Genomic DNA, 144,179 nt, shown 5'->3' on the forward strand with positions numbered 1-144,179 from the left:
TCCCTGCTCCCATCCCTATGACCCAAACCAGAGTGTGTGACAATCGTGGGATTGTGGGGGGGGGAGGACGGGGACAGTGTCACCTACATGAGGCTCCCAGCACCCATAGGGACAGCGTCACCCTACGGGGGGCTCCCAGCACCCATGGGTGCTCCCATTCCCCACGGGGCGAACCCTGAGAATGGTTAACCCGGTGCAATCTGCAGCCAATCACCGCTGTGCCGGGGCACTTTTACAGCCCCACGGCGTCACCGACAGCCGGGTGCCGTACGGGGTGACACTCGGGTGTCCCTCAGGTGTCCCTTGGGTGCCCTTCGGGTGTCACGGAGCCTCTCCTTCGCCCCTTTCCCCCCCTTCCTCCGTTGCAGCCATGAGACGGCCGTGCTTGGCGCTGCTGGTGATGCTGGTGTGTCCAGCTTGGGCGCCGGCGGTGCGGCCAGGACGGGTGCTGGTGACCACGGGTGCCGCGGTGCCGGCGATGGCGTCGGGAGGCGATGGCAGAAGCGGTGACCTCGTGGGGAAGGCCGGGTGCCGGGCGCAGGGCCGGGCTGTGCCGTGCGGAGAGGTGAGCGCCGTGCGGAGAAAAAGGGGAGGGGAGGGGAGGGGAGGGCAAAGGGGGCAAATTCCGGCAACGCCGGGGAGCGGCGCGGCACGCAGCGCTTCCTTATGGCACCCAAGGGTGGACTGTGGAGCCTCATGGGTCCCTATGGCACCCTATGGATCCTTATGGCACCCAAGGGTGGACTGTGGAGCCTCATGGGTCCCTATGGCACCCTATGGATCCTTATGGCACCCAAGGGTGGACTGTGGAGCCTCATGGGTCCCTATGGCACCCTATGGATCCTTATGGCACCCAAGGGTGGACTGTGGAGCCTCATGGGTCCCTATGGCACCCTATGGATCCTTATGGCACCCAAGGGTGGACTGTGGAGCCTCATGGGTCCCTATGGATCCCTATGCAGCCCTATGGAACCCTATGGAGACCTATGGGTGGCTATGGCACCCTATGGATCCTGATGGGTCCCTTATGGCACCCTATGGGTCCTTATGGCACCCTATGGATCCCTATGGATCCTAATGGGTTCCTAAGGCACCCTATGGGTCCTTATGGCACCCTATGGGTCCCTATGGCACCCTATGGATCCTGATGGATCCCTTATGGCACCCTATGGATCCTGATGGGGCCCTATTGCACCCTATGGATCCCTATGGCACCCAAAGGTGGACTATGGAGCCCTATGGGTCCCTATGGCACCCTATGGGTCCTTATGGTATCCAAAGGGGAACCATGGGTCCCTTATGGCACCCTATGGGTCCCTAAGGCACCCTATGGATCCTAATGGCTCCTTATGGCACCCTATGGATCCTAATGGGTCCCTATGGCACCCTATGGCACCCTCTGGGTCCTTATGGCACCCTATGGATCCCTGAGGCACCCTATGGATCCTAGTGGGTCCCTATGGCACCCTATGGGTCCTTATGGATCCCTATGGATCCTAACGGGTTCCCAAGGCACCCTATGGATCCTGATGGGTCCCTTATGGCACCCTATGGGTCCCTAAGGCACCCAAAGGGGAACTACGGGTCCCTATAGCACCCTATGGGTCCTTATGGCACTCTATGGGTCCCTAAGGCACCCTATGGATCCTGATGGGTCCTTATGGCACCCAAAGGGGAACTATGGGTCCCTTATGGAACCCTATGGGTCCCTATGGATCCCTATGGATCCTGACGGGTCCCTTATGGCACCCTATGGATCCTTATGGCACCCAAAGGGGAACTATGGGTTCATGAGGCAACCTATGGGTCCTTATGGCACCCTACGAATTCGTATGGTACCCTATGGGTTCCTATGGCACCCTATGGATCCTTATGGCACCCAGAGGTGAACAATGGGTCCCTATGGCACCCTATGGATTCTGATGGGTCCCTATTGCACCCTATGGCACCCTATGGGTCCTTATGGTAACCCACGGATCCTTATGGGACCCCACACCCCATAACCCCATAACCCAACACCCCCTCACCCCACACCCTGTATCCCCACACCTTATAACCCTATACCCCATTACCCCATAACTCCACACCCCATAACCCCACACCCCATAACCACACACCCCATAATCCCATACCCCACAACCCCATAACCCCACATCCCCACACCCCATAATCCCATAACCACACATCCCATACCCCACACCCCCACACCCCCATAACCCCACACCCCATAACCCCATACCCCATAACCCCAAAACCCCATAACCCCATTACCCCATAACCCCATAACCCCAGACCCCAAAATCCCATAACCACACACCCCATAACCCCAGACCCCATACCCCCACAACCCCCATAACCCCATAACCCCACAACCCCACATCCCCACACCCCATAACCCCAGACCCCATAACCACACACCCCATAATCCCATAACCACACACCCCCATAACCCCATAACCCCATAACCCCATAACCCCAAACCCCATAACAACAGCCGCTTCCATGTCATTGAAACTCAGGGTGACATCGACCCCACAAACGTCACCGACCCCAAAAATAACTCTGACCCCATAAATGACACTGACCCCACAAATGTGATCTATGGGGTGAGTGGGGGCATTTATGGGGCAGGGGGGGCATCTATGGGGTCAGTGGGGGAATCTATGGGGTGGGGGTGTGGGGTATGGGGTGTGTGGTTATGGGATTATGGAGTGTGGGGATGTGGGGTTATGGGGTTGTGGGGTATGGGATTATCTATGGGGTCAGTGGGGGAACTTATGGGGCCAGTGAGGACATTTATGGGGTGGTGGCATCTATGGGGTCAGTGGGGGCATCTGTAGTAGGGTTGAAGGGGTGGGGGGGGGATGGACACTCGTTATGGGGTGGGGACTCCCTGACCCTATATCCACCCCTGACCCCACACCCCCCCAACCCCATATCCCCCCCACTGACCCCATACCCCCCACGACCCCATAAAACCCCCCCTGACCATATAACCCTAATCCTCACCCCATATCCCCCCCTGACCCCATAACCCACCCCATATAACCCCCCATCCCCAAACTCACAACTCCATAACACCCCCCCCGACCCCATATCCCCCCCGACCCCATATAATCTCCCCTGACCCCATAACCCGCTCCATAACCCCACCCATTCCATAAGCCCCCTGACCCCATATACCCCCCCGACCCCATACAACCCCCCGACCCCATAACCCGTTCCATAATCCCCCCCATCCCCCAAACCCCCAACCCCATATCCCGCCCTGACCCCATATCCCCCCCGACCTCATATAACCCCCCTGACCCCATATCCTCCCCCCAGTCCCAAATATCCCCCCTCACCCCATATCCCCTCCTCACCCCATATCCTCTCTGACCCTATATCCCCCCGGTCCCATATCCCCTCTCACCCCATATCCCTCCCCCGACCCCATATCCCCCCCCAACCCTATATCCCCCCCAACCCCATATCCCCCCTGACCCCATACAACCCCCCCGACCCCATATCCCCCCCTGACCCCATATAATCCCCCTCACCCCATATCCCCCCTCACCCCATATAACCCCCCTGCCCCCACATAGGGCTCGCGCTATGGGGCCTCCTATAGGGCCGATTATGGGGCCGCCTATGGGGTCACCAATGGGGTCGATTATGGGGTCGCCAATGGGACCGGCAATGGGACCGGGAGCGCGGGAACGGAGCTGAGCGTGCTGCACCGTGAGTGGGGCATGGGGCGGCTATGGGGTCGCTTATGGGGTCGGGGGGGGATATGGGGTCAGGGCAGTTAAATGGGGTCGGGCTGGGATATGGGGTGGGGGGCGGGATATAGGGTCGGGGGGATGTGGGATGTGGGAGGTTATGGGGTCGGGAGGGTTGTATGGGGTCAGGGCAGTTAAATGGGGTCGGGGGGGGATATGGGGTGGGGGGCGGGATATAGGGTCGGGGGGTTGTGGGATGCAGGGGGTTATGGGGTCGGTTACGGGGTTGGGGGGGGTTGTATGGGGTCAGGGGGGTATATGGGGTGGGGGATGTGGGATGTGGGGGGGTTATGGGGTCGTTTATGGGGTCGGGGGGGGATATGGGGTGGGGGGTGGGATATAGGGTCGGGGGGTTGTGGGATGCAGGGGGTTATGGGGTTGGTTATGGGGTCGGGGGGGGTTGTATGGGGTCAGGGGGGTATATGGGGTGGGGGATGTGGGATGCAGGGGGTTATAGGGTCGGTTACGGGATTGGGGCGGTTATGGGGTCAGGGGGGTTGTATGGGGTCAGGGGGGGATATGGGGTGGGGGATGTGGGATGTGGGGGGTTATAGGATCAGTTACGGGGTCGGGGGAGGGATATGGGGTCGGGGGTGTTGTATGGGGTCAGGGGAGTTAAATGGGGTCGGGGGGGGATATGGGGTGGGGGGCAGGATATGGGGTCGGGGGGTTGTGGGATGGAGGGGGTTATGGGGTTGGTTATGGGGTTGGGGGGGGGATATGGGGTGGGGGATGTGGGATGTGGTGGCTTATAGGGTCGGTTATGGGGTCGGGGGGGGCATATGGGGTCGGGGGTGTTGTATGGGGTCAGGGGAGTTAAACAGGGTTGGGAGGGGATATGGGGTGGGGGGCGGGATATAGGGTCAGGGGGCTTGTGGGATGCAGGGGGTTATGGGGTCAGTTATGGGGTTGGGGGGGGGATATGGGGTCGGGGGGGTTGTATGGGGTCAGGGAGGGATATGGGGTGGGGGATGTGGGATGTGGGGGGTTATGGGGTTGGCTACGGGGTTGGGGGGGGATATGGGGGGTTATGGGGTCGGTTATGGGGTCAGTTATGGGGTTGGGGGTGGATATGGGATCGGGGGGTTTATATGGGGTCAGGGGGGCACATGGGATTGGGGCTTTGGGGGAGGGGGGTTATATGGGATTGGGGGAGGGTATGGGGTTGGTTCTGGGGGGGTTTCTAGGAGGCTGCCCCTGACCCCTGACCTCTGACCCTTGACCTCTTGACACCCATCCCTTGTAGGGTCACTGCTGGTTGTGGGGTGACCTGACCGCCCAACCCTTGACCCCTGACCCTTGACCTCTTGACCCTTGACCCCCATAGTAGGGTCATTGCAGATCCCTGTCTTCCACCCCCCCATTGTTGCTGTGGGTGTTGGGATACCTCTGACCCCTGACCCCTGATGCCCAACCCTTGTCCCCTGACCTGTGACCTTTGACCCCTGACCCCCAGAAGCATCTTAGGAAGTGGACACTGAGCCGTGACCCCTGACCCCTGCCCCCCCTTACAAGGCCACTGCAGCCAATGGATGCCTTGACCCCTGACGCCCAACCCTTGACCCCCTGACCTCTGACCCCTGACCTTTTTGACCCCTGACCCTCTCTAGTAGAATCACTGCTGGTTGTAGGCTGCCCCTGACCTGTGACCTTTGACCTCTTGACCTCTGACCCGCCTGGGAAGGTCACTGCTGGTTGTGGGCTGCCACTGACCCCATGACCCCTGACCCTTGACCCCTGACCTCCCCTGCAAGATCAGTGCTGGTTGTGGGGTGCCCCTGACCTCTGACCCCTGACCCCCCATGCAGGCTCACTGCACCCAATGTGTCGCCCTGCCCCCGTGCCCCGATGCCTAACCCTTGACCTTTGCCCTTTGCCCTTTGCCCTTGGACAGTGCCCCCACTGTCCCCATAGATGATCCCACTCACCCCATAGATGCCCTCACTGACCCCATAAGTGCCCCCCGCCCCATAGATGCCCCCACCCCATAGATTCCTTCACTGACCCCATAAGTGCCCGCACTGACCCCATAAGTGCCCCCCCACCCCATAGATGCCCTCACTGACCCCATAAGTGCCTCCCTGCCCCATAGATGCCCTCAGTGACCCCATAAGTGCCCCCAATGACCGCATAGATGCCCACACCCCATAGATTCCCCCACTGACCCCATAAGTGCCCTCACGGACCCCATAAGTGCCCCCCCCCACCCTGTAGATGCCCCCACTGACCCCATAAGTGCCCCCCTGCCCCATAGATGCCCCACTGGCCCCATAGATAATCCCACTGACCCCATCGATGCCCTCACGGACCCCATAAGTGCCCCCACTGACCCCATAGATTCCCCCACTGACCCCATAAGTGCCTCCCCGCCCCATAGATGCCCTCAGTGACCCCATAAGTGCCCCCCTGCCCCATAGATTCCCCCACTGACCCCATAGATGATCCCTGCCCCATAGATGCCCTCACTGACCCCATAAGTGCCCCCACTGACCCCACAAGTGCCCCCTGCCCCATAGATGCCCTCAGTGACCCCATAAGTGCCTCCCCACCCCATAGATGATCCCACTGACCCCATAAGTGCCCTCCCACCCCATAGATTCCCCCACTGACCCCATAAGTGCCCCCACTGACCCCACAAGTGCCTCCCTGCCCCATAGATGCCCCACTGGCCCCATAGATGCCCCTCCATCCCATAGATTCCCCCACTGACCCCATAAGTGCCCCCACCCCACAGATGTCTCCACTGACCCCATAGATGATCCCACTGACCCCATAAGTGCCCCCCGCCCAATAGATGCCCTTAGTGACCCCACAAGTGCCCCCACTGACCCCATAAGTGCCTCCCTGCCCCATAGATGCCCTCAGTGACCCCACAAGTGTCCCCTTCCCCATAGATGATCCCACTGACCCCATAGGTGCCCTCACTGACCCCATAAGTGTCCCCACCCCACAGATGTCTCCACTGACGCCATAGATGATCCCACTGACCCCATAGATGCCCTCAGTGACCCCATAAGTGCCCTCCCACCCCATAGATGCCCTCACTGACCCCATAAGTGTCCCCCCGCCCCATAGATGCTCCACTGACCCCATAAGTGCCTCCCTGCCCCATAGACGCCCTCAGTGACCCCACAAGTGCCCCCCGCCCCATAGATGATCCCACTGACCCCATAGATGCCCTCACTGACCCCATAGATGATCCCACTGACCCCATAGATGCCCTCAGTGACCCCACAAGTGCCCCCACTGACCCCACAAGTGCCCCCCGCCCCTTAGATGCCCTCAGTGACCCCATAAGTGCCTCCCCACCCCATAGATGATCCCACTGACCCCATAAATGCCCTCCCACCCCTTAGATGCTCCACTGACCCCATAAGTGCCCCCCCGCCCCATAGATGCTCCACTGACCCCACAAGTGCCCCCCGCCCCTTAGATGCCCTCAGTGACCCCATAAGTGCCTCCCCACCCCATAGATGATCCCACTGATCCCATAGACGCCCTCAGTGACCCCACAAGTGCCCTCCCACCCCTTAGATGCTCCACTGACCCCATAAGTGCCTCCCTGCCCCATAGACGCCCTCAGTGACCCCACAAGTGCCCCCCACCCCATAGATTCCCCCCCCCGCCCCATTGCAGGCTCGCTGCTTGCAGTCCTTGCGACTCTGCTGATCTCCGCCGCTGCCCCCCTGGGCGCCGTTCTGCTGCTCTGCGGCCGCTGCCCCTCGGTGCAGCGCGGGCTGCTGCAGCTCCTGCTGGCCCTGGGGGCCGGGGCTCTGAGTGGGGACGCAATGCTGCACCTCCTGCCGCAGGTACGGCGTCATACGTGTGTCATACGTGCGTCATGCGTGGGGTCGGGGGCGTGTCATAGGTGTGTGAGGTCGTGGGTGAGCTCATGTGTGGGGTCACGGGGGCGGGGGTGGTCATGTGTGGGGTCATGCTGCACCTCCTGACGCAGGTATGGGGTCATACGTGTGTCATACGTGTGTCATATGTGGGGTCAGGGGTGTGTCATGCATGTGCGAGGTCGTGGGTGTGCTCACATGTGGGGTCACGGGGGTGGGGGTGGTCATGGGTGTGGTCACGGGTCATGCATGTGGTCGTATGTGTGGTCACGGGTGTGTCTGGTCACGTATGCGGTCATACATGTGTCATACGTGGGGGCACGGGTGTGTCGTGCACGTGTGAGGTCATGAGTGTGCTCATATGTGGGGTCATGGGGGTGGGGGTGGTCATGTGTGGGGTCATGCTGCACCTCCTGCCGCAGGTACGGGGTCATACGTGTCTCATATGTGTGTCATACATGGGGTCAGGGCTGTGTCATGCACGTGTGAGGTCGTGGGTGTGCTCATATGTGGGATCATGGGTGCATGTGTGGTCATGTATGCGGTCATGGGTGTGGTCACGGGTCATACATGTGGTCATATGTGCGGCCACGGGTGTATCTGGTCATGCATGTGGTCATACATGTATCATACGTGGGGTCGGGGTGTGTGTGTGGTCATATGTGTGGTCATGCTGGACCTCCTGCCACAGGTGGGGGGTCAGATGTGTGGGTCATACGTGTGTCATACGTGGGGTCAGGGGCGTGTCGTACGTGTGTGAGGCCATGGGTGTGCACATGTGTGTGCTCATGGGTGTGTGTGGTCACGTATGTGCTCATATGTGTGATCATGGGCACATGTGGTCACATACATGACTCCACGTGTGTGTAGAAATGTGTGAGAGCTGCTACATGCGTGGTCATACATGTGTCAGGTCACACGTGTGCACCCACAAACACACGACCACACATATAAGCACATACATGACTCAGTCATGAGCACAGTTATGATCACACGTAGCTCTAGCCACATATGTGACCACACACCCATGACCACATGTATGACCACACACATGACCTGACACACACATGACCACACACACGACCACAACCATGACAACACACATGGCCACATACATGACCAGACACACGCACGAGCACATGTATGACCACATACGTGACAACACATGTGACCAGACACGCACATGACCACACATATGACCATATACATGATCAGACATACGCATGACCGCATATGTGACTGCATGTATGACCACATACATAACCAGACACACGCATGAGCGCACATATGACCACATACATGACCACATACATGACCAGACACACACACGACCACATGTATGACCACATACATGACCAGACACACGCACGAGCACACGTATGACCACACGCACGACCACATCCGTGAGCAGACACACACCCACGAGCGCACACGCCACCACATACATGACCACATGCGCCCACGCCCAGGCGTGTAACATGCGTGTGCGCGTCAGTTCCTAGAGCTGCACACGCACGAGGAGGCGGGGCAGGAGGAGCACACGCACGAGCACACGCGTGTGCAGCCGTGGCAGCTGCTGGTGGTGCTGGCGGCCATCTTCTGCTTCTTCCTGATGGAGAGGAGCCTCCGCATCGCCGGCAGGGCGGCGAAGTGCTGGGTGAGGATCCGGGGTATTATGGGATGGCGGGGAGATGGGGGGGGGGGGGATCGTGGAGGGGTTGTGGGGTGGGATGTGGGGTGGGGATATGGGGGGGACAGGGAGGGGGATATGGGGGGGGAGGTTATGGGGTGGGATATGGGGTGAGGATATGGGGTGGGATATGGGGAGGGATATGGGGTGGGGGGGCTATGGGGTGAATGGGGTTGTGGGGTGGGATGTGGGGTGGGGGGATTGTGGGGGGGTTATGGGGTGGGGGGGGTTGTGGGATGTTATGGGGTGGGATATGGGGTGGGATATGGGGTGGGGGGATTGTGGGAGGGTTTTGGGGTGGGGGAGTTGTGGGTGGGATGTGGGGTGAGGGGGTTATGGGGTGGGATATGGGGTGGGGATATGGAGTGGGGGGTTGTGAGGGGGTTATGGGGTGGGATGTGGGGTGGGGGACTATGGGGTGGGATATTGAGTGATGATATGGGGTGGGGGGGTTGTGAGGGGGTTTTGGGGTGGGGGGGTTATGGGGTGGGGGGGTTATGGGGTGGGATGTGGGTGAGGGGGCTATGGGGTGGGATATGGGGTGGGGGGGTTGTGGGGGGATCGTGGGGGGGTTATGGGGTGGGGAGGTTTTGGGGTGGGATGTGGGGTGGGGGGGTTATGGGGTGGGATATGGGGTGAGGATATGGAGGGTTTTATGGGATGGGGGTGGTTATGGGGTGGGATATGGGGTGGGAGGGGTTATGGGGGGGGGATATGGGGTGAGGGGGGTTTGTGGGGTGGGGGGACATGGAGGTTATGGGGTGGGGGAGGTTATGGGGTGAGGATATGGAGGGTCTATGGGGGGTTATGAGGTGTTATGGGGTGCTGTGGGGTGGTTTATGGGGCGCTATGGGGTGTTATGGGGTGATATGAGGTGGTATGGGGCGGTTTGGGTGTTATGGGAAGTTATGGGGCGCTATGGGGTGCTATAAGGCGCTATGGGGAGTTATGGGGCGCTATGGGACTCTATGTGGCACTATGGGGCGCTATAGGGTGGAATGGGGTGCTATGGGAACTTATGGGGCGCTATGGGGTGTTATAGAGTACTATGGGGTGATATGGTGAGATATGGGGCGCTATGGGGCGCTCTGAGGAGCTATGGGGCGCTATGGGGTGCTATGGAGAGATATGGGGTGTTATGGGAGCTTATGGGGGCTCATGGGGTGCTATCAGGTGTTATGGGGCGCCATGGGGTGCTATGGGACGCTATGGGGCGCTCTGGGTGTTATGGGAGCGTATGGGAACTTATGGGGCACTATGGGGCACTATGGGGTGCTATGGGGCGCTATGGGGTGCTCTGGGGTGCTATGGGGCGCTATGGGGCGCTATGGGGCGCTATGGAGTATTATGGGGTGTTATGGGGTATTATGGGGTATTATGGGGTGCTATGGGGCGCTGTGGGGTGCTGTGGGGCGCTATGGGGTGTTATGGGGTGTTATGGGGTATTATGGTGTATTATGGGGTATTATGGGGTGTTATGGGGTGTTATGGGGTATTATGGGGTATTATGGGGTGTTATGGGGTGTTATGGGGTATTATGGGGTATTATGGGGTATTATGGGGTGTTATGGGGTGTTATGGGGTATTATGGGGTGTTATGGGGCGCTGTGGGGCGCTATGGGGTATTATGGGGTATTATGGGGTGTTATGGGGTATTATGGGGTATTATGGGGTGTTATGGGGTGTTATGGGGTGTTATGGGGCATTATGGGATATTATGGGGTGTTATGGGGCGCTGTGGGGCGCTGTGGGGTTTCTATGGGCGCTGCTGACCCTGTGGGGCGCAGGGGGGGGCGGCGCAGCAGCAGCGGATGGAGCTGAGCGAGGAGGGGGGGGGCGGCGATGGACGGAAGGTGAGCGGGGTGAGGAGCCGGGGGGCGGGGGGTAATGGGGGCGTGTGGGGTGTGGGGTCCTATGGGGTGTGTGGGGTGTATGGGGTCCTGGGGGGTGTATGGGGTCCTGGGGGTTATATGGGGTGTGTGGGGTCCTGGGGGTGTGTGGGGTGTGTGGGGTCGTGTGGGTGTATGGGGTCCTGGGGGGGTGTATGGGGTCGCGGGGTTGTTTGGGGTCCTATGGGGTGTGTGGGGTGTGGGGGGTGTGCGGGGTGCGTGGGGTCCTCTGGGGTGTATGGGGTGTGTAGGGTGTATGGGGTGTGTGGGGTGTGTGGGGTCCTGGGGGGTGTATGAGGTGTATGGGGTGTATGGGGTGTGTGGGGTGTATGGGGTCCTGGGGGTGTATGGGGTGTGTGGGTTATATGGGGTCCTATGGGGTGTGTGGGGTCCTGGGGGGTATATGGCATCGTGTGGGGTGTATGGGGTGTATGGGGTCCTGTGGGTTATATGGGATCCTATGGGTTATATGGGATCCTGGGGGGTGTATGGGGTCCTATGGGGTGTATGGGGTCCTGTGGGGTGTATGGGGTCGGAGGGTTTATATGGGTTCATGGGGGTCATATGGGATTGGGGGGGTTATATGGGATCGGGGGCTTATGGGGTTATATGGGATTGGGGGCGTTATATGGGATTGTGTGGGGTTATATGGGATCGTGGGGGTTGTATGGGATCGTGGGGATTATGTGCGATTGGGGGGTTATATGGGATTGGGGGGGTTATATGGAATTGAGGGGGTCATATGGGATCATGGGGTTATATGGGATTGTGGGGGTTATATGGGATTGGGGGCTTATATGGGATCGTGGGGTTATATGGGATTGTGGGGGTTGTATGGGATTGGGGGGTTATATGGGATTATATGGGTTAAATGGGATCGTGGGAACTATATGGGATTGTGGGGGTTATATGGGATTGTGGGGACTATATGGGATTGTGGGGGTTGTATGGGATCATAGGGGGATATATGGGATCGGGGGCATTATATGGGATTGTGGGGGTTATATAGGATTGGGGGGGTTATATAGGATCCTATGGGCTATATGGGATCCTATGGGTTATATAGGATCAGGGGGGTTGTATGGGATCCTATGGGTTATATGGGATCATGGGGGTTATATGGGATCGGGTGGAATTATAGGGGATGGGGGGGGGGGTTGGGGGGGATTGGGGTGGGTTATAGGGGATTGGGGGGGGGTTATATGGGATCATGTGGGGTTATATGGGATTGTGTGGGATTATAGGGACCCCCAGTCCCCTATACCCCCCCCAGTCCCCTGTATCTATGGGGTGGGGGGGTTATGGGGTGGAGCTGTGGGGCCGGGGGATCTTTGGGGCAGCGCTATGGGGCACCCACTGTCCGTTGCCCCCCTCGACCCCATAGGAGCAGCCGCCCCACAGCGCTTTGAGCGACGATGAACTGCAGCGCAACGGTACGAGTGGGGCTGTGCCCCACAGCTGCCCCATAACTGCCCCATAAGTGCCCCACAGCTGCCCCATAACTGCCCCATAACTGCTCCACAGCTGCCCCATAAGTGCCCTATAGCTGTCCCATAACCACCCTATTCCTGCCCCATAGCTGCCCCATATCCAGCCCCATAACTGCCCCATAGCTGCCCCATAGCAGTCCCATAGTTACCCCATAACTTCCCCATAGCTGCCCCATAACTGCCCCATATCCAGCCCCATAATTTCCCCATAGCTGCCCCATAGCTGCCCCATATCCAGCCCCATAATTTCCCCATAGCTGCCCCATAGCTGCCCCTAAGCTGCCCTATAACTGCCCCATAGGTGCCCCACAGCTGCCCCTTAACTGCCCATAATTGCCCCATAGCTGCCCCATGTCCAGCCCCATAGCTGCCCCATAGCTGCCTCATAGCAGCCCCATAACTGCCCCACAGTGACCCCATAGCTGCCCCATAATTGCCCCATAGCCACCCCATAGCTGCCCTATAGCTGCCCCATATCCAGCCCCATAACTGCCCCATAGCTGCCCAATAGCAGCCCCATAGTTACCCCATAGCTGCCCCATAGATGGCCCATAGGTGGCCCATAGCTGCCCTATAACTGCCCTATAGCTTCCCCATTGCTGCCCCATAGCCGCCCCATAACCCACAACCCTGTATCCCACATCCCACACCCCACCCCATAACTCCATAACCCCATATCTCCACAAGTGACCCCATACATGACCCCATAACCTCCCCCATAGCCCCATATGTGACCCCTTAAGTGATCCCATACATGCCTCCATAATCCCACAACCCCATAACCGACCCCATAACCCTATACATGACCCCATAACCCCATAAGTAACCCCATGCCTGACTCCATAACCCTATACGTGACCCCATAACCCCATGACCCCATCCCTGACCCCATTACCCCATAACCCCATACATGACCCCATGACCCCATAACTCCATTACCCCATTCCTGACCCCATATCCCACCCCACAACCCCATACATGACCCACACCCCACCTCATAACCCCATGACCCCATACTGGACCCCATAACCCCATTCGTGACCCCATAACCCCATATCCCACCCGATAAGCCCATACATGACCCCATAATGCCATGACCCCACACCTGACCCCATAACTCCATAAGTGACCCCATACATGGCCCCATAACCCGACACCTGATCCCATATCCCCATAACCGCAGAAGCGACCCCATAACCCCATATATGACCCCATACCCTACTCCATAACCCCCAGACCCTATACATGACCCCATAACCCCATACGTGATCCCATAACCCCATAATCCCACAAATGACCCCACACATGACCCCATGACCCCATACATGACCCCATACCCCACCCCATAACCCCATAACCCCATAACCAACCCCATGACCCCATACGTGACCCCATAACCCCATACATGACCCCATACCCCACCCCATAACCCCATACGTGACCCCACAACCCCATATGTGACCCCATAGGTGACCCCCATAACCCCATACGTGACCCCATAACCCCATAACCAACCCCATAACCCCACACGTGACCCCACAGCCCCATATGTGACCCCATATGTGACCCCATAAGTGACCCCATAGGTGACCCCATAACCCTATACATGACCCCATAACCCCATTGGTGACCCCATACCCCACCCCCAAGCCCCACACGTGACCCCATAACCCCACACGTGACCCCATGACGCCACACGTGACCCCACACGTGACCGCCCCCCCCCCCCCCCCCCCCCAGTCCTCCAGGCGCTGCCGCTGCTGCTGACGCTGGGCGACGCGCTGCACAACGCCGCGGACGGAGTGGCGCTGGGCGCCGCCTTCAGCGCCTCCTGGCGGTCGGGGGTGGGAACTGCAGTGGCGGTGCTGCTCCACGAACTGCCGCACGAGCTGGGTCAGCGGGGGCGGGGCTCCTGGGGGAGGGACGGGTTTTGATTGGACGGGGCTGGAGGGGTGGGCGGGGTTTGTGGGGTGGGAGGGACTGGATTGGGCGGGGGGAGAGGAGTGGGTGGGAATGGATGGATGAGGCGGGACATGATTGGGTGAGGCTTTGGAGTGGGCGGGGCTTTGGGTGGGCGGGGCTAGAACCATGTGGTGTAGCTTGATTGGGCGGGGACTGTGGATGGGCGGGGTTTGTTTGGTGGGCGGGGCTAGAAGGGTTCAGCAGGACTGGATTGGGTGGGGCTTATGTGTGGGCGGGGCTAGATGGATTGGGAGGGACTTGATTGGGTGCAGCTTGTGGGGTGGGTGGGGCTACATGGATACGGCAGTGCTGGATTGGACAGGGCTTTGGGGTGGGCGGGGCTCTGGGTGGGCGGGGCTGGATGCATGGGGTGGTGCTGATTGGGTGGGGCTTATGGGCAGGTGGGACCAATGGCATGGGAGGATTTGGGAGTGGGCGGGGCTTATGGGAGTGGGGCAGTGGGAGCAACATATGGGGTCAATCTATGGGGCAGAGGTGCATTCTATAGGGCAGTGGGTCCAATCTATGGGGCGGAGGCACATTCTATGGGGCAGTGGGGCCAATCTATGGGGCAGAGGTGCATTCTATGGGGCAGCGGGGCCAATCTATGGGGTGCAGTTTCAATCTATGGGGCAGAGGCGCATTCTATGGGGCAGAGTTCCATTCTATGGGGGAGTGAAGCCAATCTATGGGGTGGAGCTTCAATCTGTGGGGCAGAAGTGCAGTCTATGGGTCAGTGGGTCCCTTCTATGGGGCAGCGGGGCACTCTCTTGGGCAGCAGGTTGAATCTATGGGGCAGAGCTGTATTCTATGGGGCAGAGGTGCATTCTGTGGGGCAGTGAAGCCAATCTATGGGGCAGAGCTCCATTCTATGGGGCAGAGGGGCTGATCTATGGGGCAGCGGGGCACTCTATTGGGCAATAGGTTGAATCTGTGGGGCAGAGCTCCATTCTATGGGTCAGAGGTGCATTCTATGGAGCTGAGCTCCATTTTATGGGGCAGAGGGGCAGATCTACGGGGCAGAACTTGGTTCTATGGGGCAGAGGGGCCAATCTATGGGGCAGAGCTCCATTCTATGGGGCAGCGGGGCTGGTCTATGGGACAGAACTGTGTTCTATAGGGCAGAGCTCCGCTCTATGGGGCAGCGGTGCCGATGTATGGGGCAGCGGGGCCGATGTATGGGGCAGAGGGGCCGATCTATGGGGCGGGGCTCCGTTCCGTGGGGCAGCGTTGCGGACGGACGCCGTCCCACAGGCGACATGGCCGCCCTGCTGCGGTCGGGGCTGAGCGCGGGGCGGGCCGTGCTGCTGAACGCCGTGGCGGCGCTGCCCGCTTTGATCGGCGTGGGAGCCGGGCTGGCCATCGGAACCGACGCGGAAGCGCTGAGATGGGTGTGCGGGGCGGCGGCGGGGATCTTCCTCTATGTGGCGCTGTGCGACATGGTGAGAATGGAGGATGATGGGAGAGCGCGTTAGGGGAAAGGGGAGTGTGCGGTGGGGGATCATGGGATAGCGTAATATGGGATGGGGGGGGGGATCGTGGAATGGGGGATCATGGGAGAGCGCGTTAGGGGAAGGGGGTGTGTGGGATGGAGGATCATGGGATAGCGGTATGTGGACTGGGGAAGCGTGGGATGGGGATCATGGGATAGCATATTATGGGATGGTGGGGTCATGGAATGGGGGATCATGGGAGAGCGCGTTAGGGGAAGGGGGAGTGTGCGGTGGGGGATCATGGGATAGCGTAATTCCTGGGGGTTGTGGGATAGAATATTATGGGATGGGGGAGTGTTTGATGGCGGATCATGGGATAGCATATTATGGGATGGGGGGAGGGGATCGTGAAATGGGGGACCATGGGAGAGCGCGTTAGGGGAAGGGGGAGTAGGAGATGGGGGATCATGGGATAGAGTATTACGGGATGGGGGGTCATGGGGTAGCTTATTATGGGATGGGGGATTAAGGGGTAGGGGATACGGGATGGATGGGGGTATTATGGGATGGGGGTGTGCGGGATATGGGGGTTATGGGGGATGTGGGAGTTATGGGGATGTGGGGAGATATGGGAGGATATGGGGGGGATATGGGGGATATGGGGGGTATGGGAATATGGGGGATATGGGGGATATGGGGATATGGGGGATATGGGGGGGATGTAGAGGGATATGGGGGGTATGGGAATATGGGGGGATAAGGGGGGTATGGGAATATGGGGGATATGGGGATATGGGGATATGGGGGGGATATGAGGGGGATGTAGAGGGATATGGGGGGTATGGGAATATGGGGGGATAAGGGGGGGGATATGGGGGAATATGGGGGTTATGGGAATGTGGGGGATATGGGAGGGTGTAGGGGGATATGGGGGCATATGGGGAGATGTGGGGGCACATGGGGGATATGGGGGAGATATGGGGGATGTGGGGGACGTGGGGACATGGGGGATATGGGGGATAAGGAGGAGAGTATGGGGGAATATGAGGGATATGGGGGATATGGGGGCATGTGGGAGGGGATATGGGGGACATGGGAGTATGGGGGATGTGGGGAATATGGGGGTTCTGGGGGGATATGGGGGGATGTGGGGGGATGTGGGGGAGGTGGGGGATGTGGGGGATGTGGTCTGGGGACATAGGGGGACATGGGGGGACATGGGGGTGATGGGGTGTATGGAAGAACAGGGAGTGGGGATGGGGGTTATGGGGTGACGTGGGGTGGGGACACGGCGGGGATGAGGGGAGATGGGGGGATGTGGGGTGGGGGCATGCGGGGACATGCGTGTCTGACAGGCATGTCCCACACACGTGTTCTGTGTGCTCTGGGTGTCCCACATGTGCTGTATGTGCAACACACGTGTTCCGCATGCTCTGTGTGTCCCACACGTGTGTTCCATGTGCTGTATGTGATTCACACACGTGTTCATGTGCCGTGTGTCCCACACGTGTTGCATGTGCTGCATGTGTAACGTGTTCTGTGTGCCATGTGTGTCCCACATGTGTTCCACATGCTGTGTGTCCCACACATTTTCCATGTGCTGTGTGTGTCCCACACGCGTGTTCCACGTGCTGTGTGTTTCCCACACATTTTCCACGTGCTGTGTGTGTTCTGCATGCCTGTTCCACATGCCATGTGTGTCCCACATGCGTTCTACATGCCATGTGTGTCCCACACACACGTGTTCCATGTGCCATGTGTGTCCCACATGTGTATTCCACGTGCCGTGTGTGTCCTGCACGCGTGTTCCACATGCTGTTCTGTGTGTCCTGCATGCCTGTTCCACGTGCCGTGTCCCACACGTGTGTTCCACGTGCCGTGTGTGCCCCACACACATGTTCCACGTGCCGTGTGCGCCCCACACGCGTGTTGTGTGCCCGCAGATGCCCGCCCTGCTGCAGGAGCGCAGCGCCCGGCCGTGGCTGCTGCTGGGCCTGCACTGCCTTGGGCTGATCAGCGGCTGGGCGGCGCTGGCTGGGCTGGCACTGCTGGAGGACAGCGGGGCGCTGTGACACAACTGGGACCTACTGGGAACAACTGGGACCTACTGGGACCTACTGGGGACAACTGGGACCTACTGGGACCAATTAGAACTTACTAGGACCAACTGGGCACAACTGGGTATAACTGGACACTGCTGGAGGACAGCGGGGCGCTGTGACACAACTGGGACCTACTGGGACCTACTGGGACTCAACTGAGCACTACTGGGACCAATTGGGACCAACTGGGACCTACTGGACACGACTGGGACCTACTGGGACCAACTGGGCACTACTGGGTATAAATGGACACTGTTGGAGGACAGCGGGGCTCTGTGACACAACTGGGACTTACTGGGACCCACTGGGGTCTACTGGGACCAACTGGGGACCAACTGGGCACTACTGTGCACTACTGGCACAACTGGGCACTACTGGGTATAACTGGACACTGCTGGAGGACAGCGGGGCTCTGTGACACAACTGGGACCTACTGGGACACTACTGGGACCTACTGGGACCAACTGGGACCAATTGGGACCAACTGGACACAACTGGGACCTACTGGGACCAATTAGAACTTACTAGGACCAACTGGGCACAACTGGGTATAACTGGACACTGCTGGAGGACAGCGGGGCCCTGTGACACAACTGGGACCTACTGGGACCTACTGGGACTCAACTGAGCACTACTGGGACCAATTGGGACCAACTGGGACACAACTGGAACCTACTGGGATCAACTGGGACCAATTGGGACCAGCTGGACACGACTGGGACCTACTGGGACCAATTGGGACCTCCTGGGACCAACTGGGCACAAGTGGGTATAACTGGACACTGCTGGAGGACAGCGGGGCTCTGTGACACAACTGGGACCAACTGGGACCAATTAGGACCAATTGGGACCAACTGGGGCTTACTGGGACCAACTGGGACCTACTGGACTTCACTGTGTACTACTGGGCACTAGTGGGACACAACTGGGCACTGCTGGAAGGACAGGGGAGCTCTGTGACACAACTGGGAACAACTTGGGCCAACTGGGACCTACTGGGCACTACTGGGACCAACTGGGGACCAACTGTGCACTACTGGCACTACTGGCACTACTGGGAGGACAGCGGGGCTCTGTGACACAACCGGCCCTACTGGGCGCTACTGGACATTACTGGGACCAACTGGGACAGAACTGGAAGCAGATGGGCACTACTGGGCACTACTGGGACCTACTGGGACCTACTGGGCACAGCTGGGACACAACTGGGTCAGCATTGGGCACAACTGGATGCTGCTGGGCACAACTGGGCACAGCTGGGACACAACTGGGACACCGATGGACCCGATGGCACCAATGGCACCAAATGGCATCAGTGTCACCAACGGAACTGAGCTCTCAGTGACACCGATGTCCCCAGTGTCCCCAATGTCCCCAGTATCACCAGTAACACCAGTGTCCCCAGTGATCCCAGTGTCCCCAGTGACACCAATGTCACCAATGTCCCCGCTGTCCCCACTGCCCCCAGTGATCCCAATGTCCCCAGTGTCCCCAGAGTCACCAATGACACCAATGTCCCCAGTGATCCCAATGGCCCCAATGTCACCAACATCCCCAGTGTCACCAATGTCCCCAGTGTCACTGGTGGCATCAATTTCACCCATGACACCAATGTCACCAATGGCACCAATGACACCAGTGACCCCAGTGTCCCCAGTGCCACCAATGGCAGCCATGACATCAATGACCCTGATGACACCAGTGACACCAATGACACCAATGTCACCAATGACACCAATGTCCCCAGTGATCCCAGTGTTCCCAGTGACACCAATGGCCCCAATGTCACCAAAGGCACCGATGTCCCCATTGTCACCATTGTCCCCAGTGTCCCCAGTGATCCCAATGCCCCCAATGTCACCAACATCCCCAGTGTCCCCAATGTCACCAATGGCTCCCAGTATCACTGGTGACATCAATTTCACCCATGACACCAATGTCACCAATGGCCCCAATGACACCAATGTCTCCAGTGACACCAGTGTCACCAATGTCCTCAATGTCCCCAGTGATCTCAGTGGCCCTAATGGCACCGATGGCACTGATGGCACCAATGGCTCCAGTGTCCCCAATGTCCCAGTGGTACCAATGTCCCCAATGTCCCCAATGCCACCAATGGCTCCTCTGTCACCAATCTCCGCAGTGTCACCAAAGTCCCCAATGTCCCCAGTGACACCAATGCTACTGGTGGCATCAGTGACACCAATCTTCCCATTGCGACCAATGTCCCCAGTGTCCCCATGTCACCAATGTCATCAGTGGCTCCACTGTCACCAATCTCCTCAATGTCACCAAAGTCCCCAGTGTCATCAATGGCTCCAGTGTCACCAATGTCCCCAGAGTCACCAATGTCACCAATGTCACCAAATGTCCCAATCGCACCAGTCACCAGTGACCCCAATGGCACCAAAGTCACCAATGTCACCAACGTCCCGATCGCACCAAAGTCATCAGTGTCACCAATGTCACCAGTGTCCCAATGGCCCCAATGTCACCACTGACCCTAATGGCACCAATGTCACCAAATGTCCTGATGGCACCGAAGTCACCAATGTCACCAAATGTCCCGATGGCACCAATGGCACCAGTGTCACCAAATGTCACCAAAGTCACCAATGTTACCAATGTCCCACAGACACCAAAGTCACCAATGACCCCAATGTCACGAAATGTCCCAATGTCACCAAAGTCACCGAAGTCACCAAATGTCCCGATGGCACCAATGTCACCAGTGCCACCAATACCACCAACGTCCCATGGATGCGGTGTGATCCTGAATGAGTCTTTGGCCTTGGTTCTATGGGGCAGCGGGGCCGATCTATGGGGCAGAGCTCCATTCTATGGGGCAGTGGAGCCGATCTATGGGGTTGAACTCCAATCTATGGGGCAGCAGGGACAATCGATGGGGCAGAGTTCCATTCTATGGGGCAGCGGGGCCCATCTATGGGGCAGAGCTCCGTTCCATGGGGCAGAGGGGCCAATCTATGGGGTTGAACTCCAATCTATGGGGCAGCAGGGCCAATCTATGGGGCAGAGCTCCATTCTATGGGGCAGAAGAGCCAATCTATGGGGCAGAGCTCCGTTCTATGGGGCAGAGGAGCCAATCTATGGGGTAGAATTCCATTCTATGGGGCAGAAAGACCAATCTATGGGGCAGACCTCCATTCTATGGGGCAGAAGAGCCAATCTATGGGGCAGAGCTCCGTTCCATGGGGCAGAGGAGCCAATCTATGGTGTAGAATTCCATTCTATGGGGCAGAAAGGCCAATCTATGGGGCAGACCTCCGTTCTATGGGGCAGAGGGGCCGATCTATGGGGCAGAAAGGCCTATCTATGGGCAGAGGGGACGATCTATGGGGTAGAACTCCATTCTATGGGGCAGAAAGGCCGATCTATGGGGCAGAGCTCCATTCTATGGGGCAGAGGGGCCGATCTGTGGGGCAGAGATCCAATGTATGGGGCAGCGGGGCCCATAGTGACCCTATAACAACCCCATAGTCACTCCATTACAGTTCCATCGTGACCCCATAGAGCCTCATAAGGATCCCATAGTGACCCATTAGACCCCATAACGGCTCCATACAGACCCCATAACAGCTCCACCTGACCCCATAACAGCTCCACCTGACCCCATAACAGCTCCATACAGACCCCATAACAGCTCCATACAGACCCCATACAGCTCCATACAGACCCCATAACAGCTCCACCTGACCCCATACAGCTCCATACAGACCCCATAACAGCTCCATACAGACCCCATACAGCTCCATACAGACCCCATAACAGCTCCACCTGACCCCATACAGCTCCATACAGACCCCATAACAGCTCCACCTGACCCCATACAGCTCCATACAGACCCCATAACAGCTCCATACAGACCCCATAACAGCTCCACCTGACCCCATAACAGCTCCATACAGACCCCATACAGCTCCATACAGACCCCATAACAGCTCCACCTGACCCCATACAGCTCCATACAGACCCCATAACAGCTCCATACAGACCCCATACAGCTCCATACAGACCCCATACAGCTCCATACAGACCCCATAACAGCTGCACCTGACCCCATAACAGCTCCATACAGACCCCATACAGCTCCATACAGACCCCATAACAGCTCCATACAGACCCCATAACAGCTCCACCTGACCCCATACAGCTCCATACAGACCCCATAACAGCTCCATACAGACCCCATAACAGCTACACCTGACCCCATAACAGCTCCATACAGACCCCATACAGCTCCATACAGACCCCATAACAGCTCCACCTGACCCCATACAGCTCCATACAGACCCCATAACAGCTCCATACAGACCCCATACAGCTCCATACAGACCCCATAACAGCTCCATACAGACCCCATACAGCTCCATACAGACCCCATAACAGCTCCACCTGACCCCATACAGCTCCATACAGACCCCATAACAGCTCCATACAGACCCCATAACAGCTCCATACAGACCCCATAACAGCTCCACCTGACCCCATACAGCTCCATACAGACCCCATACAGCTCCACCTGACCCCATAACAGCTCCATACAGACCCCATACAGCTCCATACAGACCCCATAACAGCTCCATACAGACCCCATACAGCTCCATGCAGACCCCATACAGCTCCATGCAGACCCCATACAGCTCCATACAGACCCCATAACACTCCCATCCTGACCCCATAACAGCTCCATACAGACCCCATAACACTCCCATCCTGACCCCACAGAACTGCACAGTGACCCCATAACTATTTGGTTCCGAACCAAAGAACTCAGCTGTGACCCCATAAAAGCCCCATAGCAGCCCCAGACTCATTCCATAGAGACCCCATAGGAGCCCCACATTGACCCCATACAGCACCACAGTGACCCCATAGCGATCCACGTGACACCATAATAACCCCATAGTGACCCCATAGGAATACATAGGGATCCCAGAGTGACCCCAAAACTGCCACATAGTGACCCCAAAGAGCTCCAGAGTGACCCCATAACAGCCCAAAGAGAACCCATAGAACCCCATAGGGATCCCATAGGGACCCATTAGTAGCCTCATAGTGACCCCATAGAATCCCATCATCACCCCATAGCAGTTCCATCCTGACCCCATAAAGCTTCTATGAACCCAAGGGAACCAATGGAAACAACGGAACCAATGGAACCAAGGGAACCAACAGAACCAATGGAACCAATGGAACCAATGGAACCAATGGAACCAATGGAACCAACGGAACCAATGGACCCAATGGACCCAATGGAACCAATGGACCCAATGGAACCAATGGAACCAATGGAACCAATGGAACCAATGGAACCAATGGAACCAATGGAACCAACGGAACCAATGGACCCAATGGACCCAATGGACCCAACGGAACCAATGGAACCAATGGAACCAATGGAACCAATGGAACCAATGGAACCAATGGAACCAACGGAACCAATGGACCCAATGGACCCAATGGAACCAATGGACCCAATGGACCCAATGGAACCAATGGAACCAATGGACCCAATGGACCCAATGGAACCAATGGAACCAACGGAACCAACGGAACCAATGGACCCAATGGAACCAATGGAACCAATGGAACCAATGGAACCAATGGACCCAATGGAACCAACAGAACCAACGGACCCAAGGGAACCAAGGGAACCAATGGAACCAATGGAACCAATGGACCCAATGGAACCAATGGAACCAATGGAACCAACGGAACCAATGGACCCAATGGAACCAACGGAACCAATGGAACCAATGGACCCAATGGAACCAATGGAACCAATGGACCCAATGGAACCAATGGAACCAATGGAACCAACGGAACCAATGGACCCAAGGGAACCAACGGAACCAATGGAACCAATGGACCCAATGGAACCAATGGAACCAATGGACCCAATGGACCCAATGGACCCAACGGAACCAATGGACCCAATGGAACCAATGGAACCAATGGACCCAATGGAACCAACGGAACCAATGGAACCAATGGACCCAATGGACCCAATGGAACCAATGGAACCAATGGACCCAATGGAACCAATGGAACCAATGGAACCAATGGACCCAATGGAACCAACGGAACCAATGGACCCAGTGGAACCAACCGAACCAATGGACCCAATGGAACCAACGGAACCAACGGAACCAAGGGAACCAACGGAACCAATGGACCCAATGGAACCAATGGAACCAATGGAACCAACGGAACCAATGGAACCAATGGAACCAATGGACCCAATGGAACCAATGGAACCAATGGAACCAATGGAACCAACGGAACCAATGGACCCAATGGAACCAATGGAACCAACAGAACCAATGGAACCAAGGGAACCAACGGAACCAACAGACCCAAGGGAACCAAGGGAACCAAGGGAACCAATGGGACCAATGGACCCAATGGAACCAACAGAACCAATGGAACCAAGGGAACCAACAGAACCAATGGACCCAATGGACCCAATGGACCCAATGGAACCAACGGAACCAATGGACCCAACAGACCCAGTGGAACCAAGGGAACCAATGGAACCAATGGACCCAATGGAACCAATGGAACCAATGGAACCAACGGAACCAATGGAACCAATGGACCCAATGGAACCAATGGAACCAATGGAACCAATGGAACCAATGGACCCAACGGAACCAATGGACCCAATGGAACCAATGGAACCAATGGACCCAATGGAACCAACGGAACCAATGGAACCAATGGACCCAATGGACCCAATGGAACCAATGGAACCAATGGACCCAATGGAACCAATGGAACCAATGGAACCAATGGACCCAATGGAACCAACGGAACCAATGGACCCAGTGGAACCAACCGAACCAATGGACCCAATGGAACCAACGGAACCAACGGAACCAAGGGAACCAACGGAACCAATGGACCCAATGGAACCAATGGAACCAATGGAACCAACGGAACCAATGGAACCAATGGAACCAATGGACCCAATGGAACCAATGGAACCAATGGAACCAATGGAACCAACGGAACCAATGGACCCAATGGAACCAATGGAACCAACAGAACCAATGGAACCAAGGGAACCAACGGAACCAACAGACCCAAGGGAACCAAGGGAACCAAGGGAACCAATGGGACCAATGGACCCAATGGAACCAACAGAACCAATGGAACCAAGGGAACCAACAGAACCAATGGACCCAATGGACCCAATGGACCCAATGGAACCAACGGAACCAATGGACCCAACAGACCCAGTGGAACCAAGGGAACCAATGGAACCATTGGGCCCAACGGAACCAACGGAACCAATGGAACCAATGAACCCAGTGGAACCAACCGAACCAATGGAACCATTGGGCCCAACGGAACCAACGGAACCAATGAACCCAGTGGAACCAACCGAACCAATGGAACCATTGGGCCCAATGGAACCAATAGAATCAATGGAACCAATGGACCTAACAGAACAAATGGACCCAATGGACCCAACGGAACCAATGGACCCAATGGAACCGATGGCACCAATGGACCCAATGGACCCAGCGGAACCAATGGACCCATCAGAACCAATGGACCCAATGGACCCAACAGAACCAATGCCACCCTTGGGTTCTGGGTGTCAGAAGGGTGAAGCTCAGCTCCAAGCATCCCCAGAGGGCCTTTGCTTTCAGACGCTCGTTCCATTGCATTTATTAATTGAGGTATTAATTATTAAGCGTTAGACGAGCTCACGTGCTGTTGTGATGTGTGTGAATTGCAGAGCATGGGTGGGCTGGGGGCTGCTGGGACGTGGGGACGTCTGTGGGGACAGAAGTGGGGACATCAATGGGGACATCACTGGGGACATGGGGACAGCATGGGGACATCAATGGGGACAATAGTGGGGACATTAATGGGAACATTAATTGGGAAATAATTGGGGACATCAATGGGGACAATAGTGGGGATATTGGGTACATCATTGGGGCCATCAGGGACATTAATGGGGATATGGGGACATTGGGGACATCGTTGGGGACATTGGGGACATCAATGGGGACAGAAATGGGACATCATGGGGACATCAATGGGGACATCATTGGGGACATTGGGGACATCAATGGAGACATTAATGGGGATATGGGGACATTGGGGACATTGTTGGGGACATTGGGGACATCAACGGGGACATTAATGGGGATATGGGGACTTTAGGGACATCGTTGGGGACATTGGGGACAGAAATGGGGACAGAAATAAGGACAGAAATGGGACATCAATGGGGACATCATTGGGGACATCGGGGACATCAACGGGGATATTGGGGACATGGGGATATCAATGGGGACAGCAGTGGGGACAGCAGTGGGGACATCATGGGGACATCAATGGGGACATTATGAGGACATTAATGGGGACATGGGGATATGGGGTCATCAGTGGGGTCATCGGTGGGGACATCAATGGGGACATTAATGGGGATATGGGGACATCAACGGGAACATCAGTGGGGACAGAAGTGAGGACACTGGGGACATCAGTGGGGACATGGGGATATGGGGACATCATGGGGACATTAATGGGGACATGGGGATATGGGGACATCATGGGGACATTAATGTGGGGATATTAATGTGGGGACATTAATGGGGATATGGGGACATCATGGGGACATCAGTGGGGACATGGGGATATGGGGACAGAAGTGGGGACAGCAGTGGGGACATCAGTGGGGACATTGGGGTCATCAGTGGGGACACTGATGGGGACATCAATGAGGGCATCAGTAGGGACAATGTCGGGACATTAATGTGGGGATATTAATGTGGGGACATTAATGGGGATATGGGGACATCATAGGGACACCGATGGGGACATCAATGGGGATATGGGATATCAGGCCATTGGGATATGGGATTTGGGATTAGCAATATGGGATATGGGATATAGTATATAGTCCATTGGGATATGGGATATGGGATGCGGGATATGTGGATATGGGATATGGGATATGGATATGGGATATGGGGAAATGGGATATGGGATGTGGGGATATGGGGATACGGGATGTGGGATGTGGGGATATGGGGATACGGGATGTGGGATATAGATATCGGATGTGGGATGTGGGATATTGGGATATGGGATACAGAATATGTTATATGGATAAGGGATGTGGGATATGGGATATGGATATGGGACATAGGATTTGGGGCCATTGGGATATGGGATATGAGATAAGGGATATGGGATATAGGATATAGAGCTATTCCGATATGGGATTTGGGATATGGGATATAGGGCCACTGGGACATGGGATTTGGGATATAGAATATGGGATACAGGATATAGTCAGTTGGGTTATATAGGAAATGGGATATGACATTTGGAATATGGGATATATGATATGGGATATGGAGCCATTGGGATACAGGGCCATTGGAATATACATATAGAATATGGGACATGGGGCCATTGGGACATAGGGTATAGGATATAGGGCCGTTGGGATTTTGGGATTTGGGACCTTGGGGTCCAGTGACGCAATAAGAGCGGCACACAGGAGGGGCAGCAGCCCAGCGGCCCAGTGGCCTAATGGACAAGGCATCAGCCTCCGGAGCTGGGGATTGTGGGTTCGAGTCCCACCTGGGTCGGGTTTGCTTCCCGCTGGGCGGCGTTCGGGCGTCGGCCCCTTTAACGACCCTAAAAGGGGGGGGCTTCCCCTGAGGGGTGTTTTTTATTTTTTTTTGTGGGGGGGGGGGGGAGGGGATTTCTGAGGTGCTTATGGGGTCACAGAGGCCCTTATGGGGTCCTTATAGGGGTGGGTGGGTGGGGGGGAGGGTTTATGGGGTCCTTATGGGGTTGGGGGGTTTTATGGGGTCCTTATGGGGTGGGGGGGGGGTTATGGGGTCCTCATGGGGGTGGGGGGTTTTATGGGGTCCTTATGGGGTCATAGTGGTTTTTATGGGGTCCTTAGAGGGTGGGGGAGGGCTTTATAGGGTCCTTATGGGGTCATAGAGGCCCTTATGGGGTCCGTATGGAGTTGGGGGGGGCTTTATGGGGTCCTTATGGGGTCATTGAGGCCCTTATGGGGTCCTTATGGAGTGGGGTGGGAGGTTTATGGGGTCCTTATGGGGTTGGGGGGTTTTATGGGGTCCTTATGGGGTCATAGTGGTCCTTATGGGGTCCTTAGAGGGTAGGGGGGGGGCTTATAGGGTCCTTAGGGGGTCACAGAGGCCCTTATGGGGTCCTTATGGGGGTGGGGGGTTTTATGGGGTCCTTATGGGGTCATAGTGGTCCTTATGGGGTCCTTAGAGGGTGGGGGGGGGGCTTATAGGGTCCTTAGGGGGTCACAGAGACCCTTATGGGGTCCTTATGGAGTGGGGTGGGGGGTTTATGGGGTTCTTATGGGGTTGGGGGGTTTTATGGGGTCCTTATGGGGTCATAGTGGTCCTTACGGGGTCTTTGAGGAGGGAGAGGGGGGGCTTTATAGAGTCCTTATGGGGTCACACAGGCCCTTATGGGGTCCTTATGGGGTGGGGTGGGGTTTATGGGGTCCTTTATGGGGTCCTTATGGGGTAGGGGCGGCTTTATAGGGTTCTTATGGGGTCATAGAGGTTCTTATGGGCTCCTTATGGGGTCATAGAGCTCCTTATGGGTTCCTTATGGGGTTGGGGGGGTTTATAGAGTCCTTATGGGGGCATAGAGGTCCTTTATGGGGTCCTTATGGGGTACGGGGGTCTTTGTGGGGTCCTTATGGGGTCATAGAGGCCCTTACGGGGTCCTTATGGGGTGGGGTCCTTAGGGGTGGGGTGGGGGGTTTATGGGGTCCTTATGGGAGTGGGGGGTTTATGGGGTCCTTATGGGATCATAGAGGTCCTTGTGGGGTCCTTATGGGTTGGGGTCCTTATGGGGTGGGGGGGACTTTATGGGGTCCTTATGGGGTCATAGAGGTCCATATGAGATCGCTATGGGGTCAGGGGGGTCTTTATGGGATCCTTATGTGGTGTGGGGGGGCCCCTATGGTGTCCTGACGGGACTTCCGGTTCTGACCCCTCCCCTTTCCGGAGGTAGCCCCTCCCTTTCCGGTGCAATCCCCACCCATTTCCTGTGCCGCCTTCCCCCTCCCCATCTTCCCGTTGCCCCATCTCTTCCGGTTTCTATTCCCTACAATTTCCGGCATTAACCCCTCCCCTTCCGCTCCTCTCCCCCTCTACTTCCGTTCCACTTCCGGTTTCCACCGCTACCGGCGATGTTTCACGGCGTTGCGGTTCCGGCCGCGGCGGGAGGTGAGCGGGGGGGGGGGGCGGAGGGGTAAGGCGGGGGGGCGCAGAAGGGGGTGTGAGGGGGGGGCTGGGGGGGGTCGTTGGGCCCCGGTATTTAACGCTCCCCCCCCCCTCTCTATAGGGCCAGCCAATAAAGCGGAGCTGTATGAGGTGAGCGGGAGGGGGGGGGCAGTGGGAATTGGGGGGGGCACAGGAAAATGGGGGGGGCACAGAGGAAATGGGGGGGCACAGGAGAATGTGGGGGCACAGGGGAATTGGGGGGTGCAGGAGAATGGGGGGGTGGAAATTTGGGGGGGGCTTGAGGGATGGGCGGTGGGCAGGAGAATTGGGGGGGCAGGAAAATGGGGGGGGCACAGGGGAAAGGGGGGGTACAGGAGAATGGGGGGCAGGTTGGGGGGCAAGGAAATGGGGGGGACTGAGAAATGGGGGGGCACAGGGGAAATGGGGGGTTATAGGAGAATAGGGGAATTTGGGGGGGGCGAGGAAGTGGGGGGGGGACAGGGGAAATGGGGGGGCAGAGGGGAAATGGGGGGGTAGAGGAGAGTGGGGGGGGCACAGGGGATTTGGGGGGGTACAGGAGAACGGGGGGGTGGGAATTTGGGGGGGTTGGGGGATGGGCAGTGGGCAGAAGAATTGGGGGGGGCAGGAAAATGGGGGGGCACAGGGGAAATGGGGGGTACAGGAGAATGGGGGGGGACAGGGGAATGGGGGGGGACAAAGGAAATGGGGGGTATAGGAGAATGGGGGGGCAGTTTGGGGGGCAAGGAAACGGGGGGGACTGAGAAATGTGGGGGGGCACAGGGGAAATGGGGGGGGAATTTAGGGGGGACTGAGAAATGGGGGGGGCACAGGGGAAATGGGGGGGTTATAGGTGAATGGGAGGGGAATTTGGGGGGGGCAAGGAAATGGGGGGGACAGGGGAAATGGGGGGGCAGAGGAGAGTGGGGGGGCACAGGGGATTTGGGGGGGTACAGGAGAATGGGGGGGTGGGAATTTGGGGGGGGCAAGGAAATGGGGGGGCTGAGAAATGGAGGGGTGTAGGAGAATGGGGGGCACAGGGAAATTGGGGGGGGTACAGGAGAATGGGGGGGGGTGGGAATTTGGGGAGAGGACAGGAAAATGGGGGGGGCCAGGGGAAATGGGGGGGGGAACAAAGGAAATGGGGGGTATAGGAGAATGGGGGGGGAGTTTTAGGGGGGCAAGGAAATGGGGGGGGAACAGGGGAGATGGGCATTGGGGGGGATTTTCGGGTGGGGGGGGAGGAGAATAGGGGGAAATGGGGAGATTTTGGGGTGGGGGGGACACAAGAGAATGGGGGGGGCAATGGGGAATAGGGGGGAAATTGGGGTAGGGGGGCAGAGGGGAAATGGGGGGGTATAGGAGAGTGGGGGGGGCACAGGGGAATTGGGGGGGTTCAGGAGATTGGGGGGGTGCAGGGGAAATGGGGGGGCAATGGAATTGGGGGGGTCGGGGGATGGGGGGGGAAAGGAAAATGGGGGGGAATGGCAATCTGGGGGGGGGAAAGGGAATGGGGGGGGCACAGGAGAACGGAAGGGGGGGAATGGGAAATGAGGGGGGGGGCAGGAAGATGGGGGGGAATTGGAATGGGGGAATGGGGGGGGGACTGGAATGGGGGGGTCCAGAGGAATGGGGGGGGGGCACAGGAGAATGGAAGGGGGGAATGGGAAATGGGGGGGGGACAGGAGAATTGGGGGGGAGGCTGGGGGGGCAGTGGGAGGGATTTTGGGGTGGGGGGGGCAGGAAAATGGGGGGGCAATGGGGAACGGGGGGGCCATGGGGGGGGACAGGAGAATTGGGGAATGGGGAAGGGGGGGCATTGGGGGGGAAATTGGGGTGGGGGGGACAGAAGAAATGGGGGGGGAATGGGGGGGGGGAATGGGGGAGAAATTGGGATGGGGGGACAGGAGAATGGGGGGGCATTGGGGGGGATTTTCAGGTGGGGGGGCAGGAGAATGGGGAATGGTGGGGGATTTTGGGGTGGGGGGGACAGGAAAATGGGGGGCAATGGGGAGGAATTGGGGGGGGCAGGAGAATGGAGGGGGATTGGGGGGGCAATGGGGGAATTTTTAGGTGGGGGCGGACAAGAGAGTGGGGGTGGGAATGGAGGCTTTTGGGGTGGGGGGGCAGGAGAATGGAGGAGCAATGGGAAATCGGGGGGGAAATTGGGGTGGGGGGGGCGGAGAATTGGGGCAGGGAATGGGGGGGCAATGGGAGGGGGGTCAACGGGGGGGATATTGGGGTGGGGGGGGACGGGAAAGCAGGGGGGGCAATGGGAAATGGGGGGGGCAATGGGGGGGATTTTTGGGTGGGGGGGACAAGAGAATGGGGGGGGAATGGGGGATAATGGGGGGGATTTTGGGGTGGGGGGGGCAGAATTGGGGGGGCAATGGGAGGATTTGGGGGGGGCAGGAGAATGGAGGAGCAATGGGAAATGGGGGGAATTTGGGTGGGGGGGGACAGGAGAATGGGGGGGCAACGGGGGGATATTGGGGTGGGGGGGCAATGGGGAAAAGGGGTGGCAATGGGGGGGATTTTGAGGTGGGGGGGACAGGGGAATATGGGGGGGGGCAATGGGGAATGGGGGGGGCAACGGGGGGATTTTGGGGTGGGGGGGACAGGAGAGTGGGGGGCAATGGGGAATGGGGGGGCAATGGGGGGAAATTGGGGTGGGGGGGCAGGAGAATGGGGGGGAGTGGGGGGGCAATGGGGATTTTGGGGTGGGGGGACGGGAATACAGGGGAGCAGTGGGAAATGGGGGGCAATGGGGGAGATTTTGGGGTGGGGGGGCAGAACTGGGGGGGGGCAATGGGGGATTTTGGGGGGGCAGGAGAATGGAGGAGCAATGGGAAATGGGGGGGAAATTGGGGTGGGGGGGGACAGGAGAACTGGGGGGGGGAATGGGGAGCAATGGGGGGGGCAACGATGGGGGGATTTTGGGGTGGGGGAGGCAATGGGGAAATGGGGGGGGGTCTGTGTGTCTGTGTTGGTGGGTGGGTTTGAAGATTTGAGGCGGGGGGGGGGGGGTCCCAATTTTAAACACTCCCCCCCACACCGCTGTGATTGACAGGAGGTGAAGCTGTACAAAAATGCACGCGAGCGTGAGAGGTGGGGGACGCCCCCAAAATCCCCCCCCCCCAAATAATACCCCCCATCCCCACAAAATACCCCCCCAACTGCCCCAACACCCCCCCAATTACCCCCCCATCCCAAAAGATACCCCCCCAAATACCCCCCAACCCCCCAAATGCCCCCCAAATATCCCCCCAAATACCCCCCCATCCCATAACGTACACCCCCAAATAACCCCCAACCCCCCAAATACCCCCTAACTGCCCCAATGCCCCCCAATTACCCCCGATCCCAAAAGATGCTCCCCTAAACCCCCCCATATACCCCAATACCTCCCAAATACCCCCCATCCCAAAACATACCCCCCCGAAATAACTCCCAACCCCCCAAATACCCCCCAAGTCCCCCAATACCCCCCAATTACCCCTCAATTGCCCCCCCATCCCACAAAATACCCCTCCCAAATACCTTCCCAACTACCCCAATACACCCCAAATTCTCCCATCCCACAAAATACCCCCAACACCCCCCAATACCCCCCCCAAATACCCCATCCCCCCAATACCTCCCCAAATACCCCACACCCCCCCAAAATACCCCCCAGCAGCCCCCAAATACCCCCCCCAACTGCCCCAATACCCCCCAATTACCCCCATCCCAAAAGATACCCCCTCAAATACTCCTCCAAACCCCCAAATACCCCCCACCAGCCCCCAAATACCCCCTAACTGCCCCAATACCCCCCAAGTGCCCCCATCCCCCCAATTATTGCCCCAACTGCCCCAATACCCCCCAAATACCCCCCATCCCTGCAAAATACCCCCCAAATAACCCCCCACCCCACAGAATACCCCCGCCAGCCCCCAATAACCCCCACAACTACCCCTTGTCCCCCCAAAATACCCCCCAACTGCCCCCAAATACCCCCATCCCCCCAATTCCCCCCCCAACTGCCCCAATACCCCCCAATTGCCCCCCATCCCAAAGATACCCCCACAAATACCCCCCCATCCCCACAAATAGCCCCCAAACTGCCCCAATATACCCCAAATACCCCCCATCCCACAAAATACCCCCCAACTGCCCCCAAGTGCCCCCCACCCCCCAAATACCCCCCCATCCCACAAAATGCCCCCCCAAATACCCCCAAACTACCCCAATACCCCCCAAATACCCCCCCAAATATCCCCCCACCCCCCAAAGTACCCCCCAAAAGCCCCAACCCCCACCCCCATAATTCCCCCCCCACCTCCCCATAATACCCCCCCACCCCAAAACAACCCACCCAATCCCCCCCCAACCCCCGTAATTCCCCCCCAACCCCCCCCACCCCAAATAACCCCCCCAGTGCCCCTCCAACCCCATAATTCCCCCCCCCATAATTCCCCCTCCCAACCTCCCCCCCCCGGAATACTCCCCAATTTCCCCCCCCCCCCATAATTCCCCCCCCACCCTGAATGCCCCCCCACCCCCCATAATTCCCCCTCCCAAAACCCCCCCCAAAATCCCTCCCCGCAACCCCCCATAACCCCCCTCCCCACCCTAAACACCCCCCCCCCTCATTGACCCCCCCCTCATTTTTTTCCTCCCCCCCCCAGATACGACAACATGGCCGAGCTCTTCGCAGTGGTGAAGACCCTCCAAGCCCTGGAGAAAGCTTACATCAAAGACTGCGTCTCCCCAAACGAGTAAAGACCCCCCCCAAAAAAAATCCACCCCCCCAGGCCCCCCCACCTCCCCTATATAGCCCCCAGGTGGCCCCATAACCCCCAAATTCCCCCATAACCCCCCCAAGACCCCTTAAGACCCCCCCAAACTCCCCCCACACCTCCCCAAACCCCCTCTGACCCCCATAACCCCCCCAAGACCCCCCCAGAGCTCCTCTGACCCCCCCATAACCGCCCCAAGACCCCCTCAGACCCTCCCAAATCCCTCAGACCCCCCATAACCCCCCCCAAGACCCCCCCAAAACTCCCCCCCAAACTCCGCTCTGACCCCCCCAAACCCCCTCTGGCCCCCCAGACCCCCTCTAACCCCCCCCCATAACCCCCCCAAACCCCTTCAGACCCCCCCAGACTCCCTCTGAACCCCCCATAACCCCCCCAGACCCCCCCAAACCCACTCAGACCCCCTGACCCCCCAAACCCCTCAGACCCCCCCATTAGCCCCCCCAAGACCCCTTAAGACCCCCCAGACCCCCCCCAAACTCCCCCATAACCCCCCCCAAACCCCCTCAGACTCCCTATAACCCCCCCAAACTTCCCCCCAGACTCCCCTCTGACCCCCCCATAGCCCCCTCAGGACCCTCCCAGACCCCCCCAAACCCCCTCAGACCCCCCATAACGCCCCCAAGACCCCCGCAGACCCCCTCTGACCCCCCCATAACCCCCCAAGAACCCCCCAGACCTCCCCAAATCCCCCCCCTAACCCCCTCTGACCCCTCCATAGCCCCCCCAAACTCCCCCATGGCCCCCCCAAGATCCCCCCAAACCCCTCAGGCCCCCCCATAACTCCCCCCCAAGACCCCTTAAGACCCCCCAGATCCCCTCCAAACTCCCCCAAGACCCCCGCAGACCCCCCCAGACCCCCTCCAACCCCCCCAAACTCCCCCCATACCCCCCCAAACCCCCTCAGACCCCCCATAACGCCCCCAAGACCCCCGCAGACCCCCTCTGACCCCCCATAACCCCCCCAAACTTCCCCCCAGACTTCCCTCTGACCCCCCCATAGCCCCCTCAGGACCCTCCCAGACCCCCCCAAACCCCCTCAGACCCCCCATAACGCCCCCAAGACCCCTGCAGACCCCCTCTGACCCCCCCATAACCCCCCAAGATCCCCCCAGACCACCCCAAATCCCCCCCCAAACCCTTTCTGACCCCCCCATAACCCCCCCAGGACCCCCCCCAGACCCCCTCTGAGCCCCCCACACTCCACCAAGACCCCCCCAGCCCCCCTCAAGCCCCCTCAGACCCCCCATAAAAACCCCTGTAGACCTTCTCTGGCCCCCCCATAGCCCCCCAAGACCTCCCCAGACCTCCCCAAATCCCCCCCAGACCCCCTCGTAATCCCCCATAACCCCCTCAGTCCTCCCCCAAATCCCTCCAACCCCCCCAAACCCCCCTTAAGGCCCCCCCAGACCCAATTCCCAGCCCCTATACAGCCTCAATCTCCCCCCCGCCTCCCCTATACAGCCCAGTAACCCCCCCAAAACTCCCCCATTACCCCCTCAATTCCCCCCCAGTTCCCTCCAGACCCCCCTCATAATTCCCCCAGGTGTTTTGGGGAGGGGTGGTGGGGGGTGGCAGAGGAGATTTGGGGGTTTAATTTTGTCCCCCCCCCCTAAATAGGTACACAGCTGCATGCTCCAGGCTGCTGGTGCAATTCAAAGCAGCTTTGAAACAAGTGCAAGGCCCAGAGCTCAGCTCCATCGATGACTTCTGCCGTAAATTTCGGGTCAGTGGGGCTGGGGGGGGCCAGGGGGGCGTCTGGGGGGTCATGGGGGGGTCTGAGGGGGTATGGGGGGGGATTTGGGGGAGTTTGCGGGGGGTAATGGGGCTGTATAGGGGAGGTGGGGGGGGATTGAGGCTGCGTAGGGGCTGGGAGTGGGCTGGGAGGGTTATGGGGGGGGTCAGAGGGGGTCGGGGGGTCCTGGGGGGGTTATGGGGGAGTTTGGGGGGGTCTGGGGGATCTTAAGGGGTCTTGAGGGGGTTATGGGGGGGCCTGAGGAGTTTGGGGGCATCTTGGGGGGGGCTATGGGGGAGTTTGGGAGGGTTATGGGGGATCAGAGGGGGTCTGCGGGGATCTTGGGGGCATTATGGGGGGTCTGGGGGGTCTTAAGGGGTCTTGGGGGGGTTATGGGGGGGCCTGAGGGATTTGGGGGCATCTTGGGGGGAGCTATGGGGGAGTTTGGGGGGGTTATGGGGGGTCAGAGGGAGTCTGGGGAGGTCTTGGGGGGGTCTGAGGAGGTTTTGGGGGGTTATGTGGGGGTCAGAGGGGGTCTGCGGGGGTCTTGGGGGGGGGTTATGGGGGGGCCTGAGGGGTTTGGGGGGGATTTGGGGGAGTTTGAGGGGGGTAATGGGGCTGTATAGGGGAGGTGGGGGGGATTGAGGCTGCATAGGGGCTGGGAAGAGGGTGTGGGGGGGTCTGGGGGGGTTGTGGGGGGTCTTGGCGGGTCTGGGAGGGGTCTGCAGGGGGGTCTGGGGGGGCTTGGGGGGTTATGGGGGGTTATGGGGGAGTTTTGGGGGTGTTATGGGGCTGTATAGGGGAGGTGGGGTGGATTGAGGCTTCATAGGGGCTGGAAATTGGGCCTGGGGGGGTCACGGGGGGGTTGGGGGGGCATAGAGGGGTTTGGAGAGGGTCTGCAGGGGTCTGGGGGGGACATGGGGGGGTCTGGGGGGGTCTGGGGGGATTTGGGGGGGTTACGGGGCTGTATAGGGAGGTGGGGGGGATTGGGGCTGTTTACGTGCTGGGAATTGGGTCTGGGGGTTTGGGGGGGCCTGGGGGGGTTATGGAGGATTATGAGGGGATTTGGGGGGATTATGGGGGAGTCTGGGGGGGTTGGAGCGGTTTGCGGGGTCTGGGGGGGTAATGGGGGGGTTATGGGGCTGTATAGGGGGGTGGGGGGGATTGAGGCTGCATAGGGGCTGGGAATTGGGTCTGGGGGCATCATGGGGGGTGTCTGGGGGGATCTGGGGCGGTTAATGGGGAGTTTTGGGGGATGAGGGGGGGTTATGGGGATTACGAGGGGGTTTTGTGGGGATTTGGGGGGGTTATGGGGCAATTTTGGGGCAGCTAAGGGGCTGTATAGGGGATTTGGGGGGGGATTGAGGTTGCATAGGGGCTGTGTATTAGGGTCTGGGGGGTTATGGGGGGGTTTAGGGGGGTCTGGTGGGATCTGGGGTGGTTTGGGGGGGTTATGGGGCTGTATAGGGGAGATGGGGGGGATTGAGGCTGCTTAGGGGCTGGGAATTGGGTCTGGGGGGGTCTGGGGGGATTTGGGGGGGGATTTGTGGGGTTATGGGGCTGTATAGGGGTTGTACAGAGGCTGTGATGGGGTTCCCTATGGGTCTTTATGGGGCACTATGGGGTCGGCTATGGGGCTGTCCCTGTGGGGCACTATGGGGTTCCCTATGGGTCTCTATGGGGTCGGCTATGGGGTTGGCTATGTGGCAGTGCCTATGGGTCTCTGTGGGGTTTTCTATGGGGTTTTCTATGGGGTGCTGTCTGTTCCCCTATAGCTGGACTGCCCGCTGGCCATGGAGCGCATCCGGGAGGACCGGCCCATCACCATGAGGGACGACAAGGGGAACCTGAACCGCTGCATCGCCGACATCGTCTCGGTGTGGGGCGGGGGCTGTGGGGGGGGGCTTGGGGGGGGGTTTGGGGTAGGGGTGTGGGGTAAGGATGCGGGGTGGGATATGGGGTGGGATGTAGGGTGGGGGAATGGGGTAGGGGTATGGGGTGAGGTTATGGGGTGGGATATGGGGTAAGGATGCGGGGTGGGAGTATGGGGTGGGGGTATGGGGTGGGATATGGGGTGAGGATATGGAGTGGGGGTGTGGGGTGAGGTTATGGGGTGGGGATGTGGAGTGGGGGTATGGGGTGGGATACGGGGTGAGGGTATGGAGTGGGGGTGTGAGGTGAGGTTATGGGGTGGGGGTATGGGTGAGGGTGTGGGTGAGGGTATGGGGTGAGGGTGTGGGGTGGGGGATTGGGGTGAGGTGTGGGGTGAGGATAAGGGGTGGGTGGGTGGGGATATGGGGTGGGGTGTGCGGGTATGGGGTGGGGTGTGGGGGTATGGGGTGATATGGGGCACTATTGGGTGGGGTTTATGGGGTGGAGGTATGGGGTGGGGGAGGTTATGGGGTCGGGATATGGGGTGGGAGGCTTGGGATATGGGGAGGATATGGGGTGAGGATATGGGGTAGGGTTATGGGGTGGGGATGTGGGGATATGGGGTGAGGTTATGGGGTGATATGCGGCATTATGGGGTGCAGGTCTGGGCTGAGGGTAGAGGGTGGGGGTATGGGAATATGGGGTGGGGGTGTGGGGTGTGGAGTTGGGATATGGGGTGGGGATATGGGGTGAGGGTGTGGGGTGGGGATACGGGGTGGGGGAGGTTATAGGGTCAGGATATGGGGTGGGAGGCTTGGGATATGGGGAGGATATGGGGTGACCTTATGGGGTGAGGATACGGGGTGGGGATAAAGGGTGGATGTATGGGGTGGGGTTATGGGGTGGGGTGTGGGGGTATGGGGTGCTATGGGGCTCTATGGGATCCATGGGGCACTATGGGGTGCTATGGGGCCCTATGGGGTTTTATGGGGTGCTATGGGGTTCTGTGGGGCACTATGGGGTTCTATGGGGCTCTATGGGATCTATGGGGTTTTGTGGGGTTCTGTGGGGCACTATGGGGTGGTATGGGGTACTATGAGGTTCTATGGAGCTCTATGGGATCTATGGGGTGCTATGGGGCACTATGGGATTCTGTGGGGCGCTATGGGGTTCTATGGGGCTCTATGGGATCTATGGGGTTTGTGGGGTTCTGTGGGGCACAATGGGGTTCTGTGGGGCGCTATGGGTTTCTATGGGGTTCTGTGGGGCACTATGAGGTGTTATGGGGCTCTATGGGGTTCTGTGGGGCGCTATGGGGTTCTATGGGGCGCTGAGTTCCTTTCCCCCCCCAGCTGTTCATCACCATTATGGACAAACTGCGCCTGGAGATCCGCGCCATGGATGAGGTCAGGGGGAGCCGCCCCATAAGTGCCACCTCGGCCCCATAACCCCACGACCCCATAACGTCCATGTCACCATAACCCCCACCACCCCATAACCCCTGTGTCTCCCTGATCCCAAAACCCAGTGACCCCATAACCCCCATGACCCCATAACCCCTGTGTCCCCCTGACCCCAGAACCCAGTGACCCCATAACCCCCATAACCCATTAACCCTTGGCCCCATAATCTGACCCCATAACCACCACTGTGACCCCATAACCCCCATGACCCCATAACGCCCACGATCCCATAACCCCCATAACCCATGACCCCATAACCCCCACGTCCCCATAACCCCCATGACCCCATAAACTCCCTGACCCCATAACCCAGTGATCCCATAACTCCCATAACCCTTAATCTGACCTCACAACCACCACTGTGACCCCATAACCCCATGTCCCCATAACCCCCATGTACCCATAACCCCCATGACCCCATAACCCCTGTGTCTCCCTGACCCCATAACCCAGTGACCCCATAACCCCCATAACCCTTTAACCCCTGGCCCCATAACCTGACCCTATAAACACTGCTGTGACCCCATAACCTCCACTGTGACCCCATAACCCAATGACCCCATAAGCACTGTGACCCCATAACACAGTAACCCCATAACCACTCTGACCCCATAACAACCACTGTGACCCCATAACCCCTGACCCCATAACCCCTATCCCTCATAACCTGACCCTATAAGCACTATGACCCCATAACCACTGCTGTGACCCCATAACCCAATGACCCCATAACTCCTGGCCCCATGACCCCATAACCTGACCCCATAACCCAGTTGACCCCACAACCACCACTGTGACCCCATAAATCCATGACCCCATAACTTGACCCCATAACCACTCTGACCCCATAACCCCTGTGACCCTATTGCCTCCATAACCTCTGACCGCATAACCACCACTGTGACCCCATAACCCCCATACCCTATTACCGCCCTCACCCCATAACCTCTGATCTTTGACCCCATGACCTCATGACCCTTCTCCACTAAAGACCCCATTACCCCATAGAGACCCCATAGACCCCATAGTGACCCCATTAAACCCGGTGACCCCTGACCTCCATGACCCCACGTGACCTGTGACCTTTGACCCTGGACCCGATCGCCTCACACCCCCCTTCCACAAAAGACTCCATAACCCCATCCGACCCCATAACCCCAATTAGATCCCATAGGGACCCCATTAGACCCTGTGACCCCACGTGACTCCTGACCTCCATGACCCCATGTGACCCCACATGACCTTACATGACCTTTGCCCTTTGACCCCTGACCCCATCAGCTCACGACCCCTCTCCGCAAAAGACCCCATAACCCCATAGACCCCATAGGGACCCCATAGACCACGTGACCCTTGACCTCCGTGACCCCACGTGACACCCCACATGACCCCCACATGACCCCTGACCTTTGACCTCACCAGACCTAATGTGACCCCTGACTTTTGACCCCTGACCCCATCACCTCACACCCCTCTTCACTGAAGACCCCATACCCCCATTAGACCCCAAAGACCCCACGTGACCCCTGACCGCCATGACCCCGTGTGACCCCATGTGATCTCATGTGACCTCTGACCTTTGACCTTTGTCTCCGGACCCCGTGACCTCATGACCCCTCTCCACAAAAGTCTCCATGACCCCATTCAACCACATAACCCCATAGATTCCAGAGGGACCCCATGTGACCCCGTGACCCTGACCTCCATGACCCCTTGTGACCTGTGACCTTTGACCCCCGGCCCCATCACCATAGCCCCATTTGACCCCATAACCCCATTAGACTCCATAGGGACCCCATTAGACCCTTTGACCCCAAGTGACTCCTGACCTCCATGATCCCACGTGACGCCACACGACCCCTGACCTTTGACCCCTGACCCCAGTACCTCATGGCCTCTCTCCACAGAAGACCCCATAACCCCATTCGACCCCATAACCCCATAGAGACTCCATAGACCCCGTAGGGACCCCATTAAACCCCATGACCCCACGTGACCCCATTGAACCGTGACCCCTGACCTCCATGACCCACGTGACCCCTACCCTTTGACCCCAGACCCCTTCACTTCGCAACCCCCGTCCACAAAAGACCCCATAACCCCATCCGACCCCATAACCCCACAGAGACCCCATGGACCCCGTGACCCCTGACCTCTGTGACCCCACGTGACCCCCACGTGACCCCTGACCTTTGACCCCGCAGATCCAGCCCGACCTGCGGGAGCTGCTGGAGACGATGAACCGCATGAGCGCCCTGCCCAAGGACTTCGAGGGCCGGCACCACGTCCTGCACTGGTCCTTATGGGGTCCTTATGGGGTCCTTATGGGGTCTTGTGGGGTTTTATGGGGTCCTGATGGGGTCTTGTGTGGTCTTTATAGGGTCCTCATGGGGTCTTATGGGGTCTTTATAGGGTCCTCATGGGGTCTTATGGGGTCTTTATAGGGTCCTTCTGGGGTCCTTCTGGGTTTCTTATGAGGTCTTATGGGATCTTATGGGGTCCTGATGAGGTCCTTATGGGGTCTTATGGGGTCTTATTGGGTCCTTATGGGGTCCGGATGGGGTCCCTATGGGGTCGGGGGAATATGGGGTCTTAATGGGGTCCTTACAGAACCGCATGAGCGCCCTGCCCAAGGACTTCGAGGGCCGGCACCACGTCCTGCACTGGTCCTTATGGGGTCCTTATGGGGTCTTGAGGGGTTTTATGGGGTCCTTATGGGGTCCTTATGGGGTCTTGTGGGATTTTATGGGGTCCTATGGGGTCCTGATGGGGTCCTGATGGGGTCTTGTGGGGTCTTTATAGGGTCCTTATGGGGTTCTTATGGGGTCTTTATAGGGTCCTTCTGGGGTCCTTCTGGGTTTCTTATGAGGTCTTATGGGATCTTATGGGGTCCTGATGAGGTCCTTATGGGGTCTTATGGGGTCTTTATAGGGTCCTTATTGGGTGTTATGGGGTCTTTATAGGGTCTTCATGGGGTCTTATGGGGTCTTAATAGGGTCCTTATGGGATCCTTACGGGGTCTTATGGGGTTTTATGGGTTTTGATGTGGTTATGGGATCTTTATGGGGTCCTTATGGGGTCATGGTGGTCTATGGGTTCCTTATGGGTTCTGCAGGTCCTTGTGGTGTCCTTATGGGGTCATATGAGGTCCTTATGGGGTCATATGGGGTCTTACGGGGTTTTATGGGTTTTGATGTGGTTATGGGGTCCTTATGGGGTCCTAATGGGGTTATGGTGGTCTATGGGTTCCTTATGGGTTCTACAGGTCCTTGTGGTGTCCTTATGGGGTCATATCGAGTCTTTATGGGGTCTTATCGGTTTTGATGGGGTTATGTGGTCTACGGGTTCCTTATGTGCTCAGGGTCCCTATGGGGCCCTTATGGGGTCGTTCGGGGTCCCCTTATGGGTCCCGCTGACCCCGCTGCCATCGCAGGCTGCAGACGCTGAGCTCCATGTCGGCTGCCGACGAGCTGGACGACGCCCAGGTCCGCCAGATGCTCTTCGACCTCGAGTCCGCCTACAACGCCTTCAACCGCTGCCTGCACGCCTGAACCGGAACCAGAACCGGAACCGGAACCGGAACCAGGGGGTCAATGGCAACACCACTGCACCGCCGTGGCACCAATGGAAGGAATGGAACCAGCGGAACCGATGGACCCAATGGAACCAACGGACCCAACAGAACCAATGGACCCAGTGGAACCAATGGACCCAATGGAACCGATGGAACCGATGGTACCAATGGTACCGATGGTACAGATGGAACCAATGGAACCGATGGTACTGATGGAACCAATGGAACCAACGGAACCAATGAAAACCAGTGGCACCACTGGACCCAACGGAACCAATGGACCCAATGGTACTGATGGACCCAATGGCACCAATGGACCCAATGGAACCAATGGAACCAACGGACTCAATGGCACCAATGGCACCAAGGACCCAACGGACCCAACGGACCCAATGGCACCAATGGACCCAACAGAACCAATGGACCCAATGGCACCAATGGACCCAATGGAACCAATGGAACCAATGGACCCAACAGAACCAATGGACCCAATGGACCCAATGGAACCAATGGAACCAACGGAACCAATGGCACCACTACATCAGTGCGACTCACCATCACCATCACTGCTGAGTCAACAGCACCAGAGCTGTAACCGGAACCAGAACCATTGGGTCAACGTCACCACCAAGTCACCGTCACCGCTGCAACGCCATCACTGTCATCATCACTGCTGGGTCAACAGCACCAGCACCGGCACCGGCACCATCGGGTCAATGGCACCATGGGGTCAGCATCACCACCGGGTCAACGGCACCATTGCAACACCGTCAGCAACCAGATCAGCGTCACCACCACGTCACCATTACCATCGGGTCATTGTCACCGTGTGTCAACGTGACTGCCTTGTCACCGTCACTGCCGGGTCAGTGTCACCATGGTGTCACCATCGTGACACCGCCTGCGTTGGGTCAACGTCACCACCTTGTCGATGTTAGTGCCAGGTCACCATCACCACCAGGTCAATGTCACCACCGGATCCGTGTCACCGTGGTTGTCACCAGCGGGTCAGTGACGTCACCACCACAACACCGTCACCATCGCCGTGACAGCATCACCATCACCGCTGGGTCAGTGGCACCACTGTGACACCGGCACCGTGGCACCAGCACCAGCACTGGCATCACTGGGTCAACGTCACCACGGTGACACCGTCACCATCACCATTGGGTCAACGTAACCATCACTATCACTGTCACCATCACTGTCACCATCACCATTGGGTCAGTGTCACCATCTCTGTCACTGTCACCATTGGGTCAATGTCACCATCACTGTCACTGTCACCATCAGGTCAGTGTCACCATCTGGTCAGTGTCACCATTGGGTCAGTGTCACCATCGCTGTCACGTCACCATTGGGTCAACGTCACCGTCACCGTCACCATCGGGTCAATGTCACCATTGGGTCAGTGTCACCTTCACTGTCACCATCACTGTCACCGTCACCATTGGGTCAGCGTCACCACTGTGACACCATCACTGTCACCACCACGTCAACGTCACCATTGGGTCAACATCACCAGCGTGTCACCGTCACCATGGTGTCACCACCACGTCAATGTCACCACTGTGACACCGTCACCATCACCTCTGGATCAATGTCACCACCAGACCAATGTCACCACCACATCAGTGTCACCCGTGCGTCACCATCACTGCCACTGCCACGTCAACGTCACCACCGGCTCAATGGCACCAATGTCCCCATCACCACTGGATCAATGTCACCATGGTGTCACCACCATGTCAACATCACCACCGTGACACCATCACCATCACCACCGGCTCAATGTCACCATCACCACCCCGACACTGTCACCATGATGTCACTGTCACCACCAGCTCATCGTCAACACCAAGGCAGTGTCACCGTGGTGTCACCATCACCAGCGTCACCGTCACCACCACGTCACCCTCACCACTGGGTCAGTGTCACCATTGGGTCAATGTCACCATGGTGTCACCGCTGGGTCACCATCAGTGTCACCACCACGTCAATGTCACTGTCACCACTGTGTCCTTGTCACAACGCTGTCACCGTCGGGTCACCATTGTGTCACCATCACTGTGCTGTCACCCTTGTCACCATCATTGTGCTGTCACCATCCTTGTGGTGTCACCGTCACCACAGTGTCACCATTGTCACCTTAGCATCATTGTCACCATCACTGCGGTGTCCCCATTGTCCCCAAGATGTCACCATCACTGTAGTGTCCCCACTGTGGTGTCACCATTGTCCCCAAGATGTCACCATCCTGGTGGTGTCATGATCATGGTGTCACCATTGTCCCCATGGTGTCACCATTGTGGTGTCCCCAAGGCCGTAGTGTCCCCATTGTCCCCAAGATGTCACCATGATGGTGGTGTCACCATTGTCCCCAAGATGTCACCATCTTGGTGGTGTCACGATCATGGTGTTACCATTGTCCCCATGGTGTCACCACTGTGGTGTCACCATCATGCTGGTGTCCCCATTGTCCCCATGGTGTCACCATTATGGTGTCCCCATGGCCGTAGTGTCCCCATTGTCCCCAAGATGTCACCATCATGGTAGTGTCACCATTGTCCCCATGGTGTCCTCATTGTGGGGTCCCCATGGCCGTGGTGTCACCATTGTCCCCATGTTGTCACCACTGTGGTGTCACCATCATGCTGGTGTCCCCATTGTCCCCATGGCCGTGGTGTCACCATTGTCCCCATGGCATCACCATCACTGTGGTGTCCCCACTGTCCCCATGGTGTCCCCACTGTGGTGTCACCATTGTCCCCAAGATGTCACCATCTCGGTGGTGTCACCATTGTTCCTGTGGTGTCACCATTGTGGTGTCACCATCATGGTGGTGTCCCCATTGTCCCCATTGTCCCCATGGCCGTGGTGTCCCCATTGTCCCCACGGTGTCAGCATCACTGTGGTGTCCCCATTGTCCCCATTGCGGGAGCTGTGGGGTCGCAGTGTGTGTGGGGACGGACAATAAAATCCCACAGGCTGAACCTAAATGTTGTTTTGGGGTCATCGTGGGGTTGTGGGGGTGGTTGTAGGGTCAGTTGTGGGGTGGTTGTTGGCTGTGGGGTGGTTGTGGGGTGGTGGTTGGTTGTGGAGTTGTTGTGGGGTCGTTGTGAGGTGGTTGTAGGGTCAGTTGTAGGGGGGTTGTGGGGTGGTTGTAGGGTCAGTTGTAGGATCAGTTGTAGGGTGGTTGTGAGGTTTGTGGGGTGGTTGTTGGCTGTGGGGTCATTGTAGGGTGGTTGTGGAGTGGTGGTTGTTTGCGGGATTGTTGTGGGGTGGTTGTGGGGTTGCAGGGTGGTTGTAGGGTCAGTTGTGGGGTGGTGGTTGTGCAGTCATTGTGGGGTGGTTATGGGGTTGTTGGTTGTGGGGTGCTTATGGGGTGGTTGGTGGTTGTGGGGTTGTTGGTTGTGGGGGTCATTGTGGGATGATTGTGGGGTTGTTGGGTGTGGGGTCGTTGTGGGGTGGTTGTAGGGTGATTTGTGGGGTGGTTGTTGGGTGGTGGTTGTGGGGTTTTTGGTGGTAGGGCCATTGTGGGATCACTGTGGGGTGGTTGTGGGGTTATTGTGGGGTTGCTGTGGAGTGGTTGCGGGGTTGTGGGGTGGTTGTTGGCTGTGGGGTCAGTTGTGGGGTGGTAGTTGTGGGGTTGTTGATTGTAGGGTCATTGTGGGGTGGTTTTGGGGTGGTTGTGGGGTGGTTCTGGGGTTGTGGGGCAGTTGTGGAGTGAGTAGTGGGGTGGTTGTAGGGTCGTTGTGGGGTCATTGTGGGGTGCTTGTGGGGTTGTGGGGTGGTTGTGAGGGGGTGGTTGTGAGATTGATGGTTGTGGGGTCACTGTGTGGTGGCTGTGGGGTGGCTTGTGGGGTTGTTGCTTGTGGTGTTGTTGGTTGTGGGGTCATTGTGGGGTGGTTCTGGGGTTGTGGGGTGGTTCTGGGGTTGTTTGTTGGTTGTGGGGCCATTGTGGGGTGGTTGTGGGGTCGGTGGTTGTGGGGTGCTGACACCAGGAGAGTGACACCACAGTGGTGCCCTCTGACCCCATGTGACCCCATGTGACCGTTTGACCCTGAGTGACCCGTTTGACCCCGAGTGATCCCTTGACCCTGTGATCCTTTGACCCCCAGTGGCCCTCCTGACCCTGAGTGACCCTCGACCTCAAGTGAACCCGAGTGACCCTTTTGACCCCTAGTGACCCCTTGGCCCCGAGTGACCATCGACCCCGAGTGACCCCGTGTGACCCACCGACCTCGAGTGACCCTGAGTGACCCCGAGTGACCCTCAACCCTAAGTGACCTCGTGTGACCCCTCGAGTGACCCTAAGTGAACCTTCCTGACCCCTCGACCTGAGTGACCTTCCTGACCCCAAGTGACCCCTTGACCAAGTGACCCTGTGTGACCCCTTGACCTCAAGTGACCCTTTTGACCCCGAGTGACCCCTTGACCAAGTGACCCTGCGTGACCTCTTGACCTCGAGTGACCCCTCGACCTCGAGTGACCCTTTTGACCCCGAGTGACCCCTTGACCTCAAGTGACCTCCCGGACTCCTTGACCTCAAGTGACCCCCTGGCTTCAAGCGAAGCCCCCCCCCCAAGTGACCTTAAGAGACCCCCCCAGATGACCCCAAATAACCTCAGAATGACCCCAAGTGACCCCCCCAAATGACCCCGAGTGACTCCCTGACCCCGTGTGACCCTTGACTGACCCCAAATGACCCCGAATGACCCCACAGACAGCCTCCATCAAAGCCATTTAATGGCCGTGCCACCAGACAGACGGACGGACGGACAGCAGGCGGCGGTGGCACTTGGGGGGGGGGGGGGGGCAGAGGGTGAAACAGTGACCCCAAATCAGCGACCCCAAAGAGAGAAGACCCCAAACAATCATGACCCCAAATACAGACGACCCCAAACCACAATGTCCCTAAATAGAGATGACCCCAAGTCAGCAGGACCCCAAATCACAGTGACCCCAAATCACAGTGACCCCAAATCACCATGACCCCAAATAGAGACGACCCCAAATCACCATGACCCCAAATCACCATGACCCCAAGTAGAGACAACTCCAAATCACTGACCCCAAATCACCATGACCCCAAATAGAGACGACCCCAAATCACCATGACCCCAAATCATAATGACCTGAAATAGAGATGACCCCAAATCAGCAGGACCCCAAATCACAGTGACCCCAAATAGAGATGACCCCAAAGAGGATCCTAAATAGAGAAGTCCCCAAATCACAGTGACCCCAAATCAATGACCCCAACTCACAACGACCCCAAATAAAGAGGACCCCAAATAACCATGACCCCAAATCACAATGTCCCTAAATAGAGACAACCCCAAATAGAAATGACCCCAAATAGATGACCCCAAATCACAATGTCCCTAAATATAGATGACCCCAAATAACCATGACCCCAAATAGAGATGACCCCGAATCACACTGACCCCAAATAGAGATGACCCCAGATCACCATGACCCCAAATAACACTGACCCCAAATCACAGTGACCCTAAATCAATGACCCCAAATCACCAGGACCCCAAATCAATGATCCCAAATACAGATGACCCCAAAAAGAGACGACCCCAAATCACCATAACCCCAAATAGAGATGATCCCAAATCAATGACCCCAAACCACAGTGACCCCAAATCACCATGACCCCAAATCAATGACCCCAAAGAGACGACCCCAAATAATCATGACCCCAAATCACAGCGACCCCAAATAGAGATGACCCCAAATAGAAATGTCCCGAGATGGAGACGACCCCAAATAACCATGACCCCAAATCAATGACCCCAAATACAGATGACCCCAAATCTCAGTGACCCCAAATCGCAGTGACCCCAAATCACAATGTCCTTAAATAGAGATGACCCCAAATCACAGTGACCCTAAATCACCACGACCCCAAATCAATGACCCCAAATCGAGATGACCCCAAATAGAAATGTCCCGAGATGGAGACGACCCCAAATAGAGATGACCCCAAATTTCACTGACCCCAAATAGAGATGATCCCAAATCAATGACCCCAAATCTCAGTGGCCCCAAATGGCGATGCCCCCTAACGGAGATGCCCCCAAATCCTGATATCCCAAAATGGAGACGTCCCCATGTCGTGACATCCCAGTGTAACATTGCCCCCATGTCACGACATCCCCGTGTGATGACGTCCTCCTGTTGTGACATCCCCATGGCGAATTGTCCCCATGTCACGACATCCCTGTGTCACGCTGTGTCCCCATGTCACGATATCCCCATGTCACAACGTCCCCATATCATGACATCCCCGTGTCCCACTGTCCCCATGTCACGATATCCCCAAATCATGACATCTCCATGTTGCAACATCCCCGTGTCATGACATCCCCTTGTTGTGAAAACCCCATGTCATGATATCCCTGTGTCATGACATCCTGACGTCACATTGTCCCCATATCACGACATCCCCATGTCAGACTGTCCCCATATCACAATATCCCCATGTCAGGCTGTCCCTATGTCACAATATCCCCATATCACGACATCCCCATATCACGATATCCTCATATGACGACATCCCCATGTCACGACATCCCTGTGTTAAACCGACATCCCCATTTCTTGATGTCCCCATGTCACAACATCCCCATGTCACGACATCCCCATATCATGACATCCCCTTGTTACACTGTCCCCATGTCCACTGTCCCCATGTCACGACATCCCCCTGTTAGGATATCCCCATGTAACAACATCCCCATGTCATGTCATCCCCATGTCATGATATGCCCATGTCACAATATCCCATGTCACCCTGTTCCCATGTCACGACATCCCCATTTTACGTCCCCATGTCACAATCATCCTTATGTCACGACATCCCCACGTCACGACATCCCCATGTCACCATGTCCCCATGTCACAACACCCCCATATCATAGTCCCCATGTCACAATATCCCCATGTCACGACATCCCCGTCTCATGATATCCCCGTATCCCCACGTATCACTGTCCCCATGTCACAACATCCCCAAATCACGATATCTCCATGTCAGACTGCCCCCAGGTCACAATATCCCCAAATAACATCTCCATGTCATGACATCCCCATGTCAAGATATCCCCGTGTCACGACATCCCCATGTCACACTGTCACCATATCATGACATCCCCATGTCATGACATGCCCATGTCACGACATCCCTGTGACACAACATCCCCATGTCACGACGCCCCTATGTCAAGATAGTTTCATGTCATGATATCTCCATGTGACGACATCCCCACGCCACACTGTCCCCATGTCACGATATCCCCATATTGTGTCGTGTCTCCATGTCACAACATCTCCACGTCAGACTGTCCCCATGTCATAATATCATCAGGTCACGACATCCCCGTATCACGACATCCCCATTTTACTACATCCCCACGTCACAACATCCCTGTGTGACAACATCCTCCTGTTGTGACATCCCCATGTCACACTGCCCCAATGTCATGACATCCCCTTGTCACGATATCCCCATGTCTCATTGTCCCATGTCAAGAAACTCCATGTCACGACATCCCCATGTCCCACTGTCCCCTTGTCATGACAAACCCATGTCATGATATCCCCATGTCACGACATCCCCATGTCACGACATCCCCACGTCATCCTGTCCCCATGTCCTGTCTCCATGTCATGACATCCCCATGTCAGAATGTCCCCATGTCACAACATCCCCATATCACGACATCCCCACGTCACGCTGTCCCCATGTCACGATATACCCAAATAACAACATCCCCATGTCCGGACACCCCTGTGTTAAACTGACGTCCCCATGTCACGACATCCCCATGTGACAACATCCTTCTGTCACAATATCCCCATGTCACACCGTCCCCATGTCACGATATCCCCAAATCATGACATCCCCACATTAAAACATCCCCATTTCACAATGCCCCCATGTCATGACATCTCCATGTCACAACAAACCCATCTCACACTGTCCCATGTCAAGATAACCCCATGTCACAACATTTCCATGTCACGACATCCCCATGTCAAACTGTCCGCGTGTCACATCATCCCCATGTCACAATATCCCCAAATAACAACATCTCTATATCATGACAGCCCCATGTCACGATATCCCCATGTCATGCTGCCACTATGTCACGACATCCCCACGTCTCAACATCTGCATGTCACAACATCCCCATGTCAGAATGTCCCCATGTCACAACATCCCCGTATCACAAAATCCCCGTGTCACGACATCCCCAAATCATGACATCTGCATGTCATGGCATCACCATGTTAAAACATCCCCATGTCACACTGTCCCCATTATCATGACATCCCCATGTCACACTGTCCCCATGTCATGACATCCCCACGTCACAACATCCCCATGTCTCGACATCTGCATGTCACGATATCCCCATGTCAGAATGTCCCCATGTCACAACATCCCCATATGGTGAAATCTACATCACGACATCCCCACATCACTGTCCCCATGTCACGATATACCCAAATACCAACATTCCCATGTCACAACATCCCCAGGTCTCGACATCCCCATATCACGATATCCCGATGTCACAACAGTCCTGTGACACGACATCCCCATGTCACGACATCCCAATGTCACGACATCCGCATAGTGACATACCCTTATCGTGACATCTCCATGTCAAACTGTCCCCATGTCACGACATCCCCACGTCATGATATCCCCACATCACGACATCCCCGTGTCACAAAATCCCCATATCACAATATCCTCATATCATGACATCCCCATGTCACAACATCGCCCATGACAAAACATCCCCATGTTATGATATCCCTATGTCACGACATCCCCATTGCAGGAAATCCCCATGTCAAGATAAACCCATGTCACAACATCCCCTTGTCAAGACATCCCCATGTCACGACATCCCCATGTCACAATGTCCCCATATCACAACATCCCCATGTCAAAATATCTCTATGTCACATCATCCCCATGTCACGCTGTCCCCATGTCACGACATCCCCACATCTCAACATCCCCATGTCACAACATCCCCTTGTCAGGACATCCCCATGTCATGACATCCCCATGTCAAAATATCTCTATGTCACATCATCCCCATGTCACACTGTCCCCATGTCACGACATCCCCAGGTCACAATATCCCCAGATCATGACATGCTCATGTCATGACATCCCCACTTCAGGAAATCCCCATGTCACGATAGACCCATGTCACAACATCCCCACGTCTCGATATCTCCATGTCATGACATCCCCATATCAGGACATCCCCTTGTCACAACATCCCCGTCACAACATCCTGATCTTATGACATCCCCATATCAGGACATCCCCATGTCACGACATCCCCATGTCACGACATCCCCCAGTCACAACATCCCCAGGTAAGAACATCCCCACGTCACACCGTCCCCACGTCAGGATATCCCTGCGTCACAGCATCCCCACGATGTCACAACACCCCCCCATCTCACCATGTCCCCACATCGCTCTGCCCCACATCCCTGTGCCCCCCCATCACTGCCCCCCATCCCTGTGCCCCCCAACTCGCTGCCCCACATCAGTGCCCCCCCCATCCCTGTGCCCCACATCTCACTGCCCCCCACTCCTGTGCCCCACATCGCACTGCCCCCCATCCCTCCACCCCCCACCCCTCTGCCCCACATCACGGTGCCCCCCCTTCACTGCCCCCAACCCCTCTGCCCCACATCATCCTGCCCCCCACCCCTGTGCCCCACATCGCTCCGCCCCACATCGCAGTGCCCCCCCCATCACTGCCCCCCATTCCTGTGCCCCACATCTCTCAGGCCCCCATTGTTCTGCCCTCCATCCCTCAGCCCCACATCCCACTGCCCCACATCTCAATGCCCCACCGTCTGCCCCACATCGCAGTGCCCCATCACCGCCCCCCATCTCACTGCCCCCCATCCATGTGCCCACATCATGATGCCCCCCCATCACTGCCCCCAACCCCTCTGCCCCACATCATCCTGCCCCCCATTCCTGTGCCCCACATCGCTCCGCCCCACATCGCAGTGCCCCCCCATCACTGGCCCCCATCTCTCTGCCCCCCATCCCTGTGCCCCACATCACTTTGCCCCACATCAGTGCCCCCCCATCACTGCCCCATATCCCACTGACCCCATCTCAATGCCCCACCCCCGTCTGCCCCACATCGCTCTGCCCCACATCATAGTGCACCCCCCATCACCGCCCCCCATCTCACTGCCCCCCATCCATGTGCCCCACATCATGATGCCCCCCCATCACTGCCCCCAACCCCTCTGCCCCACATCATCCTGCCCCCCATCCCTGTGCCCCACATCACTCCGCCCCATATCGCAGTGCCCCCCATCTCTCAGCCCCCCACCCCTCTGCCCCACATCATGGTGCCCCCCCATCACTGCCCCACATCGTGCTGCCCCACATCTCACTGCCCCCCCATCGCTGCCCCACATTGTTCTGCCCCCCATCATGATGCCCCCCACCACTGCCCCCATCTCTCAGCCCCCCACCCCTCTGCCCCACATCATCCTGCCCCCCATCCCTGTGCCCCCCATCGCTCCACCCCCCATCGCAGTGCCCCCCATCACTGCCTCCCATCTCTCAGCCCCCCAGCACTCTGTCCCCCACCCGTGCCCCACATCGCTCTGCCCCACACCACAGAGCCCCCCCTCTCTCAGCTCTGCCCCACACCATCCTGCCCCCCATCCCTGTGCCCCCCATCGCTCCGCCCCCCCTCACGGTGCCCCCCCATCGCTGCCCCCACCCCTCTGCCCCCCACCCCTCTGCCCCCCATCTCCTCCCCCCCCCCTTTTTGCCCCCCCCGTCGCGCTGCCCCCCGGATCCGCAGTTCTTCCACCGCTGCCCCCAGTTGTTCCCACACAGCGTCGTCCGGCGGGAGCTGCAGGGAGCAACCTGTGGGACGGGGGACGGCGTCACGGCCGTGTCGCAATAGGACCGATATCGTGACACGGGTATCGCGATAGAGCCGGTATAGTGGCTGGGGTATTGCGATAGGGGTGCTACTGTGACAGGGGTATTGCAATAGGAGCGACATCGTAATGGGTTGACAGAGTGGCAGGGAGATCGCGATAGTGATGACAGCTTGACAGGGATGTCCCGGTAGGGATGATAGTGTGCCACTGATATTGTGATAGGAACGATATTGTGGCAGGGATAGCGTGATAGGGATGATATCTTGACAGGCATATTGCGATAGCAACGATAGTGTGGCAGGGATATTGCGATACAGATGATACTGTGACAACGATATTGCAATAGGGGTAATATGATAGGGATGATATCACGACGGGGCTGATATTGTGACAGGGGTGATTTTGCAATAGGGCTGCTATTGCGACAGGGCTGATAATATCATGATAGGGCCTGATATCGCGACAGGGCTGCTATTGTGATAGGGCTGATATTGCGATAGAGCTGATATATATCACAATAGAGCCAACAGATACCATGATAGGACCGACAGATATCATGACAGGGCTGATATATGTCATAACAGGGCCCATAGATATTGCAATAGGGCTGATATTGTGATAGGGCTATAGATATCGCACTAGGGCCACTAGATGTCACAACAGGGCTGACAGTTATTGCGATAGAGCTGATAAATGTTGCCATAGGGCTGATAGATATTGCGATAGGGCTTATGTATATCAAGATAGCGCCAATATATATTGTGACAAGGCCTATGTATATTGGGTTGAGGCTCATTTATATTGAGATAGGACTAATATATATCCTGATAAGGCCCATGTATATTGTGAAAGGGCCTACACATATCGCGATAGGGCCACTAGATACCACAACAGGGCTGATAGATATCGTGATAAAGCTGATAGGCGTTGCCATAAAGCTGATAAACATTGCGATAGGTCTAATATATATCGCAACAGCACTGGAATATATCGCAATAGGGCCTATGTGTATCATGATAGGGCTCATATATATAAAGATAAAGCTGATGTGTATCGCGATAAGGCCTACAAACATCTCAATAGGACCTATGTATATCGCGATAGGGATTATGTATATCGAGATAAAGCTGCCATATATTGCGACAGAGCCTATAAACATCTCGATAGGACCTATGTATATCGCAAAAGGGCTGACAGGTATCGCGATAGGGCCGACAGGTATCGCGATAGGGCCACACCTGCCAGGTTGAGGTGGCGCAGTGTGTGGGGCCGCCCCGCCAGCGCCGCCTGCAGCGCCCGCAGCCACGCGGCGCCCACGGCTCCGTTGGCCGAAGCGTCGACGCTGCGAACGCGGCCACGAAACACAGCCGCCCTGCGGGGGGGGGGGCGTCACGGGGGTCCGGGGGGATTGGGGACGATATGGGGGGGTTGGGGGGACACGGGGGGGAGATATGGGACATGGGGGGGTATGGGGGGGTATGGGGACATCGGGAGGATGGGGGGATAAGGGGAAGTGGGGGGGACATGGGGGGACATTGGGGGGGATATGGGGACATGGGGGGGATATGGGGGGGACATGGGGGGGGACATGGGGGGAGTATGGGGGGATTTGGGGGGAGATATGGGGACGTGGGGGGGGATATGGGGACGTGGGGGGGGATATGGGGATATGGGGACATGGGAGTGGACATGGGGGGATCATGGGGGGGATATGGGGACATTGGGGACGTGGGAGGGGATATGGGGACATGGGGGGGATATGGGATATGCGAATGTGGGGATGTGCGGTATGGGATACGGGGCCATAGGGGTATGGGATATGGGGATGTGGGATATGCGATATGGACATGGGATGTGGGACGTGGGATTGGGATATGGGATATTGGGATACGGGATGTGGGGATGTGAGATATTGGGATATGAGATACGGAATATGCAATAAGGATATGGCATATGGGGATATGGGATGTGGGATGTGGGGATATTGGGATATGGGATGTGGGATGTGGGATGTGGGGATATGGGGATGTGGGATGTGGGATGTGGGCTGTGTGGACCTGTCCCCATGCGCCCCTCCAAATCCCCCTTCAATGTCCCCAAGTTCCCATCCCATGTCCCCAAATCTCCCCCCATATCCACCTCCCCACATCCCCCCATATCCCCCCCCAGGCTTCTCATAACCCCCCCATATCCTCCCATGTCCCCTGCCCATATCCCCCCATATCCCCCCCATATCCCCCCATAACCACCCCACACCCCCATATCCCCCCATATTGCCCCCATGTTGCCCCCCCACACCCCCATATTCCCCCATCTCCCCCCCATAACCCCCCCACCCCCATATCCCCCCCTATAACTCCCCCATATCCCTCCTACACCCCCATTTCCCCCCATATCCTCCCCATAACCCCCTTACACCCCCATATCCCCCCACATTCCCCCCCCATGTCGCCCCCCACACCCCCTTATCCCCCCATCTCCCCCCCATAAGCCCCCCACACCCCCATCGCCCCCCATAACACCCCCATATCCCCCCATCTGCCCCCCATAACTCCCCCCACTCCCATATCCCCCCCATTTCCCCCCCAATAGCCCCCCCACACCCCCATATCCCTCCCATCTCCCCCCCATATCCCCCTATTTCCCCCCCACACCCCCATATCCCCCCTATAACCCCCCCATATCTCTCCTACGCCCCCATATCCCATCTGCCCCCCATAACCTCCCCATATCCCCCCCCATAACTCCCCCATGTAGCCCCCCACACCCCCATATTCCCTCCATATTCTCCCCATAACCCCCCCTCCCCATTTCCCCCCCATATCCCCCCCACCCCCATAATCCCTCCACAACCCTCGACCCCCCCATATCCCTCCATATCCCCCCATATCCCCATCTGCCCCCATAACCCCCCCATAGCCCCCCCACCCCATATCCCACGCAGCTCCCCCCCATATTCCTCCCACACCCCCATATCCCCCCATATCCCCCCCATAACCCCCCCACACCCATTTCCCCCCATATCCCCCCCATCTCCCCCCCATGTTGCCCCCCACACCCCCTTATCCCCCCATCTCCCCCCCATAAGCCCCCCACACGCCCATCGCCCCCCATAACACCCCCATATCCCTCCTACACCCCCATATCCCCCCATCTCCCCCCATAACACCCCCATGTCGCCCCCCATACCCCCATCTCCCCCCATCTCCCCCCCATAACCCCTCCACACCCCCATATCCCACCCCATAACTCCCCCATATCCCTCCTACACCCCCATCTCCCCCCACCCCCCCCACACCCCCATATCCCCCCATCTCCCCCCACCCCCCGCCCCCTCACTCGATCAGCTGTGTCACACCGCTGCCATCCAGGCGGTTCCCGGCCACCGTCAGCTGGGTGACAGCGCAGCGCTCCTGGGGGGGGGGACCCAAATGGGACCACGCTGGTACCGCTGGGCCCAATGGCACCGATGGGACGGCTGGGACCGCTGGTACCGCTGGTACTGATGGGCCCAATGGCACTGATGGGACGGCTGGGACCGCTGGTACTGCTGGTACCGCTGGGCCCAATGGCACCGATGGGACGGCTGGTATCACTGGTACCACTGGTACCGATGGGCCCAATGGGATCGATGGGCCTGCTGGTACCGCTGGTACCGATCGGCCCAATGGCACCAATGGCACCAATGGGACTACTGGTACCGCTGGTACTGATGGGCCCAATGGCACCGATGGGCCCGATGGGACTGCTGGTACCGGTGGGCCCAATGGACCTGATGGGACTGCTGGTACCAGTGGTACCGATGGACCTGATGGGACTGGTGGTTCTGCTGGGACCGCTGGGCCCAAGGGGACTGATGGTACTGCCGGTACTGATGGGCCCAAGGGAACAGATGGACCCAACGGAACCAATGGGACTGCTGGTACCGGTGGTACCGACGGGCCCAATGGGACCGATGGACCCAATGGAACCAGTGGACCCAATGGAACCAACAGAACCAACAGAACCAATGGAAGCAACAGAACTAACGGAACCCATGGACCCAGTGGACCCCACAGAACCAGTGGACCCAATGGACCCAATGGAACCAATGGAACCAATGGACCCAACGGAACCAACGGAACCAATGGACCCAAGGGAACCAATGGACCCAAGGGAACCAACAGAACCAATGGACCCAATGGACCCAACGGAACCAATGGCACCAAGGGAACCAAGGGAAGCAATGGGACCAATGAACTCAATGGACCCAATGCCTGTTGCCCCCGTTGCCCCCATTGCCCCCAATTCCCTCATTGCCCCCATTGCCCCCAATACCCCCAGTACCCCCAATGCCCCCCTTCCCCCATTGCCCGCAATGCCCCCATTGTCCCCACTGCCCCAATGCCCCCATTGCCCCCAATGTCCCCATTGTCCCCACTGCCCCAATGCCCCCCTTCCCTCCAATGCCCCCAATTTCCCGTGTCCCCATTCCCTCCATTGCCCCCAGTGCCCCCATTGCCCCCAATGTCCCCATTCCCCTCAATGTCCCCCACTGCCCCCATTGTCTCCAATTCCCCCATTACCCCCAGTGCCTCCATTGCCCCCAACGCCCCCATTCCCCCCAGTACCCCAATTTTCCCCATTCTCCCCAATGCCCCCATTGCCCCCAATGCCCCCACTGACCCCAATTTTCCCCATTCTCCCCAATGCCCCCATTGCCCCCGATCTCCCAAATGTCCCCAATCTCCCCAGTGTCCCCAATCCTCCCAACCCCCCCACTGCCCCCATTGCCTTCATTACCCCCAATCCCCCCATTGTCCCCAATGTCCCCAATGCCCCCAATGTCCCCAATGCCCCCAACACCCCCCACTGCCCCCACTGCCTTCATTACCCCCAATCCCCCCACCGTCCCCATTGTCCCCAATCCCCTCATTGCCCCCATTGCCCCCACCTGACGCAGGAAGTCACACAGCTTGGTGACACCAAGCGGACGCTGTCCCCCGATGGCGGCCACCTCCAGGTTGGTGACACCGTCGGGGACGCAGAGCAGCAGCTCCTCCAGCCCTGCGGTCCCGATGGCATTTTGGGACAGGGACAGAGTCCGCAGCTGCGTGGCTCCTATGTGGGGGGGACAGCAGCCACGAGGTCCCCAAAAACGTCCCCTAAGTGTCACCCTCCTCACTCTGTCCCCATACAATGTCCCCAGCGGGGTCCCTGAGGTGTCCCCAGGCGGCTGAAGCGTCCCCAACGGGTCCACAAACGGGCTCCAAATGTCTCCAAGGGGTCCCCAGATAGGCTCCAATGTCCCCATGGTGTCCCCAAATGGGTTGAAATGTCCCCAAATGGGCTGAAACGTCCCCATTGTGTCCCCAAATGTCCCCAGGGTGCCCCCAAGATGTCCCCAAATGAACTCCAATGTCCCCAGGGTGTCTCCAAATGGGATGAAATGTCCCCAGGGGGTCCCCAGATGTCCCCAAGTGGGCTGAAATGTCCCCAGCACGTCCCCAGATGGGCTCAATTGCCCCCGTGGTGTCCCCGAATAATCCCCACATGGGCTCAAATGTCCCCAAGGGGTCCCCAAATGGGCTCAAATGTCCCCACAATGTCCCCAAATGGGATGAAATGTCTCCATAATCTCCCTAAATGTCCCCAGATGAGCTCAAATGTCCCCACAATGTCCCCAAATAGGTTAAAATGCCCCCAGGGTGTCCCCAGATGGGATGAAATGTCCCCAGGATGTCCCCAAATGGAATGAAATGTCCCCAGGGGGTCCCCAAGATGTCTTCAAATGGGCTCAGATTTCTCCAGGGTGTCCCCATATGGGATGAAATGTCCACAAGGGATCCACAAGTGTCCTCAAATGGGCTGAAATGGAGCCAGAATGTCCCTAAATGTCCCCAAATGCACTCAAATGTCCCCAAGATGTCCCCAAATGGGCTCCAATGTCCCCATGGTGTCCCCAAATGCGATGAAATGTCCCCAATGGGTCCTCAGATGTCCTCAAATGTCCCCAAATGGGCTGAAATGTCCCCATAGTGTCCCTAAATGTCCCCAGATGAGCTCCAATGTCCCCATGCTGTCCCCAAATGGGATGAAATGGACCCAAGGTGTCCCCACGATGTCCCCAAATGCCCCCAAATGTCCCCAAATGAACCCATAGGGTCCCTATGGCGTTCCCATAGTGTCCCCATAATGTCCCCAATGACCCCAAATGCCCCCATAATGCCTTCATAGTGTCCCCAAATCACCCCATAGTGTCCCCAGATGCCTCCAGTGTCCCCACGTGTCCCCATAGTGTCCCCAAATCACCTTACAGCGTCCCCAAATCACCCCACAGTGTCCCCAAATGTCCCCAAATCACCCTACAATGTCCCCAAATGTCTCCAAAGTGTCCCCAAATCACCCTACAATGTCCCCAAATGCCCCCAAATGTCCCCAGATCACCCCATACTGCCCTCAAATCACCCCATAGTGTCCCCAGATGTCGCCATCGTGTCCCCAAATGGACTGTAATGCCCCCATATTGCCCTCCAATGTCCCCAGATCACCCCATACTGTCCCCATGAGGTCCCCATAGTGTCCCCAAATGTCCCCAAATCACCCTACTATGTCCCCAAATCACCCCATACTGTCCCCAAATGTCCTCATAGCGTCTCCAAATGGGCTGTAATGTCCCCATAGCGTCCCCAAATGCCCCCAGTTTCCCCAAATGCCCCCCAAACACCCTACACTGCCCCCATAATGTCTCCACAGTGTCCCCATATGGGCTGTAGTGTCCCCATAGCATCCCCAAATGCCCCCAAATCACCCCATATTGTCCCCATAGTGTCCCTAAATGCCCCCAGTTTCCCCAAATGCCCCCCAAATGTCCCCATAATGCCCGCACAGTGTTCCCTAATGGACTGTAGTGTCCCCATAGTGTCCCCAAATATCCCCAAATCACCCCATACTGTCCCCAAATGGGCTGCAATGTCCCCATAGCGTCCCAAAATCCCCCACAGCACCCCTACGATGCCCCCAAATGCACCCATAGTGTCCCCAAATGCCCCTGTAGTGTCCCCAAATCACCCCACGCTGTCCCCATCATGTCCCCATATAGGCTGTAACGTCCCCATAGTGTCCCCAAATGGGCTTGAATGTCCCCATAGAGTCCCCAAATCGCCCCACGTTGTCCCCATCATATCCTCATATAGGCTGTAACGTCCCCATAGTGCCCTCAGATGGGCTTTAACGTGCCCGTAGTGTCCCCGAATCACCCCACGCTGTCCCCATATGGGCTGCAACGTCCCCATAGCGGCCCCAAACGCCCCCACACAGCGCCCCCAATTCCCCCCCCCGCCCATCGCCTCTCTCACCCCGCAGTTCATGACGGAGCCACAGGCGGCACTGCGTCCCGAAGCCGCTCCCGAAGCCGCAGCCCCGCAATCGGAGCGATCCCAGCGCCGGGCAGCAGCGGACGAGCAGCGCCAGGGGGCGGCACGAAGCGTCGCACAGCGGGTTGACACCCAGGTCCACGTCCGTCAGGCTCTGCGGATGGAGAGGGGAAGAGGGGGATGGGGGGGAGGGAGAGGGTCACGTGACCGCGCGATCACGTGAGCTTGTAAGCCCGCGGTCACGTGACAGCGCGATCGTGTGACTGGGAGACCGCGTGACCGCGCCGCCACGGCACCGTGCGCCCGTGTAGCCCTGGCACTGACCGTGACCACGTGACAGAGCGATCACGTGACTGAGAGACCACGTGATCGCGTGAAAGTGTGATCGTGTGACTGCAAAACCACGCGATCACTTTGCCATGGCACCTTGTGCTCGTGTAGCCGTGGCGCTGACCGTGGGATCACGTGACCGAGTGATCAAGTGACCGGGACACCACGTGATCACGCGACAGCACGATCACGTGACATGAAGACCACGCGACCACGTTGCAACGGCACCGTGTGCTCGTGTAGCCATGGCATTGACAGTCTGACCACGTGACCGCGTGATCACGTGACACTGCGATCATGTGACTGTAAGACCACGTGACCACTTTTGCCATGGCACCGTGTGATCGTGGAGCCATGGCGCTGACCGTGTGACCACGTGAACGAGTGATCACATGTCACCGTGTGAGCATGTACGCTTGTAACCGTGTGATCACGTGACAGTGCGATCATGTGACTGTAAGACCACGTGACCACGTTGCCATGGCACCGTGTGCTCGTGTAGCCATGGCACTGACAGTGTGACCACGTGACTGAGACCATGCGACCTGCTGCCATGGCACCGTGTGAATGTGGAACCATGGCACTGTGACCACGTGACCGTGTGATCACACGACCATGCGATCACGTGACACGTGATCATGTAACTGGGAGACCACGTGACCACGGTGCCATGGCACCATGTAATCGTGTAGCCATAGCACTGACCGCGGGATCACGTGACCGTCTGATCACATGGCACCGTGCCATCACGTGACTATGCGACTGTGCTAATCACGTGACCACGTGACCGTGTGATCATGTGACTGACAGACCAGGTGATCACGTTGCCATGGCACCGGGCGATCATGTGGTCATGGTACTGACTGTGATCACGTGACAGTGATCATGTGACGGTGTGACCACGTGACCACACTGCTTAGCCCCCGTGAGATTGTGCTGCCATGGCACTGATAGTGTGATCACGTGACCGAGTGATCACATGACCATGTGGTCATGGAACCAGGAAACTGAGCGCTCGTGTGGCTGTGAGATCACGTGACCATGTAACCACGTGACCACTTTTCATGCCACCATGTGATTGTGTAGCCATGACACTGTGATCACGTGATCGCGAGACCATGTGACCACGGTGCCATGGCACCATGTGACCACTCGACCATGTAATCATGTGATCGCATGACCATGTGTCCATGTGATCATATGACCGCGTGATCATGTGACCATGGCACTGTGTGACCATGTGGTCGTGATGATGTTGACCATGTGACCTTGTGACCATGTGACTGCATGACCACGTGACCATGGGACCATGGCAACGTGTGATCATGTGACCACGCAATCACGTGACGATGTGATACTGGCACCATGTGACCACGTCCCCATGGCACTGACCATGTGACCATGAGATCACGTGACCATGGCAACGTGTGACCACATGACCGGGCCAATGTTTGACCATGTGACCGCGTGACCACGTGACCAGATGATCACATGACCATGGCACTGTCCATGTGCCCCCATTGATGTCCCCATGTCTCCCCATATCCCCCCCTCTGATCCCCCTATACCTCCCCCCACCCCATATACCCCCCCAATCCCATATAACCCCCCTGACCCCATATAACCCCCCCGACCCCATACAGCCCCCCAACCCCATAATACCCCCTTCGCCCCCAATCCCATATCCACACCCCTAACCCCATATCCAGCCCCCCAGTCCCATATACCCCCCCAATCCCATATACCCCCCGACCCCACAAAACCCCTCAACCCCATAACCCCCCCTGACCCCAATTACCCTCCCCCTGACCCCATAACTCCCCCTGACCCCATAAAACTCCTCCACCCCATAACCCCCCCAAACCCAACAGATCTCCCCCAACCCCATATCCCCCCTCGGACCCCATAACTTCCCCTCAATCCCATATACCCCTCCCAACCCCATAACTCCCCCCCAGATCCCATAACTCCCAGCTGATCCCATATACCCCCCCCTCAACCCCAGAACCCCTCCCAACCCCATAACCCCTCCTGATCCCATAAGCCCCCCCGACCCCAAATACCCCCCCTGACCCCATAACCCCTCCGACCACATAACATCCCCCAACCCCATACACCATCCCTGACCCCATAACCCCCCCTGACCCCATAACCCCCCCAACCCCAAATACCCCCCCGACCCCATAACCCCCCCGATCCCATAACATCCCTCAACCCCATATACCATCCCTGACCCCATAACCCCCCCTGACCCCAAATACCCCCCCGACCCCATAACTCCCCCCACCCCATATACCATCCCTGACCCCATAACCCCTTCTGACGCCATAACCCCCCCTGACCCCAAATACCCCCCCTGCCCCATAACTCCCCCCACCCCATATACCATCCCTGACCCCATAACCCCCCCAACCCTATAACCCCCCCCTTACCTTTAATGCTCCCCCTTCCCCCGCTTCGGCAATATGGCCCAGCGCCGTCACCCCGATCCGATTCCCCCATAAATCCAATAGGGTCAAATGGGGCAAAGCTTTTAGGGCCGCTCGGATTTCGGGTCCGTCGGAATCCCCTAAATGGCAGCTCCTCAATTTCAGCTCCTTTAAACCCCCCTGAAACTTCAGGGCTCTCAGCAACGGGGGGATGTGGGGGGGGGGCAACCGGACCCCCCCCAAATGGAAGGCGGGGCTCTGAGCTTGGAGCCGGGCGGCCTGCAGGACGAGGGGGTGGGGGGCTGCAAAGTGGGGGGGGGGCAAAAATATTAGGGTCAGGGAAGGGTTTATGGGGTCCTATGGGGTTTGGGGGGGTGCAATGGGGTTTCGGGGGTCGTAAAGGGCTGGGGGGGTCCTATGGGGTCCTATGGGATTTGGGGGCTCCTATGGGATTTGGGGGAGGTTCTATAGGGTGTGGGGAGGTCTTATGGGGTCCTATGGGGTTTAGGGGGGCCCTATGGAGTGCAGGGCGGTCCTATGGGGTTTGAGGGATCCTATAGGGTTTGGGGGGGTCCTATGGGGCCCTATGGATTTTGGGGGGGGCCTAATGGGGTGGGGGGGGTCTTATGGGATTTGTGGGGGTCCTATAGGGTTTGGGAGGGCCCTATGGAGTGCGGGGCGGTCCTATGGGGCTTGAGGGATCCTATAGGGTTTGGGGGGGGTGCCATAAATGCCATCTGACCGGCCCCCATGCTGTCACAGGCACGGCGGTAACGCTCCGGCAGCGGGGGGAGATCCCAGCTCTGAACCTCAGCCAGCACCTATGGGGGATATTATGGGATGTTATGGGACGTTATGGGATATTACAGGAGATTACGGGAGATTATGGGAGATTATGGGATATTATGTGATGTGGGGACATTGGTGGGATTGGGGGGATATGGGGTCACTGGGGGGATATGGGGCCATTGTGGGATGTGGGGACACAAAGGGATATAGGGGCATTGGGGATATGAGGGCGTGGGGGACACTGGGGGATGTGGGGACATTATGGGGATGTAGGGTCATTATGGAGGATATGGGGCCATTAAGAGGGATATGGGGCCTTTAAGGGGGATATGGGGCCATTGGCAGGGATATGGGACCAGTAGGGGGGAATATGGGGGATATGGGGCCGTTAAGAGGGATATGGGGCCAGTAGGGGGGATATGGGGCCATTAAGGGGGATATGGGGCCAGTAGGGGGAATATGGGGCCATTATGGGGGATATGGAGCCAGTGGGGGGGATATGGGGCCATTAAGGCGGATATGGGGCCGTTATGGGGGATATGGAGCCATTATTGGGGATATGGGGACATTGAGGGGATATAGGGGATATGGGGCCATTATGGGGGATATGGGGCCATTGGGGAACACAGCCAGACAACGTCACCTCGTCGCCGCTCTGTAGGACGTCGGCCACCAGGTCGTTTGGGGCCAATAGGGCCCCTTCTTTGTGTAGGGTCATATGGGGCAGCAGCCCCACAGCCTGCAGGTGACGCTGGGCTGCCTGGGAGCAGAGCCAGGAGACCGAGCGGCTGTGGGGACATTGGGGACATCGCTGGGGACATCGCTGGGGACAATGGGGGGATGTGGGGGCAGTGGGGACATTGGGGGCAATGGGGGGATGTGGGGGGATACGGGGACATTGGGGACGCTGGGGACATTGGGGGCACTGGGGGCATTGGGGACACTGGGGACATTGGGGGCAATGGGGGCATTGGGGACACTGGGGACACTGGGGGGATGTGGGGGAATTGGGGACAATGGGGGGCTATGCGGACAGTGGGGACATCATTGGGGACAATGGGGGGATGTGGGGACAGTGGGGACATCATTGGGGACAATGGGGGGATGTGGGGACAGTGGGGACATTGGGGGATATGGGGACATTGGGGGGTATGGAGACATTGGGGACATTGGGAATATGGGGGCATTGGGGGGATGTGGGGACAGTGGGGACATTGGGGGGATATGGGGACATTGGGGATGCTGGGGACATTGGGGGCATATGGGGGGATGTGGGGACATTGGGGTCGTTGGGGACATTGGGGGATATGGGGACACTGGTGTATATGGAGACACTGTGGGGTGGGAGGGTCCCTTTTGGGGTCCCTTTGGGATGGGACTCCCTTTGAGGTCCTTATGAGGTCTCATTGGGGTGGGGGTCTCATTGGGGTGGGGGTCTCTTTGGGGTCCCTATGGGGTCCCTTTGGGTTGGGGGTCCCTTTGGGGTCTATTTGGGTTGGGGGTCCCTTTGGGGTCTATTTGGGGTCCATTCGGGGCGGGGGTCCCTTTGGAGTCCCTATGGAGTCCCCATTGGGTCCTTTTGGGGTGGGGGTCTTTTAGAGTCCCTATGGGGTCCCTTTGGGGTTGGGGTCCCTAAGGGGTCCCATGCGGTCCCTTTGGGGTGGGATCGCTTTGGTGTCTCTTTGGGGTGGGGGTCGCTTTGGGGTCCCTTTGGGGTCCTTTTGGGGTCCCATTTGTACCCGTGTGGGACGGGGATGAGGAAGAGCAGCTCCTGGATGCGGACCCTGACCCGGATTGGGGGCGCAGAGGGGGGGGCGGGGGGCAGCTGTGGGGAGAGAGGTGGGCTCAGTCCTAATCCCAATCCTAATCCCAATCTTAATCCCAATCTTCGATCCTAATCCCAATCCCAATCCACAATCCCGATCCCAACCCTCCATCCTAATCCCAATCCGCAATCCTGATCCCAATCCTCCATCCTAACCCCAATCCCTATCCACAATCCACAATCCCAATCCCAACCCCAATCCTCGATCCTAATCCCAATCTTAATCCCAAACCCAATCCGAACCCCACCCCCAACCCAACCCCCATCCCAATACCATTCAATCCTAATTCCAATCCCAATCCCATCCCAATCCCAAATCCAATCCAATCCCAATCCCAATCCTTGATCCTAATCCCAACTGCAATCCCAAATCCAATCCCCAATCCCATTCCATCGTAATCCTAATCCCAAACCCAATCCCAACCCCATCCCAGTCCCAACCCAATCCCCAATCCCGATCCCAATTCTAATCTCAATCTCAATCCTAATCCCAAACCCTATCCTCAATCCTAATCCTAATCCTGATCCCAAACCCAATCCCATCCCAGTCCCAATCCTGATCCTTATTCTAATCCCACTCCCAATTCTCAACCCTAATCCCAATCTCTGCTTCCACCCCAATCCCAAACCCAATCCTCAGTCCCATTCTATCCTAATCCCAATCCCCAATCCCAATCCCCAATCCCGATCCCAATTCTAATCCCAATCCCAATCCTAATCCCAATCCCAACACCAATCCCATTCTATCCTAATCCCATTCCCAATCCGTGACCCAATCCCAATCCCACCCCAATCCCCCCCAACTCCAATCCCAATCCTAATCCCAACCCCAATCCCATCCCAACCCCAATTCCACCCTGACCCCAATCCCAATCCAACCCCAACCCCAACCCCAATCCTAACCCATACCCCCAATCCCAATCCCAACACCAATCCAAATCCCCCCCAATCCCAATCCCATCTCCACCCCAATCCCAATCCCATCCCCATCCCCAATCCCATCCCAATCCCATCTCCATCCCAATCCCAATCCTAATCCCACCCCAATCCCTACCCAAACCCAATCCTACCATAATTCCAATCCCATCCCAATCCAATCCAATCCCAATCCCGTCTTCATCCCAATCCCAACCCCAACCCCAACCCCACCCCAATCCCACCCCAATCCCAACCCCAATCCCATCTCCATCCCAATCCCAATCCTAATCCCTCCCCAAACCCAATCCTACCATAATCCCAACCCCAACCCCAACCCCAATCCAATCCAATCCCAATCCCAGTCTCAATCCTATCCCCATCCCAATCCCACCGCAATCCCAATCCCACCTTAATCCCAATCCCAACCCCAATTCAACCCCAATCCCACTCCCTCCCCCAATCCATACCTTCTCTTCCCCTCCCCTTCCATTGCTCCCATCACTGCTTTCAGGGCTCTCCCATCCTCTTCCGCCCGTTGGTCCTCCAAGTTCGCCTGTTGGTCCTCCAAGTCCGCCTGTTGGTCCTCCAAGTCCGCCTGCTGGTCCTCTCAGTCCTCCCACTGTCTCTCCCAGTCCTTCTTCTGGTCCTCCCAGTCCGCCTGTTGGTCCTCCCGCTCCTCCCACTGTCTCTCCTAGTCCGCCTGTCGGTCCTCCCACTGTCTCTCCCAGTCCTCCTGCTGGTCCCCCAAGTCCTTCTGCCGGTCCTCCAAGTCTGCCTGTTGGTCCTCCCAGTCCCCCCATCCCCACCCCCTCCCTCCTCCCATAACACCGCCGTCGTCTGACTGTTCCCCCCGCCCTGGGGGGGTCCAACCACCCCCTCCTCCCCCTCCTCCTTTTCCGTGCCCCCCCCAAGTCGTCCTCCAACCAATCATCGTCCACGAATTCCTCCACGGGGATCAAGGCTGGGGGGGTTACGGTGTTGTTGGAGGACTTGGAGGTGACACTGGGGACGGTTTTGGGGACCCCTGGGGGGGTCACATTGAGGCGGGGGCGTTTCCGGGTGGGTTGTAGGGTGGGGGGCCCCACGGGTGACCCTTCAGGTGACACTTCGGGTGACAGCGGCCGTCGGTCGGGGTCCTCCAAGGGGGGGGGGCGGTGGGGGTCCAAGGTGGCTATAAGGGGGAATAAGAGGGGGGAGGGGGGAGGAAATGAAGAGCTCAGCGATGCCCCATAGGGATCCTGACCCTATAGGGAGCCCTGACCCCAAATCTGTGCCCCACTGACCCCATAGAGACCCCCCCAACCCCATAGGGACCTCAACTCCACAGATACCCCCCAACCCCATAGAGACCCCACCCCAATCAGTGCTTCATACAGACCCCATAGGGACCCTGACCCCAAATCTGTGCCCCCCAATCCCAAATCTGTGCCCTCTCAACCCCACAGAGGCCCCCAGCCCAAATCTGTGCCCCACTGACCCTATAGACCCCTCCCCCAACCCTATAGGAACCCCACCCCAAATGTGTGCTCCACTGACCCCATAGATACTCCCTCAACCCCATAGGGTCCCCACCCCAAATCTGTGACCACAGACCCCAAATCTGTGCCCCCCAAACCCATAGGGACCCCGACCCCATAGGAAGCCCTGACCCCAAACCAGTGCCCCACTGACGCCATAGAGACCTCTTCGACCTCACAGGGACCCCGAACCCAAATCTGTGCCCTCTCAACCCCATAGGAATCCTGACCCTATAAGGAGCCCTGACCCCAAATCTCTGCCTGCACGACCCCGTAGGGACCCCACCCCAATCTATGCCCCATACAGATCCCATAGGGACCCTGACCCCAAATCTGTGGCCCACTGACCCCAAAGAGACTCCCTTGATCCCATAGGAATCTTGACCTTACAGACACCCCCCTAACCCCATAGGGACCCCACCCCAAATCTGTGCCCACTGACCCCATAGAGACCTCCTTGACCCTATAGGGACCCCAAATCTGTGCCCCCAAACTCATAGAGACCTCCACCCCAAATCTGTGCCATATAACCCATATAACCCCAAACAACCCCCAAAACCCCCATACAACCCCATAAACCCACCCAACCCCATAACCCCATACAATCCCATATGACCCCATAACCCCATAACCCCATCCAACCCCATAACCCTATCCGACCCCATAACCTCATACAGTCCCATACGACCCCATAACCGTGCCCGACCCCATAACCCCATACGACCCCATCCGATCCCATAACCCCACCCAATCCCATAACTCCATACGACCCTACCCGACCCCATAACCCCATCCGACCCCATAATCCTACCTGACCCCATAACCCCGCCCAACCCCATAATCCCACCTGACCCCATAACCCCGCCCGACCCCATAACCCCGCCTGACCCCATAACTTCACCCGACCCCATAACCCCATCTGACCCCATAACCCCGCCCGACCCCATAACCCCACCCAACCCCATATGACCCCGCCCGACCCCATAACCCCGCCTGACCCCATAACCCCACCCGACCCCATAACCCCATCCGACCCCATATGACCCTGCCCAACCCCATAACCCCATCCGACCCCATAACCCTACCTGACCCCATAACCCTGCCCGACCCCATAACCCCACCCAACCCCATAACCCCATACAATCCCATCCAACCCCATAACCCCATACGACCCTGCCCGACCCCATAACCCCATCTGACCCCATAACCCCCTACAACCCCACCCGACCCCATAACCGCCCCGACCCCATAACCCTGCCCAACCCCATAACCGCCCCGACCCCATAACCGCCCCAACCCCATAACAGCCCCAACCCCATAACCGCCCCGACCCCATAACTGCCCCGGCCCCATAAGCGCCACGGCCCCATAAGCGCCGCGGCCCCATAACCCTGCCCAACCCCATAACCGCCCCGACCCCATAACCGCCCCGACCCCATAACCACCCCGATCCCATAACCGCTCCGACCCCATAACCGCCCCAACCCCATAACCGCCCCGACCCCATAACCACCCCGATCCCATAACCGCTCTGACCCCATAACCGCCCCAACCCCATAACCGCCCCAACCCCATAACCGCCCTGACCCCATAACCACCCCGACCCCATAACCGCCACGACCCCATAACCGCCACGACCCCATAACCGCCACGACCCCATAACCACCCCGATCCCATAACCGCTCCGACCCCATAACCGCCCCAACCCCATAACCGCCCCAACCCCATAACAGCCCCAACCCCATAACCGCCCCAACCCCATAACAGCCCCAACCCCATAACCGCCCCAACCCCATAACAGCCCCAACCCCATAACCGCCCCGGCCCCATAAGCGCCGCGGCCCCACAAGCGCGGCTCACGGCTGTGCGCGGCGCGCAGCCTTCCCGCCATGTCCCGGCACAGCTGCGCCGTCTCCTGGTCCAGCTCGGCCCCATAAAGCCGCTCCCACTCCTCCAGCGTCCCCAGGGGGGTCAAACCCTACAAGGGACCCCGAGCGTCACCCCAAAAGCGCCCCATCCATCCCAATGCGCCCCAATCTCACCCCACATCCCCACAGTGTCACCCCACATCCCCAATGTGACCCCAGAACCCCACAATGTCACCCCATAACCCCACAATGTGACCCCATAACCCACAATGACCCCATAACCCCACAATGTCACCCCCATCCCAACCCCATATCCCCCCATAACCCCCCCACCCCATAACCTTCCCACCCCATATCCCCCCAACCCCATAAGACCTCACCCCATAAACCATCTCCACAACACCCCCACCCCATAACCCCCACCCCATAACTCCCCCACCCCATAACCATCCCCACCCCACATCCCCCCCACCCCACAAACCCCCATCCCATATCCCCCCACCCTATAACCCCCCACCCCATAACACCCCCACCCTATAACCCCCCCTTCCCACATCCCCCCCACCCCATAAACCCACACCCATAACCCCTGCACCCCATATCCCCCCACCCCATAATCCCCCCAGACCATAAACCACCAACCCCATAACCCCCCCATAAGTCTGCCACCCCATAACCCCCCCACCCCATAAGGCCCCCCCATAAACCCCCCCATAACCCCTTCATCCCATAACCCCACAATCCCATAACACCACCATCCTATAACCCACCCACCCCATAACCCCCCCACCCCATAAACCACCGACCCCATAACCTCCCCACCCCAAAACCCCCCACCCCATAAATCCCCCCCATAACCCCCTCACCCCATAAGCCCCCAACCCCATAACTCCACCACCCTATAACCCCCACATCCCATAACCCCCCCACCCCATACCCCCCCTCACCCCATAAACCACCGACCCCATAACCTCCCCACCCCAAAACTCCCCACCCCATAACCCCCTCATCCCATAACCCCGCACCCCATAACCCCCCCACCCCAAAACCCCCCCACCCCATCAGCCCCCTCCCCATAACCCCCCCATGACCCCCTCATCCCATACGCCCCCACCCCATAACCCTCCCTCCCCATCCCCCCATTATTTTTTTCCTATTTTGTGCCCCCCCAGCAATAATTCCCCCCCCCAATAATTGCCCCCAGTTACCCCCCCCACTCATCACCCCCCATATCCCCCCCACCCCCCCAATTCTCCCCCATTCCCCCCATTTTTTTTCCATTTTCTGCCCCCCCCAGGCAATAATGCCCCCCCCGCCCCCCCCCATAATTCCCCCCTCCCATAATTGCCCCCCCCACCCATCACCTCTCCAATTCCCCCCAATTCTCCCCCATTCCCCCCATATTTTTCCTATTTTCTGCCCCCCCCCATAGTTGCCCCCCCAATAATTGGCCCCCCGCCCATAATTGCCCCCCCAGTTGCCCCCCCACCCATCACCCCCCCAATTCCCCCCCAATTCTCCCCCATTCCCCCCATTTTTCCCATTTTCTGCCCCCCCCAGGCAATAATGCCCCCCCCCAATAACTGCCCCCCTCCCATAATTGCCCCCCCCAATAACTGCCCCCCCAATAACTGCCCCCCCCAATAACTGCCCCCCCAATAATTGCCCCCCCCAATAATTGCCCCCCCCAATAACTGCCCCCCCCCAATAATTGCCCCCCCCAATAACTGCCCCCCCCCAATAACTGCCCCCCCCCCAATAACTGCCCCCCCCCCCAATAACTGCCCCCCGCAATAACTGCCCCCCCCCCAATAACTCCCCCCCCCCCAATAACTGCCCCCCCCGCCCCCCCCGCACCCCGGCGGTCCTGGCATTGACATCGGCGCCGCGCTGCAGCAGCAGCCGCGCCACGTGGAAATGGCCGCAGCTCAGCGCGTCGTGCAGCGGCGTCACGCCTTCGCAGCCCGGCCCCCCCGCGTCGTTCAGCGCCGCCCCCCCGTCCAGCAGCAGCAGCACCACATCTGGGGGGGGGGCGGGAATAAGATGGGGGGGCAGGGATGGAGGGGGGGGCGGGGATGGGATTGGGGGGGGGAAATGGAGAGGGAGGGGGATGGAAATGGGGAGGGGGGAGGGATGGAAAATGGGGTGGGGGGCAGAAATAGTGGGGGGGGGGTCAGAAATAAGATGGGGGGGCAGGAATGGGGGTCAGAAATGGGATTGGGGGGGCAGGGGTGGGGTGGGGGGGTCAGGAATAATGGGGTGGGGGGGGAAATGGGGAGGGAGGGGGACGGAAATGGGGTGGGGGGAGAGGAGAAAATGGGGTGGGGGGGCTGAGATGGAATGAAATGGAGGAGGCAAGAATGGGGGGGGGGAATAATGGGATGGGGGGGTCAGGAATGGGGGTCAGAAATGGGATTGGGGGCGGCAGGGGTGGGGTGGGGGGGTCAGGAATAATGGGGTGGGGGGGGAAATGGGGAGGGAGGGGGGCAGAAATGGGGTGGGGGGGCAGAAATAATGGGGGGGGGGCAGAGAAATGGATGGGGGGTCAGAGATGGAATGGGGGAGTCAGGAATGGGGGGGGGTAAAAATGATGGGGTGGGGGGTCAGAAATAAGATGGGGGGGTCAGGACTGGGGGTCAGAAATGGGATTGGGGGCGGCAGGGGTGGGGTGGGGGGGTCAGGAATAATGGGGGGGTCAGAAATGGGGTGGGGGGGGCAGAAATAATGGGGGGGGGCAGCACAAAGCGTCGTGCAATGGGGTCACGCCTTCGCAGCCCGGCCCCCCCGCGTCATTCAGGGCTACCCCCTTGCCAGCAACAGCAGCACCACATCTGGGGGGGGGGCGGGAATAAGATGGGGAGGGGCAGGAGTGGGATGGGGGGGAGAGGAAGTGCGGGTGGGGGGGGGGAAATGGGGGTGGGGGGTCAGGAATAAGGGTCTGAAATGGGATTGGGGGCAGCACGGATGGGGTGGGGGGGCAGAAATGGGGTGGGGGGCCAGAAAGAATGGGGTGGGGGGTCAGAAATAAGATGGGGGGGGCAGGGATGAAGGGGGGGGGCAGAAATGGGGTGGGGGGGTCAGGAATGGGTGTCAGAAATGGGGTTGGGGGGTCAGGAATGGGGGTCTGAAATGGGATTGGGGGGGCAGGAATGGGGTGGGGGGTCAGAAATAATGGGGTGGGGGGGAAAATGGGGAGGGAGGGGGATGGAAATGGGGTGGGGGGGCTGAGATGGAATGAAATGGGGGGGGCAGGAATGGGGGGGGGAATAATGGGATGGGGGGGTCAGGAATGGGGGTCAGAAATGGGACTGGGGGGGCAGGGGTGGGGTGGGGGGGTCAGAAATAATGGATGGGGGGGCAAGGAATGGGGGGGGGGCAGAAATAATGGGGTGGGGGGAGCAGGGATGGGGTGGGGGGCCAGAAATGATGGGGTGGGGGCAGAAATACGGGGGTGGGGGGTGGTAGAAATGGGGGGGGGGGGGCACATGGTATGGCGCCCCCCCCACCCCACAGATCTGCCCCCCCCCAAATTATTTACCCCCCCGTATTAATTACTTACACCCCCATATTAATTATTTCCCCCCCACGTCAATTATTAGCCTTCTCCATATTAATTATTAGCCCCCCCCATTAATTACTTGTCCCCCCTCCCACAGAGAGGTGCCCCCCCCAACCCCACGTGTCTTTACCCCCCCACATCATTCAGCCCCCCCAATTAATCATTTGCCCCCCAATTAATTACCTCCCCATTAATTAACACCGAGGTGCCCCCCCACCTCACAGCTCCCCCCCCATTTATCCCCCCCCATATTGTTTAGCCCTGCTATATTAATTATTTACTGCTCTATTAATCATTTACCCCCCAATTAATTGCCCCCATTAATTATTTACACCCCCAATTAATTACCGCCCCCATTAATTAAAAACGAGGTGCCCCCCCATCCCACGGGTGCCCCCCATTTATTCCCCCCCTCCATATAATTTACCCCTGCTATATTAATTATTTATCCCCCAATTAATTATTTGCCCCCCAATTAATTATTGACCCCCCTTAATTAATGATCCCCCCAGTAATTAATACCGAGGTGCCCCCCCATCCCACAGTTCCCCCCATTTATTGCCCCCCCGTATTATTTATGCCTTCTATATTATTTCCCCCCATTAATTAGCCCCCCATTAATTAAATATCCCCCCACTAATTAATGACACCCCATTAGTTAATTACCCCCCCATTAATTAATACCGAGGTGTCCCCCCCACCCCACAGCTCCTCCCCGCATCTTTGCCCCCCCGCATTACTTACCCCCCATATTAATTATTTGCCCCCTATTAATTATCCCCCCCAGTAATTAATGCCCCCCCAATTAATTATTGACCCCCCCATTAGTTAATTACCCCCCCATTAATTAATACCGAGGTGCCCCCCCCCCAGCTCCCCCCCGCATCTTTGCCCCCCCGCATTACTTACCTCCACATATTAATTATTTGCCCCCTATTAATTATCCCCCCCACTAATTAATGGCCCTCCCCCACTAATTACTGACCCCCCCCGCTAATTACTGACCCCCCCGCTAATTAATACCGAGGTGCCCGTGGTTGCAGGCCTCGTGCAGCGGCGTCCAGCCGCAGTAATCGCGGGGGTTCAGGGGGTGACCCTGGGGGGGCATTAATTAATTAGGGGGGGGCATTAATTGGGGGGGGGGGCATAAATGGGGGGGGGCTTAAATTGAGGAGGGGGCATTAATTGGGAGGGGGGCAAAATGGGGGGGGGGCAAAAAATGAGGGGGGGGGGCCATAAATGGGGGGGGGCAAAAAAGGGGGGGGGCATTAATTTGGGGGGGGGCGTGAATGGGGAGGGGCTTAAACTGAGGGGGGGGCATAACTGGGGGGGGGCAAAAAATGGGGGGGCTTAAATTGAGGGGGGGGCATTAATTGGGGGGGGGGCAAAAAATGAGGGGGGGGCCCATAAATTTGGGGGGGGATAAATGGGGAGGGGGCAAAAAATGGGGGGGACTTAAATTGAGGGGGGGGCATTAATTGGGGGGAGGGGGCAAATGGGGGGGCAAAAAATGAGGGGGGGCAAAAATTGGGATGGGAATTAATTGGGGGATAAATGAGGAGGGGGCAAAAAATGGGGGGCATTAATTTGAGGGGGTGGCATAAATGGGGGGGCAAAATGGGGGGGGGACATAAATTGGGGGTCGCTTAAATATGGAGAGAGAAGAATAAATGGGGGGGGCACAAGTGGGGGGGCAGCAATTGGGGGAATCAATTCCGGGGGGGGGCAAAAATGGGGGGGTAAAAATGATCCCCATTGTCCCCATTGACCCCATCGCCCCTATTGATCCCAATACCCCCGCATTGTCCCCAGTGCCCCCATTGCCCCCAATGTCCCCATTGACTCCAATGCCCCCATTGAACCCCATTGACCCCATTGCTTCCATTGCCCCCAATGCCCCCATTGACCCCAATATCCCCCCATCGCCCCCACTGACCCCAATACCCCCAATGCCCCCATTGCCCCCACTGCCCCCATTGCCCCCAAAACCACCATTGACCCCAATATCCCCCCATTGACCCTATTGCCCCCATTGTCCCCACTGCCCCCAATGCCCCCATTGCCCCCATTGACCCCACTGATCCCATTGATCCCATTGATCCCAATGACTCCATTGATCCCATTGATCTCATTGCCTCCATTGCCCCCACTGACCCCATTGCCCCCATTGTCCCCAATGCCCTCAAAGCCCCCATTGCCTCCAATGCCCCCATTGCCCCCATTACCCCCAGTGACCCCATCGCCCCTATTGATCCCAATACCCCCGTATTGTCCCCAGTGCCCCCATTGCCCCCATTGACCCCACTGACTCCAATGCCCCCCATTGCCTCCATTGCCCCCAAATCCCCCATTGCCCCCATTGCCCCCATTGACCCCACTGACTCCAATGCTCCCCATTGCCCCCAAATCCCCCATTGACCCCAAGGCCCCCATTGCCCCCATTGACCCCACTGACTCCAATGCCCCCCATTGCCCCCATTGCCCCCAAATCCCCCATTGCCCCCATTGCCCCCATTGACCCCACTGACTCCAATGCTCCCCATTGCCCCCAAATCCCCCATTGCCCCCAATGCCCCCATTGCCATTGACCCCACTGACTCCAATGCCCCCCATTGCCCCCAAATCCCCCATTGACCCCAAGGCCCCCATTGCCCCCAATGCCCCCATATCCCCCATCGCCCCCATCCCGCCCCAAGCCCCCATTGCCCCCATATCTCCCCATTGTCCCCATACCCCAAACGCCCCCAATTTCCCCCATTGCCCCCATTGCCCCCCGCCCCCACCTGGCAGAGCAGAGCCCTGGCCCTCCTCAGGTCGCCCTCAATGCAGGCTCTGTGCAGCGGGGTCTCCCCCCGTTCATTGCGGCGGTTCCACTGCAGGGCAAACCCACATCTGTGGGGCCTGACCCACATTATGGGGTCTGACCCACATTATGGGGTCTCACCCACCTTATGGGGTCTGAGACACATCTATGGGGTCTGACCCACATTATGCGGTCTGACCCACATTATGGGGTCTCACCCACATTATGAGGTCTGACCCACCTTATGGGGTCTCACCCACATTATGGGGTCTGACCCACCTTATGGGGTCTGAGACACGTCTATGGGGTCTGAAACACATCCATGCAGTCTGACCCACACCTATGGGGTCTGAGACACATCTATGGGTTCTGACCCATATCTATGGGGTCTGACCCACATCTATGGGGTCTGAGACACGTCTATGGGGTCTGACCCACGTCTATGGGGTCTGACCCACGTTATGGGGTCTGAGACGTGTCTATGGGATCTGACCCATGTCTATGGGGTCTGAGACACATCTATGGGATCTGACCCACATTATGGGGGCTGAGACACATCTATGGGGTCTGACCCATGTCTATGGGGTCTGAGACACATCTATGGGATCTGACCCATATCTATGGGGTCTGACCCACATCTATGGGGTCTGAGACACATCTATGGGATCTGACCCACATTATGGGGGCTGAGACACATCTATGGGGTCTGACCCACGTCTATGGGGTCTGAGACACATCTATGGGGTCTGACCCACGTCTATGGGGTCTGACCCACATCTATGGGGTCTGACCCACATCTACGGTGTTCTGGCCCACATCTATGGGGTCTGAGACACATCTATGGGATCTGACCCACAGCTATGAGGTTCTGACCCACATCTATGGGGTCAGACCCACATTTAGGGCTCCCACCCCATCTTAGGGCTCCCACCCCACTCTTTGGGATCCCACCCCACTGTTTGAGGTCCAACCCCATATCTGGGGGTCCTACCCCATATTTGGGGTCCCATCCCCCCCTTTGGGGTCCCAGCTCTCACCCTACAGACGCGGCGCCGCCCCGGCACACTTTTGGGGTAACCCTCCAGGTCGTCCTCCTCCCCTTCTGCAACGCAGCCATCAGTGGGGGCCCGACCCCAAAACCCACATCTGGGCTCCCACCATCCCATAACCCACATCTGGGGTCCCAAAACCCCATATTGGGGTCACACCATATTTGGGTTTGCACCCATATTTGGGGTTTGCATAACCCATATTTGGGGTTGCACCACCCCATATTGGGGTGCCACCACCCCATACCCATATTTGGGGTCCCACCACTCCATATCTGGGCTCCCACCACCCCGTAACCCACATTTGGGGTCCCATCACCCCATATTGGGTCCCATAAACCCATAACCCACATTTGGGGTCCCACCACCCCACATTTGGGGTCCCATGACCCCATAACCCACATTTGGGGTCCCCCTCCACTTTTGCGGTCCCCCCCATTTTTGGGTCCCCGTTTTTTTTTAAGCCCCCCCCCAATTTTATGGTCTCTCCCCCATTCTGGTTCCCCCCCCCCATTTTAGGGTTGCCCCCCAACCATTTTAGGATTCCCCCCCCCCCCAATTTAGCATTCCCCCCAATTTTAGGGTCCCATATTTTGGGGTCACCCCCCCCAGTTTTAAGGTCCCCCCCCATTTTGTTTCCCCTCTCTTCATTTTAGGGTCCCCCCATTATTTTAAGCTCCCCCCCCAATTTTAGGGTACCCCCCATTCTGGTTCCCCCCCCTCATTTTAGGGTCCCCCTCAGTTTTAGGGTCCCCTCCCCCCATTTTGGGGTCCTCCTTATTTTAAGCCCTCCCCCAATTTTAGGGTCCCCCCATTCTGGTTTTCCCCCCCCATTTTAGGGTCCCCCCCTTATTTTAAGCCCCCCCCCAATTTTATGGTCCCCCCCCCCCCATTTTAGGCTCCCCTCCACTTTTGGAGTCCCCCATTTTGGGGTCCCCTCCCCCCATTTTAGGCTCCCCCCCAATTTTAGGGTGCCCCCCCCCAATTTTAAGCTCTTCCCCCCCAGTTTTGGGGTGTCCCCCCCCTCACCGCTGTCAGACAGCTCCAATTCGCTGCTCTCCCCTTCCTCCTCCTCCTCCTCCTCCTCCTCTTCCTCTTCTTCGTCCCCATCGCTGTCCCCAAAGTCCCCATCCACGACCCCACAATCGGCCCCATTGATGACCCCATCATCGGCCCCACAAGCGGCCCCACAGCTCTTCTGTAGGGCCGCCAGGTGACGAAGGGCCCGGCGCTGTGGGGCAAAAGGTGCTCAGCCCCATAGACCCAACCCCGGCCCCATAGATCCCCTGCAGCCCCATAGATCCCATCCAGCCCCATAGATCCCCTACAGCCCCATAGGTTTCCTCACAGCCCCACAGATCCAACCCTGGCCCCATAGATACAACCCCGGCCCCATAGATCCCCTACGGCCCCATAGATTTCCTCCCAGCCCCATAAATCCCCTACAGACCCATAGATCCAATCCCAGCCCCATAGATCCAACCATAGCCCCACAGATCCCCTACGGTCCCATAGATTCCCTGCAGCCCCATAGATCCAACCCCCAAAACCCCATAGGACCCCCCTCCCAGTCCCACATTTCCCCCCTTCCCAACCCCATAGGACCCCCCAAACCCCATAAGACTCTGCAAACCCCATAGGACCCCCCCATATCCTATAAGACCCCTCCCAAAACCCGTAGGACCCCCAAAACCCCATAAGACCCCCTCCAAACCTCATATTTCCCCCTCTAACCTCATAGGACCCCCCCCAAACCCCACATCCCCCCCAATTCCCTATAAGCCCCATAGCCCCTATAGCCCCTGTACCCTCAATATACCCCCCATATTTCCCCTATAACCCCTTTTCCCCTATAACCCCATTTCCCCCATATCCCCATTTCCCCTATACCCCCCATTTCCCCATAACCCCCAATAACCCCATATCCCCCATATCCCCACTTCCCCTATAACCCATTTCCCCTATAGCCCCCAATCCCCCCATTTCCCTTATAACCCCCCATATTTCTCCTATAACCCCCATAACCCATTTCCCCTATAACTCATTTCCCCTATAACCCAACTCCCCTATATCCCCCATTTCCTCTACAACCCATTTCCCCCATAACCCCCCATACTCCCCATTTCCCCTATATCCCCCATTTCCCCTATAACCCATTTCCCCTACAACCCCCTATCCCCCCCATATTCCCTACAACCCCCATATTTTCCCTACAACCCCCCATATCCCCCATATTTCCCCTACAACCCCCATCCCCCCCCATCCCTGCCATCCCCCCCATTTCCCCCGCTCCTCCCCATCCGCCCCCACCCCCCCACCCACCCCATTGCCCCCCACCCCTCCCCATCCCCCCCATTTCCCCATCCTCCCCTCCCTCCCACTCCCCCCCTTCCCCCATCCCCCTCCATCCCCCCCTTCACCCCCACCCCCATCCCCCCCATTTCCCCCCCTTCACCCCCATCCCCCCCATTCTCCCCATCCCCCCTTCCACCCCCATCTCCCCACACCCCCCCCCTCATCCCCCCCCATTCTCCCCCATCCTCCCCCATTCCCCCGATCCCCCCATTCTCCCCCACCCCCCCACTCCCCCCCATTCCCCGCATTTCTCCCCATTCCCCATCTCCCCCACGCCCCCCCGCCCCCCCACTCCCCCCTTCCCCCTCATTCACCCCCATTCCCTCCATCCTCCCCATTGCTCCCCATTGCCCCCCATTCCCCCCTATACCCCTCCATCCCCCCCCCATTCACCCCTCATCCCCCACATCCCCCCCCATTCCCCCATCCTCCCCCATTCCCCCCATCCTCCCCTATCCCCCTCATTTCCCCCATTCCCCCCACCCCCCATCCCCCCCATTCCCCCCCATCGCCCCCCCAGTTTGCCCCCGTTCCCCCCATACCCGGATCCCCGGCTGCAGTGCCGTTTCCGCCCGCTGGGCGGCGCTGCTGAACGCCTTCCAGGCTTCAGCCTCACAGCCCGGCCCGGAATCCAGCAGCGCCTGGCCGAGGCTCAGCCACGTCTCTGCGTCCTGTGGGGTCACGTGGGGTCACGTGGGGTCACGTGGTATCATAGGGGGTCGTCGGGGGGATATAGGCTCATAGGGGGTCATAGGGGGTCATATGGGGTCATAGGGCGGGATATAGGGTCACATGGGGTCGTATAGGGTTACAGGGGTGGGATACAGGGTCATATGGGGTCATAAGGGGTCGTATGGGGTTATAGGGAGGGATATAGGGTCATATGGGGTCATACAGAATCATAGGGGGTCATGTGGGGTCACATGGGGTCATGGGGGGGTATGGGGTCATAGTTGGGGTGTGGGGTCATAGAGGGCGTATGGGGTCATCTGGGGTCATCTGGGGTCATCTGGGGTCATAGGGGGTCACGTGGAGTCATAGGGGGTCATATGGGGTCATGTAGGGGGTAAGGGGTCATATGGGGTCATGGGGGGATGGGGTCATATGAGGTCATATGGGGTCATGTGGGGGTATGGGGTCATATGGGGGGTATGGGGTCAAGAGGGGGAATATGGGGTCAAATGGGGGATATGGGGTCATATGGGGGGGTATGGGGTCAGGAGGAGGGTGTATGGGGTCAGGAGGGGGATATAGGGAACATGGGGGATATGGACGGTATGGGGGATATGGAGTCATATGGGGGGGTATGGGGTCATATGGGGTCAGAACTAGGATATGGGGTCAGGAGAGGGGGTATGGGGTCATTTGGGGGATATGGGGTCAGGAGGGGGGATATGGGAGGTACATGGGAGATATAGGAACATATGGGGGATATGGGGGAATAAAGGGGATATGGGAGCTATCGGGGGGGATATAGGGTCAGGAGGGGAGATATGGGGGGATATAGGGGACATGGGGGGTATGGGGACATATGGGGGGACATAGGGGGGTATATGGGGTCATGAGGGGAGATATAGGGGGATATAGGGGATATGGGATCATATGGTGGATATGGGGGATATGGGGGATATGGGGTCAGGAAGGGGGGTATGGGAGGATATGGGGAGGTGTATGGGGTCATATGGGGGATATGGGGTCAGGAGGGGGCATATGGGGTCATAGGAGTGGGGGATATGGGGGGCACAGGGACACTATGGTGGCACATGGGGACACGGGGGGGCATAGGGGGCCATGGAGGGGCACAGGGGGGTGTATGGGGGGGGATATGGGGTCATGGGGGGGATATGGGGGGATATGGGGACACTATGGGGTCATACGGGGACACTATGGGGTCATATGAGAGCATACGGGGGATACGGGGACACTATGGGGGCAGATGGGGACACATAGGGGATATGGGGACCTTTTGGGGTATGGGGGAGGTATATGGGGTCATGAGGGGGGATACAGGGGGATGGGGGGGTGTATGGGGACATATGGGGGGATATGGGGACATATGGGGGAGAATGGGGGGGTGGGGTGGGGGTATGGGGACATTTGGGGACATAGGGGGGCACTGGGGGGTGTATGGAGACATATGGGAGAATATGGAGATATGGGGACAAGATGTAGGGTTGGGGGCACCAATGGGGTTGGGGACATCAATGGGTTTGGGGACATCAATGGGGCTGGGGACATCAGTGGGGTTGGGGACAATAAATGGGGTTGGGGACAGCAATGGGGTTGGGGGACATCAGTGAAGTTGGGGGAGGTTAATGGGGTTTGGGGACATCAATGGGGCTGAGGACATTATTGGGGTTGGGGACATCGATATGGGGTTGGGGACATCAATATGGGGTTGGGGACACCGGGAGGATTGGCGGGAGATGTTGGAGGACCGCCGGGCACGCGCACCTCCCGCGCGTCCCCGCTCCGCAGCTCCAAGGCGCGCCGGAAGTGCCGCACCGCGCATGCGTAGCGCCGCAGGTCACTGCAGGTGGCGCCCAAAGACACGTGGATGGCGGCCGTATCCCGGGCCGGAAGTGAAAGCGCTTCCGCGTAACGCAGCTGTCAACCAATGAGTGCACAGCTGGAGGTCATGTGACAGGATGTCACTGGCCCCCATTGCCCCCATTATCCCCCATTGCCCCATTGACCCCAATGCCCCCAATGTCCCCAATACCCCCATTATTCCCCATTATCCCACACTGCCCCCAAATCCCCAACCCCCCCAAAGTCCCCAATGCCCCCCATCGCCCCCAACCTCACCAAATGCCCCCGATGTCCCCATTATCCTCAATACTCCCATCATCCCCATTGCCCCCAACCCCCCCATTGCCCCCACTGCTCCCAAATGTCCCCAAACCCCCTTTGTCCCCATAGCCCCCAATTGCCCTCATTGTCCCCAATACCCCCAATGTCCCCAATACGGCCATTATCCCCCATTGCCCCCATTCCCCTCAATGCCCCCAATTCACCAAAGACCCCAAAGTTCCCATTGCCCCCATTGCCCCCAATGTCCCCATTATCCCCCTTTGCCACCCATTATCCCCCATTGCCACCCATTGCCCCCACTGCCCCCAACCCCCCCCCATATCCCCCATTGCCCCCAATGTCACCAAATTGCCCTCAATACCCCCAATATTCCCAATTTCCCCCATTTTTTCCCACTGCCCCTCATTACCCCCACTGCCCCAATGCCCCCAATGTCCCCATTATTCCCCAATGCCCCCATTGCCCTCAATGCCCTCATTACCCTCACTGCCCCCATTGCCCCTAACCCCCCCATATGCCCCATTACCCCCACTACCCCCACTGCCCTCATTACCCCCACTGCCCTCATTACCCCCAGTGCCCCCCATATCCCCCCAATGTCCCCATTGCCTCCAATTTCCCCCATTACCCCATTGCCTCCCATTGTCCCCATTACACCCAAACCCCCAATCCCCCCAATGCCCCCATTGCCCCCATTTGCCCCATACCCCCAAGTTGCCCCCAATGCCCCCAAGTTGCCCCCAACCCCCCTCCTATCCCCCATATTCCACATTGCCCCCATTACCCACAATGCCCCCATTATCCACAATGCCCCCATTGCCCCCACTGCCCCCACTGGCCCCCATGCCCCCCCATATCCCCACCTGTTGCTGGTAGTAGCGCACAGCACGGGCGAAGTCGCCATGTTTGGCACAGAGGTCACCCAGTTGCTCACACAGGGACATGGCCACCGCCGGGTCACCACCGCCATCATGGCCGCCGTCACCACCAACATGGCCGCCATCATGGTTGCCATCACCACCAACACGGCTGCCATCACCACCAACATGGCCGCCATCATGGCCACCATCATGGCCTCCAACATGGCTGCCAACATGGCCGTCATCACCGCCATCACGGCCGCCATCACAGCTGCCATCACCACCATCATGGCCGCCATCTCCACCATCATGGCCGTCGTCATGGCTGCCATCATGGCTGCCTCCCGCCGCCTCCAGCGCTGCCTGCAGCCGGATCATGGCCGTCACTGTCACACATTTGGGGAGGGGCACAAAGTAACGTCCTCTGTGGGACCCAAAGACCCCCGTGTGCCCCCCGTGGGACCCCCAGACCCCCACAGGACCCCATATCACATATAGGAACCCCGTATCCCCCACAGGACCCCCATATCTCCCCCATATCCCACACAGGACCCCATATCCCATACATGACACCCATATCCCATACAGGACCCCATATCCCCTCCGTATCCCATACAAGATCCCATATCCCCCACCGGATCCCCATATCCCAAACAGGACCCCCATATGGCCCCATATCCCATATGGGACCCCACATCCCATACAGAACCCCCACATCCCCCATAGGACCCTCAATATCCCATATAGGACCCCAAGTACCCCCATATCCCATTCAGGACCCCCATATCCCACATAGGACCCCATATCCTCTCCATATCCCATATAGGACCTCATATTGCATATAGGATCCCCATATCCCATACAGAACTCCCATATCCCCCATAAGAACCTCAATATCCCATACAGGACGCCCACATCCCCCCCATATCCCACACAGGACCTCCATATCCCATATAGGACCCCATATCCTCTCCATATACCATCCACGACCCCACACCCCACCCATGACTCCATATCTCATATAGTGTTGCACCCCACACCTCACTCATGACCCCATATCCTCCATATCCCCCATATCCCATATAAGACCCCATATTCCCCACATCCCCCTTATGTCATACATGACCCCGTATCTCCCATATCCCCCATATCCCATACAGGACCCCATACCCCCCAATCCCATGTAAGACCCCCTATCCCATACAGGACCCCACACCCCATACAGGGTCTCACTGTATCGCAGGTTGCAGCGCAGCAGCCGCCGCCCCCTGGGGTCCCTGGATCCCATGTCCCCCATATCCCCATATCCCCCATATCCCATATAAGACCCCATATCCCCCATATCCCATATAAGACCCCATACCCCATACATGACCCCATATCCCCCATATCCCATATAAGAACCCATACCCCATACATGACCCCATATCCCCCATATCCCATACATGACCCCATATCCCCCATACCCCATACATGACCCCATATCCCCCATATCCCATATAAGACCCCACACCCCATACATGACCCCATATCCCCCATACCCCATACATGACCCCATATCCCCCATATCCCATACAGGACCCCATATCCCCCATATCCCATACATGACCCCATATCCCCCATACCCCATACATGACCCCATATCCCCCATATCCCCCATATCCCATATAAGACCCCACACCCCATACATGACCCCATATCCCCCATATCCCTTACATGACCCCATATCCCCCACACCCCATACATGACCCCATATCCCCCATATCCCTTACATGACCCCATATCCCCCACACCCCATACATGACCCCATATCCCATACATGACCCCATATCCCCCACACCCCATACATGACCCCATATCCCCCACACCCCATACAGGACCCCATATCCCCCACACCCCATACATGACCCCACACCCCACACAGGCTCTCACCGTATCGCAGGTTGCGGCGCAGCAGCCGCCGCCCCCTGGGGTCCCTGGACCCCAAACGCTGTGCGGCGCGCAGGGAGCGCTGGGCGGCCCGGAAATCACCCACACTGAGGTGCACCTGGGGTCACGGGGGGTCATGTGAGGTCACAGGGATCACGTGAGGTCACAGAGGTCACAGGGGGGTCATGGGGGGTCACGGGGGCTCATGTGAGGTCATAGGGGTCATGGGGGTCACGGGGGTCATGGGGAGTTATGTGGGGTCACAGGGGTCATGGAGGTCACAGAGGGTCATGGGGGGTCATGTGGGGTCACAGAGGTCACGGGGGTCATGGGAGGTCACAGGGGGTCATGGAGAGTCATGGGGGTCATGTGAGGTCATAGGGGTCATGGGGTCACAGGGGGTTATGGGGGGTCATGTGGGGTCACGGGGGTCACGGAGGTCACAGGGGGTCATGGGAGGTTATGGGGGTTATGTGGGATCACAGAGGTCACAGGAGGTCATGGGTGGTCATGGGGGGTCATGTGGGGTCACAGGAGATCACAGGGGGTCACAGGGGGTCATGGGGAGTCATGTGAGGTCACAGGGGTCATGGGGGATCATGGGGGGTTATTTGGGGTCGTATAGGTCATATGGGGTCACATGGGGTTGTATGGGGTCATATGGGGTTATATGGGGTTATATGGGGAGTCATATGGGGTCATATGGGTTATATGGGGCTTACTTGGGGTTATATGGGGTCGTATAGGGCCGTATGGGGTCATATGGGATTATTTGGGGTCATATGGGGTTATATGGGGTCATATGGGTTATATGGGTTATATGGGTTATAGGGTCATATGGCGTTATAAGGTCATATGGGGTTGTATGGGGCTAGAGGGTCATAACGGTTTATCGGGTCTTATGGGGTTATAGGGTCATGTGGGTTATAGGGTCATATGGGGTCATATGGGGTTATATGGGGTTATATAGGGATATGGGGTCATATAGAGCTATATGGGTTATAGGGTCATTTCGGGTCATATGAGGTTATAGGGCCATATGGGTTAAATGGGGTCATGTGGAGTTATGGGGTTATATGGGGTTACACGGCTTATATGGGGTTGTATGGGGTTCTATGAGACTGTATAGGGTTTTACAGGCTTCTATTGGTTATATGGATTACATGGGTTATATGGGTTATATGGGTTATATGGGGTTATATAGGGTCATATGGGGTTATAGGGTCATGCGGGTTATAGGGTCATATGGGGTTATATGGAGTTATGGGGTTATAGGGGTTATAGGGTCATATGGGGTTCTATTGGGTTATATGGGGTTGTATGGAGTTAAAGGGGGTTATGGGGTCATACAGGGGTCACATGGGGTCATATGGGGTTTATGGGGTTGTATGGGTTATATGGGGTCATATGGGGTTATGGCGTTATATGGGTTATATGGGGTATGGGGTGGGGATATGTGGGGTGATATGGGGATATGTGGGGATACGTGGTGTGGATATGGGGTGATGGGGATTTGGGGACACGGAGACATGGGCTGGGGGGAACTGTGGGCGTCCACAGTGGGACCTGGGGATGGGCATGGGGGAAATCAAGGAAACCCACAGGGGAACCCATAGGGGATCCCAAGGACACCAATAGAGGATCCCAAGGAAACCCATAGGGGAACACAAGGAAAACCATAGGGGAAACCTAGGAAACCCATAAGGGAACCCAGGGCCACCCATAGGGGAACCCAAGGACACCCAAAGGGGAACCCAAGGACAACCAATGGGGATCCCAAGGACACCCACAGGGGATCCCACAGCCACCCATAGGGGTCCAATGGGACACCCATGGCAGAACGCAAAGACCACCAAGGTAGAACCCAAGCCCACCCACCCTGCTGACCCACGGTCACCCATTGGAACCCAAGGACACCCATTGGGGATCCCAAGGACACCCAATGAGGAACCCCAGGACAACCATTGGGTGAACCCAAGGACGCCCATTGGGGAACCAAAGGACACCCATTGGGGAACCCAAAGATAACCAATGTGGAACCCAAGGCCAACCATTGGGATCCAAAGGGCCACCTAAAGGGGAACCCAAGGACACCCATGGGGGATCCCAAGGCTAACCATGGAGATCCCAAGGACGCCCATTGGGGATCCCAAGGACACCGAATGAAGAACCCAAGGACACCCACAGGGGAACTCAAGGACCCTCATTGGGGAACTCAAGGACACTCATAGGGGAATCAAAGGGATGTCCACTGAAGAACCCATGGACCCCCATTGGGGAACCAAAGGATCCACACAGGGGAAGCCAAGGCCACCCATAGGGGTCCAATAGGACACCCATGGCAGAACGCAAAGACCACCAAGATAGAACCCAAGCCCACCCACCGTGCTGACCCACGGTCACCCATTGGAACCCAAGGCTGCCCATTGGGGATCGCAAGGACACCCAACGAGGAACCCAAGGACAACCATTGGGTGAACCCAAGGACGCCCATTGGGGATCCCAAGGACACACCACACACCCGTGGGTGAACCCAAGGACACCCATTGGGGAACTCAAGGACCCTCACTGGGGAACCCAACGCTATCCATTGGGGATCCCAAGGGACGTCCATTGGGGAACCCAAGGCCACCCATAGGGGTCCAGTAGGACACCCATGGGAGAACCCAAAGACCACCATGGTGGAACCCAAGCCCACCCTGTTGACCCACAGTCACCCACTGAACACCCATGGGACACCCCAAGCATCCCATACCTGTGCGGTGCCGCTGAGGCAGTCGCTCTCCATCTCCTTTTCTCCCATGGCTCGGGCACAATCTCTGGCTTTTTCCAAGCATCTCAAAGCCTGGCTGTGCTCTCCGGCCCTCAGATGGATTTGTCCCAAGTTGTAATGAGCCCTAAAAAGGTCATCGTGGAGCTGCTCCCTTTCGGCCACGAAAACGCTGCGCTGGAGGAAGAGCTGCCGACGCTGGGGGTCGTGGAGGCTGTCGTAAACCAGGCCCAGGTTGAGGTAGAGACGGGTCCGCATGGCTGCCACCTCCCGGCGGGGGGCACGGCCTATGGGGGGGGGATATGGGGGAGAATGAGGGGTCTGGGGGGGCAGAATGGGGGGTTTGGGGGAGAGAAGGGGGGGCTTTGGAGGAGGAATGGGGGGTTTGGGGGAGAATGGGGTTTTGGGGGGGAGAATGAGGGGTTTGGGGGGAGAAGGGGGGGTTGGAGGAAGAATGGGGGGTTGTGGGGGAGATAGGGGGTTTTGGGGGAGGATGGGGGGTCAGGGGGAGGAATGGGGGGTTTTGTGGGGAGAATGAGGGGTTTGGAGAAGGGGGGGTTTGGGGGAGGAATGGAGGTTTGAGGGGGAAAATGGAGGGTTGGAAGGAGAGAATGAGGGGTCTGGGGGGGCGTTTGGGGGGGAGAATTGGGGGCTGGGGGGGGGAATGGGGGATTTGGGGCAATGGGACATAAGGTGTGGTGTGGGATGGGATTGGGGGTAATGGGATGGGAGTGGGGCAATGGGATTTGGGGTGGGGGCAATGGGATCTGGGGCAATAGGATGGGAATGGGGTGATGGGATTTGGGGTAATGGGGTTTGGGGCAATAGGACATATGGAGGGACATGGGGACACAGGGAGGGGACATGGGGACACATAAGGGACACGGGGACACATGGGGAGACACGGGGACACATAGGGGACACGTAGGGGACACATGGAGGGGAGGGGATCACATGGGGAGACATGAGGACACACAGAGGGGACATGGGGACATGTAAGCGACATGGGGACGCACAGGGGGACATGGGGACACACAAAGGGGACACGGGGACACAGAGGGGACACAGGGACACACGGAGGGGACGGGCAGCCCTGACCCTCCAGGCGCTGGTCCAGGATTTGCAGGCTGGTTCCGAAGGCCCGCTCTGCCTCCCTCAGCTCCTCCTCGGCCTCGGCACCGGCGCGGCTGTCAGCAGCAAACATGTGGGTCCGTCCGATGGTGGCCCAGGCCCTCTGCTGCTCCGTGTCGTCACCCAGAGCTCGGGCCAGGTCCAGGTGACGGCGCTGGTGCTGTGGGGGACACCAAAAAATCCCAAATGCCAGGCCCAAAACATGGCGGAAATAGGAAGGGGGAAAGGGGTCAGCCAATGGGTCAGATGATGGATCGACTGGTGGTCAAACAGTGGGTCAATCAATGGGTCAAATGGTGGTCAACCAATGGGTCGACTGTTGGGTCAACCACTGGGTCAACTGGTGGGTCAACTGGTGGGTCAACTGGTGGGTCAACTGGTAGTCAACCATTGGGTCAACCAATGGGTCAATCAATGGGTCAACCTGGGCCAACCAATGGGTCAACCATTAGGTCGACTGGTGGGTCAACTGGAGCTCAAACAATGGGTCAACTGGTAGTCAACCAATGGGTGTCAACCACTGGGCCAACCAATGGGTGGACTGGTGGTCAACCAATGGGTCGACTGTTGGGTCAACCATTGGGTCAACTGGTGAGTCAACTGGTGGTCAACCAATGGGTCGACTGTTAGTCAACTAATGAGTCAAGCATTGGGTCAAATGTTGGCTCAACTGTCGGGTCAGCCATTGGGTCAACCATTGGGTGAACTGTTGGTCAACAGTTGGGTCAAGCAATGGGTCGACAGTTTGTCAACCAATGGGGCACATCATTGGGTCAACCACTGGGTCAACTGGTCATCAATCAATAGGTCAACCAACAGGGTGACTGTTGGTCAATCATTGTGTCAACTGTTGGCTCAATCACTGGGGCAACTGTTGGTCAACTATTGGGTCAACCAATGGGTCAACCGTTGGGGCAATTGTTGGGTCAGCCATTGGAACAACTGTCGGTCAACCAATGGGTCAATCATTGGGTCAACTATTGGTCAACTAATGGGTCAACTGTTGGTCAACTGTCAGGTCAATTGTTGGTCAACCAATGGATCAACTGGTGGTCAATCAATGGGTCAATCATTGGGGCAACTGTTGAGTCAACCAATGGGTCAACTGTTGGTCAACCAAAGGGTCAATTGGTGGTTGATAGTTGGGTCAACTGTTGGTCAACCATTGGGTCAATACTTGGGTCAACCAACGGGTCAACTGTTGGGTCAACAGCTGGCCAACTGATGGGTCAACCAATGGGTCAACCATGGGGTCAACAGTTGGTCAACCAATGGGTCCATTGGCTCAAATATTTGGTCAACCATTGGTCAACTGGTGGGGCAACTGGTGGTTAATAGTTGGGTCCACTGTTGGTCAAGCATTGGGTCAACTGTTGGTCAAACAGTGGGTTAACATTTAGTCATTTTTTTTGTGTCAACTGCTGGGCAACAATTTGGTCAACCTTTGGGCCAACTTTGGGTTGACTGTGGTCAACCTATTGATCAACCATTGGCTCAACCATTGCCCAACCATTGGTTCAACCATTTGGTCAACCTTTGAGTCAAACATTGGACAACCTGTGGCTCAACCATTTGGGCAATGATTTGGTCAACAATTTGGTCAACCTTTGGCTCAACCATTGGTAAACCTTTGGTCAACCATCGCCTAAAACATTTGGGCCATCATTTGGTCAACCATTGGGTCAACTATTGCCCAACCATCACCTCAACCATTTGTGCAATCATTTGGTCAATGATTTGGTCGACCTTTGGCTCACCCATTGGTCAACGTTTGGCCAACCATCACCTCAATCATTTCAACGATTTGATCAACTTTTCGGTCAACCACTGCCAAACAACTGGTCAACCTTTGGCTCAACCATTTGGTCAACCTTTGGCTCAACCATTTGGTCAACCATTGGGTCAACCTTGAGTCAAACACTGGACAACCTTTGGCTCAACCATTTGGGCCATCATTTGGTCAATGATTTGGTCAACCTTTGGCTCAACCATTGCCCAACCAGTGGCTCAACCATTTGGTCAACCATTGGCTCAACTGTTGCCCAAGCATTGGGTCAATCTTTAAGTCAATCTTAGGCTCAACCATTTGGGCAATGATTTGGTCAAAATTTGGTCAACTTTTGGCTCAAGCATCGGTCAACCTTTGGTCAACCATCGCCTAAAACATTTGGGCCATCACTTGGTCAACCATTGGGTCAACCTTCGGTCAACCTTAAACTCAACCATTTTGTCAACCTTTGGCTCAACTTTTGGCTCAAACATTGGCCAATCATTTGGTCAACCACTGGCTCAACCATTTTGGCAACCATTGGGTCAACCATTGGCTCAACCATTTTGGCAATCATTGGGTCAACCTTTAGGTCAACCGTTGGTCAACCTTTGGCTCAACCATTACCCAACCACTGGCTCAACCATTTTACCAACTCTTTCCCCAACCAGCAAACCCCGACCCACCATCCCTCCCCCCCCCCAATACAACACCCCTACCCCACCAAATCCCCCCCAACCCCTGACCCACCTCCAGAGCAGCCTCGTAGAGCTCCATCTCAGCCAAACGCTCGCCGATCTTTCGGTGTGCCACAGCGCAACCGATTCCATCCCCCACCTCCTCCAGCAACCTCAGCTCCTCCCGGTGCTCAGCCAAAGCCTCCTCATACCTCCCTACGGCACAACCGGAGGTTCAAGGACCCCTCCTACCCCCCCGGGGGGGAATGGGGGGGGCTTCATCGGGACCCCAACCCGGCCTGGCATTGCCAGCGCACCGTGGCTGGCCAGGATCTCTCCCAGCTGGTTGCAAATGGCCGCCAGCTCTGCCGCATCGGCGCCGCGTTGCTGGGATTTCTCTTTGGCCTTCTGGAGCTCTGCAAGGGAGGGAATGGGGGGCAATGGGGATGGAATGTGGTACCGGTGGTACCGATGGTACCGATCGACCCAATGGACCCAATGGGTCAACTGCGGTGGTACCGATGGACCCGGTGGTACCGATGGACCTAATGGACCCAAGGGTACTGGTGGTACCGATGGACACGATGGACCCAATGGACCCAATGGCACCAGTGGTACCAATGGTACCAATGGACCTAATGGTACCGGTGGTACCGATGGACCCAGTGGTACCAATGGACCCAATGGAACCAACAGAACCAATGGGACCAATGAACCCAATGGAACCGATGGACCCAATGGTACTGATGGACCCAATGGACACAATGGACCCAATGGACCCCATTCCCAGTGCTCCCAGTCCCCACCTCCAATGCTCCCAGTCCCTCCCAGTTCCCATTCTCAGTGCCTCCCACTGCTCCCAGTCCCCCTTCCCAGTGCTCCCAGTCCCTCCCAGTCCCCCTTTCCAGTACTCCCAATTCCTCCCAGTCCCCCTTCCCAGTACTCCCAGTGCTCCCAGTCCCCTTTCCCAGCGCTCCCAGTGCTCCCAGTTCTCCCAGTATCCCCATATCCCCAACTTCTCATCCCACTCTTCCCCCCTCACTCCCCTCAGTCCCCATACCCAGTGCCTCCCAGTGCTCCCAGCTCCCATTCCCAGTGCTCCCAGTACCTCTCAGTCCCCATCCCCAGTGCTCCCAATGCTCCCAGTCCCTACCACCCGTGCTCCCAGTCCCTCCCAATCCCCATTCTCAGCGCTCCCAGTCTGCATCCCCAGTAATCCCAGTGCTCCCAGTCCCTATTCCCAGTACTTCCAGTACTCCCAGTCCCCATTCCCATTGCTCCCAGTCTGCATCCCCAGTGCTTCCAGTCCCCATCCCCAGTATTCCCAGTGCTCCCAGTTCTCCCAGTACGGCACCCATAGTCTCCCCCCCATATCCCCAACTTCTCCCCTGCACCCCCCAGTGCTCCCAGTCCCCGTTCCAAGTGCTCCCAGTCCTCACTCCCAGTACTCCCAGTGCTCCCAGTCCCCTCCCCCAATACTCCGAGTCCCTCCCAGCCCCCATTCTCAGTGCCTCCCAGCGCTCCCAGCGCTCCCAGTGCCCCCAGTCCCCCACTCACGCCTCACTTCCCGCTCCCCGCTCATCTCCGTCTCCTCCGCCGTCCGCTCCCGCCGCTCTCCGGCCCCGCCCCCTTTTTCCTCCTCTCCGCCAATCGCCGCCCGGAACTTCCGGATCGGCCGCTCCCATTGGACGAAGAGTAGAATCCGCCCCTCTTCCGCCTATCACTTCCGCTTCCGGTTTCCCATGCAGTGCTTCCTGTGCATCCTCACTTTTTGTTCCCAGTGCTCCCAGTACGGCCCAGTATGACCCAGTGCCCCCCCCCCAGCCACTGTGCCCAGCCCAGTGCTCCCAGTAAGTACGGCCCAGTATGACCCAGTGCCCCACCTAGTCACGGTGCCCAGTGCTCCCACTATGGCCCAGTGCCTCCCAGTATGGATTCAGCGCCCCCCCAGTGACTGTTTCCAGTGCTCCCAGTATGGCCCAGTGCTCCCGGTATCAACAGATGATGTCATCCAGTTCTCCCCAATCTTTCCCAGTTCCTCCCAGTACCCTCCAGTTCATCCCAGTTCATTCCTAGTCCATCCCAGTACCCTTTATTGCCTCCCAGTTCCTCCCAGTTCATCCCACTACCTCCCAGTACCCCTCAGTTCCTCCCAGTCCCACCCAGTTCCCCCCCAGTCTCCCCCTGCATCCTCTCTGATGACGTCACGGTCCCATGTGACATCACCTGATGATGTCACTGCCTGAGTGATGTCACCCAATGGCGTCGTCTCAAAGTGTCACGTGATGATGGGACTGGGAGGGACTGGGATGAACTGGAAGGAACTGGAAGAGAACTGGGAGGGAACTGGGAGGAATTGGGAGGTACTGGGTGGACTGGGACAGACTGGAAGAGAACTGGGAGGAACTGGGAGAGATGGGGAGGGAACTGGGAGGAACTGGGATGAACTGGGAGGGATGGCGAGGGACTGAGAAGTACTGGGGAGACTGGTAGGGAACTGGGGGGAACTGGGCAGACTGGGAGGGCCTGAGAGGTACTGGGATGAACTGAGAGGGACTGGGCAGATTGGGAGGAACTGGGAGGGAACTGGGAAGAACGGGTAGGGAACTGGAATGAACAAGGAGGGAACTGGGAGGGACTGGGACAGAACTGGGAGGGATGGGGAGGGAACCAGGAGGTACTGGGATGAACTGGGTAGACTGGGAGGATACAGGGATGAACTGGGGGGGCTAGGGGAGAACTGGGGGAGAACTCGGAGGGACTGGGATGAACTGGGCAGACTGTGAGGATACTGGGAGGAACGGGGAGGGAACTAGGCAGACTGGGAGAGAACTGGGAGGTACTGGCAGGAACTGGGAGGAACAGGGAGGGAGCTGGGGGATACTGGGATGAACTGGGAAGGAATCATCTGAAAATTTCCCCTTTGTTTTATTCGACTGTAAAACACGGAGAGGAGAAACGGCCCTGTGAGCCCAAAATGGGGGCCCAAAGTCCTCCAAGGGACCCCAAAGTCCTCCAAGGGACCCCAAATGGAATTGGGGGTCCTCCGGGGGTCCCCAAAGTCCTCCAGGGGTCCCCAGAGTCCTCCACGGTTCCCCAAAGTCCTCCAGGGGATCGCAAAGTCCTCCAGGGGACCCCAAATGGAATTCGGAGTCCTCCAGGGGTCCCCAAAGTCCTCCAGGGGTCCCCAGTCCTCCAGGGGCCCCCAAATGGAATTGGGGGTCCTCCAGGGGTCCCCGAAGTCCTCCAAGGGACCCCAGAGTCCTCCAAGGGACCCCAAATGGCATTGGAGGTCCTCTGGGGGTCCCCAAAGTCCTCCAAGGGACTCCAAAGTCCTCCAAGGGACCCCAAATGGCATGGGGGTCTTCCAGGTGTTCCCAGAGTCCTCCAAGTGACCCCAAATATCACTGGGGGTCCTCCGGGGGTCCCCAGATGTCACCAGGGTCACCCAGGCCATTCCAAGAATGTCCCCAAGTTGTCATCTGGGGTCCTCCAACCACTCCAGGAGTGCCACCTGGGTCCTCCAAGGTGTCACCGGGGGTCCTCCAACCACTCCAGAAGTGTCACTTCAGTCCTCCGGCCACTCCAGAATTGTCAGCAGGGGTCCTCCAAGATGTCACTTTAGTCCTCCAACCACTCCAGGAGCATCACTTCAGTCCTCCAAGTGACACTGGGGTCCTCTGGGTGTCCCCAAGGTGATACCAGGGACCCCTGCCTGTCCATAAGATGTCACTGAGGTCCCCCAAGATGTCACCGGGGGTCCTCCAACCACTCCAGAATTGTCATCGGGGTCCCACAAAGTGTCGCTCCGTGACCACCACTGAGGTCCTCCAAGGTCTCACTGGGGTCCTCCAAGATGTCACTGCGGGACCTCCAACCACTCCAGGACCACTGCTGGGGTCCTCCAAGGTGTCACCGAGGTCCCCCAAGGTCTCACTGGGGTCCTCAGAAATGTCATCAGGGTCCCCCAAGGTGTCACCATGGGACCTCCAACCACATCAGGACCACCACCAGGGTCCCCCAAGGTGTCACTGGGGACCCCCAAGATGTCACCGGGGTCCTCCAACCACTCCATAACCACCACTGAGGTCCCCCAAAGTGTCACTGGGGGATCCCCAACCTCTCCAGAAATGTCACCGGGGTCCCCCAAGGTTTCACTGGGGTCCCCCAGAATCTCACTGAGGTCCTCCAAAGCATCACCAGGGTCCCCCAAGATGTCACCAGGGGTCCCCAACCACTCCAGAAACGTCACTGGGGTCCCCCAAGGTGTCACCAGGGCACCTCCAACAGCTCCATGACCACACTGAGGTCCCCCAAAGTGTCACCAGGGTCCCCCGAGGTGCCACTGGGGTCCTCCAACATCACACCGGGGTCCTCCAAAGCATCATCAAGGTCCTCCAAGGTCACACTGGGGTCCTCCAACCACTTCATAACCACCGATGTCCCCCAGAGCACCACTGGGGGGTCCCCAACCTCTCCAGAAGCGTCACTGGGGTCCCCCAAGGTGTTACCAGGGTCCCCCAGGGTGTCACTGGGGTCCTCCAAGGTCACACCAGGGTCCTCCAAAGCATCACCAGGGTCCCCAACCTCTCCAGAAACACCACTGGGATCCCCCAGGGTCACACCAGGGTCTTCCAACCACTCCATAACCACCACCAGGGTCCCCCAAGGTGTCACATCACAGTCCTCCAAGATCACACCAAGCTCCTCCAAAGCATCATCGAGGTCCTCCAAGGTCACACTGGGATCCTCCAACCACTCCATAACCACCAGGGTCCCCCAAGGTGTCACCTGGGTCCTCCAACCGCTCCATAACCACCACCAAGATCTCCCAAAACGTCACCGGGGGGGGTCCCCAACCTCTCCAGAAACGTCACTGGGGTCCCCCATGGTCACACCAGGGTCCTCCAAGGTCACACCAGGGGTCCTTCAACCACTCCATAACCACCGAGATCCCCCAGAACATCACCGGGGGGGTCCCCAACCTCTTTAGAAACGTCACTGGGGCCCCCCACGGTGTCACCACAGTCCCCCAAGGTGTCACTGGGGTCCTCCAAGCATCACCAGGGTCCCCAAGATGTCACCAAGGGTCCCCAACCTCTCCAGAAACGTCACCGGGGTTCCCCAAGGTGTCACCAGGGTCCTCCAAGGTCACACCGGGGTCCTCCAAAGCATCGCCAAGGTCCTCCAAAGTCACACCAGGGGTCCTCCAACCACTCCATAACCACCGAGATCCCCCAGAACGTCACCTGGGGGGGGAGGGGAGGGGGTCCCCAACCTCTCCAGAGCGGGGGGGATAGGTGAAGATGGGAGGCTGGAGGAAGGGTGGGGGGCCACGGCGGGCGCCTCACTTCTGTCTCTGGAAGAGGAAGAGGCGCAGGTTGATGTTTTTGGCCGCCAGCAGTTTGTTGCACTCCACCGAGTCGACGATGGGCAGCGGGACGTAGTCGGTCTCGTTGCTCTCGTTGGTGAACACGAAGTGGTAGATGACCGGGTTGATCTGGACGTCGTCGTAAGGACCCTCGAGGAGGAGGAAGGAGCATTCGAGGGGGGAGCTGACTTTGCTCTTGAGGATGAGCTGGAAGGAGAGGGTGCGCTTGCAGGAGAGGTTGGGGTTGCGTTCGGAGTCGTTGACTCGAGCCTTCAGCACCCAGGTCTGGTTGAGGACCGTCAGCCTTTGGGTCTCGTAGTACAGCCGGGTGATGAAGTCGTCCGTGCGGTAAGGGCGGAACTGAACCTCTGTATGGGGGGAGATGGGGGGTGAGGGGGGCTGGGGGGCACTGGGGGCAGTAGGGCCATTGGGGGCAATGGGGCCACTGGGGGCGATGAAGTCATTTGTGTGGTAAGGGCGGAACTGAACCTCTGCATGGGGGGACATGGGGGGTCAGGGGGGGCTGGGGGGCATTGGGGGGAGGGGGGCAGTAGGGCCATTGGGGGCAATGGGGCCATTGAGGGCAATGGGGGGTGATGAAGTCACTTGTGTGGTAAGGGCGGAACTGAACCTCTCTGTATGGGGGGGAGATGGGGAGTGAGGGGGGGCTGGGGGGCATTGGGGGTGATGGGGGCAGAGGGGGTAATGGGGGCACTGGGAACACTGGGGGCTTTGGGGGCAGTAGGGCCATTGGGGGCGATGGGGACACTGGGGGTTTTGGGGACAGTAGGGCCAATGGGGGCACAGGGGACAATTGGGGGTGATGAAGTCATTCGTGCGGTAAGGGTGGAACTGAACCTCTGTATGGGGGGAGATGGGGGGGTGAGAGGGGGCAATGGGGACAGAAGGGGTAATGGGAATACTGGGGGCTATGGGGGCAATGAGGACATTGGGGGCTATGGGGGTAACGAGGACATTGGGGACACTGGGGTTTTGGGGTAGAGCCATTGGGGGCAATGGGGACATTGATGACAATGGGGGACAATGGGGGGTGATGAAGTCATTCGTGTGGCAAGGGTGGAACTGAACCTCTGTATGGGGGGAGATGGGGGGGGGGTGAGGAGAGTTGGGGGGCATTGGGGGTGATGGGGGAATAGGGGGCTATGGGGGCAATGGGGGATATAGGAGGTTTGGGGGCAAAGGGGGGTAATGGGGGGGTTGGGGGATATGGGGACAATGGAGGATGAAGGGGTGATGGGGGCAATGGGGGACATTGGGGGGCAATGGGGACTGTAGGGACAATGGGGGAACAGTAGGGGCATTGGGGGCAATGGTGGTATTGAGGGCATTGGGGGGCAATAGGGGGCAGGGGGGGCAATGGGGACATTGGGAATATTCGGGGCACTGGGGGTAATGGGCACAAAGGGGACATTGGGGGCAGTGGGGATACTGAGGGCAACGGGGACATCTGGGGACATTAGGGATTATGGGGGCGTTGGGGGTGATGGGTGCATTGGGGACATTGGGGGCTATTGGGGGACGTTTGGGGGATATGGGGACACTGGGGGATACAGGGACATCATGAGGACATTGTGGGATGTGGGGTCATTGTGGACAGGGGGACACTGTAGGATTTGGGGACACCGTAGGGACATCACCCCTCTTGGAGGGGTGGGGGTTCAGTGGGGACATTGGTGGCATTGCTGTCACCCCCCCCATTGGGCCCCAAATGTCACCGAGGTCCCCCAGTTGTCCCCAGTTTGGCATCGGTGTCCCCTCACCCCTCCAGGACCCCCCACCCCACCTCCCCCCAAGGGGTCTCCGGGGGTCCCTCCAACCAAAGCTGCCATATAGGGCCCCCATCCTATATAGGGATGGTGAACGGCCTCGTTAGTGGCTGACGACCCCACAACACGGGACAGGGACTCCAGTGGGGACCCCAAAAGGGTTCCCAAAGCAATGGGAAATCCCATGGGAGCCCCAGTAAGATTCCAATGGGAACCACAATGGGAACTGCAGTGGGAATCCCAATGGGAATCACAATAGGAACTCCAATAAGATCCCAACAGGAACCCTAATGGGAAATGGAACTGGAACCCACAAGGGATCCCAATGAGAACCGCACTGGGATCCCAATGGGAACCCCAACATGAACCCCAATGGGAACCCCAATAAGATCCCAATGGGAACACAGTGGGAATTCGAATAGGAACTCCAAAAGGATCTCAATGGGAACCCTAATAGGAAATGGAACAGGAACCCACAAGAGATCCCAATGGGAACTGCAATGGGATCCCAATGGGAATTCCAATAGGAACCCCAAAAAGATCCCAATGGGAACTGCAGTGGGAACCCCAATGGGAACCCCAATAAGATCCCAATAGGAATTCAAATAGAAAACCCCAAAAGTATCCCAGTGGGAATGGAAACAGCAATGGGAATCCCAATGGGAACCACAATAAGATCCCAATGGGAATCCTAATGGGAAATGGAACTGGAACCTACAAGGGATCCCAATGGGAACTGCAATGGGATCCCAATGGGAATTCCAATAGGAACCCCAAAAAGATCCCAATGGGAACGCCAATAAGATCCCAATGGGAATTCAAATAGAAAACCCCAAAAGTATCCCAGTGGGAATGGAAACAGCAATGGGAATCCCAATGGGAACCACAAGGGAAACCCTAGAAGTAATGGCAATGGGAGCCCCAATAAGAACCCCAAAAAGAACCCCAATGGGATCCCAATAGGATCCCAATGGGAACCCTGTGGGACATGGAGCCAAGACCCCATAACACAGAGCCACCACCCCATAGGACCCCCCATGATAGTCACCCTATGGGTGCCACTACCACCCCATAAGTTCCCCCACCACCCCAGAGGACCCACCACGATGCCACCACCCCATAGGTGCCCCCAACCACCCTGTAAGTTCTCCCACCACCCCATAAGTCCCCTCATTACCCTATAGGAGCCACCATTACCCCATAGGTGTCCCCACCACCCCATAGGATCCACCACGATGCCACCACCCTATGGGTGCCCCCACCACCCCATAAGTTCCCCCACCACCCCATAAGTCCCCCCACCAAAATGCCATCACCCTATAGATGTCCCTACCACCCCATAGTTCCCAACACCACCTTATGGGTCCCCCCACCACCACCCCATAGGATCCACCATGATGCCACCACCCTATGGGTGCCCCCACCACCCTATGGGGTCCTACCACCACCCCATAGGACCCACCAGGATGCCACCACCCTATAACATGATGCCACCACCCCATGGGTCCCCCCACCACCCCATAAGTTTCCCCACCACCCCATAAACCCCATCACCACCCCATAATTGCCCCATCACCACCCTGTAAGTCCCCCCACCACCCCATGGGTGCCACCGCGATGCCACCACCCCATACGTCCCCCCACCACCCTATGGGGTTCCACCACCACCCCATAGGACCCACCACGATGCCACAACCTTATGGGTTCCCCCCCTCCATCCTATGGGTCCCCCCACCACCCTATGGGTGCTCCCACCACCCCATAGGTCCCCCCACCACACTATGGGACCCACCACGATGCCACCACCCTATGGGTCCCACCACCACCCTATGGGGTCCCACCACCACCGCATAGGACCCACCACAATGCCACAACCTTATGGGTTCCCCCCCTCCACCCTATGGGTCCCCCCACCACCCTATGGGACCCACCATGATGCCACCACCCTATGGGTGCCCCCACCACCCAATGGGTGCCCCCACCACCCAATGGGACCCACCACGATGCCACCACCCTATGGGTCCCACCACGATGCCACCACCCCATGGGTGCCCCCACCACCCCGTAAGCCCCCCGTTACCCGTGTATCCGATGTTCTCGTAGCTGAGCAGGCTGAAGATGCTGTTGTAGAGCTGCATCTCCTTTTTCCGGCTCTGGTCCATCTCGTCCAGGATCTCCATCAGCTCCTTGCCCGTCTTGGTGGGGTGGGTGCACTCGGCCTCGTGCACCGTCAGCTCGTGGAAGGGGCCCTGCCAAGGGCAGCCGATGCGCTTGTATTTGCACTGGGTCACCCTGGGGGGGGAAAAAGGGGGGGCTCGGGGTCAGGAGGGGGAGAAAAGTGACCCCAAAGCGGCCCCAAGTGGGCGTAAGTCACGGTTATGGTGGTTCTGAAGGGAAGGGGTTGGGGTCTGTTGAGCTCACGGGGACACAAGTGTCCCCAAAGCGGCCCCAAAGCGGCACTTTAGTAGGGTGGTCATAAAGGGATGAGATTGGGGTCTGTTGACCCCATGGGGACAAAAGTGACACAGAAGTGACCCCACAGTGCCACCAAATGGGAATAGATCGTGGTTATAGAGGTTCTAAAGGGAAAGGGTTGGGGTCTGTTGACCCCATGGGGACACAAGTGACCCCAAAATGCCACCAAATGGGCACAGGTCTTAGGAAGGGTGGTCATAAAGGGAATAGGTTGAGGTCAGTTGACCTCAAGTGGCCATAAATGGCCCCCAAGTGCCACCAAATGGACACAGGTCTTGGGAAGGGTGGACATGAAGGGAATAGACTGGGGTCTGTTGAGCTCGTGGGGACAAAAGTGACACAAAAGTGACCCCAAATGGGAACAGGTCTTGGTTATAGTGGTTATGAAGGGAAGAGACTGGGGTCTGTTGACCCCTTGGGGACAAAAGCGACACAAAAGTGACCTTAAAGTGCCACCCTGAGAGCACCACGACCCCACAGCGTGACCCCACAGTGACACCACAACAGGACCACGCTGGGACCCCACAGCGTCACCCCATCCCATGGTTCCACCACAACCCCACAACACCGTGACCCCAGCACAACACCACAACCCCAAAACACGATCCCACAACCCCACAACCCTTTGATCCCACAACACTGTGACCCCACACCATGATTCCACCACAACCCAACGCTGGGACTCCACAATACTGGAACCCTACAGCCCCACCCCAAAGACCGTGACCCCACAACACTGTGACCCCACAACATCGTGACACCATGACCCCACCACAACACCAAGACCCCACCACAACACCGCAACACCATGACCCCACAACACCCCAACACCGTGACCCCAACCCAACACCCATCCCATGACCCTGACCCCACAACACCACAACCCCACAACACCACGATCCCACTCCATAACCCACCCCATAACCCCAACCTCACCCCATGACCCCACTTCATGACCCTGACCCCAACCTGTGACCCCACCCCATAATCCACCCCATACAACCCCATATATCCCTATGTAACCCCACAGACCCCCCCATAAAAACCCCACCTATCACAGCACTCCCCGCTCTGTTGCCTCTCCAGTGCGGCCCTGGGGAACTGCTGCATGCAGCCACAACCCCATAACCCCATAACCACCCCATAACCCACCCCATATGACCCCATACAGCCCCATAGAACCCCACAGACCCCCCCATACCCCCACCTATCACGGCACTCCCCGCTCTGCTGTCTCTCCAGCACGGCCCTGGGGAACTGCTGCATGCAGCCACAACCCCATAACCTCATATCCGCCCCATAACCCACCCCATACAGCCCCATAGAACGCCACAGACCCCCATGAAACCCCACAGACCCCCCCATACCCCCACCTATCACGGCACTCCCCGCTCTGCTGCCTCTCCAGCATGGCCCTGGGGAACTGCTGCATGCAGCCACAACCCCATAACTACCCCATAACCCACCCCATACAACCCCATACAGCCCCATAGAACCACACAGACCCCCATAGAACCCCACAGACCCCCCCATATCCCCACCTATCACGGCACTCCCCGCTCTGCTGCCTCTCCAGCACAGCCCTGGGGAACTGCTGCATGCAGCCACAACCCCATAACCACCCCATACAGCCCCATAAAGCCCCATAGACCCCCAGGGACCCCCCCATAAAAACCCCACCTATCGTGGCACTCCCCGCTCTGTTGCCTCTCCAGTGCGGCCCTGGGGAACTGCTGCATGCAGCCACAACCCCATAACCCCATAACCACCCCATAACCCACCCCATATGACCCCATACAGCCCCATAGAGCCCCACAGACCCCCCCATACCCCCACCTACCATGGCACTCCCCGCTCTGCTGCCTCTCCAGCACGGCCCTTGGGAACTGCTGCATGCAGCCACAACCCCATAACCACCCCACACAGCCCCATAAAGCCCCATAGACCCCCAGGGACCCCCCCCACACCCCCACCTATCGTGGCACTCCCCGCTCTGGTGCCTCTCCAGCACAGCCCTGGGGAACTGCTGCATGCAGAAGCCGCACTCTGCCGGCAGCTCGCTCACGGCCTTTTCCACGGCCAGGTTGCGGCAGCACAGCGCCTTGCTGATCTCGCAGCGGCAGTTGGGACAGGTGGCCTGCTCCTCCTTCAGCCGAGCGTCCGCCAGCAGGTGGATGAAGCAGCCGGCGCACATCAGGTGGCCGTTGGTGCACTGAAAGGGACGGGTTGGGAGCGTTGTTTTACCTGCCGGGACCTGGCAGGCGAAGCTGGATCGGTCCGGGCCTCTGTGAGCTGCTAGGACCTTTCCATCGTCTTCAAGGACTTTCCAAACCATCCCTAAAGATGTTATTTTACTGTGAGCTGTAAGGACCCGTTTGTGAGCTGCAAGGACCTTTCCAATCCAACCCTACTGAGTCCATGCCTCTGTGAGCTGCAAGGACCTTTCCAATCCAACCCTATTGAGCCTATGCCTCTGTGAGCTGCAAGGACCCAACTGTGACCTGCAAGGACCTTTCCAATCCAATCCTACTGAGTCTATGCCTCTGTGAGCTGCAAGGACTTTCCAACACATCCTGGACTGAGTCTACATCTCTGTGAGCTGCAAGGACCTTCCCAAGAAGCAGCCGGCGCACATCAGGTGGCTGTTGGTGCACCAAGAGGGATGGGTTGGGAGCATTGTTTTACCTGCCGGGACCTGGCAGGCAAAGCTGGATCGGTCCAGGCCTCTGTGAGCTGCTAGGACCTTTCCATCGTCTTCAAGGACTTTCCAAACCATCCCTAAAGATGTTATTTTACTGTGAGCTGTAAGGACCCGTTTGTGAGCTGCAAGGACCTTTCCAATCCAACCCTACTGAGTCCATGCCTCTGTGAGCTGCAAGGACCTTTCCAACTAAATGCAGTCTATGCATCTGTGACCTGCAAGGACTTTTCCAACCCAATCCATCCCATGCTTCAGTGACCTTCCAGGACCTTTCCAACCCAAACATTCCAAGGCTCTCTACCCTACCAGGACCCTTCCAACCCAACCTTTTCACACTTCTGTGACCTTCCAGGACCTTTCCAACCCAACCCAGCCTATATCTCTATTACCTTCCAGGACCTGTCCAACCCAACCCACCTGTACCTCTATAACCTTCCAGGACCTTCCAACTCAACCATTCCAAGGCTCTGTGACCTTCCAGGACCTTTCCAACCCAACAGTCTGTACCTCTATAACTTTCCAGGACCTTCCAACCCAATTCAGCCTATATCTCTATAACCTTCCAGGACCTTTCCAACCCAACCATCCCGTGCTTCTGTGACCTTCCAGGACTCTTCCAACCCAACACACTCTTACCTCTACAACCTTCCAGGACCTGTCCAGCCCAACCCACTCTGTACCTCTATAACCTTCCAGGACCTTCCAACCCAACCATTCCAAGGCTCTGTGACCTTCCAGGACCTTTCCAACCCAACAGTCTGTACCTCTATAACTTTCCAGGACCTTCCAACCCAATTCAGCCTATATCTCTATAACCTTCCAGGACCTTTCCAACCCAACCATCCCGTGCTTCTGTGACCTTCCAGGACTCTTCCAACCCAACACACTCTTACCTCTACAACCTTCCAGGACCTGTCCAGCCCAACCCACTCTGTACCTCTATAACCTTCCAGGACCTTCCAACCCAACCATTCCAAGGCTCTGTGACCTTCCAGGACCTTTCCAACCCAATCCAGTCTGTACCTCTGTAACCTTCCAGGACCTTTGCAGGCAAACTAATTAGGGAGGTCCCACTGATCACGTGGGTGGGGGGCCTAATGAGGGAGGGGAATTAATTAATCCAAGGTGGGGGGGGAGGGGAGGGGGTCCCTTTCATGCAAATACGGGATGGGACTAATTGGGGGAGGGTGATTAATTAATTAGTGGGGTCCCAATTACCCACATTTGGGGGGGGAGCTAATTGGGGCAGGGGGACTAATTAAGGGGGGTACACTAATTAAAGGGGGTCCTTGTCAGCCATATGGAGGAGGGGGAACGACTAATTAAGGGGGTGGACACTAATTGGGGAGGGTCCTCATTACCTATGAAGGGGGGCAATTAATTAGGGGGGGCACTAATTAGGGGGCCCTTGTTATGCATGTAGAGGAGATATTAATTGGGGGGGACGATACTAATTGGGGGGGTCCCCTTTGCCCACATGGGGGGGGACTAATTAGGGTAGAATTAATTTGGGGGGGGGACTAATTAGTGGTGGACTCACTAATTGGGGGGGTCCTCGTTACCCATGGGGGAGGGGGGAAGGACATTAATTGGGGGGTCCTCGTTACCCATATGGGGGGGAGGGGGGGGCAACTAATTAGGGGGCACTAATTAGGGGGGATCACAGTCTCCAAAAGGGGGGGGGAGGAACTAATTAAGAGAAGAACTAATTGGGGAGTGGGAGGGGGGGGGTGACTAATTGTGGGGTCCTTACCATGCAAATGAGGGGCAGGACTAATTGGGAGGGGGGGGGAATGCTACTTGGGGGGGGGGGGTCTTAATTACTTACATGGGGGGGACAGCCATTAATTGAAGAGGGTCTCTGTCAGTCACATGGGGGGGGGGACTAATTAGGGGAGAAACTAATGAGGGGGGAGGGACTAATTAGGGGAGAGAATAATGAGGGGGGAGACACACTAATTTCGGGGTCCCTGCCACCCATATGGGGGGGGGGGACAATTAATTGGGGGAGGGGACATTAATTGGGGGAGGGTCCTCATTGCCCATATGGGGGGGGAGCGTAACTAATTAGAGGAGACACTAATTAGTGTGTTTGGACTAACTGGGGGGGCGATCTTTGTTTCGCATGTGGGGGGGGAACATAATTAGGGGGGGCACTAATTAGCGAAGGGGGCACTAATTGGGAGGGGGGGGGTCCCAGTCTCCAAAAGAGGGGAGGGGAGGGGGGAGTGGAGTGGAACTAATTAGGAATGGAACTAATTAGGGGGGGGGTCACTAATTGAGGTGTCCTCATTGCCCACATGGAGGGGGATTAATTGGGGGGGGGGAATTAATTGGGGTGGGGGTCACTTTAAGTGATCTGTGGGCCCTATTTTATGCGGGGGGGGGGGGGGCATAGACTGTGACCCTATGGGGGGGGTGACCCCTTTTTTTGGGAAGGGGGGGCTGTGACCCCTTTATGTGCCCTATGACCCTTTTTTTGGGGGGGGGCTGTGACCCCTTTATGTGCCCTATGACTCTTTTTTTGGGGGGGGGCGCTGTGACCCCTTTATGTGCCCTATGACCCTTTTTTTTGGGGGGGGGCGCTGTGACCCCTTTATGTGCCCTATGACCCTTTTTTTGGGGGGGGGCGCTGTGACCCCTATATGGGGGAGGAGGGGGGTTGTGACCCCTTTTTTGGGGGGAGGGGGGAGCTGTGATCCCTTTATGTGCCCTATGAGCCTTTTTTGGGGGGGGGCAGACTGTGACCCCTTTTTTGGGGGGGGTTGTGACCCCTTTAAGGGCCCTATGACCCCTTTTTTTGGGGGGGGGGCACAGACTGTGACCCTATTTAAAGGGGGGGAGCGGGAGGGGCTGTGACCCCCTTTTTTGGGGGAGGGGGGGCTGTGACCCCTATAGGGGCCCTGTAACCCTTATTTTTTTTGGGGGGGGGGAGGGCACAGATCTTATTTTGGAAAGGGGGCTGTGACCCCTATTTGGGGGGGGGCACACAGACTGTGACCCTTTTTTTAAGGGGGGGGTTGTGAGCCCTTTAAGGGCCCTATGACCCTTTTTGGGGGGGGGATGGAGATTGTGACCCCTTTTCTTGGGGGGGAGGGGCTGTAACCCCTTTAAGGGCCCTATGACCCTTTTTTTGGGGGGTGGGGGGGCACAGACTGTGACCCTACTGGGGGGGAGCAGAGAATGTGACCCTATTTTGGGAGGGGGGGGGAAGAGGAGTGGGGCCTGTGACTCGTTTTTCTGGGGGGGGACGGGGAGGGTGGTGACCCCTTTAAGAGCTCTACGACCCTTTTTGGGGGGGGGGAGTCGATGGTTCTTTGCAGGGGGGGGACGACACAGATTGCAACCCTATTTGAGGGGGGGGCTGTGACCCCTTTAAGGGCTTTGTGATCCTTTTTGGGGGGGCTGTGACCCCCTTTTTTGGCGGGGCGGGCTGTGAGCCCTATAGGGGCCCTGTAGCCCTTATTTTTTTGGGGGGGGGGAGGACACAGACTGTGACCCTATTTAAGGCAGGGGAGCGGGGGGGGCTGTGACCCCCTTTTTTGGGGGGCGGGGGGGCACAGACTGTGACCTTATTTTGGGAAGGGGGCTGGGACTCCTATTTGGGGGGGGGCTTTTTTGGGGGGTCCCATAGAGCATAAATGGGGCTGAAAAGGGGGGGTCTCTCAGACTGGGGGGGGCCATAGAACATAAATGGGGGTGGAGTTTCCCGTTTTGGGGGGGGGGGGGTCCCAGAGAGCATAAATGGAAGGGGGTGGGGTCTCTCAGCTGGTGGGGTTCCTGTTTTGGGGGAAGGGGGTCTCTGCTGGGGGGGGGGGGTGTCTCAGAGAGCATAAATGGTGGGGGGGGTCCCATAATATTGGGGGGTCCCATTGAACATAACTGGGCGTTTTGGGGGGGGTCACTGACAGGGGGGTCCTATGGAGCATAAATTGGGGGGGTCTCTTAGACTGGGGGGGCCCATAGAGCATAAATGGGGGCGGCCCCTGTATTTGGGGGGGTCCGTAGAGCATAAATGGGAGTGAAGGGGGGGTCTCTCAAACTGGGGGGGTTTCCTGTTTTGGGGGGGGTTCCGTAGAGCATAAATGGGTGGGGGGGATCTCTGCTGGGGAAGGGGGGTGGTCTCAGAGAGCATAAATGGCACGGGGGGGTCCCATAATATTGGGGGGGGTCCCATAAAGCATAAATGGGGGTGAAAGGGGGGGGGGTCTCTCAGACAGGGAGGGTCACATAAAACATAAATGGGGGGGGGGGGGCATAATATTAGGGGAGGGGGTGGGGGGTCCATAGAGCATAAATGAGGAGGGGGTCCCATAGAACATAACTAGGGACTTTGGGGGGGGGGGGGGTCACTGACAGGGGGGTCCTATGGAGCATAAATTGAGGGGGGGGTCTCTCAGACTGGGGGGGCCCATAGAGCATAAATGGGGGGGGTCTCATTGCTGGGGGGGAGTCCTGTTTTGGGGGGGGGTCCCATAGAGCATAAATGGGGGTGAAGGAGGGGGGTCACTGCCTGGGGGGGGGCCTATGGAACATGAATGGGGGGGTCTTTCTGCTGGGGGGGTGGGAGGGGGGAGGGGGTCACATAATATTGCGGGGGGCTCATAGAATGTAAATGGGGGTGAAAGGGGGGGGGGTCTCTCAGACTTGGGGGGTGGTCCCTCATGCCAGGGGGTCCCATAGAACACAATGGGGGGGGGTCCCCCTCTGTCCTGGGGGTCTCCTATAGAACACAATGGCAAAGGCTCTGTCCTGGGGGGGCCCCATAGAACACAATGGGGAGGGAGGGGGGGCCATTGAAGACAACATGGGGGTGGGGTCCCTCTCTATGGGGGGGTCCCATAGAACACAATGGGGGGGGTCCTCTCTATGGGGGGGGGTCTCATAGAACACAAGGGGTGGAAGGGGGGGAATGGTCCCCTTGAACACAATGAAGGGGGGGGGCCCTCTCTATGGGGGGGTCTCACAGAACACAATGGGGGGCCCATATAACACTATGGGGGGGGGAAGATCCCATTGAGGAGAACATGGAGGGGGGGGCCCTCTCTATGGGGGGGGGGGTCTCATAAGACACAACAGTGGGGGGAGAATGGTCACACTGAAGACAACATGGGGGGGCCCTGTTCTCGGGGGGGGTCCCATAGAACACAGTGGGTGGGGGGGGGGAATGGTCCCATAGAACACAATGGGGAGGAGGGGGTCCCTCTGTATGGGGGGGGCCCTCTGTGTTGGGGGGGTTCCATAGAACACAATGGCATGGGGGGAGGGAGGGGGGATGGTGCCATTGAACACAATGGGGGACGCTGGTCCCTCTATATGGAGGGGTCCCAAAGAACACAATGGGGGGGGTCCCTTTTCCCGGGGGGGGAGGGGGGGGTCTCATAGAACACCATGGGTGGGGTGGGGGGAGGAAATGGTCCCATTGAACACAATGGAGGAGGGGGTCTCATAGAACACAATGGGGGGTCCTAAATAACACTATGGGGGAGGGGGGGGCAGGTCCCTCTCTATGGGGGGATCCCATAGAACACAAGGGAGGGCGAGGGGGGGGGGGTCCCTCTTCCCAGGGGGTCCCATATAACACTATGGGGGGGGGGAAGATCCCATTGAAGACAACATGGGGAGGGGGTCCCTCCCTATGGGGGGGGGGGAGTAGAACACAACGGGGGGGAACGGTTCCATTGAAGACAACTAAGGAGGGGGTCCCTCTTCCTGGGGGGGTCCCAGCGAACACAATGGGCAGGTTCTATAGAACACAATGGGGGGGGGGGGGGGAGAAGGTCCCATTGAAGACAACATGCAAAATGGGGGGGGTCCCTTTTCCTGGGGGGTCCCATATAACACTATGGGGGGGTCCCTCTCTATGGGGGGGGGCCCCATAGAACACAACAGGGGGCGGGAGGGGGGGAGGGAATGGTCCCACTGAACATAATGGAGGGGAGGTCCCTCTTCCCGGGGGGGTCCCATAGAACACAGTGGGGGGGGTCCCATAGAACACAACGGGGGGGGGGGGAATGATCCCATTGAACATAATGGAGGGAGGGGCCCCTCTCTATGGGGAGGGGCCCCTCTCTATGGGGAGGGGCCCCTCTCTATGGGGGGGTCCCATAGAACACAACGGGGGGTGAGGGGGGGGTGAACGGTCTTATTGAACATAATGGAGGGGGGGGTCCCTCTTCCCGGGTGGGCCCCATAGAACACAATGGGGGGGTCCCTCTCTATGGGAGGGTTCCATAGAACACTATGGGGGGGGGGGGTTTGCTCTTCCCGTACCTGATAGACGGAGGCTTTGGGCAGATCGAGGCAGACGGTGCAGCAGAGCACGGAATGCAGCCGCTCTTCCAACTTGCCGCTGCCCGCCGCCCCCTCCGCCCCCCCCGCTCCGCTCCCCGCCGCCCTCAAACGTTTCTTCGGCGGCGCGTCCGTTTCGGGTCCCGCCTCCCCGTGCGGCCTAACCCCTCCCGCCGTTCCTCCTCCACCGCCGCCTCCTCCTTCTTCTCCGTTCCCCGTTTCACCCGAAGCAACGGCCGGACCCGGAGCCGCCGCTTGCGGGGCGGCGGAGGCTGCCGGACCCGCCCCGGCCTCGCGTTCCTCCGCCGCCGACATCGCTTTAACCGCTTCTCCCGGCCGCCACAGCCGCCGCCATCTTGGCCGCCCCCCGCTTCCGGTTTCTTGAGGTTTCGACCAATAGGAAGCAGACGGAGGCGGGGTGAGGCGAGGGGTTGACCAATAGAAGGAAGAAGTTCCGAGGGGATTTCCGTCGTGACGTCAGAGAGACGCGCGGGGTGGAGGAGGGGAGGGGTGGGAGGGGACGGGTGGGGGGCGGAGCTTCCGGCGTGAAGGTGGGAGGGGACCAATGGGGGAGGGCTTTGGGGCGGGGCTTCCGGCGCGACGGTGGGAATGGACCAATGTGAATGGGAACTGGGCGGAGCCTGGGAAGGGGGCGGGGCTACGGGAGTGGGGCGGCCCAGTAAGGACCAGTAAGAGTTGTTATACACCGGTATGGACCAGTATGGACCAGTGCAGCCCAGTATGGCCCAGTCAGAGCCAGCACACAGCCCAGTATGGCCCACTGAGCACCAGAATAGCCCAGTGTGAATCAGAGCGGCCCAGTCCAGTATGGACCAGTATGGACCAGTACCTCCCAGTATGGACCAGTATGGGCCAGAACACAGCCCAGTGCCATCCAGTATGGCCTAGTGAGCACCAGTACAGCCCAGTATGGATCAGGGCAGCCTGGACAGGTATGGACTAATATGGACCTGTATCTCCCAGTATGGCTCAATGAGCACCAGTACAGTCCAGTATGGACCAGTATGAACCAATACATACCAATGATGGCCCAATATATCCCAGTACAACCCAGCAAGAGCCAGTACAGCCCAGTATGGACCAGTAAGGCCCAGTACAGTCCAGTACAGACCAGTATGGGCCATTATGAACCAGTATGGCCCAGTACAGACCAGTATGGGCTATTATGTACCAGTATGGGCCAGTACAGACCAGTATGGGCCATTATGAACCAGTATGGCCCAGTACAGACCAGTATGGGCTATTATGAACCAGTATGGCCCAGTAGACACCATTACTCCCAGTATAGGCCAGTCTTCCCAGTATATCCCATTACATTCCAGTTCCCCCATAGACCCATTGGCCCTATAGATGCCATCAGCCCCATAGAAAACGTTGATCCTATAGAACAAACTGACCCCATAGAACCCACTGACCCCATTGGCCCCACAGACCCCATCAGCCCCATAGAAACCACGGACCCCATTGACCCCACTGACCTTATAGACACCACCAGTCCCACTGACCCCATTGACCCCATAGACCCTATAGAACCCCCTGACCCCATAGAAACCATTGAAGCCACTGACCCTATAGACACCACCAGCCCCATTGACCCTATTGACCCCATAGACCCTATAGACACCATCAGCCCCATAGAGAACATTGGCCCCATTGACCCGATTGACCCCAGAGACCTATAGAACCCGCTGACCCCACAGAGCCCACTGATCCCACAGACCCCATTGACTCCACTGACCCCACTGACCCCATTGATCCCACAGACTGCACTGACCCCATTGACCCTACTGACCCCATAGACCCCATAAGACCTCACTGACCCCATTGACCCCGATGACCCCACTGACCCCATAAGACTCCACAGACCCCGTTGGCCTTAAGCGACCCCACAGATCCCACTGACCACACAAAGCCCACTGATCCCACTGACCCCATTGACCTCATTGACCTCAATGACCCCATTGACCCCACAGATCCCATTGACCCCACGGACCCCACAGATCCCAATGACTCCAGTGACCTCACTGACCCCACTGACCCCACTGACCCAGATGACCCCACTGACCCCATAAGACTCCACAGACCCCATAAGACTCCACAGACCCCATTGACCTTCAAGCGACCCCACAGATCCCACTGACTGCACAAAGCCCACTGACCCCACTGACCCGCAAATCCCATTGACCCCATAGATCTTATAGACCCCACTGACCCCACTGACCCCATCAACCCCACAGACCCCACTGACCCCATAGAGTCCACTGACCCCACAGACTCCACTGATCCATTGACTCCACAGATCCCACTGACTCCACAAACCTTGCAGACCCCATTGACCCCACTGACCCCACTAACCCCACTGACCCCACAGACCCCATCCACCCCACAGACCCCACAGACCACACAGATCTCCCCTACAGCCCGGAAACCCCATAGCAGAGTCCATCCCCCACCCCCCCAACCTCCACCCCATCCAATCCCAATCCCAAATCCCAAATCCCACCCCCTCCCCACCCCCACCCCATCCCACCCAAATCCCAATCCCATCCTCTCCCCTCTCCCGGCCCCACCTCCCTATAGGGCTGCCCCACCTCCCTATAGGGCCGCCCCACATCCCCTCCCCACGCGCTCCTCACCCCACAGCCGACTCCGCTCCTCACCCTACAGCCGACCCCAAATCTCACCCTACAGCCGACCCCACACCCCATCCCCCCCCAGCCGACCCTCAACCCCACACCTGACCCCATATCCCAAAGCTGACCCCCCAGCTGATCCCCAACCCCACACCCGATCCCATATCCTAAAGCCAACCCCCCCATCCGGCCCTATACCCGATCCCGTATCCCATATTCAACCCTATATCTGACCCCACAACCCCATATCCAACATCCTCACCCCAAATCCAACCCCACAACCCCAAAGCCCACCCCATATCCCATATCTGACCCCATATCCAACCCCCCACCCCAAAGCAGACCCCCCATAACCCCCACATCCTACCCCATATCCCACCCCCCCACCCCAAAGCCGACCCCATATCCCACATCTGATCCTCCCACCCCAAACCTGACTCCATAAACTACCCCCACCCCATATCCCACCTCTGACCCCATACCCGCTCCCTCCACCCCAAACCCAACCCCATATCTCATATCCAACCCTGTATCCCACATCCAACCCCATGCCCGACCCCCTCCACCTCATATCCGACCCCATATCTCATATCTGACCCCATATCCCCCAAACCCCATATCCGAACCCCCAATCCCATACCTGACCCCATATCTGACCCCATATCCCATACCTGACCCTATACCCGACCCCATATCCCATATCTGACACCATATCCAACCCCATATCCTATATCTGACCCCATATCCCATACCAGCACCCATACCTCCCATACCCCATATAGGACCCCATACTCCATACCGGCCCCTATACCCCATACCTGACTCCATACCCCATATAGGACCCCATACCCCATACCTGACCCCATATCCCATATAGGACCCCATACCAGCCCCCATACCCCATCTAGGACCCCATACTTCATACCGGCCCCCATACTGGCTCCCATATTCCATACCTGATCCCATTCCCCACATAGGACCCCATACCCTATACGTGACCCCATATCCCTACCGAACCTCATACCCCATAAAGGACCCCATACCCCATACCTGACCCCATACCTCATATAGGACCCCATACCCCACACCTGACCCCATACCCCCCCCCCCCATCGGACCCCCCGGCGCCCCCCCATGGCGCCCCGCAGCCGCCGTTACCGCCGGCACCCGAAGCCGCCCTACTCCTACCTGGCGCTCATCGCCCTGGTGCTGCGCTCCGCCCCCGGGCAGCGCCTGACGCTGGCTGAGGTAACGACCCCCCCGCAGGACCCCCCCAAAAAGGGGACCCCCCCATAGCTCCCCCCGTAGGACACCCCATAGAAACCCCCCCACAGGACCCCTCCATAAAGGAGACCCCCCATAGGACTCCATAATAGGATCCCCCCATAGGACCACCTAAAAAAGGTACCCCCCTGTAGAACCCCCCCGTAGGACCCCCCCAAAAAAAGGGGACCCCCCTCATAACCCCCCCCCCATAGGATCCCCCCATAGAAACCCCCACACAGGACCCCTCCATAAAGGAGACCCCCATAGGACTCCATAATAGGATCTCCCCCATAGGACCCCCCCCAAAAAAGGGATCCCCCCACAGAACCCCCGCGTAGGACCCCCCCCCAAAAAGGGGACTCCCCCCATAGAACCCCCCCATAGGACCCTCCCTATCGGACCCTTACCCATAGGACTCCATAATAGGATCCCTCCTCATAGGACCCCCCAAAAAAGGGACCCCCCCATAGAACCCCCCATAGGACTCCATAATAGGAGCCCCCCCATAGGACGCCCCCCACAGGACCCCTCCAAAAACGTCCCCCCCATAGGGCCCCCCCACAGGACCCCCCCCCTAAAACTCCATAATAGGATCCCCCCACAAGACTCCCCCCATAGGGCCCCCCCCTTACACCCCCCATAGGATCCCCCCTATAGGACCTCCCCCCATAGGACTCCATAATAGGACCCCCCCCATAGGACCCTCCCCATAGGACGCCCCCCAAAAAGGGACCCCCCCCATAGGAGCCCCCCATAGGACTTCATAATAGGACCCTCCCACGGGACCCCCCAGAGGATCCACCCCATAACAACCCCTCCAACAGGGAATCCCAGAGAATCCCATTACTTCCCCCACCCCATAGGGCCCCATTCTGCCCCCCACCCCATAGGACCCCATTACAGCCCCACCCCATACAACCCCTTTACTGCCTCCACCTCATAGGACCCCATTACTTCCCCCAAACCATAAAACCCCATTACTGCCCCCACCCCATAGAACCCCCATAAGACCCCATTACTGCTCCCACCCCATAGGACCCCATTACTTCCCCCACCCCATAGGACCCCATTCCTGCCCCCCACCCTATAGAACCCCATTACAGCCCCACCCCATACAACCCCTTTACTTCCCCCAAACCATAGGACCCCATTACTTCCCCCAAACCATAAAACCCCATTACTGCCCCCATCCCATAGAACCTCCAAAGGACCCCATTCCTGCCCCCCACTCCATAGGTCCCTGTTACAGCCCCACCCCATACGACCCCTTTACTGCCTCCACCCCATAGGACTCCATTACTTCCCCTACACTATAAAACCCCATTACTGCCCCTCATCCCATAGGACCCCATTACTGCCTCCCACCCCATATGACCCCATTACTTCCCCCACCCCATAGGACCCCCTTAATTCCCCCACCCCATAAAACATCCATAAGACCCCATTACTTCCCCCACCCCATAGGACCCCATTCCTGCCCCCCACCCTATAGAACCCCATTACAGCCCCACCCCATACAACCCCTTTACTTCCCCCAAACCATAGGACCCCATTACTTCCCCCAAACCATAAAACCCCATTACTGCCCCCATCCCATAGAACCTCCAAAGGACCCCATTCCTGCCCCCCACTCCATAGGTCCCTGTTACAGCCCCACCCCATACGACCCCTTTACTGCCTCCACCCCATAGGACTCCATTACTTCCCCTACACTATAAAACCCCATTACTGCCCCCCACCCCATAGGACCTCATAACTTCCCCCACCCCATGGGACCCCATTACTGCTCTCACCCCATAGGACCCCCTTAATTCTCCCACCCCATAGAACCCCGATAAGACCCCTTTACAGCCCCCCACCCCATAGGACCCCATTACTTCCTCCACCCCATAGGACCCCATTACTTCCTCCACCCCATAGGACCCCATTACTTCCCCCACCCCGTAGCCCCCTCCCCCCCGGCCCCATAGCGCTCTATGGGGTGGGGGAGGGGCGGCGGCGCCGGCCGTCTGTCGGGTTGGCGCCCCGGGGGGGGTGGGGGAGGGGCGGGATGGGGGCAGAGGGGAAATGGGGGAGGGGAGGGGAGAGGGGCGGCCAGTGACCCCATAGAGTCCCTATGGAGTCCCTATGGAGGCCCTATGGAGTCCCTATGGAGGCCCTATGGAGTCCCTATGGAGGCCCCATAGAGTCCCCATTGTCCCTATAGTGTCCTTATGGAGTCCCCAATGGCCCCATAGAGTCCACATAGAGTCCCCATAGAGTCCCTATAGAGTTCATATGGAGTCTCCAGTGGCCCCATAGAGTCCCTATGGAGTCCCTATGGAGACCCTATGGAGTCCCTATAGTGTCCCTATAGAGTCCCCAATGTCCCTATAGTGTCCCTATAGTGTCCCTATTGTGTCCCTATAGAGTCCCTATAGAGTCTCCAATAGCCCCATAGAATCTCTATACAGACCCCATAGTGTCCCCATAGTGTCCCCATAGAGTCCCTATAATGTCCCTATAGAGTCCCCATTATGTCCCCAATGGCCCCAAATAGTCCCCATAGAGTTCCTACAGAGTCCCCAATGGCCCCATACAGTCCCTATAGTGGAGACCCTATGGAGTCCCCGTAGTGTCCCTATAGAGTCCCCACTGTCCCTATAGTGTCCCTATAGTGTCCCTATAGAGTCCCTATGGAGTTCCCAATGGTCCAATAGTGTCCCCATAGAGACCCTATAGTGTCCCTATAGAGGCCCTATAGTGTCCCTATGGAGTCTCATGGTGTCCCTATAGTGTCCCTATAGAGTCCCCAGTGTCCCCATAGTGTCCCCATAGTGTCCCCATAGAGTCCCTATGCAGTCCCTATTGTGTTCCTATGGAGTCCCCATAATGTCCCCGATGTCCCCATAGAGTCCCCACGGTGTCCCTATAATTTCCTCATAGTGACCCCACAGAGTGCCTATGGAGTCTCCAGAGTTTCCCTGTATGTCCCCATATGGCTCAATATGGCCCCATAACGTCCCCATAATGTCCCCATAGTGCCCCCATAGAGTCTCCATAGAGTCCCTATAGGGTTCCTAACGGCCCCATAGTGGCCCCATAGTGTCCCTATGGAGTCCTTATGGTGTCCCTATGGAGTTCCCATAACGCCCCCAATGGCCCCAGTGTCCCCATAGAGTCCCCACAGAGTTCCCACGGTGTCCCTATAGTGTCCCCATAGTGACCCCATAGTGACCCCATTGCCATAATGTCCCCATAGTGCCCCTATAGTCTCCCCGTAGAGTCCCTATAATGTTCCCATAATGTCCCCATAGCGTCCCCATGGATCCTCATGTCCTCACGTCCCATTACCCCATATCCCACATCACCCTGTATGGCCCCATATCCCACATCACCCCACATCACCCCGCAACCCCATCGCTCCCCTTCCGTGATTCTATGATACCCCATATACACCCACATACCCCCACAGAACCCCATAAAACCCCACAGAACCCCATAAAACCCCATATACCCTGAATATACCACCATACCACCCCATACAACCCCATATTACCGAATGTGACCATATAGAACCCCACAGAACCACAGAGATCCCATTAGAACCCCATAGAACCCCATGCAGACCGCATAGCCCCATACAACCCCATGTAACCCCATACAACCCCATACAACCCCATACAACCCCATACAACCCCATACAACCCCACATAACCTGTATAACCCCATACAACACCGTGTAACCCCATATAACCCCATACAACCCCATGTAACCCCGTATAACCCCATACAAACCCATACAACTCCATACAACCCCAAAGAATGCCATACAACCCCACAGAGCCCTATATGATCCCATAAAACCTCATAGACCCCATACAACCCCATACAGCCCCATACAACCCCATATAACCCATACAAGCCATACAACCCACATAAGCCATATAACCCATATAACCCCATACAACCCCATATAACTCCTATAACCCCATACATCCCATAATAACCCCATACAACCCCATTACCCCCACTGACCCCATTCATATCATGCAGGCCGGCTGTTGCCATGGTAACCCCATTGATCCCATTGACCCCATTGATCCCATTGATCCCATTGACCCCAATGCCCCCACTGACCCAATTGATCCCCATTGATCCCCACTGACCCAACTGACCCCATTGATTCCATTGCTCCCCACTGATCCCCATTGATCCCAGTGCCCCCACTGATCCCATTGTCCCCATTGACCCCATTGACTCAATTGATCCCCACTGACCCCATTGCCCCCATTGATCCCATTGATCCCATTGATCCCCCACTGATCCCATTGACCCCATTGCCCCCATTGACCTCACTGACCCCACTGACCCCATTGCCCCCATTGCCCCCAATGCCCCCATTGACCCCATTGCCCCCATTGATCCCATTGATCCCCCATTGTCCCCACTGCCCCCACTGCCCCCATTGTCCCCACTGACCCCATTGCCCCCATTGTCCCCAATGCCCCCACTGACCCCACTAATCCCATTGCCCCCATTGCCTCCACTGATCCCATTGACCCCATTGCCCCCATTGGCCCCACTGACCCCATTGCCCCCATTGGCCCCATTGCCCCCAATGCCCCCCCTGCCCCCACAGCCCCGCTGCCCCCACAGCCCCGCTGACCCCACAGCCCCCTGCCCCCACAGCCCCGCTGACCCCACAGCCCCGCTGCCCCCACAGCCCCGCTGACCCCACAGCCCTGCTGACCCCACAGCCCCGCTGACCCCACAGCCCTGCTGACCCCATACCCCCCTGCCCCCAGATCACGCAGGCCGTGGGCCGCCTGTCCCCGCTGTTCTGCGGCCGCTACCAGGGCTGGAAGGATTCGATCCGCCACAACCTGTCGGCCAACGCCTGCTTCTATAAGGTGCTGGGGGGAGCGGCGATAGGGCCGGGTACGGGGTTATAGGGTTATAGGGCCGGGTACGGGGTTATAGGGTTATAGGGCCGGGTACGGGGTTATAGGGTTATAGGGCCGGGTACGGGGTTATAGGGTTATAGGGCCGGGTACAGGGTTATAGGGCCGGGTACGGGGTTATAGGGCCGGGTACGGGGTTATAGGGTTATAGGGCCGGGTACAGGGTTATAGGGCCGGGTACGGGGTTATAGGGCCGGGTACGGGGTTATAGGGCCGGGTATGGGGACCGGGGTTATAGGGCCAGGTACGGGGTTATAGGGCTGGGTACGGGGACCGGGGTTATAGGGCCGGGTACGGGGTTATAGGGCCGGGTATGGGGACTGGGGTTATAGGGCCGGGTACGGGGTTATAGGGCCGGGTATGGGGACAGGGGTTATAGGGCCGGGTATAGGGCCGGGTGTGGGGCCGGGTACAGGGACAGGGGTTATAGGGCTGGGTACAGGGACTGGGGTTATAGGGCTGGGTACAGGGACCGGGGTTATAGGGCTGGCTACAGGGACCGGGGTTATAGGGCCGGGTACAGGGACAGGGGTTATAGGGCCGGGTATAGGGCTGGGTGTGGGGCCGGGTACAGGGACAGGGGTTATAGGGCCGGGTACAGGGACTGGGGTTATAGGGCCAGGTACAGGGACTGGGGTTATAGGGCCGGGTACAGGGACTGGGGTTATAGGGCCAGGTACAGGGACAGGGGTTATAGGGCCGGGTACAGGGACTGGGGTTATAGGGCTGGGAATAGGGACAGGGGTTATAGGGCCGGGAATAGGGCCGGGTGTGGGGCCAGGTATGGGGACAGGGCTTATAGGACCGGCTATAGGGACTGGGGTTATAGGGCCGGGTATGGGGACAGGGGTTCTAGGGCCAGGTATAGGGGCAGGGCTTATAGGGCCGGGTATGGGGACTGGGGTTATAGGGCCAGGTATGGGGACAGGGGTTGTAGGGCCAGGGTGCTTATAGGGACAGGGTTATAGGGCCGGGTGCTTATAGTGCCGGGGTTATAGGGCCAGGGATATAGGGCCGGGGTTATAGGGACACGGGGTTATAGAGCCAGGGTATAGGAACGGGGTATAGGGATGGGGGGTTATAGGGACAAGGGGTTATAGGGACGGGGGGTTTATAGGGCTGGGGATTATAGGGACAGAGGAGTTATAGGGCCGGGGCTTATAGGGACAGGGATGTTATAGAGACAGGCGTTATAGGGACAGGGGGTTATAGGGCCATGGGGCCTTATAGGGTCAGTTGGGCTTATAGAGACAGGGGGACCCTATGGGATGGGGGGTGGTCATGGGGTGGGGAGCACTTATAGGGTGGAGAGGCCTTATAGGGCCAGGGAGACATTATAGGGCTGGAGGTCCTTATAGCATGGAGGGGGCCTTATAGGGTCAGGGGACTCTATGGGGTAGGGGGACTCTATGGGATTGCAGGGGCTTATAGGGCTGGGGGACCCTATGGGGTGGGGGGCTTATGGGGTGGGAGACATCTATAAGGTGGGGGCTCTTATAGGGCCAGGAGACCCTATGGGGTGAGGGGGGCCTTATTGGGCCAGGCGGCACTTATGGGGTGGGGGTTTCCCCTATGGGGTTGTACGTCACTTATGGGGTGGGGGGCACTTATGTGGTCCCTTATAAGGCCAAAGGCTCCTCTATGGGATGAGGGGCACTTATGGGATCCTTTATAGGGCCAGGGGGCACTTATGGGGTAAGGGTGTTCCCCTATGGGGTTGGATGTCACTTATGGGGTGGGGGGCACTTATGGGGTTCCTTATAGGGCCACAGGATCCTCTATGGGGTGGGGGCACTCTGGAGGGTCGTTTATAGGGTCAGAGAACTCTTATGGGGTTGGAGGTCACTTATGGGATGGGGACCACTTATGGGGTAGGGAGCTCTTACAGGGTCCCTAATAGGGCCAAAGGGTCCTTTATGGGATGAGGGGCACTTATGGGGTCCCTTATAGGGCCGGGGGGCTTTTATGGGGTGGGGGGGCACTTATGGGGTGGGGGTCCCACTGGGGGATTTCCCATTGAGAGGGGTCCCATTTTGGGGGGGGGGGGAGTCTCATTTTGTGGGGGATCCAATATGGGGGGGTCCCATTTTGGAGGTGGTTGGGTCATACTGGGGGTCTTCCTATCCTCACCTATTGGGGGGGGTCCTAAGACGGGGGGGGTCCCATTTTGGGAGGGGGGGGTCACATTGTGGGGGGGGAGTTCCATTTGTGGGGGGTCCCATTTTGGGGAGTGGGGGCTCCAATTTTTTTGGGGGGGTCCCATATTGGGAAGAGGGTCACATTTGGGGGGGTTCCCATAGGGGGGGCCCCATTTTAGGGGGGTGTAAATAGGGGGGGAGGTCCTATTTGGGGGGCGTCCCATTTTTGGGGGGGGTCTCAAGGTTGGTGTGGGGGGGTCTCATATGGGGGAGATCCCATATGGGGGGGCTGTCCAATTTGGGGGGGGGTCTCATATTGGGGGGGTCCCATTTGGGGGGTCCTATATGGGGGGGTCTCACATGGGGGGTTCTCATTTTGGGGGGGGCCCCATATAGGGGGGGTCCATATGGGGAGGGGCTCTCATATGGATGGGGTGGGGAGTCCCATATGGGGGAGGGGTCCCAATTAGGGGGGGGTCCCATTTTGGGGGGGTGGGGCTTCCCATATGGGGGGGGAGCCTCAAGATTGGTGTGGGGAGGGTCTCATATGGGGGGGGTTTCTCATATTGGGGGGGATGTCATATTGGGGGGGACTTATATGGGGGAGGGGGAACTGGGGAGGGGTCTCATTTTGGTGGTGGGGGATTCCCATATGGGGGGAGTCTCATTTTCGGGGGGGTCCCATTTTGGGGGTTTCATTGGTTGGGGGGAATCTCATTGTGGGGGGTCATTTTGGGGAGGGGGATTTCCATATGGGGGGGGGTCCCAAGGTTGGTGTGGCAGGGGGGCCTCATATTGGGGGGGCCCATATGGGATTCCCATATGGAGTGGGGGGGGGGTCACAATTGGGGGGTCCGATTTTGGGGGGTGAGGCTTCCCATATGGGGGGGGGGTCCCAAGGTTGGTGTGTGGGGGTCTCAGATGGGGGGGGGTCCCATTTTGGGTCGGGGTCTCATATGGGGGGGGGTTCTCATATTGGGGGAGGGGGGTGTCATATGGGGGAGGGGCCCAACTGGGGGGGATCTCATTTTGGTGGTGGGGGGATTCCCATATGGGGGGGGGGGTCTCAATTGTGGGGGGGGGTCTCAAGATTGATGTGGGTGTGGGATTCTCATATGGGTGCGGGGGGTGGGGGGGGGCAGCTCTTCCTTCCCCCACCCAATGTATAGGAGGGGGGGGGGGTGTCCCTACCAATTTACGACCCCCCCCCAATTTCCCCCCCAGGTTCTGAAGGACCCCTCGAAGCCCTCATCCAAAGGCAACCTGTGGGCGGTGGACGTGGGCCGCATCCCCCCCTCGGCGCTGAGGCTGCAGAACACGGCGGTGGCGCGGGGGGGGGGCGGAACCTTCGCTCGCGACCTTCGACCTTTCCTCATGAAAGCCGGGGGGGGGGAGGGAGGGGGAGGAGGAAGGGGGGAGCACAACCAAAGCGACCCCCCCTCCCCAAATCCCCATCCGGCTGTGTTAGCCAATGGGGAGAGGGCAGAGCCTAGGACCCCCCCTTTGGGGACCCCCATTTTGGGGACCCTCGATTTAGAGACCCCTCTATTGAAGACACCCCAATTGGGGACCCCGTCTTTAGGGACCCCCCAGTTGGGGACCCCCACTTTAGAGACCCCCCCTTTACGGACCCCCCTATTGAAGATCCCCCGGTTGGGAACCCCCACTTTGAGGACTCCCCATTTAGGGACCCCCCTATTGAAGACCCCCTCTTTAGAGACCCCCACCTTGGGGACCCCCCCTTTAGGGACCCCCCCCCCATCAGAGACCCCCCCTTTAGGGACCCCTCCCCTCTTAAAGACCCCCGTTTTGGGGACCCCCCCCTTAAACCCCCCCTCTTTGGACCCCCCCCCATCACAGACCCCTATTTTGAGGACCCCCCCTCAATTGAAGACGCCCCCTTTGGGGACGCCTCCCCTCTTAGAGACCCCCACTTTGGGGACCCCCCTCTTAAACCCCCCCGCATCAGAGACCCCCATTTTGGGGACCCCCCCTTTGTTGCCCCCCCCTTTCCTGAACCCTCCCCCCCTCCTCCAACCCCACCCATCTCCCCCCCCCCCAATTTTAAGCCCCCCCCCAATTTCTCCCCCCCCATTTTCCATCGCTTCCCTCCTTCGCCATTTTCCGGGGGGGTCCCCTAAAACCCCCCCCGCAAATTCTCAGCCCCCCCCTCCTTGGACCCCCCTCCCATTTTGGGGGCAGCTCCCCACTTCCTACAGCCGCTCAGTCGCCCCCAATGCCGTCGCCCCCCCCCCCGGGACCCCCCCTCAATTTACCCTGCTGCAATGGGGGCTGCTCCCCCCTCCTCCTCCCTCCCCCCCACCCCAAATAATCCGGGCCCCCCCCAGAACCGAGGTAGAATTTGGGGGGGTCCCTTCCGTGCCCCCCCCCAATAAAAGCATCTTCGATGTGTGGCTCAGCCACCCTGGGGACACTGCGCCCCCCCCCGGGTGCAGATAAAAGGGAGGGGGGGGACCCCAAAATGAGACCCCCCCCAAATTGTCATAAGGATCCCATTGGAACCCTCCCAAAAATGAAGGATCCCAACGGGACCCCCCCAAATGAGACCCCCCCAAAATTGTCATAGGGATCCCAATGGGACCCCCCCAAAATGAGGGCCCCCCCCAGATTGTCATTGGGACCCCCTCAAAATGAGACCCAATCCCAATTTGTCATAGAGACCCCAATAGAACCCCCCCAAAAAAATGAGACCCCTCCCCATAGTGGCCCCCCCATTGCCATAGGGATACCAGTGGGACGCCCCCCAAAATGAGACCCCCCCCCAAATTGTCATAGGGATCCCAATAGGACCCCCCCAAATTAACCCCCCCCCCCAAATTGCTGTTGGGATCCCAACAGGATCCCCCCCAGTCTGAGACCCCCCAAACTGAGACCCCCCCCCAAATTGTTATTGGGACCCCCCCCCAAAATGAGACCCAATCCCAATTTGTCATAGGGACCCTGATGGGACCCCCCCCCAAATGAGACTGCCCCCCCCACCCCCAAAATGGGACAGACATGGGGTCACCCCAGTATCAGACCCCAAATATGGACCCCCCCATCCCATTATCAGACCCTAATAGCAGACCCCAATACAGACCCCCACCACAGTGGGATCACCCCAATGTGGACCCCCCCGCCCCAATATCTGACCCCAAAATGGGACCCCAATATGGGATCCCCCAAATCCAATGGGATCACCCCAATATGGGACCCCAATATCTGACCCCAATACGGACCCCCCACCCCAATATCAGACCCTAATATCTGACCCTAATATGGACCCCCAAATCCAATGGGATCACCCCAATATGGAACCCCCCTACCCCAATATCAGACCCTAATATGGTACCCCTAACCCCAATATCAGACCCCAATGGGATCACCCCAATATGGACCCCCCAACCCCAATACCAGACCCCAATATGGGACCTCCTCAACCCCAATGGGACCCCAGTGGGATCACCCCATTATCCGACCCTAATATGGGACCCCCACCCCAATACCAGACCCCAATATGGGATGCCCCCGACCCCAATGGGATCATCCCAACATCAGACCCCAATAAGGACCCCCTACCCCGATATCCCACCCCAATATGGGACCCCCCCACCCAAATGGGTTCACCCCAATTTCTGACCCTAATATGGGACTCCCACCCCAATGTCAGACCCCAATATGGGACCCCCTCAACCCCAATGGGACCCCAATGGGATCACCCCAATATCCAATCCTAATATGGGACACCCCCACCCCAATATGAGATCCCCCCGACCCCAATGGGATCATCCCAACATCAGACCCCAATAAGGACCCCCCACCCCAATATCCAACCCCAATATGGGACCCTCCACCCCAATGGGATCATCCCAATATCCAACCCCAATAAGGACCACCCCCACCCCAATATCAGACCCCAATATGGACCCCCACCCTAATAGGATCACCCCAACATCAGACCCTAATAGGACCCCAATGGGATCACCCCTATATTAGACCCCAATATGGACCCCCCCACCCCGATATCCCAGCCCAATATGGGAGCCCCCCACCCCAATAGGATCATCCCAATATCAGACCCCAATATGGGACCCCCCACCCCAATATCCGACCCCATTGTTACCCCCCTAACCCCAATATGGCCGCGGTGACCCCAGTGTCAGCACTGAGACAATAAAGTGTGGGGCAACAGTGGGGTCTGTGGGGTCAATGGGGTCTGTGGGGTCATTGGGGTCTGTGAGGTCATTGGGGGGCTGTGGGGTCAGTGGGATATGTGGGGTCAATGGGGCCTGCGGGGTCATTGGGGTGCATGGGGTCATTGGGGGCTGTGGGGTCAATGGGATCATTGGGATCTGTGGGGTCAGTAGTGTCTGTGGGGTCAATGGGGTCAATGTGGGGTCATTGGGATCTGTGGGGTCAGTGGTGTCTGTGGGGTCATTGGGGTCAATGGGGTCTGCAGGGTCGTTGGGGACAGTGGGGTCAATGGGGTCTGCGGGGTCATTGGGGTCATTGGGATCTGTGGGGTCAGCGGTGTCTGTGGGGTCTGTGGGGTCTGTGGCATCAATGAGGTGCCCCATGGGGGGGCAAAAGGGGGGTTAAACAGATGGGGGGCGGGGAGACACGAGTGGGGACCCACGGGGGGGGTGGGGGCTTTTGGGGGCTTTCTAAGGAGTGGGGGGGGCGCGGGGGGCCCACGGAGGGAGGAGACGGGGGGGGGGGCACGAGTGGGAGTCCACGGAGGGGGGGATGGGAGGAGACCTATGGGGGGGGTCACGCGTGGGGGAGCCACGGAGGGGAGGTTATGGGGGGAACTGCGGTGGGGGGGGGATTTTGGGGGGGCCCAATGGGGGGGTCGACGGGGGGGGGATGGGAGGGAACCAACGGGGGGGGGGACACGCGTGGGGGCTTTTTGGGGGGGGGGGGGGGAAGCGGTCACGAGATGCGGTTGGGATCTGGCGCCACCTGGTGGCAGCTGCTGGAATTTGGGGGCACCCGGTGGGGTTCAATGAGATCCGGGGATGTTTGGCGGCACCTGCGGGGATCTGCTGGGATCTGGTGGCACCTGGGGACATTTGGTGGCATCTGATGGGTCCTGGTGAGCTCTGGTGTCATCTGGGGACATTTGCTGAGACCTGATGGGATCTGCTGGGATCTGGCGGCGCCTGGGGACATTTCACAGAATCACAGCATCGTAGGGGTTGGAAGGGATCCAGAGATGATTGACTCCAACCCCCCTGCCAAAGCAGGATCCCTACACCAGGTCGCACAGGTAGGCGTCCAGGCGGGTCTTGAATATCTCCAGAGAAGGAGACTCCACCACCTCCCTGGGCAGCCTGTTCCAGTGCTCCGTCACCTCACCGTAAAGAAGTTCTTGCGCACATTGGTGCGGAACTTCCTATGCTCCAGCTTCTGCCGTTTCCCCTTGTCCTGTCTCCGCACACTGCTGAAAACAGTCTGGCCTCGCCACTTTGCCCCCCACACCTCAGATATTTATAGACCTGGATCAGGTCCCCTCTCAGCCTTCTCTTCTCAAGGCTAAACAGGCCCAGCTCCCTCAGCCTTTCCTCATAGGGGAGATGCTCCAGGCCCTTCACCATCTTTGTGGCTCTCCGCTGGACTCTTTCCAAGAGATCCCTGTCTTTTTTGTACTGGGGAGCCCAGAACTGGACACAGTACTCCAGATGAGGCCTTACCAGGGCAGAGTAGAGGGGGAGGATCACCTCCCTCGACCTGCTGGCCACGCTCTTTTTAATGCACCCCAGAATGCCATTGGCCTTTTTGGCCACAAGGGCACACTGCTGGCTCATGGCCGACCTGTCGTCCACCAGGACACCCAGGTCCCTCTCTGCAGAGCTCCTCTCCAGCAGCTCATCCCCCAACCTGTACCGGTGCATGCAATTATTCCTCCCTAGGTGCAAGACTCTACACTTGCTTTTGTTAAACCTCATCCGGTTTCTTTCTGCCCAGCTCTCCAGCCTGTCCAGTTCTCGCTGAATGGCAGCACAGCCTTTGGGCGTGTCAGCCAATCCTCCCAACTTCGTATCATCAGCAAACTTGCTGAGGGTGGCCACTACCCCCTCATCAAGGTCATTGATGAAGATGTTGAACAGGACCGGACCCAGCACCGACCCCCAGGGAACACCGCTGGTTACAGGCCTCCAACCAGACTCTGCACCGCCAACGACGACCCTCTGTGCTCTGCCAGTCAGCCAGTTCTCAACCCACCTCACTGTCCACTCATCCACACTTCCTCAGCTTCATTATAAGGATGTCATGGGAGACAGTGTCAAATGCCTTGCTGAAATCAAGGTAGACCACATCCACTGCTCTCCCCCATCCGCCCAGCCAGTGACAACATCATAGAAGGCTACCAGGTTGGTCAAGCACGACCTCGCCCTGGTGAACCCGTGCTGACTACTCCTGATAACCTCCTTCTCTTCCAGTTGTCTGAGATGGCATCCAGCACAATCTGTTCCATCACCTTTCCAGGGACAGAGGTGAGGTGACTGGCCCGAAATTACCTGGATCTTCCTTCTTGAAAAATTGGGGAAATCGCAGGGGGCAGCACACCTGGAGTGCAGGGGATGAGCCTCGCCCTGGGAAAACCACCTGCCTGATCATGGTGTCTCCCCTGTATGAAGTATGAGCTGACACCTGCTGGGATCTGCTGGGATCTGGAGCCACCTGGGGCCGTTTGGTGGCATCTGATGGGACCTGGTGAACTCCAGTGTTGCCTGAGGACATTTGCTGACACTAGATGGGATCTGCTGGGATCTGGTGGCACTTGATGGCATTTGGTGGCATCTGCTGGGGTCTGGTGGCACCTGGTGGCATTTGGTGGGATTTGATGGGACGAGGTGGGATCTGGGGGCACCTGGTGGGACCTGGTGAGATCCAATGGGACCTGATGGGATCTGATGGGATCTGGTGGGACATGGGGACAACTGGTGGCAGCTGATGGCACTTGGTGGCACCTGGTGGGATCTGATGGGACACGCTGGGTTCTGGTGGCACCTGAGGGGACACTGGGACAAATGATGGGGGCACCTGGGGGCGTTTGGTGGCACCTGATGGGATTCTGGCTGCACCTGGTGGGATCTGGCAGCTTCCGGTCAGATCTGGTGGCACCGGATGGGACTCAATGGGATCTGATGGGACCTGGGGACATTTGGTGGCGTCAGATGGGATCAGATGGGATCAGATTGGATCGGATGGGACCTGGGGGCACCTGGGGACATTTGGTGGCATCAGATGGGATCAGATGGGATCTGATGGGACCTTGGGGCACCTGGGGACATTTGGTGGCATCAGATGGGATCTGGTGGCACCTGGTGGGATGCAGTGGGATTCAGTGGGACCTGGGGACACTTGGTGGCACCTGGTGGGATCTGATGGGATCTGATGGGATCTGATGGCACCTGGTGGCACCTGGAGGCTGTCACATATCCTGTGTCACAGCCCCACACGTGTCACATATCCATGTGTCACATATCCTGTGTCACAGCCCCACACGTGTCACATATCCATGTGTCACATCCCCACGTGTCACATCCCCACATCACGTCCCCACACGTCATATCCCCCACATGTCACGCCATCACATGTATTACATCTGCACATGCCATGTCCCCACGCGTGTCGTATGCCCACACGTCATACCCCATGCGTGTTATACCCCCACGTATGTTATACCCCATACATGTTATACCCCACACATGTAATATCCCCATACATGTTCTATCCCCATGTTACATCCCCACGCATGTCATATCTTCATGTGTCGTACTCCATACATGTTGTGTCCCCACACATTATACCCCCCACACGTCATACCTCACACATGTACCGTTCCCATACATGTTACATCCCCACACGTATCATATCTCACACGTGTCATATCCCACACGTCACACCATCACACGTGTCATATCCCACACGTTGTGCCCCCACACGTGTTATATCCTCACACGTGTCATACCTCATACATGTTACATCCCCACACGCGTCCCCCTCTCACACGTGTTGTGTCCCCACACGTGTCACACCCCACACACATGTTGTGTCCCCACACGTGTCTCACCCCATACCCGTGTTGTTATATCCTCACACGTGTCATACCTCATACATGTTACATCCCCACACGTGTCCCCCTCTCACACGTGTTGTATCCCCACACGTCACACCCCACACGTGTTATGTCCCAACACATGTCACACCCCACACACGTGTTATGTCCCCACATGTGTCACCCCACACGTGTTGTGTCCCCACACGTCACACCCCGCATACGTGTTATGTCCCCATACGTGTCACAACCCACACGTGTTGTGTCCCACCCCACACATGTTGTGTCCCCACACATGTCACACCCCACACCCGTGTTATGTCCCCACACGTGTCACACCCCACACGTTGTGTCCCCACACGTGTCTCACCCCACACGTGTTGTGTTATATCCTCACACGTGTCATACCTCATACATGTTGCATCCCCACATGTCCCCCCTCACACGTGTTGTGTCCCCACGTGTCACACCCCACACCTGTGCTGTGTCCCCATACATGTCACACCCCACACACGTGTTGTGTCCCCACACGTGTCACACCCCATACGTGTTATGTCCCCATACATGTCATACCCCACACACGTGTTGTGTCCCCACACGTGTCACACCCCATACATGTTGTCCCCACGCATGGCACAGCATGGCACACATGGTAAGTCCATGGCACACAGCTCACAGTTCATGGCACAGCATGGCACACACGGTAAGTCCATGGCACAGCATGGCACACGGCTCATGGCACAGCACGGCACACACGATAAGCCCATGGCACACAGCTCATGGCACAGCACTGTATTCATGGTAAGGCCATGGCACACAGCTCATGGCACTGCATGGCACACATGGTAAGCTCATGGCACACAGCTCATGGCTCATGGCACAGCACGGCACACATGGTAAGCCCATGGCACACAGCTGGTGGCACAGCACTGTATTCATGGTAAGGCCATGGCACACGGCTCGTGGCACAGCACGGCACACGCGGTAAGCCCACGGCTCACAGCTGGTGGCACAGCCGTGCCCACGGCACACGGCACAGCCGGCATCAGGCCGCGCCGAGGCGCCGGCAGGTGAGCAGGTAGAGCGGATAGGCGTCCTCGGCACTGAAGATGCGGAGGGCCGGGCGCCGGCTGCGGTCCAACGCGGGGCTCCCGGTCAGAACTTTGGCCACCAAAATGCATTTGGTGCCGTCGGCAGAAGTGGGCGAATGGAGCTCCTGGGCCGCCAGCGCCGCCGTCACCGCGAAGGGAACGCCGCGGCACCGCAGGGGGCCTGGGGGCACAGCGCCACACGTGGCACCCGGTGGGCGACGGGGCCAACGGTGCCACACGGCTCGTGGTGTCACCAATGGCACCAATGGCACCAATGGCACCAATGGCATCCATGGCATTTGGGGCTCACGGTGTCACCAATGCCACCAATGTCACCAGTGCCACATGGGGCTCGTGGTGTCACCAATGGCACCAATGGCACCAATGGCACCAGTTCCAAATGGGGCTCGTGGCGTCACCAGTGTCACCAAATGCCACCAACATCAGCAGTGCCATCTGAGGCTCACGGTGTCACCAATGCCACCCATGGCACCAATGCCATCAATGTCATTTGGGGCTTGTGGTGCCACCAATGCCACCCATGTCACCAGTGCCATATGGGGCTCGTGGTGTCACCAATGTCACCAATGCCACCAACATCATCAGCAGTGCCATCTGGGGGCTCACGGTGTCACCAATGGCACCAGTGGCACCAATGGCACCAAAGGCACCAATGTCATTTGGGGCTCACGGTGTCACCAACGCCACCCATGTCACCAGTGCCACCGGTGCCACGTGAGTCACAGTGTCACCAGTACCAGCAGTGCCACCAGATCCACACATCACCCGCAGTGCCACCAATGTCACCGGCACCACGTGCGACTCATGGCGCCACCAGCGTCACCAGCGTCACCAGGTGTGAGTCGCGGTGTCACCAATGTCACTCAGCAGTGTCACCGCTGCCACCCGTGACTCACTGTGCCACCAGTGTCACCAGTGCCATCATGGTGTCACCAGCGCCACGGGTGAAGCCCGGTGTCACCAAAGCCAGGAATGCCCCACGGTGTCACCAACAGGGGTCCCCAAAAGTGGGTGGGGGTCCCCAGTGGGGTCCACAAAAGTGGGTAGGGGTCCCCCAATAGGATCCCCAAAAGTAGGTGGGGGTCTCCAAAAGTGGGTAGGGGTCCCCCAAAGAGGATGGGGGTCTCCAAAAGTGGGCAAAGGTCCCGAATGGTGGGGGTGGGGGTCCCGAATGGGGGTAGAAGACTCCAAAAGTGGGTGGGGGTCCCGGAATGGGGGTGAGGGTCCCCAAAAGTGGGTGGGGGTCCCCGAATGGAGGTGGAAGACTCCAAAAGTGGGTGGGAGTCCCCCAGTGGGGGTGAGGGTCTCCAAAAGTGGGCAGAGGTCTCCCAATGGGGTCTCCAAAAGTGGGTGGGGATCCCCCAATAGGGTCCCCAAAAGTGGGTGGGGGCCCCCAATGGGGGTGAGGGTCTCCAAAAGTGGGTGGGGGGTCCCCCAATGGGGGTGGGGGTCTCCAAAAGTGGGCAGAGGTCCCCCAATGGGGTCCCCAAAAGTGGGTAAGGGTCCCCAAATGGGGGTGAGGGTCTCCAAAAGTGGGTGAGGGTCCCCAAATGGGGTCCCCAAAAGTGGGTAGGGGTCCCCGAAAGGGGGTGAGGGTCTCCAAAAGTGGGCAGAGGTCTCCTAATGGGGTCCCCAAAAGTGGGTGGGGGTCCCCAAAAGTGGGCGGGGGTCCCCCAATGGGCATGGGGGTCTCCAAAAGTGGGTGGGGGTCCCCCAATGGGGTCTCCAAAAGTGGGTGGGGTCCCTCAACGGGGTCCTCAAATAAGGGGGGGGTCTCCAAATGGAGGAGGGGTCCCCAAATGGAAATGTGGGTCTGGTGGTCCCCAAATGGGGGCGGGGGTCCCCAAGAAGAGTTGTTCTGGGGGTCCCACAATGGGGTCAGGGGGCCCAAATTGGGGCTGGGGGTCCTCAAATGCGGGTGGATGGGGTCTCCAAAAGTGGGTGGGGGTCTCCAACTGGGGTCAGGGCCTCCAAAAGTGGGGGGGGTCTCCAATTGAGGAGGGGTCCCCAAAAGCTGAGGATCCTCAAATAGGGGTGGGGGTCTCCAAACGGGGGTGGGGGTCTCCAATTGGGGTCAGGGCCTCCCAAAAGTGGGTGGGGGTCTCCAATTGAGGAGGGGTCCCCAAAAGCAGCTGAGGACCCTCAAGTAGGGGTGGGGGTCTCCAATTGAGGAGGGGTCCCCAAAAGCTGAGGATCCTCAAATAGGGGTTGGGGTCTCTAACTGGGGTCAGGAGCCCCCAGAAAGTGGGTGGGGGTCCCCCAAACGGGGTCAGAGCCTCCCAAAATTGGGTGGGGGGTCTCCCAATTGAGGAGGGGTCCCCCAGCGGGGTTTGGGGCCGCTAAATGGGGCCGGGGGTCCCCAAAAGGAGCGGGTCTGGGGGCTCCCCACCGCGTCCCATGAGGACCCTCGGATCGGACCCCTCCCCAAATTGCGCCCAGGGACCCCCGTGTCGCCCCCCCCCCCGCCCCTCCCCCACTCACCGAGGAAGCCTTGCAGGCAGACCGCGCGCCCGCGGGGGGCGGTGGTGCCGTAGAACAGCAGCTGTTCCCCCGAAGCGCCTTCCCCCCTCCGCTCCATCTCCGCTCGGCGCCGCCGGAAGTGGCCGTAAAGCCGCGGGTGGATCAACTGCTCCGCCTGCGGGGAGCGGCGTCAGGAGACCCCACACCCAAATCGGGACCCCACACCCAAATCGGGACCCCACACCCAATTCGGGACCCCACACCCAAATGGGGACCCCCGGCCCTGCTTACAGAACTCGGGAGCTCAGCCCCAACTGGGGACGCCTGCTCCCATTGGTGACCCCAGACCCAATTTGAGACCCCAGACCCAATTCGGGAGCACCACCCCCACTGCGGACCCCAGACCCAAATGGGGACCCCCGACCCTGTATAGAGAACTCGGGAGCTCAGCCCCAATTAGGGACGCCCGCTCCCATAGGTGACCCCAGACCCAATTCGGGACCCCAGACCCAATTCGGGACCCTGGCCCCATGGCAGACCCCAGACCCAAATGGGGACCCCCGACCCTACAGAGAGAACTCGGGAGCTCAGCCCCAATTAGGGATGCCCACTCCTATAGATGACCTCAGACCCAGCTGGGGACCCCAGACCCAAATCGGGACCCTCGCCCCCATCGGTCACCCCAGACCCTGATCTCATTTGGAGACCCCACCCCCCGTTGGGGCCCCCAGACTCAATTGTGGACCTCAGACCCCGAATGGAGACCCCAGACCCAATTGGGATTCCACTGACCCCATTCAGAAACCACTGGACCCCACTTGAGACCCCCAACCCCATTTGGAGACCCCAGACCCCAACTGGAGACCCCCAGTCCCCTTAGGAGATCCCTCGATCCCATTTGCAGACCCCCAACCCCATTCAGAGACCCCCCCAACTCCATTTGGAGACCCCAGACTCCACTTGGAGACCCCCAACCCCATTTGGGGACCCTCTGACCCCACTTGGAGACCCCAGACCCACTTTGGATCCCACCAACCCCACCCACAGACCTCTTGCCCCCCCTGAAGACCTGCCGACCCCACCTGGAGACCTCAGGACCCAACTGGAGACCCCCCAACCCCCAATAGGAGACCCCCATTAGGAGACCCCCAGACCCTATTGGCAGACCCCCAGCCCCCATTCCGACAGCCCCAGATCCCACTCGGAGACACCCCACCCCATTCACAGATCCCCAACCCCCCAACTTGGAGACCCCCAGACCCCATTGGGAGACCCCAGACCCCCCTTGGAAACCTCCCGACCCCACCTGGAGACCCCAGAACCCAACTGGAGACCCCCAGCCCCCATTGGGAGACCCCCAGCCCCTATTGGCGGACCCCCAACCCCATTCTGACACCCCCAGACCTCACTACAGACACCCCACCCTATTCACAGACCCCCAACCCACCACTTGGAGACCTCCAGACCCCATTCAGAGACCCCAGACCCACTTTGGATATCACCAACCCCACCTGGACACCCCAGGTCCCAACTGGAGACCCCCAGCCCCCTTGGGAGACCCCCAACCCCTATTGGCGGACCCCCAACCCCATTCCGACACCCCCAGACCCCATCGGGAGACCACCAATCCCACTCGGACCCCCCCCCGCCCCACTGGGAGCCCCCCGGCCCAGGCGGGACCCCCGGCCCGCAGCCCACCTTGACGACGCGGATGTGGCCGCGCAGCCCCCGCAGGGTGCCGTAAAAGAGCCGCGTGGCGTCGCCGAACTCCGCGCTGCCCTCAGCCAACGGCAGCAACCGCACCGCCTCCGCCGGAGCCACCGCCAACGGGGCTGCGGGGACAGCGGGGTCAGCGGGTGGGAATGGGGTCATGGGGTCAGTGGGGTCAACGGGTGGGAATGGGGTCATGGGGTCAGCGGGTGGGAATGGGGTCATGGGGTCAGCGGGGTCAGCGGGTGGGAATGGGGTCAGCGGGGTCAGCGGGTGGGAATGGGGTCAGCGGGGTCAGCGGGGTCAGCGGGGTGGGAATGGGGTCAGCGGGGTGGGAATGGGGTCAGCGGGGTCAGCGGGTGGGAATGGGGTCAGTGGGGTCAGTGGGGTCAGTAGGGCAGGAATGGGATCAAGGGGGTCAGCGGGGTGGGAATGGGGTCAGTGGGGTCAGTGGGGTCAGTGGGGTCAGTGGGGTGGGAATGGGGTCATAGGGTCAGCGGGGTTAGCAGGGTCAGCAGGGTGGGAATGGGGTCAGCGGGGTCAGCGGGGTGGGAGTGGGATCAATGGGGTGGGAATGGGATCAGTGGGGTGGGGAATGGGGTCAGTCGGGTCAGTGGGGTGGAAATGGGGTCAGCAGGGTCTGCAGGGTTGGAATGGGGTCAGTGGGGTCAGCGGGGTGGGAATGGGGTCAGTGGGGTCAGCGGGGTGGGAATGGAGGCAGTGGGGTCAGTGGGGTCAGGGGGGTGGGAATGGGGTCAGTGGGGTTAGCAGGGTCAGCAGGTGGGAATGGGGTCAGCGGGGTCATTGGGGTGGGAATGGAGGCAGTGGGGTCAGTGGGGTCAGCGGGGTGGGAATGGGGTCAGTGGGGTCAGTGGGGTGGGAATGGGGTCAGCGGGGTCAGCGGGGTCAGTGGAGTGGGAATGGGGTCAGCGGGGTCAGCGGGGTGGGAATGGGGTCAATGGGGTGGGAATGGGGTCAGCGGGGTCAGTGGGGTGGGAATGGGGTCAGCGGGGTCAGCGGGGTGGGAATGGGGTCAGCGGGGTCAGCAGGGTGGGAATGGGGTCAGTGGGGTCAGTGGGGTGGGAATGGGGTCAGCGGGGTCAGCGGGGTCAGTGGAGTGGGAATGGGGTCAGCGGGGTCAGCGGGGTGAGAATGGAGGCAGTGGGGTCAGCAGGGTGGGAATGGGGTCAGTGGGGTCAGCGGGGTGGGAATGGGGTCAGCGGGGTCAGTGGGGTGGGAATGGGGTCAATGGGGTGGGAATGGGGTCAGCGGGGTCAGCGGGGTCAGCGGGGTCAGTGGGGTGGGAATGGGGTCAGTGGGGTCAGTGGGGTCAGTGGGGTGGGAATGGGGTCAGCAGGGTCAGTGGGGTCAGCGGGGTGGGAATGGGGTCAGTGGGGTCAGTGGGGTCAGTGGGATGGGAATGGGATCAGGGGGATGAATGGGGTGGGGTCAGTGAGGTCAGGGTGGGATTATTTTGGGGGATCAGTGGGGTAAAGATGGGATCAGTGGGGTTGGGGGATCAGTCGGTGTGAATCAGTGGGGTAGGGAGGATGGGATGGGATGGGAATGGAGGTGGGATGATGGGAATGGGATCAGTGGGATGGGAATGGGGATGGGATCAATGGGATGGGATTGGGGTGGGAATGGGATCAGTGGGATTGGGATCAATGGGATGGGAATAGAAACGGGAATGGGATGGATGAGATTAGAATGGGACAGGAAATAGGGTGGGGATGGGGTGGGATCAATGGGAATGGGGCGGAATGGGGATGGAACAATGGGGTTGGGATCAATGGGATGGGATGAGATCAGTGGGGATGGGATGGGATGGAGATGGAATGGGAGGGGATGGGGGTTAGAATTGGGATGGGATGGAATGGGGATGGGGGTGGAATGGGATGGATGGGATGGGATTGGGGTGAGCAAGGGATGGGATGGGATGGGATGGGATGGGATGGGATGGGATGGGATGGGATGGGATGGGATGGGATGGGATTGGGGTGAGCAAGGGGTGGGATGGGATGGGGATGAGGATGAGGATTGGGATGAGGATGGGATGGGATGGGATTGGGGTGGGGATGGGGATGGGATGGGATGGAGTGGAATGGGATGGGGATGGGGATGGGATGGGATGGGATGGGATGGGATGGGAATGGAAATTAGGATTGGGATTGGGATGGGGATGGGGATGAGGATGAAGATGAGGATGAGGATGAGGTGGAGATGGGGATGGGATGGGGATGGGGCTGAGATGGAGGTTAGAAATGGGATGGGGATGGGATGGGATGGGGATGGAGGTTAGGAATGGGATGGGATGGGATGGGATGGGATGGGATGGGATGGGATGGGATGGGATGGGATGGGATGGGATGGGATGGGGACGGGGATGAGGATTGGGATGAGGATGGGATGGGGATGGGATTGGGGTGGGCAAGGGATGGGATGGGATGGGATGGGGGTGGAGATGGGGGTTAGAATTGGGATGGGATGGGATGGGATGGGATGGGATGGGATGGGATGGGATGGGGATGGGGATGAGGATGAGGATGAGGATTGGGATGAAGATGGGATGGGAATGGGAGGGGAGGGGATGGGGACGGGGACGGGGATGGGATGGGGATGGGATGGGATGGGGTGGAGTGGGATTGGGGTGGGAATGGGAATGGGAATGGGAGGGGAGGGGATGGGGACGGGGACGGGATGGGATGGGGATGGGATGGGATGGGGATGAGGATGAGGATTGGGATGGGGATGGGGATGGGGATGGGAGGGGAGGGGATGGGGGTTAGAATTGGGATGGGATGGGACGGGACGGGATGGGATGGGGATGGGATGGGATGGGGTGGGGTGGGATTGGGGTGGGAATGGGAATGGGAGGGGAGGGGAGGGGATGGGGACGGGGACGGGGACGGGATGGGATGGGATGGGGTGGGATGGGATGGGGTGGGATGGGGTGGGACGGGATGGGGTGGGATGGGGTGGGATGGGGTGGGACGGGACGGGATGGATGCGATGTCCCAGCAGCGGGACGTGGCACAGCGGCCGGTCCCAGCTGAGCCGCATCCGCACCGAGCAGCGGCGGCGCGCCGGGCGGCACCGCGCAGCGGCTCAGCACCGCCACCGTGCCGGCGCCGTCGCGCTCCTCCATGCGCCGCAGGTCCACGGTGACGCGGCGGCCGCCCAGCACCGCCGGCGCCCGGCGCTCCCCGCGCTGCCACAGCGCCTCCAGCGCCGCGCCGTCCTCCGCGCACAACGGCGCCGCCGTGCCGCAGGGCGACCAGCGCACCCAGCGCCAACACCGCGCTGCGCGCCGCCACGGCTGCGCTGCGGGGACAGCGGCACTCAGCGCACCCAGCGCGCAATGGGCGCGCAACGAGCGATTAATGGGCGATTAATGGGCGATTAATGAGCAATTAATGAGCAATTAATGGGCGCGCAATGGGCACTTAATGGGCGCTTAATGGGCGCTTAATGGGCGCTCAATGGGCGCTTAATGGGCGCTTCATGGGCGCTTCATGGGCGCTTAATGAGCGCTTAATGAGCGCTTAATGGGCGCTTCATGGGCGCTTAATGGGCACTTAATGGGCGCTTAATGAGCACTTAATGACCACTTAATGGGCGCTTCATGCGCGCTTAATGAGCACTTAATGGGCACTTAATGGGCGCTTCATGGGCGCTTCATGGGCACTTAATGAGCACTCAATGAGCACTCAGTGGACATTCAATGGGCACTTAATGGGCACTCAAAGGGCACACAGTGGGCACTCAGCTGGCACTGAGTGGGCACTCAATTGGGCACTCATTGAGCACTTAATGACGACTTAATGAGCACTCAATGAGCACTGAGTGGGCACTCAATGGCCACTCAATGTCCACTCAATGACCACTCAATGGGCACTCATTGTGCACTCAGTGGGCACTCAATGGCCACTCAATGGTCACTCAATGGGCACTCAGTGGCCACTCAAAGGGCACTCAATGGGCACTCAGTGGGCACTCAGTGGGCACTCAATGGCCACTCAATGTCCACTCAATGAGCACTCAGTGACCACTCAAAGGGCACTCAGTGGGCACTCAATGTCCACTCAATGGCCACTCAATGGCCACTCAATGTCCACTCAATGGCCACTCAATGGCCACTCAATGTCCACTCAATGGGCACTCAGTGGGCACTCAAAGGGCACTCAGTGGGCACTCAGTGACCACTCAAAGGGCACTCAGTGGGCACTCAATGACCACTCTGAGCGTGCACTCAGTGTGCACTCAGAGCGCACTCCCAGTGCCCTGCGTTGCCTTCCCCCCCCACTCACCAGTCCCCCCATCTCCGTCCCGTTTCCCGTCGCCCAGCATCTCCCTCAGCTCCCGCTCGGCGTCGCCGACGAACTCCGCAAATCCTCTCAGCGTGGCGCTGCATCCCCGGATCCGCAGCTGCACCGCGTGCCGGCGCCGCAGCATCGCCAGGCTTCCATCCGGCAGCGCCGGCAGCGCCGCGTCCCGCAGCCTCACCGCCTTCAGCTCCGCTGCCAGCGCCCGCCGCAGCTCCACCGCCACCACTGCAGCATCGCGCCGCGACGCCGCGAAAATCTGCAGCTCCGCCACGTCCGGCGGGGGGCGGCTCTGCGCCGCCAGCTGTGCTTCATCCTCCTCCTCCTCCTCCTCTTCCTCCTTCTCCATAGAGCAGCGCAGCGCCAGTGCCAGCTGGGCTTCCTCCTCCTCTTCCTCCTTTTTCTCCTGCATGGATCGCTGCAGTGCTATTGCCAGCTGGGCTTCCTCCTCCTCTTCCTCCTCCTCCTCCATCGAGCACTGCAGCGCCAGTGCCAGCTGTGCTTCCTCCTCCTCTTCCTCCTTTTTCTCCTGCATGGATCGCTGCAGTGCCACCACCAGCTGCGCTTCCTCCTCTTCTTCCTCCTCCTCTTCCTCGTCCTCCTCCTCCTCCTCTTCCTCCTTCATGGACCGCCTCAGTGCCATTGCCAGCTGTGCTTCCTCCTCCTCTTCCTCCTTCATGGATCGCTGCAGCGCCAATGCCAGCTGTGCTTCCTCCTCCTCTTCCTCCTTCATGGACCGCCTCAGTGCCATTGCCAGCTGTGCTTCCTCCTCCTCTTCCTCCTTCATGGATCGCTGCAGCGCCAATGCCAGCTGTGCTTCCTCCTCATCTTCCTCCTTCATGGATCGCTGCAGTGCCATTGCCAGCTGTGCTTCCTCCTCCTCCTCCTCCTCTTTCTTCTCCTCCATGGAGCACTGCAGTGCTATGGCCAGCTGTACTTCCTCCTCCTCTTCTTCCTCCTCCTCTTCCTCCTTCATGGATCGCTGTAGCGCCAGTGCCAGCCGTGCTTCCTCCTCCTCTTCCTCCTCCTTCTCCTTCATGGATTGCTGCAGCGCCAGCGCCAGCTGTGCTTCCTCTTCCTCCTCCTCCTCCTCCTCCATCGAGCACTGCAGCGCCATTGCCAGCTGTGCTTCCTCCTCCTCTTCTTCCTCCTTCTTTTTCTCCTTCATGGATCGCTGCAGCGCCATTGCCAGCTGTGCTTCCTCCTCTTCTTCCTCCTTTTTCTTCTCCTCCATGGAGCACTGCAGTGCCAACGCCAGCTCTGCTTCCTCCTCCTCCTCCTCCCCGGCAGTGCCGGTGCCGCGGCGTGGCACCGTGGATCCACCATCACTCAGTGCTGCCAGCAGCGCTGCTGCCTCTGTGGGGCAGAGGGGCGGTCGAGGGGCGGGCAGTGGGGCCACGCTGTGGGGAGACCCCCCCCAACACCCCCAGCCCCATTTGGGGACCCCCAGCCCCATTTGGAGCCCCCCAGCCCCACTCCACCCCAATTTGGAAAACCCAATTTGGGAACCCTCAACCCCAATTTGGAAAACTCCCAGCCCCACTCACATTGAGGACCCCCGACCCCATTTGGGGACCCCCAGCCCCATTTGAAGCCCCCCAGCCCCATTTCGGGACCCCCAACCCTATTCAAAGCCTCCCAGCTCCACTCCACCCCAATTTGGAAAACCCAATTTGGGAACTTTTAACTCCAACTTGGAAAACTCCCAGCCCCACTCATATCGAGGGCCCCCAGCCCCATTTAGGGACCCCCTCCATCCCAGTTTGAGACCCTGACCCCATCTGGGGACATCTCAAACCCATTTGGGGACCCCGACCCCATTTAGGGACCCCCTCCATCCCCATTTGAGACCCCGACTCCATTTATGGACCCCCCCATCCCAATTTGGAGACCCCGACCCCATTTAGGGACCCCTCCACCCCCATCTGGAGACCCCTGACCCCATCTGGGGACATCCCAAACCCATTTGGGGACCCCCAACCCCATTTAGGGATCCCTGACCCCATCTGGGGACCCCCAACCCCATTTGGGGACCCCCTCCATCCCCATTTGAGACCCCGGCCCCATTTAGGGACCCCCTCCATCCCAATGTGTGACCCCGACCCCATTTAGGGACCCCCTCCATCCCCATTTGAGACCCTGACCCCATCTGGGGACCCCCAAACCGATTTGGAGACCCCCAACCCCATTTAGGGAGCCCCTCCATCCCAGTTTGAGACCCCAACCCCATTTAGGGACCCCCTCCATCCCAGTTTGAGATCCTAACCCTATTTAGGGACTCCATCCCAATGTGAGACCCTGGCCCCATTTAGGGACCCTCTCCATCCCCATTGGAAACCCCTCACCCTATCTGAGGACATCCCAAACCCATTTGGGGACCTCCGACCCCATTTAGGGATCCCCTCCATCCCAATTTGGGACCTCGACCCCATTTAGGGACCCCCTCCATCCCAAATTGAGACCCCGGCCCCATCTGGGGACATCCCAACCCCATTTGGGGACCCCCTCCATCCCCATTGGAGACCCCGACCCCATTTGGAGACCCCCCACTCCACCCCCAGACCGTTCACCCCTCCTCACCTTTGCCACGGTCACCACACGGCACAGCACTGCCAGCACACAGCTGTGCCGCGGCGTCACCACGCCCCACACCGGCATCACCGCTCAGCTCCGGGCGCCGGCTGCGGTTGAGCGGCTCTGCCGGGTGCAGCTGTGGCACAGAGGGACGCGGTGGCACCACGGTGTCCCCATGGCACCCCATGGCACAGCCCAGCCCCGTGGCACAGCTCAGCCCTGTGGCACAGCTGAGCACCACGGCATTCCCATGGCACAGCACAGCCCCACGGCACCCCTACGGCACAGCTCAGCCCCATGGCATCCCTATGGCACAGCTCAGCCCCATGGCACAGCTCATCCCCACGGCATCCCCGTGGCACAGCTCAGCTCCATGGTACAGCTCAGCCCCACGGCACCCCTATGGCAGAGCTCAGCCCCATGGCATCCCTATGGCACAACATGGCACAACCCCATGGCATCCCGACGGCACAGCTCAGCCCCACGGCATTCCCATCGCATAGCTCATCCCTATGGCTCAGCTCAGCCCCACGGCATCCCTATGGCACAGCACATCTGTCCGGAGTCCCCACGGCACAGCGCAGCACAGCCCCCCAAGGCCGACCCCGCCGCACCCCCTCCCCCCCCCCCCCCGCGATACCTGCGGTCCCGGGGGCTCCCAGCGCACGGCGCGGGGCTCCAAGACGCAGCGGTGCCGTTCCTCCAGGCGGCGCAGCAGGCGGCGCCCGGCGTCGGTCGGCAGGAACCGGGCGACGCCGGGGAAGCGCAGGCGCTCCGTGCGGGAGCTCACCGCGCCCGCGAGGCTCCGCAGGAACTCGGCGGCGGCGCGGCACCGCGACGGCTCTCCGCGGAGCTGCGGGACGGGATCGTCAGCGCCCAGCGGAGCAGCGCCGCACCGAGCGGAGCAGCACCGAGCGGAGCAGCGCCGCACCGAGCAGAGCAGCACCGAGCGGAGCAGCAGCGAGCGGAGCAGCGCCCAGCGGAGCAGCGCCACACACAGCAGAGCAGCAGCGAGAAGAGCAGCAGCGAGCGGAGCTGCACCGCACCGAGCAGAGCGGCAACGAGCGGAGCAGCACCGCACACAGCAGCACCGCACCGAGCGGAGCAGCGCCGCACACAGCAGAGCAGCAGCGAGCGGAGCAGCAGCGAGCAGAGCAGCACCGCACCGAGCAGAGCGGCACCGAGCGGAGCAGCACCGCACACAGCAGCACCGCACCGAGCGGAGCAGCGCCGCACACAGCAGAGCAGCGCCGCACACAGCAGAGCAGCGCCGCACACAGCAGCACCGCACCGAGCGGAGCAGCACCGCACACAGCAGCGCCGCACCGAGCGGAGCAGCGCCGAGCGGAGCAGCGCCGTACCTGGAGCACAGGCCTTATGAGGAGCGGCTGAGGGAGCTGGGATTGTTCAGCCTGGAGAAGAGGAAGCTCAGGGGAGACATCATTGCTCTCTATAACTACCTGAAGGGAGGTTGTAGCGAGCTGGGGGTCGGCCTCTTCTCTCGTGTAACTGGTGATAGGACTAGAGGGAATGGTTTCAAGCTGCGCCAGGGAAGATTCAGGCTGGATATTAGGAAATACCACTTCTCTGAAAGGGTGGTCAGGCACTGGAATGGGCTGCCCAGGGAGGTGGTGGAGTCACCGACCCTGGAGGTGTTCAAGGAACGTTTGGATGTTGTGTT

The 144,179-nt window shown here is 58.5% G+C and overlaps 7 protein-coding genes and 1 non-coding gene across 15 annotated transcripts in view; 5 read left to right on the top strand and 3 right to left on the bottom strand.

Annotated features, from left to right (window-relative positions):
• The first annotated feature begins 3,634 nt into the window (after positions 1–3,634).
• Positions 3,635–18,348, top strand: SLC39A4 (solute carrier family 39 member 4). The gene is made up of 8 exons (XM_090138267.1): positions 3,635–3,723; positions 7,401–7,573; positions 9,102–9,263; positions 11,084–11,149; positions 12,570–12,618; positions 14,416–14,568; positions 15,892–16,079; positions 18,014–18,348. Exons 2-8 carry the CDS (start codon positions 7,553–7,555, stop codon positions 18,140–18,142), a joined length of 768 nt encoding a protein of 255 aa, XP_089994393.1. The 5' UTR covers positions 3,635–3,723; positions 7,401–7,552; the 3' UTR covers positions 18,143–18,348.
• Positions 18,349–20,062: 1,714 nt separating this feature from the next.
• Positions 20,063–25,902, top strand: LOC149918803 (uncharacterized). Its single transcript, XM_090138309.1, has 5 exons — positions 20,063–20,254; positions 23,322–25,246; positions 25,320–25,465; positions 25,646–25,789; positions 25,826–25,902. The coding sequence occupies exons 1-5, from the start codon at positions 20,063–20,065 to the stop codon at positions 25,900–25,902; spliced, it is 2,484 nt and encodes an 827-aa protein (XP_089994435.1).
• Positions 25,903–27,740: 1,838 nt separating this feature from the next.
• On the top strand, positions 27,741–27,813 carry TRNAR-CCG (transfer RNA arginine (anticodon CCG)). The gene has a single exon. It is a non-coding gene; the product is annotated as a tRNA-Arg (tRNA).
• A 1,496-nt stretch (positions 27,814–29,309) lies between these two features.
• VPS28 (VPS28 subunit of ESCRT-I) lies at positions 29,310–43,607 on the top strand. The gene is made up of 9 exons (XM_090138268.1): positions 29,310–29,448; positions 29,567–29,595; positions 32,534–32,571; positions 34,134–34,223; positions 35,883–35,988; positions 37,773–37,874; positions 39,222–39,275; positions 41,537–41,628; positions 42,766–43,607. Exons 1-9 carry the CDS (start codon positions 29,412–29,414, stop codon positions 42,881–42,883), a joined length of 666 nt encoding a protein of 221 aa, XP_089994394.1. The 5' UTR covers positions 29,310–29,411; the 3' UTR covers positions 42,884–43,607.
• An 8,736-nt stretch (positions 43,608–52,343) lies between these two features.
• Positions 52,344–94,320, bottom strand: TONSL (tonsoku like, DNA repair protein). The gene is made up of 26 exons (XM_090138310.1): positions 94,184–94,320; positions 92,944–93,042; positions 92,700–92,842; positions 90,149–90,341; positions 89,036–89,337; positions 86,284–86,398; positions 84,355–84,737; positions 83,132–83,284; positions 81,220–81,348; positions 79,352–79,553; positions 78,311–78,375; positions 77,254–77,343; positions 75,494–75,566; positions 72,769–72,932; positions 70,904–71,021; positions 67,994–68,697; positions 66,523–66,608; positions 65,427–65,571; positions 64,737–64,815; positions 63,998–64,296; positions 61,218–61,389; positions 58,814–58,980; positions 57,220–57,293; positions 55,119–55,252; positions 53,727–53,860; positions 52,344–52,370 (listed from the first exon to the last, which is right to left on the bottom strand). The coding sequence occupies exons 1-26, from the start codon at positions 94,206–94,208 to the stop codon at positions 52,344–52,346; spliced, it is 4,275 nt and encodes a 1,424-aa protein (XP_089994436.1). The 5' UTR covers positions 94,209–94,320.
• A 1,713-nt stretch (positions 94,321–96,033) lies between these two features.
• ZFTRAF1 (zinc finger TRAF-type and ring finger containing 1) lies at positions 96,034–111,642 on the bottom strand. Its single transcript, XM_090138269.1, has 4 exons — positions 111,234–111,642; positions 104,233–104,471; positions 101,865–102,076; positions 96,034–98,365 (listed from the first exon to the last, which is right to left on the bottom strand). The coding sequence occupies exons 1-4, from the start codon at positions 111,564–111,566 to the stop codon at positions 97,974–97,976; spliced, it is 1,176 nt and encodes a 391-aa protein (XP_089994395.1). The 5' UTR covers positions 111,567–111,642; the 3' UTR covers positions 96,034–97,973.
• A 3,389-nt stretch (positions 111,643–115,031) lies between these two features.
• On the top strand, positions 115,032–123,924 carry FOXH1 (forkhead box H1). The gene is made up of 4 exons (XM_090138311.1): positions 115,032–115,153; positions 119,959–120,063; positions 123,477–123,715; positions 123,897–123,924. Exons 1-4 carry the CDS (start codon positions 115,040–115,042, stop codon positions 123,922–123,924), a joined length of 486 nt encoding a protein of 161 aa, XP_089994437.1. The 5' UTR covers positions 115,032–115,039.
• A 3,255-nt stretch (positions 123,925–127,179) lies between these two features.
• PARP10 (poly(ADP-ribose) polymerase family member 10) overlaps positions 127,180–144,179 on the bottom strand; it is a 26,408-nt gene continuing 9,408 nt past the window's right edge. For 5 of the 8 annotated variants that reach the window (XM_090138274.1, XM_090138272.1, XM_090138275.1 and 2 more), the window contains 7 exons: positions 143,139–143,351; positions 142,505–142,634; positions 139,910–141,280; positions 138,669–138,923; positions 135,588–135,721; positions 133,911–134,064; positions 127,180–127,414 (listed from right to left, as the gene is read on the bottom strand). In XM_090138274.1, the coding sequence (XP_089994400.1) occupies positions 127,185–127,414; positions 133,911–134,064; positions 135,588–135,721; positions 138,669–138,923; positions 139,910–141,280; positions 142,505–142,634; positions 143,139–143,351 (2,487 nt within the window). In that variant the 3' untranslated portion in view covers positions 127,180–127,184. Of the gene's footprint in view, positions 127,415–131,094; positions 131,590–133,910; positions 134,065–135,587; positions 135,722–138,668; positions 138,924–139,909; positions 141,281–142,504; positions 142,635–143,138; positions 143,352–144,179 lie in introns of those variants that run through there. The other 3 variants (XM_090138271.1, XM_090138276.1, XR_016465399.1) reach the window with 3 other exon arrangements.

This window comes from Phasianus colchicus, chromosome 3 (assembly GCF_987193195.1).
Source record: "Phasianus colchicus chromosome 3, bPhaCol1.hap1.1, whole genome shotgun sequence".
Lineage (NCBI taxonomy): Eukaryota > Metazoa > Chordata > Aves > Galliformes > Phasianidae > Phasianus > Phasianus colchicus.

Excerpts from the sequence above, each read along its gene's own strand:
- SLC39A4 (XM_090138267.1), top strand. The coding sequence starts at position 7,553 with ATGCTGCACCTCCTGCCGCAG. Across the intron at positions 14,569-15,891 it reads CGAACTGCCGCACGAGCTGG|GCGACATGGCCGCCCTGCTG; the intron begins GTCAGCGGGGGC and ends GCCGTCCCACAG. Across the intron at positions 16,080-18,013 it reads ATGTGGCGCTGTGCGACATG|ATGCCCGCCCTGCTGCAGGA; the intron begins GTGAGAATGGAG and ends GTGTGCCCGCAG.
- LOC149918803 (XM_090138309.1), top strand. The coding sequence starts at position 20,063 with ATGGCTCCCAGTATCACTGGTGACATCAATTTCACCCATGACACCAAT. Across the intron at positions 25,247-25,319 it reads AATGGAACCAACAGAACCAA|GGACCCAATGGAACCAACAG; the intron begins TGGAACCAAGGG and ends AATGGGACCAAT. Across the intron at positions 25,790-25,825 it reads AGAACCAATGCCACCCTTGG|CATCCCCAGAGGGCCTTTGC; the intron begins GTTCTGGGTGTC and ends CTCAGCTCCAAG.
- FOXH1 (XM_090138311.1), top strand. The coding sequence starts at position 115,040 with ATGGCGCCCCGCAGCCGCCGTTACCGCCGGCACCCGAAGCCGCCCTAC. Across the intron at positions 115,154-119,958 it reads AGCGCCTGACGCTGGCTGAG|ATCACGCAGGCCGTGGGCCG; the intron begins GTAACGACCCCC and ends CCCTGCCCCCAG. Across the intron at positions 120,064-123,476 it reads CCAACGCCTGCTTCTATAAG|GTTCTGAAGGACCCCTCGAA; the intron begins GTGCTGGGGGGA and ends TTTCCCCCCCAG.
- VPS28 (XM_090138268.1), top strand. The coding sequence starts at position 29,412 with ATGTTTCACGGCGTTGCGGTTCCGGCCGCGGCGGGAG. Across the intron at positions 37,875-39,221 it reads GCATCGCCGACATCGTCTCG|CTGTTCATCACCATTATGGA; the intron begins GTGTGGGGCGGG and ends TTCCCCCCCCAG. Across the intron at positions 39,276-41,536 it reads AGATCCGCGCCATGGATGAG|ATCCAGCCCGACCTGCGGGA; the intron begins GTCAGGGGGAGC and ends TTGACCCCGCAG.
- TONSL (XM_090138310.1), bottom strand. The coding sequence starts at position 94,208 with ATGAGCGGGGAGCGGGAAGTGAGGC. Across the intron at positions 78,376-79,351 it reads ATTGGAGCTGTCTGACAGCG|AAGGGGAGGAGGACGACCTG; the intron begins GTGAGGGGGGGG and ends GCTGCGTTGCAG. Across the intron at positions 71,022-72,768 it reads TCAATGCCAGGACCGCCGGG|GGTTTGACCCCCCTGGGGAC; the intron begins GTGCGGGGGGGG and ends GGTCCCTTGTAG.
- ZFTRAF1 (XM_090138269.1), bottom strand. The coding sequence starts at position 111,566 with ATGTCGGCGGCGGAGGAACGCGAGGCCGGGGCGGGTCCGGCAGCCTCC. Across the intron at positions 104,472-111,233 it reads CCAAAGCCTCCGTCTATCAG|TGCACCAACGGCCACCTGAT; the intron begins GTACGGGAAGAG and ends CGTCCCTTTCAG. Across the intron at positions 98,366-101,864 it reads CGAGAACATCGGATACACGG|AGGTTCAGTTCCGCCCTTAC; the intron begins GTAACGGGGGGC and ends CCCCCCATACAG.